This window comes from Ciconia boyciana, chromosome 7 (assembly GCF_034638445.1).
Source record: "Ciconia boyciana chromosome 7, ASM3463844v1, whole genome shotgun sequence".
NCBI lineage: Eukaryota > Metazoa > Chordata > Aves > Ciconiiformes > Ciconiidae > Ciconia > Ciconia boyciana.
This window is the reverse complement of record NC_132940.1, coordinates 45436412-45580590: the sequence shown is the minus strand read 5'-3', so window position 1 is coordinate 45580590 and position 144179 is coordinate 45436412. Positions and strand designations below refer to the sequence as shown.

Genomic DNA, 144179 nt, shown 5'->3' with positions numbered 1-144179 from the left:
ACACAGGGACAGAACAGCACATTGCTTCAGAAGTTTATGGAGCCTCCATCATGGGTAATCCTTAAAGATAGGTTAGACAAACAACTGAAGCAGTACACAGTTCAATGGGCACCTCCTTGAACTGTATTATTTCCTAACGTCCCATCTTTTCATCAATATTTCTGTAAAATCCATACAACTTTGTCAGATACAGCAAGAAGTAGCCCTAATTGATTTACATTTAATGGATTACATAGCACAAAGAACTTGGAAATGAAAAAAGCACAGAAATGCAGCCTTGTAAAACAAAAGATACAGAACCCCTCTGTGCAAGCAAAAAGTTCAGGGGCTGCATTTCTGTGTACACAAATGCACTCTTCAGTGTGAAAGATTGTAACCTTGTTCTCCCCTTCTGGGCCATTACTAACACAGGAATTCCAGTCATTTCTTTTTCAGGCCAGCTGTATCTCATGTGTATCACACATTCATCACCAGCTTCTACACTGGCTTATCATGGCCTGATTCAGGCAGTAGACACAATGCAGTCAAAGGACCTTTAGTGTTACTCTACTGATACCCAATAAATAACACTGCACAGGATGGTGATAGTAAGGCTCATTTTTCTTTAAAGTATTTGTTGTAGTCTTTATGAGAACAAAACTATTAGTTACATGTGCATAACCACAGTGCTTATTTCCCTTTTAAACCAGTCTAGGTTTGCATTCATTATCCTAAAAATCTTCATTTGAGAAGGAAGAAAAAAAAAAAAAAGAAAAAAGAAGAAGAGTCTGGATGCAAATTAAAAGGTTTCTGGGAAAACTTTCTTCTCTTCAGCACAAGAATGAGTGGAAAATCCAATCAGTTCCAGCCCACATCTTTATTTGACCTTACTGTCTTCTTTAACCTGAGTGCCTGGAAAGAAATCCAAATCCGAGTGTAAAGGCTAACCATGGATGTCTTCATAATCTCACAACTGAACTAATCATCAAAACCCATAAATAATTTAAATTGGCACCACATATCCTACCCATTAGAAGTAGAAAAATGATTTTCTAACTCTTTGGAGTCCACAATAAAGCCAAATGCCAGAAGCTTGCAGCATCCAATGGGATAGATAGGTAGGCATTCTGCTCTGTCCTTCCTCCTCTCCTCTGGCTATTAAGTTTTAATGTGTAACCTCCATTTAATCATCCCCTTTGCCTCCTCTGTGTAAGGGAATGTCAAGAACAGCTTTTATTACTGCAAATTTATTTCCCTCTTGATAAGCTCTCAGCCAAAAGGCAAATCAACAATCCGAGTTTGATTTCACTTCTCCACGCCAGACTAATAGTACTATAACTACAGCCAGGTCCAAACCTCTATTAAAATTAAATCTACCCCTGTGCCCAACAAGTGCCTCCAGCAGGACAAAATAAATCTGGGTAACTATGAGTAATGAAATCATGCTGCAAAAAATTGAAAATACCTGTCAGTCCACAAGAACAAGTGATCTCTCTTTTGAACTCAATTCATATACAGCCTATAGCCACAGGGATTTTTTTTGGCTCCTCTCCAAACCTACTTCAGCAGCAAAACAGACTATACTATTTCTGCACCTAGGAAAGCATTTTAAAGTCTTTTTTAACCTTCAAACCACAGTTCAGAGATGTTGGCTGACCTAACTCATTTCCTACAGCTTGGCAAGTTTGAAATGCCCTATGTGCTGAGACCAACATACACTCAGAGCTGCTGTGTCTATGGCATACATCCATCCACCCTCCTTGCTAGCAGAAGTAGCACCCCCTTGTATGGGCAGAGGAAGAAACCTGACCACCTCCACACTGGTCTGACCAATTGCTGTTTAACAGCAAGGAATATCTCAGCTGCATGGGAAAACAATTATCAGTGAGAGGAAAAAATATTGAGCCTGATAGCCTCATGCAATGGCTCCTGAGATCTTTTCCACTGCTGCAAAGGAGTTGATGTGAAACAGTTCAAGTATCTCCTGTAATTGCGAATGTTATTCTAACTAGAAAAGTCACTATACACCCACCTGTAACTTATAGGATATTATATGTCATGCCATTGTAATAATTTTTACTACAGTGCTCATATAAATATATACAGATAGAAAATTTAGCTCATTTTTTACATTTAAAATGTACCTTACTAGTAAGTTTTCCACCCCAAGATGTGGAGTGCTTATTTCATTGGAAAATATGAGGTTAATACAGCTCCAGATCAGAACTCAAAAGAAGAAGAGAAAACAGAACAGGAAAAACAGCCCTCTGTGACACCCAACTACATTGTGTAAATAAGTGAGATCTGGGTTACTTAAAACAGCATAGTACTGCCAGCTTGACGCATTCACAAATCATGAGCCAGATCCCTAGGAATGCTAAACATGGCTTAAGAACCATGAATTTTACAAAATTAAAATAGTGTGGATTTCCTGTTATTTCCCTATGTGTACTTAAGCCACTTGGATCACATTTCAAGCTATATTTCCCCTATGGCAATATCATCTGAAAAGATTTTTCCTTTATTTTACTTTTTCACTGAAAGTTGAGATTCTCCTGCAATCACACACTCTAAGGGCTGGGACCATGGCACAGATGCTGATTGCTAGTGTTCAAAAAGTGGAGGCTTGGGAGAGGACAGCTCTGCTTAGGCTTTGACCCGGTACTCATCTCTGCTGTTTGAAAAAAACAAAATAATGAATGGAACAAGACATGAGTGTTGAGGGAGTATATCCTTACAGAAATAATCAAGCTTCTTGTTCCTCTGCCTGTCAGTGTATTTCAGCACAAGTTTTAATTCTGTATAATTACTGCATTACTATGGATAGAAATGATGAACCTACCACCTAACTCTGCCAGAGATAGAAGCAGATATTTTGTAGAGTCCCCAGATGATTGGTGCTACCAGTTAAGTCCTATAAAATTCACTCTACCTTGGATCACAATATATTTCCTGGGAAAGAAAAGGCCCCCAAATGAAACAGCATGTGTACCTGGTCTGCTGATGCCTTTTTTGATCCAAGCAGTCACACACAAGTAGTTTAATGGCAAAGAAGAGGTTAAGAAACAGCATAACTAAAAAGCCAAAATTATTTCCATGAAACTCAATTTTTCTTAGTTAGTAAGAAAATAAACTCTTTTCAGCTCCCTTAATCAAAAACAGTGTGCTTGTGCTTTTAATTATATACCCTAACTGTGAGAAGAGTAATTTGGCATCATGCAATACAATATTAGACTGACCTCCAGAATAACGCAATTAAAATTACATTAAAATGTTATCAATTTTCAAAGACTAATTAAGGAGCACCGAGAAGGTAGAAACACTAACTTGTTGCTAAATCACTGACAACCAATTTATTGTCTAAGGTTTTGTATCTCACCCATTATTTCCTTCCCTTCAGATCTGTTTTTCTCTCTGAAGATTTTTGTTAACTTTTTCAAAAGGCTTAACTCAAAAAAAAAAAAGACAAAACAACCAAAGAAACAGTGGGTTCACAATTTTCAATGTAACATGAGAATATACGGGCCAAATAAATTTAAGTTCTTGCAATTTACATTTTATCACTTCTTTAAAAGTGACAGATTTTTAAATATTTCACACTTACTACTGAGAAAACCAGTAAAACTATTAGCATTACAAAACATTTTTGTGTGGTAGAAAAGCAGTTAATGTCCAAACTAATGTACCAGGATGATTACATGGGACAAAAGGTAGAGTGTGCATCTGAGACTGCGAAGTTATGAGAAGTATAAGGGGAGTTTGAAGATTTGCTTGCGCTTTTCCATTAAAGCAGCTACATCAGAAATGCCCTACAGTTTTTCCAGTATCAAAAGTACTGTTCTACACAGATGCAAATTAAGGTAAAGACATTTTTAAAACAGAAAATACTGTTCTGCTGGATGACAGATGGATAAAAGGTTTACAAATAAATCTCCACTGGTGCCTCTCATAGCAGGCCAGCAATTCCCAAGGTGCACAAACTCTACGCTACTCCCGCTGCTCCACTCACCTCTGAGTCTCTGTATCGGTCCCCTGCTCTTCTCTTGACCCTGCCTGTTCCACTCCCATTAATGGGCCCCTGCTCCCCAGTCTATGCTCCAGCAGGTTCCTTTGCTGAGCATACCCAGCTGCTCACTAGGACCGCACAGTCTTTCCTCCTCTCTCCTCCAACAGCTCCACATAAACCCAAAGCACGTCACCAGACTGGCAGCCTTTCTCCTTCTGGCCCAGCCAGAGGAACAGACATACGGTATCCTCAGAAAATAAGCTGTGAGCAACCAAAACACATGTACCCCTTGTCACTTTTATCAATATATGTCACAGATGGAATGTGCAAAGTTGTCATGGGAACTTGGACACCTAGTTCATAGCAGCTCTGCTTGTTACTTGAGTATAGGGAACTGTGTAACCCTGCCTATTTTACTTAGGACATTGGGCACACTCTCAAGATACTTAGTGGTCATGAGCGCAGCACAGAATATCTTACTGCTATAAAGGAAGGAAGTGGTATTGTCCCTTTATTATAGAGGACAACCCAATGCAAAAGAGCTTAATTGGAGAGCCTGCACATTTCCAGTGCCTAAAGCTCACCAGTGACATTTGAAGTCATACAAGAAACAGTCTGAAATAGAATCAGTGCTGATACTTGCACTAGGAGTTCCAGCCCACATCTGAATCTGTTCCTAACGTCTCCTAAATACTGTCACCAGCTGTGTGGGACATTACTTATGCTTCTCCCAACATCTTGAAATCTCATTCCTGTCATGAAGTTAGCAAGAAAGGACATATCTACTGAAATAGTGGCTTCTTCATCAGCAAAGTGCTGATTAGAATTTTGAATTGAGTAAATACATGCAGTTGACTACTGTTCCTCAATCCAGCCTTCAGAGATGATACTTGGTCAAATCAAGCATATTCTATATACTTTCAAAATATAGACAGGTATAGCGTATGCCCTGATGCTGACAACTCAAAAGAAACAAATTCAGTCCCTAAGTAATGGCTGTAACAGACAAGTAGCTAGCATGTTTTGTAATGGAGAAGATTGTTGGATTTCTAGAACGCAGTTCTGTCCCCTGAGGTCATTATCACATATGGACATTCTTGTTACATTGACTGCCTGGTGTTTTCATATTCTGTGAGGACTTTATTTAACTGACATCTACAAAAATAAACTGTATTACCACCAACCTAAATAAATGGCTTTGAATTCTGTCTTTCCTTTTCCCAGTCCTATTACAAGACAGTCTGAATGAGGTATCAACAGGTATAACTTCTAAAGTGGCTTCAAGGACCTGATGAGATGGTATAGCTCACAGGAAGTGCCTCTTGAAGAGGTGATGGTATTTACCCTGTCATAGACCATGCCAAATTAAACCCATCATCACTTAGAACCTGTGCCCTTAGGAACAGGCACCATGCCATTCAAGCAGATGGGCCAGGAGTGCACACAGCCAAGAGACATTGTTATGTGTATTAAATATGTTTGTTGAGGGCAAGATTCCCAGTCTGGAATAATGAATTAGCTATCAAGGATCCTCTGTCCATACGCAAAAGGTATCATCTAGGCCTGTAACAGCTTAGCTTTTAAAAAATAAAACCTCACAGCATTTGTGAGAAGCAAAGGAGAGGCTAAACCCATCATGGCAACAAAGCCCTGTGAAGACACATTTCTAATAACATATTCGTCCCCCTTAAGCGTTTCTGCCAGAAGCCAGGCATATTTGAGGAGCACAGGGAAAGTCCTGAAGCCAGATTCACTGAGTCCAGAGGACAGTAACATACAAACACTCAGTGAATAAATTCAGAGTCACCTGAGAAATAAATATAAGGTATCATTACTTTATTTTTTGCTCCAGAGGCTTATTTTGACTTTATGTAAATAGTTAGCATTGAACAAAAACCCTTCTGTTAATCAGTGATTTCAGTCCATTTGCCACAAGACATTCTAAAACAAGCAGATGTAATTACACAGGTAAAGCGTGAGGAGTAGGTTTCAGGGAGAATGCAATTCCCCCATCTGCTTCTTGGAAGTTAGGGTAACAGCACAACAAAGCTTGCCTGAATTTGCACCCAGACAAAAACAATAGCTCTAATCCATGTAAACTGCTCGAGTTATGCCACACAAACCAGGGCAATCTGAAACTTCCCTGTTTCCCGTCTTAATAAGAAATCAATTTTTTTCGTTTAGGGCAGCCTGCAGAAGTTTATTTTCCTGTTCCTTGAATTTTCATTTGTTTAATTCCTCTAATTTCTTCAGCTGGATTATAGTCAATGTACTGTGTTTAGAGAGCCCAAGTGCAAGACTCATAAGACCATTGTTTTTGTATGGCCTTGCTGTCTGAAGACACACTTTTCCTGTTGGCAAAGTTGGACAAAAGCATGCCTGAAGACTCTCCAGCTACTGAACTGTTTCGAAGGGTTCGACAGTGGGTGGCATACATGCATACAACCATTAGGAAAAAAGATCAATACGTTATTTAGGAACAAAGCATCCATGTTTCTCCTCAGAATTATCAGGATTCTTCTAATGAAAGTGTTTAGGTTGACTAAATTAGTGCAATTTATCAAATGGCAACGCTACAAACATGAAAGCTCTCCAAGCACCATATTTAAGCTTAACAAGCATCAGACTGCAATTAGCAAAAAGTCACCAAACCTCATCACAATGGAAACATTGATTGTACTCTGCTCCAGATGCTATTAATGTTATCTGGAAGCCTGCTGCTGCCAGTCAAGCCAAAGCTATTCTCCTCCTCGGTGACTCAATCAGCTGACATGATATGGCTGCAGATGTTCCAAAACAGCTGTTGTTTTAAAAAGAACTAACTTAGTGAAAACTATAGATGTGTTTTTCCGCCTTACTTTTTAAAAACTCTTGACTATAGAGTCATACATAGCAACTTCCTCTGTGTGTGTGCATGTGTGCATGTTTGTCGTTAGTGACCAGTTATGCTGCATAGGAAATTTGCAAAAAAAATTTTTTATAGGATTTGCAGCAAGCAAAACAAATTTTAGGTAGTCACAAATCTACTCATCCAGCCTATTCCACCCACAGATATAATAGCAGAGGGGATGGCCAAGGAACAGAAAATATATTTGCTGAAACGTCAGTACCCCTGAATTGCAGTAAAGTAGACCTCAAGGCAGCTCTCTTTACTGTATGATTACTTACTGAAATCTGTGCTCAGACTTCACCATTTCTCTTCCACAAAATACCCCGTGGCTTTCAAGTGGCAGGGTTGGAATCACTTGTTTGGACTTGCAGAATATGTGACAATGACCTGCTTAGCATGGTCTCCTAAGCCTCTGACTCCTTTGGCTTGCTCTGAACACTTCTACTCAGGAGCAGACCACGGCTCAGACTTTCTAGCCAGGGTCTCCAGTCTCTCAGGATTTATGATCAGCAACTATGATCAGACCATCCTGCCTTCCCCATATTACTAGACATGGAGGAACAATCCCCATGTGGAAAAGATGACTTACATTATGAAAAAAAATGAGAACACGCAACAGAGTCACATCGTCAGCTGGTATGAACTAATGTAATTCCATTAACTGGGTATTTTACCCTCCAGGAGATCTACAACTCTAAAAACTTTCACCAAACAGTACCTCACTACAGACAGTTATGCTGCTCATAGATAACTGTCAGGACTATCTTTCAATAAGAAGCTAGTAATAAGCAGAGGAGCTGGCATTTTGAGGGGCTGAATCTGAAGGAGACTGGTTGGTTTTTTCTTTTCTTTTTTCTTTAAACAATGAAAAAGATTGAACTCTCACTTCAAAAAAAACTTTTTATTGGTAAAAGTTGGGAGATGGGATGTAGGCTGAACTTCATTCCAACCCTATCACTACGTGGGATAGTGGTATTTGCCAATGTGCTTTCAGGCATATGATTTGGGAATCCAGGTTAGGCAGCCTGCTTCACTGTGCACTCAAGGGAAAAAGGTAGGTTTTTCTGGAGGCCAAGTCAGAACAACTAAATTATCTTCCTATCTCTGAAGTGCATTCTGGAGGCTCTTCCTTTGCTTTGTTCAGTATACTGAAAGCCTATTCTTACAACTTATATGTGTAAGGAGTAAATAGCACCTGTCCTCTACTCCTTATTATAAGACTCCTGAAGAAAGAAAAATAACTGACTAGCCAGCACCTATCACCATGCCACTTTCAAGTACTCTAACAAGCCTCACATGCACTGCAGATACTGGGATATTGAAAAGTAAGTCAATGAAATTAGCAAAGGCTTGAAATATTTACCTATCTCTACTGCAGTTTTTGCCAAGCCTCATCTGGTGTAATATTTGCCTATCTTTTGCAGACATGCTTTGAATCAGTAATAGAGAGATAAAACACAAAATGTTATCACTAATTGTTAATAATTATTGCTTACTTATTATAGGCAATAATTTGAGAAGAGTTGCTAACATGTGAGTATTACATGTATTTTTTAGACTTTAGTACAGAATTGCAGCTCAGCCAAGGAGTTTAATTCATGAAAGATAACAGGGTCCAGGGAGGGAGAACTTAGACCCCAAGTCACAGTCTACAACAGATGGAAGAAACAAGGTGTCAACGTACCATTTCACCTCAGACACAATAGACAGGCATATTCCCTCACCACTTTGGCAGTGCATTATGGGAAGAATAGAAACATAAAATGAAGCTGAGCTTATTGGTAAGGTTAAAGGTACAAAAATTTACGGATGCAGTATTTTAACTTTGATGGTGAAACAGAGGGTGGCTGAAAAGGAATCACATGCTTCAAAAAAGGCTCCCAATAATTAAGGTTACTGGCCCTCCATCTATAACCCATTTCAGACTAATCACACTGCTCTCAATCCTTTTGGTCATGTTGGTCAGGCAGAACAGGTTTGAATACTGACAATTTTTTCCAACTCTCTATTGCTTTCAGGTCTATACTTTCAGGGTCTTTGTGAGGCAGTGTTCTGGGTTTTAATGCTGGAAGACAAGGAATCAGTCATATTTGGAACTAAGGTCTGCAGGCAGGATCCTCTCCTGACTGCCAGCTCTCAGAGAGGGTTCTGCCTAAAAAGCACCCAGAAAGATCAGTTGGCCACAAAGAATCAGTTTCCATCAGTCTGGCTATCATTTAAGTCCCAACAGTGTTCATGCTCTAACTGTGCAAGCCAAAGCAAAGGGCCTGGGATGCACTAAATTCTTGGAAATGCCAAGTAGAGAGAGCAGAGATCAGAACAGAAATACTACCTAGAGCAATGAAGACACAGCAGAATTCACATTGGACAGCAGCCAGAGAAATTACCGCGGTGAGATATTAGTCTTTTACGAAAAGAAGACAAGCACTATCTTTTTATTTCCCTCCAAGGCTATTGCATATTAGTCTAAAAACAGCACAGGAAAAAATTAGGGCTTTGCAGTAGAGCAGTCCAAATGAAACACATGATGCAGCTGTTTTTTGTGATTTCACTTCTCGGCCAGAAGGTATTTTGCAAAATCAGCCATTTCTTGATAATTAAAAATCTTCAAGCAGTCATAGAAACAGATTAGATAATCCAGGTGCTTGACCTTCCTGCAAGAATTCTTCTAAAACCTTAGCAAAATACCATGAACTAACACTTTTTTTCTACCAGAATCCATTGTAGGTCTGTCTTCCAAAAGGAACTTACTATTACTAGAGCTTAGTTTTGCCACCAGTTGCATATTAAAAAATGCCTCTGTTAGAGACAAACTGTTTTCCATTTCCTATCCCCATCTGCAATGAAACTGGAGGCTCTGCCAATGGAGTATAAGTCAGTGATTCGATGTGGTCTCCCCAGTCTTTGTGGCTAGACCAGTGGAACGCACAAGCTGTTCCTAGAATTTACATGCTGAAAGAAGGATTTAGCTGCTATATATTTGGTATTTTATTTGCAGATGGAGGTAACAGCTAATGAGCTGTCCTCTCTTTCCAATATCTTTCTGATTTAAGCTTTTCACATGAAGGAACCAAAGTGTGTGTTATACATGTACCCTGTGTTTGTCCATATCAGGTAGAAAGATTAGCTGTGAACCAAAATTAATTTTCATGAAAAATAAATAAAAGCATAATTTTCTTTTCTAGGAACCTGCAGGTTCCATGGTCCTGTCTATAGCTGTCTTTTTTTTCACTCCTCGTTTTCTCTTTCTTGTTTTTCTCCCCTCCTTTTTTTTTTCTCCCCACCCTGTCTGTCCTTGTGTTGGCACGAAAAGGGGTGAGAAGAAACAGTGAGCTCGCATCCTTAGAGCAAACCAGCCATAACTGGATACTGTTGTAATAGCGACATAAATCCTCAAAAGCCAAAATGAGTAACAGCACAGCCACCAACAGCACACTCACCAAAAACAGAGGTGAATAAGAGTCTATGGCATCTGCAGCACTTGGGCAGCCAGCAGATCTGAGGTGGAAGGGACTCAACAGCATTCCCATGAGAAGAAAGGGTTACCATGCTCATTCTGGTGACGTTAGCCCTTGCCAGTCTTTCACCCTTTCCACCCACACCCTCAGTTTGCTCCCAGGAACACTTCTGCCAAAATACTCCCAAGTACTTAGACTCTACACCTCTTTCTGTCACAAATTTGGGCTTAAAAAATGAAATTGATTTAATTTCAAAAATTAGATTAGATACCTAATCCTACTTTGAGAATTAAAACCCTTCCAGTGGGGTTCCCTCATTTTTGTTTGCCTTTATACCACCATGCACACTTCTGGGTTGTCTGCAATATAATAAGGAATAATTAATGCTAAACAGGCTGTCAGGTTCTCACATCTTTAACAGAAAACGTGTATTGTTTAAAGCAAAAGAGAGTGGGGGGCAGGGTGGGGGAAAAGACTGACATACTTAGTCTGAAAAATCCTTTGCCTCCTTTGCTTACCTGCCAGAGCTGAACTATAGGGACTTTGTGTTGCCTGTTGTATTTGATGACTTCCCTAACACCTAAAGCACTCAGACGAATGCAGCTCAGGGCTGTTTCAGGTGTTATTTATGTCACCAGCTCTTCTAGGCAAATCAGAGGAGTGAGAGGCCCTGAACTTAGGTCTTGCAATGTAAGAAATTTTCAGTTCTCTCTTAAATAACAGTAATCTCAAAGGACTTAGAACCATATTGTTCAAGTCAGTGGGAGTTTTGACATTGAATTTTTTGAGAACAAGCCAGGGTCCTAGGAAGTAGTTAATTAACATCTCGTCAGGAACTCTGAAAATTTCCTTTCTCATTAATGTTACAGAAATATGTTGAGTGATGCTCAGCTTTGCATGTTTGCATATGGGGTACTCTCCAGTCTTTGGCAAGACCAGATCTCTATTGCCACTACTTTTCTCTTTTTTTCAGTCAGACATTTGTCTTTGTAAGCCTGGGAGAACTACATATGGGAGTAAATATTGTGAAACTAGCAAATCCCCTGAATAGAAAGGTTCTTTGAATAACTAGAAACAGCATTTTGTATTGTTCCTTTCTTTGTTTTTGATAAATTAGGAATTAGAGTTTGGGAATCTGAATAGGAAGTGTTTAAACTCTGATTTTCCCACCTCTTTTTCAGTCCCAGGCAATACTCTTGCTTATTTTATGCTTTGTTTGGGTAAAACACTGGCCCCACTGAACTCAGTGGGAGCACTGCCATTTATTTCAACAAGGCCAGCACTTCCTTTGCAGTCTCTTGGAAGCTTCTGTAGGGTACGTGCAAGTTAGCCTGCACACAGTAATTAACTGTACTTCTCTCTTTCTGTAAATCATTGTGAATTCCCAGGATTATAGAAACTAGAAATGTTTCTGCTTTGTTTCTTTCTCTTTAAGCTGTATGAAGACCTTAATAGATAACTAACTGATACAGTGTGCAAGCAACTCTTGGGCACTTCCACTGAAAAGGAAGATATGCCTTAAACTAGCACTACCCAAACCCTCAGCCTCTTCCAAGAGCCACATCAACTTGGAAACAGCCTTTTTTCAAAACTGCCTGAAAAATAAAAGCATCTCCTTTCCACTCATGACCAGGTACCCTTTCTCCTTCATAAGGGCAAAGGTTTTAAAGGGAGCACCTGGGTCAGAGGGTCTGAGACCACTGAGCACATGCAGCTACACTGGACACTTTTAGCCCAGTGTAGCTATGGAATCTCTTTTCCATGATTCCTCATGTACCACAAAACATTCTGCAGTGCCCTCAGCAAGCTGAGAAGAGGTTAGCTCTAACCTCAAGGCGTCCCGAACCATGAAGTAAACTTGTTCTCTTCCTGTGACATCTTCTGTGCCCTATGTATGACCTTTGCAGGGGGGCTCAACATACCCAATCTCACTTCAACTAAACTCCAGTTCAAGTTAGCTTAACTAAAAGCCTATTTTACTGGTAGAACCCAGAAAATAGAAAAGCATGAAATTGAAATGGACTAAGTTATAAACATGGCTTGTTCAGCACAGCTAACCAGGCACAAAGTTTATGTTGTTACAATCTACCACAAAGGTAACTCATAGCAGAAAATCCTTGCTCTATCCAAGTATCCAAAGCATCAGGATAGCTGTGTCACATCTCACAGCAAATATCTGTCAGAGTGTGATACCTGAGAGATTCCTTGTCCCACGGGTCTGAGGGGGAACTAATCTCTGCTTTCTCTGAGATAAAAGGGTATTTATTTGGGTAGGAAAAAAAGCCTACAATGACTGTTGTTGAGTTCTGGCATCTCACTGTGTCATAATCCAAAAACATCTTTATCAGAAGTCATCCTTCAACCCAGTTGCCCCAAAAACGAGGTAAAAACTGATCTTCCAATTTCGTTTGCCTAGTCCTCAGCCACAATGACCATCTATTCACACTTTCAAATTATACTATTTTTGTAACAAGTGATCTCTCCCTAATGAAAAGAGGAATACGCAAGCCCTTATCTTTACAAGCAATTAGCTTATTCAATGGCATTTTCACAGAGTTCAGTGCATTTAATGAGTAAAAATTCAGCATTTTAAAAAAGGCATAGAAATAAAGCCGTATGATTCTGAAACTCCCCCCCCCCCTTCATCAGGCCTGATGCTTAAGTCATAAAATTTACAGCTTGGGGTGATCTCAGAACCTGTACGGACTGTATATGTTCACAGTCAGGCTCAGCTTAGTTCCTTCTTCTTGAAAGGAGAGTAGATACAAGAGATATAAGAGGATGCTGTTATCACTTTTGAGAGCTTCTCCTCTCCAAACTGGAGCTTACTGAATCCAAGGAGACTAGCAGGTCTACAAAATACAACTCATGTTTTACTTCTAACTCCATGCAAAGTGTAAAATGAGTCTTGGGTAAAATGATCCTATAATATGGAGATATTGGTGGGAATTTTGCCTCAGAGATTTACTTTCTGAACATCCCATAGTGCAAACAGGCTAGCAAGTAATTAGGGGTCAAGACAACAAAATTCTTTTACATGATGCAGCTCAATATGTACTTATATCATTCCTTCCCTACTCAAGAAGAGCATATTTGGATGCCTGCACAGGAATAAATGCTGCCTCAGGCCATATTATGCCCAGGAATGATCCTACATGCACACAATCTGCTTGTGCCTTGGCTCCTGGGCCAAGACAGACACCTCAGAGACTGCAAAGCAAATTCCACCTCTCCTGGAAATTATTGCAAGCCCTTTACATTATATCTTTTCTCTCTCCCATATCCTGGGATTTCTAGAGGTTAGTGGAACTGCTGAAGTAGGTGTTCTCCATTTAGGTCAGGAACTTAGTGTGCTTATCTAGGCTTTCATGTTTTGTTTCTACTTCTGGCCTCTTAAGTTCATGACTTCCCTAAACTATAAAAACTCCTACCAATTCAGGCTCACTGTTCTCAAGTGTTCACTTGCCTCAGGAGTTCAAGTTTGCTTGCCCACCTTGCATTTTCCCAAAGGTCTAGGTACTAAGCTCTTCCTAGGAACAACATGCAAGAACCTAATCATTACCTTAATCCTTCTTAAGTCGGCTTAAATCAGAAAAGAGCCTGAGTCAATCAAAAGAGTACAGTAACTATTTTGCAACATTTCCTGTCTCAAAGTCCTGAAAAAAATTACTTTCCTTACCTAGTCACTAACTGTTCCCCAGAGCCATCCTTTCCTCTTCTAAATAATTTTTGAAATATTTGAGACAATTTGTCTCTCTCAAACATGGAACAATATAACCAATCTTGCAAATCTTAAAGGAACAGTCTCCTGCATAGTTATTTTTGGGTCTGCTTTTGAATGTACGGCAGTCAATAGCAAGAGTCAAAAGTAGCATGAGGAAATCATGCTGTCACTGCAAGAAACACCTGAAATAGTCTGCCCCATCTCATTGTCTTGGATTTATTTTTATGCAGTCCTATATAGCACAAATATGTACATGTATTATTCCACCTATTTAATATATGACACTTTTTCTACCAAATTCATCCACTGAGATAGTCACAAACTGAAGCTTCCGTAGAAAGGCCACACTTCCATTGAAGTACCTACTGATTCAATAAAAATATGAATGGCTTACATATTGCAAGTCTAGCTGAAACCACAGAAGTCAGTAATTCAGATATTCCATGGACCAATGAAGAAATATGATGCTTACTTTGTGGGACTGTGACCTTACTAATATTACCTGATTAATACTTGGGTTCAGCTATGTGCATTTATTTAGCCATTAGCCAACTAAAATCTAGTTGAAGACAATGAATGTCTCATGAATTAAGACTGAATTTCATATTCATTTACTCATTCCATGTACAGTACCTGCATCTTCTAGCATTTTCTGTGTTAACAGAACAGCTAGAGAGGCTAGACAACTCATGTGAAGCAGAAGCTCATAACAATCTGGAATATGAAAAAGACCAACATTTGAGCACTGACATTTGGTGCTAGAAAAGGAGAGAATTTAAAAGGTTTTTTTGTTACTTTGCAAAATATTTTACCTGCTAAGATGAGTCCTATTGTAACAAGACGGGTTGAAGTCTCAAACTCAGTCACAAAGTTTAAAATCGGACTTTTAACACTTTTGTGAATAACACAATAGACAAGAAAAAGAATACATATATTCCAGGAAAAAAGTTGCAGCTCCTCTTTTGATGGTAGAGGGACAATATCCTCTAGGTGAAGGAAGTTCTTAGTCTTTGTACCAAAAGCAAGACTAGTGAATTTACATTATCAACTTCAGAACCCTCAATGACAGAGAACGTTAAGTCCAAGTTACCATTTAGGCATACAAAACTTGCAGAGGTAGATGGGGTTCAAACAGAATCACAGCTGCAAGAGTATTTCCCTAAAATTTTATTCCTGCTCCTAAAAAGTATCCTTCATAAAACACCCGCTTCTACTATACTGCATCCACTTCTACCACCCAGGCAAAGTCTATGGATGAAGAGGTAGCCCAGATCTCGATCTCTCTCTCTCCCCCCATATGCATTTTCTGTAAGTGAGCTCCTAGTTCTTAAGTCTGCACTAAATTGTGAAGGAGAAAGGGTTACCTGCTCACAATCTCAGAGTCTGAAAGGCAGACTTTAAAATACTCTATTAAAATGATCATTTGAGTGTTAATAGATTCCAAGGCTCTTAGTTTCAAATATCATTTAACTTCCACAGCCCACAACTGGTGCCTGGGAGAAGTTCGTTAGTATTGAAAAGTGCTTATTTTTTCTGAAGAACCATGAAAAATGGCTCATCCATATGATAAATATAACTGTTATGTGAATACATCCTTTTTTGCAAATTTCAAGAAGCATACACTTAAGTGTCAAGGAATACAATACTCCCTAGAACTGACTGTGAACATCATATAACAGCTTTTCAAAATATGTCTGGACAAAACACTGGAGAATTAACTACACAAAACAATCCTGCTTTGGCATGTGTATTCAAACGATAGTTCATAGTCCCTTTCCATCTGTAATTTCTAGGATTCTGTAACTGTTCAGGAATTCCAGATTCATAAATTCCTTGGCCAAATTGGCAACAGGCTGCAACAATTTCCCACCCTTAAATCAACTACAGACCACAGACGTCCCTGGGAAAAGTACAGGGGAATTAGTGTACCTGAGAACTTAACTTACAAGAGGATAATTTGCTGAGTCCAAGTCCTCAGATACATCCCATATACCTCCAGTGACGTCAACACATATACACAGGTTGTAACAGCACAGTTTGGGTTCAGCATGTCAGTCAATGCTTCAACATGAAAGTTCTGACTTTCAAAGAACGGAAGCATTCTACAAAGAAGGGAAGTGATGTTTCTTTGATATAAAATCAGACACAGTTACTGTGCTCCACTGGTACATTAATTGACCATTATTTATGAAATATATCTAACCTCACTCAAGGATTCATTTTGTATTATGACAACTTTTATCCCAATAAAAGCTGTGTTTTCAGAGGTACAAAGGAAAGCAAGACATTTAACAGAATTCATTATGGAATTGTGATCACCCTTAAGGTTAACTCTTTGCTATGTAGACTTTTGCTCATCTGAGGAAAGGGGCATTAGAAAGTAAAATTCTGCCCCTTTATGCAGAAGGATACTCTCAGCCCTAATGCATCAGAGGGGGTAGTTTAACACAGGTTATGGACTCTTAAGATGCTGTAGATTACAGAGGTTTGTTAGGTTCCTTACTTGCCCTATTCTCTCTCCCAAATAACCCCTCCACAACAAACTCCACATTATCAGACACTGTATGCTAAGGGCAGAAGAGAGCATCTATAGGGTCCAGAGTTGAAGTAGGCCTTCCCAGAATCCCTTGCTTGGGAGTTTGTACATAACTCCACTCGCCTTAATATTACTTCATGTGCAGAAACTCTACCCCCAAGTACTTCACTAAATCTCCTCAGGACTTCATTATTAAGGTCTAGAGCTTATGTCATCAGTTACATTAGTGCAAGTGAGCACAGACCACAACAATCTTTAAATAACTGTACTTTATACTTGCCTACACAATGGTGTACATAACAAGGGTAAGCAAAGCCTGTACCAGATTTTAGAGGGCCTTTGAAATGGGAAGGGTAACTTTCATTAGTTTCCAGCAGTAAGTTTTGTTCATTTTGGCTTAAATACATTTCACACATTCTCCCTCTTCAGTCTAGCTACATTATAAAAACTGTAAGACCATATGAGCTTACAGATCAATCAGTCCAAAACACAATAAATGCCTACAAAACAGTACAGAAAAAGGGAAAACATGCATTGAAACATCCTCTACCATTCACAGTGATTTGTGCAGCAAGGACTCTCCAGTCCAAGGCACTTTCTTTGCATTTTGTTGTTCTTGAGAAATTTTTTTTCCATTAATGTAGTCAGTCTCCTTTTTAAACCATGTAAATTTTTAGTAGCCACTGAATCTTTCAGTAGGGAGTGCTACAGTTTAACATCACATTATGGGAATAACTCACACTGTTTGTTTTGAACTTGTCAGTTGAGTTATATAAGTTCCTGTTAGTATCAGCTACTAGATTTAAGTCACAGCACAGGAAGTGATCTATTTGGGCATACTGATGCTAAATAATAAAAGCAACTTCTGTTCCTTAATTTTTTTTTAAAAAAAAAAGTAAAAAAACCCCACACACACACAAATTAGTGTGTCTACACAAAATCAAACCAGCAGAAGGGCACACCCACTTGTGATATGGAAAATCACTATATGGAAGTAAAATTAAATGATATGACACAGTACAGTACATGTCTGTGGCACATCAGTGTAGACAGTAAAACACCACAGTGTAAAGGGTGCAACCATGTTATTTCCTTTCCCTACTACATTTTGACACCATAAAATAAAATGAAAGGTACTTTGTCATTACTATAAATACCAAGAGAAACAAGCAATAGGATTAGCATAAGAATCATCTTTGGAATTAATGTATCACTTAAACACACCTGTAGCATGCTGTATGTCAAACAGTAACAGGGAACAGAATTTGAATCAAACCTAAACCCAGCAAGATGATAAAAGAAACTGTCTCAAGAGAACCCACAGCTTGTTGCTTAAAACTGTGACATTAAAGTATCTTACACATTTACCCATTATATTTTAGGGTGTTCTTCCTGGAACTTAAATAAAAGAGTCTGAGGCAGTGAGCAAAATTAAAGACCATAACCAGAACATACAAATGCAGGATTTCTTAGCTAGCCCACCATACAACGCAGCCCAGCTCATAAATAATAGTTTAATAATACTTTTGTATATGATGATATGGGTTATTGGTCATGGGGTATTAACACAACGATGCCTGGAAATGGGAATTTTACGATCTCTTAAAATGCACTTGTCACTTCACTTGGTCCAATTCATTGTTCCTTGCTGTTATGGGTAATTATGGGTGCTGTCCTATATTAGGCAAAATTACAATTGATATGAGCAGGTATTTTGATCAAAGGGACCCTGTAGTTTCATGTCGTGTTTTATTTCATATAAATTGAAGCTATAATTATTTAAAAGGAAAAAACAAACAAACAAAAAACCACAAAAAACTAAACACCTGTTCCCATTCCTGACCCCAAGGAATTCACATCAGCAGCAAGGTTTTCAATCAGTTTCAGTGAGTTTTGGGCTGAGCCCTTATACATGCAACTTCTACTGAGCAACGCTAATAGATATAAGTAAAGAAGCAATTTTTTATTCCAAAGATGTTCTCCTAAAATCTGAGGTCACTACTTACTTCCAAGTTTGAAAGATATTTACAGAGTTATCTACATGGACAAAATGGAGGCGGGGGTGAGGAATAAGGAAAATAAAGATTACGGACCCATGTTATGTGGGAAGCTGGTGACACTTCAGTGCTTTGGATGTCCAGTGGGCTGATTTAAGATGGTCAAATTGTTGAATCAGTTGGAAAAAAATGAATGAGAGAGTTGAAAACAAGGCAGAGGTGGAGATCAAACTGTGGCCTTCCGTTCTTAATGCAGGTAGGGTGCTTAAAGAAGCTCTTGGTCCTAACTATGGCCCAACCCATCTGCTTTCAGGTACCGCCATGGTTAAAAAAGTGACAGACAGCAAAATGTGTCAGCGTCCTCATGTACTGAAGTTCACTGTTTAGCATACCAACTGAAATCAGCATCAGTTCAGCTCATCTTAATACAGGCAGTGAACTGTACTTGCTGAATGGAAACGATATCCTTACTATCGCCTTTTTTGTAGGGAGAGCAAAGTTCATGAAAGGGGAAGGACATACAGCTATGAACAGTAACCTCACATTCCTGCAAGGTGACTCTCTAGAAATCATGAGTCAGAGCCTTACACACTCCATACACTCTGCTGATGAGGCTTTATTCCTTCCTGCATTTAATAATTTTTGGACTTCAGATATCTACAGGTATGCAGTCATTACATGAATATTGTGAGCAGTCTATACCAGCATGAGCTTGAGCCTAGGTGTTCTAATGTTTAACAATGTTCAGTTTGTACAGCTTTGATTTGTCCTAATCTGCTGTTATATTTGACTTTGGAGTCAAGAGTACTTCCCCCCTCCCCCCCCCCTTTTTAAACAAAGCAACATTTGCTGGAGTTAACACATGCACTGCATGTGGCTCAAGCTGCTAGCAAGCAGAAGGCTGAATGTATTTACTTACACTCCCTCAAAAGTTGATCTTCTAGAATGGATTTTTATGTGGCTTGGTAGCCTTCCAAGTGCAAAGGATTAAATCACCAGGAAGTGCTATCTTTCCGTTTTCAATTCCCCTTTAAAATGTGTTATTTTGTGATGCCATTGGATATCAGTAGTGATGCTTGGCAACATTACATACTGCTGTTTAATTGCCTTAAAAACTATTTCCCTAGTAGTATCATTAATAATACCAAGCCTAAATTGGATTAAGCACTACACCACTATAAAGTTAATTCACTGTGATACTAATGAAATCTCATGTGAAGCTTCCTGTAAATCCAGCTAAACAGTCACTGCCAAGGATCATTAAATCAATGACATGTTCAACTATTCTGCTTAGAAAGTATTGTTTTAATTGCTACCAGGTGATTTTCATTAATGTAAGCATCTTCCATTTTACTGACTTTTTAAGTCTGATGGCACATAGAGCCTGTTGTAGTTCAATAAGGACAATACTTTGCCATTGCTAGGAAAGGACTGAAGCTCACTTGAGAAGGTGGTTGAACTGGAATGGCAAAACTTGAATGAAATTATTCCACTGCGCATTTACGAAGCACCCAAGTAAAGACCTGCTCTAATGCTTAAGCAAGTTAGCAGGTTTTGCCTTGAACATCATCTGAAGCAATCTGAAATGCTAAGTATCTACAGCTCCCAACAGCAGATTTCCCATTGGAGACCCAAGTTTGAAAAACCTCAACCTTCACCTCTCTGCATCAGCTTACTCAGGTAGAAAAATAGGAATAACACTTCTCTGCCTTTGTGAAATATTTTTAAATTCACGAGGGGAAGGAGTGCAACTGACACTGTAAGTGCTAGGCTCAAACATTGGCTAAAAATGTTTGCTAAGTGGCTAAAAGTTTGCTGTGATCTTGACCTGCACATCACACTGCCTTAAGTTTATTGTTCATATTCTCAGAGGGGAGTGTCTTTGTTTTTAGTTTTGTCCTGAATCCCATTGGTTTTGTTCTGCTTTTTCTCTTATTTTTGCAAAAACACAAGCATGTAAAAAACAGCCCTTCCAAGCACAGAGTATCCTTTGTCCCTGAGGTTTGTTCATAGCAACAATTCAGAATCTGAAGATCTTGGCTATGATCTTAAACAAAGTTCTCAGATTGCAAACAATTGGAGGGAAAAAAAAAAAAAAAGAGGGAAAACTACGTACTTAAACAGAGAGAAAAGGTCAACAGGAATGCCCAGAGGAGCTCAGGACACACACACCAGCTGGTACACCTTTCAGATATATAAGGTAAGAGATACAGGTCAATTTACTGCCCAGAAGGTAACTGGGGAAAGGTAGCTTTAGAAGACAAAGGTGAAGTTGTTTCACCCATTTCTGAGCCTGCCAGAAGTTATGCAGTGCTGTTGCACTAAATCTCTCACTAATAAAGCTACCTCTCAACAGTCTCTCTTATTAGCTTAATATCAGGCCCAGGTTGATGCAGTTAAATGGCTTCTTGGCAGAGTAAGCTTGCATCTGTCTGGAGAAGATTGTGCAAATGTATGCTTTAGCATTGGCTATTGGTTGATCCAGAAGCTGGAGAGACTCTTGCAGCTTTGAGTTACAGCAGCCTCTTTCGGATGTCCAGGAAAGGAGGATTTCCCAGAATCTCAGCATTACTTACTACTGTGAAAGTTACATCTTCTGAAGCACAGTCTTTCTCTCCCTGCACATGCACACTGAGCAAGGCAAGGCAGCTCTTGGAACACAGCTATGCTATGTTATGCAGCATCTGCATGAGAGCTTAAGCAGGTCTGAGGCTGACAGAGTCCTTCTTTCCCACCAGCTATGACAAATAGAGCCAAAACTTGGGTGATTATTTTCCTTGTTCCGCACCATTTACTACTTACAAAAATCTTTGACTTCTGATCTGTGTTCAGATGTGTATACCTTCAGATCTAAAGGAAATACTCTATAAATATTTGAGTGTAGAATTTATGAATGTGTTCATCACCACTTATTTATTTTGGTCCATGTATTCTCAATTTTTGGTCCCCAGACCTCAATGGTAGTTCTACTCTAGATAAAAGATATAGTTCGTTCTAAATGTCTTATGAGCGCTACTGGAAGAAAGCAGGATTTCACCCTACTTCACTGATACTGCACAAACAATGCAATGAAATCCATGTCTTGCTAAAGCAGAGGCTAATGGGGAAGAATTCTTACTCGCACTAAACAGCTTCAGTTGCAAATTCTCCTTTCTCCTTAACAGCTCTTCTGTATAATAATTTTCATCCAACTCAAGGCAATGATAAAACCTCATTTCAAAGAAACCACATTCAGGGTCACTTTTGGTAATGACTTTGCTTTAAATCTTGCTAATCTGACCCATAAAATCATTGCTAAACATCTCCCTTTTCTCTCAGAGATATTCTTCACCAATACTTACACTGAATGGCAGCATTCTTTCTCTTCTGTTATGACCCTGCCTGCCCAAAGCACCATTAATGTGGACAAGCTGTAAATCAGAAAGCACTACCAGTCAAATCTTATTCCACGTCTCTCTGCTTTGTAGTCAGATTTCCCAATGAGGGGTCAGAGCCATTGGGTAATGCCTAGTAGTGGGGAAAGGCATCTCTGAACTACCTGTGGAAGATTTACAATTAAGAACTAATAACTTTACCAGTGAAAATCTAACTCTTCTCTTAAGTAACAGGAGGATGAAGACCTGGCTTTCTATCCTCACATCCATTTGTCAACTTTCAGGGATATTTTAATTTCACAGGCAATATTTGATTTTGAAATAATATTTTTAGGGATTCCCCTACAAAACTGAAGATTAGCCCAGAACACCATAAAGTCTGAAATCTTCTCATAGTATTTCTTTGATAGTAAAAGTCCTTCTGGTTAAACACCTGCCCTCTGAACTTATCAAGCAACTGATTAAAGTCTCAGTTTTCATACAGCTGAAGTCCAGTTTCTGTCAAGTACAGCAAAAGTGTCTCAGGGACTGCTGTGGCTGTTGTTACCATTACTGCAAGCTCTTTGCTGGCCTGGGGATATTTAGTTTGTCTCCTGAGCAGTCAGCATAGCCTCTTGCTATAGCGGGGGCAAACTGAGTAACAAGAAAGTGAAGGACACTATAAAGGAGACTGAAAACAAGTTGTTTGGCACTAATCTTGACATCAATACTCCTGGGACAAGAAGGTGGCCTTAGTGTAAATGAGGAGTAGACATTTAACATCTTTGCCTTAGTTTTCACTTTATGAAGCTATTAGATTTAGTTCATGTTTATAATATACTATGCAAATGCTGATTCTCTTTACCAATTTATAAATACACATATATGCTTGCTCACACCAGGAAAGTTAATTCATAAGATAATACTCTAAGTATTCAATTTCAGCACAGCGTTTTTCCCGAAAAGTCTAGAAAAGCTGGGTTTCCTTTTGATAGAGACCTATACAGTGGCAGCAATGTTTCTATTTTCTCATTCTTTTCACCATGTACCTCCAGGTCAGACTTAAAAAACAGTTAGAACACTCAGAATAAACACAACATCTATTTGTGTCCTGTGTTGCCACCTCGTCAACTCCATTTCTCTGTAGCAGTTATTCTTTTATCATGAATGGCTTATCAAACATTGTCAACTCCATGTCTCTCCAGACAATTAAAGGCTGTAGATCATATAATAAACTACTCCACTGTCAGTTGGCATCATAAACCACAAGGAGCCAGTTGTTGAGGATATCATCCAGCCTCTGACCAGAGGCAAGGATGAAAGCTGAACTCTGACCTGAGTGAGTGATTGAGAATATACTGGTTGTCACTCTCTATAGAAAACGTGAACTGCCTTCACTGGCATCCAGACTTTCTAATTATAGCTCCATGCTGAAGTCTTGAGATTAGTGAAACCTTTCAAAGAGGAGATGATAATGCTTTGTTTTTTATCCCAGGACAAAGTTTAATCATGTGCCTTCCCAAGGGAACTTACAGCAATTTTCTGAAATAATAAAATTCTGGATGCATAAACTTGGACAGGAGACAGTCATTCAGATTTTATGTTAATGTAAATGGGATCAACAACCTAGGCTTGTCAGTTCAGGAATTCAGACTACTTAAAACACTCCATCACAATATCTGGCAGTTTATCTTCAGATAATTACGGGGCTCTCTGTATGTGTGTTCAAATGCTGGCCTTCCATGCATGTATTTTAAACATTTCTTATGACTCGGGAAGAGCTGCAGTTATGAAAACATTTGAGTCAGAACTGAAAGCTTGGTGCTGGTGCTGTTGCAAGTTACTGTCAATACCTGTCAGTCTTTGCTGGGTTTTGACATAATTTCCAAATGCCCTACCAAGAGGATGAAAATGCAGTACCTCCAATAAAACAGCAGTTCTCAGCTGTAGTGTTTTAACCCCAACCGACAACTAAGCACCACACAGCTGCTCGCACACTCGCCCCTGGCTGGGATGAGGGAGAGAATCAGAAGAGTAAAAGTGAGAAAACTCATGCTTTGAGATAAAGACAGTTTCATGGGTAAAGCAAAAGCCACGCACGCAAGCAAAGCAAAGCAAGGAAGTCATTCACTCCTTCCCATGGGCAGACAGGTGTTCAGCCATCTCCAGGAAAGCAGGGCTCCATCACGTGTAATGGTTACTTGGAAAGACAAATGCCATCACTCCAAACGTCCCCCCTACTGCTTTCCCTGGCTTTATATGCTGAGCATGACATTATATGGTATGGAATAGCGCTTTGGTCAGTTGGGGTCAGCTGTCCCGGCTGTGTCCTCTCCCAACTTCTTGTGCACCCCCAGCCTCCTTGCTGGTGGGGTGGGGTGAGGAGCAGAAAAGGCCTTGGCTCTGTGTAAGCACTGCTCAGCAGGAACTAAAACATCCCTGTGTTATCAACACTGTTTTCAGCACAAATCCAAAACATAGCCCCATACTAGCTACTGTGAAGAAATTTAACTCTATCCCAGCCAAAACCAGCACATTCTCCAAAAAAATACGGTACACCCCTAAGGGACTGCACTCTGGGGATAAGTCCAAGCCAGAGCAGGGGCAAGGGGAGGAGTTCATTGCAATATTAAACCTGATCATCTGGTGCAAAGGGACCAGGGGTAGAAATTGTAATGGAAATACCTTTAAATTGTTGTAACCTGGGATTTGAGTTGCATGTTATGGGAATTACTATAGCAGGAACCACCTGAACCAATGGAGGAGAAGCCTTACAAGAAGCAGTGCAAGTGCAGCAGTGACCCAACCTGAGCTGGCTTTGGTGCCCAGTAACTCCATGCAACACACCACCTCTCCTGTCCTGAGTGACCACCATAAGAGATGGAGCCCAAAGTCATGGACTAAATGAACTCAATGGACACTTTGTGGACATCCATGGACATTTTACAGGCATTTCACAGGGGTGGTCCATAGGCTAAGGGAATGATATGTGTGTATTATATCAAAGGATGGGAAAGGGGGTGGTGGGTGATGAGAATGTATTGGATAGTGTGAGACCTGAGCATGATGTAAATGGTATGGAATAAGGGGTGGAGAATGTGCTGGTTTTGGCTATGGTAGAGTTAATTTCCTACATAGTAGCTAGTATGGGGCTATGTTTTGGATTTGTGCTGAAAACAGTGTTGATAACACAGGGATGTTTTAGTTCCTGCTGAGCAGTGCTTACACAGAGCCAAGGCCTTTTCTGCTCCTCACCCCACCCCACCAGCAAGGAGGCTGGGGGTGCACAAGAAGTTGGGAGGGGACACAGCTGGGATAGCTGACCCCAACTGACCAAAGGGCTATTCCATACCATGGGACGTCATGCTCAGCATATAAAGCTGGGGGAAGAAGAAGGAAAGGGGGGACATTCGGAGTGATGGCGTTTGTCTTCCCAAGTAACCATTACGTGTGATGGAGCCCTGCTTTCCTGGAGATGGCTGAACACCTGCCTGCCCATGGGGAGGACTGAATGAATTCCTTGCTTTGCTCTACTTGCATGCACAGCTTTTGCTTTCCCTATTAAGCAGTCTTTATCTCAACCCACGAGTTTTCTCAGTCTTACTCTTCTGATTCTCTCCTTCATCCCAACCAGGGGGGAGTGCGCGAGCAGCTGTGTGGTGCTTAGTTGCCGGCTGGGGTTAAATCATGACATCAGCAGTCTCTCTTCTCTCACTTTCTTCATTTACCTCCCCAGCACACACATTGGGAATTAGGCAGTGTGGTGCTCCCAGACCTACAGTTTGCTACCTTTTCAGAGAGTAGCCTGTAATCATTCTACACCAAACCTTGTCCTCTTAGCACCTAACTCTGGCCTATTTCTCCTACCCCCCCCTCTCTGAAATAACAGGTGTAACCTTTAGCTTGGGATCCACTGCTGTAGAATGTGGAGCTTATCAAGTCAGAGATGCCAGTTTAGTGGTGTTGTACCATTTCCTTCCACACAGACAGGTCTACAAGATTTAAGTTAATGGTGAAACAGCAAGACTAGGATCCAGGAGCTTGATATTGTTTCATTTGCACCAAGGCTATCCCTGCTTGCATATGGGGCGTCAGCCCTCCTCACTGAAAGTAATGGGAAGACTGAACTGTTTTCAAAAATCCCAGATCAGACACACAGCTATAAAGGGTGTCTTCTCTGTGAAGCAGTCTACATGAAGCCTTCCAAAGCTGATAAAAGGAATTGGGTTGAATTCTTCTCTTCCAAATTGAGCCCAGTGGTTTTCACTTCAACCAAGAAACTATAAAACATACACAATGTATGTATGCGTAACAGATTTTTAATTATGCAAATTTTAGGACATTGAGCCTATTATAACTCAGTATTAATGCTTTCTCCCCTTCTCTGTGATGCTGTCTGCTTACTTGACTGCCCACTGCTGAAAGTGTAATATAGACATGGGTATCACTGACTCATAGCAGTTTGTCACACAATAAGAAACACTACAAAATTCACACCTTTCTGCACATTGATGCCATGAGGACTGATGTCTATGGGGCCCTGTGTGACTGCAGGAGTCAGTCAATATGCGTGAACTTGAAGGAGTAGAGTCTCCAAGTACCTAATTTCATGCACCCAAGCAAGTGGCCCAAGGTCAGAGAGAAATTCACTGTCACTCTGAAATAGAGGCTTAAGAGTCCTGACTCAGTCCTTTGAGCTAACCACCCAACCGTGCTTCATTTCACATCTTTCTCAAGAGTGATTAAATGTTTCTTCAAGTGCAGCATAAAATTTGCTGCATTCAGTGCCTGTTTTTTATTCTCATACCAAATTTATCAAGTCTGATGTTTTATTAGCACCCACCAAAAAAACAAAACAAAACAGAAAATAAAAAAATACCAAAAGGACAGTCACTTATTTCCCCATTTTAGTGGAAAAAAGCAAAGGATACCTTCTTCCCCATGACATATTCACTAGTTATATGCACTACTAACTTAAAACATAGAAAGCAACATTCTTTGGAATCACAGCAATAAAAGATGACCTTGCCAGATTTAAGTTTGTATTTGGAACTCCAAAAGTGGTTTGGTGAATTCTCAAAAGATATTTCTGATTAAAAAAGCCATTAAAGTGATGTGACACTGTATGTATGAAACTACTATGTTGCCTAGCAATTTCCAGCTGCTTCACCATTATGGTTTTCAACGTCGTTTCTTTCTGTTTGACAAGCTCAGCAAAATCTACGAGCAACAAATACTGAGTTGGTTCAAAGTGACTTAAATTGTGAATGTTCTAGTGTTTCTAGTTTTCCACATATTTGCAAAATTACAATATTTTTCTTTCTATCTTTGCACTTTTAATTACAACACTAAACTGTTCTACCAAAAAACAACCCAACAAAAATAGATTATGAGCTTCACAACTTATTTGTAATGTAATTGCACCTAGGTGACAGGGACTGAGATTCCCTCTGCTACTTACTATTTAACCGTAACAGGGAAATATGTGTATACTTACTTTACTAACTTGGAGTCTACTGACTAGATCAGACCCAGACTACTGACCAGGCACCAGTTAGCTAATTCCTGTTTTCAGCACTGAGACCCCTACTTTGCATACCATAGCTAAAACATTAGCTGTCTGCTCTATAAGGCAATAGTGCCTAAAAAACTGAGGTACTAAACATTACTGATTACAGCATACACCTTCTGCACAAGCTCAAAAGAAGACCAATCCCTTCCAATCTCCCTCTTTTCACCCTGATGTCCTATTCATCATACCACCACCATTCTATTATTTCCTGACCCAGCATGTATCCAGTGTGAATTCCATATCCACCATTCATCATTTCCCCTGTGGAGCTTAAAGGAGCAGTAGATGTTGCATACCGCCACAAAAGAGAAGAAAAAAAAAAAAGATAGCAGGGGTTTGGAATCCAAGTTGTTGCTTCCCTGTCAATAAAATAACACTATTTGCAGTCAACTTTTTTTTTCTCCTTATTTCCCATTGTTGAATGTCTGACAGTATTGTACTAGCATGTAATGCACAGATTACTAAATAAAGGAATGAGAAGAATTTTATCTTATGATGAGAAAAAGTGGGCAGAGGTATCAGGCCAGAACTGACATGCCTTAAACTGCATCCTGCTGAAGGATACAGCCCCCAGGTTCAAGCAGTATGTTAATTTATAAATGTGTATTAAGTTTTCATAAAAATTCATTAATGGGAGTTACATGCTGAAGGAAAGAAGGCTAAAGCAGGGCAAACATTTTCAGTTAACAATTTATCTGACATTTTTAGGCACTTCTGTGCGAGCAGTCTCTCTTCTTAGAGACAGATTGACCCGCTTCATTTTAAAACAGCATTTTAGTTTTTTGAATTCTCATGCATGGGTTGCTGTGTTGCCACATATATTGCTTATTTGTACATGTGACATGCAATTGGTTAGATAAGTTATTCTCCAGGTTTGCATGACATCTGTATGAACGTTTCCAACATGAATAGGCAAGACCCATTCTCCTTCATTTATGCTAGTTACTTCACCTCTCCACAAATATCGTGTACATCCATTCCCACAGACAAGAAATAAAATGGGACAAAAATATCATCCAAGGAAAGAAATTATCCTCATGCAAACACATATTTGCAAATACATCTCTGAAGAAAGCACACACTTGTGCATCAAACAACACGTGGACACACCTGATGGTAAGGTAATCGCCTTCCTCTTACATACCCATGTCAGAAGAAACCATTGTTCTGCAGCCACAGATGAACAACACAAATGCTCTACAGCTGCAATAACAGTAACTGAAAGAAAGACTATGTCTGTGCAGCACCCAAATCCATAATTTCTACAAGCAGTAACCAAAACCTACACAGTAGTCAAGTAGGTAGTATTCCTCTGAAATAGGTCTTTTTCATGCCATTGAGGCATCAAGTGGGAGGTGTTTTGAACTGCAAACCAGCTCAATCTACTTCTGAAATCCCTTAAAATGGATTCTTCTTTCTCCACTCAGTTAAAATCCTTCCCTCACCTGCGAATCCCATGCCCTTCTAAAAAGTTAACTAACCCAAACAGTGGAAATCAAAGCTATATCGGCATCAAGGATTCATTCAGAAAAATAGTATTTTGAATTAAGAGGAAGTCGCTTTCAGACAAAATGAAGGCATGAAAGAACTTGGCAGGGGGAATGACAAGAGGAGAGGGGGAAAAGAAGGGGAGGAATGAGGAAAATGCCCTAATACCTCTCCTCCGTAAAGAATGTATATCCTCATGAAAGGATTTCCTGCTCTTTAAGAAAAAGCTCTTTGATTCACCTAATTAGTAAAAAAAACATCAATACGACCACAATATTTTCACTCCTATACATCCCTGCCATAATTATAAACCCACTAGCTTTACTGACCTTAGCATGAAGGATGTTGAAAGAATGGAAAGAAGCCTTCATATTTTATTATTTTCACTCTGGTACATTATACTAAATTACAGCTAGTTTCTATTCATAAAAACATAACAGCAGAAACCAGGAATATCAGTTGACACCCGATTTAATTTATCTTTCTACCAATTAAATAATTTCTATTTAGGATGTTGCTGTGCATTCCAATGGTCATAGTGTTTGTCCTAGGCATCATATCACTTACAGGTCTGCTATTAAGTTCATGACATTTTTGTGTTTGTCTCCAACAATGCTACTAATCCTACAAATCTCTAATGCTTAGCTGTACTATGTGCAACTTTTAAAGAAAGGAAGGATTGACTTAGTGGAATCAGGACAGCAAACAAAAGTCTATTTTTAACTGTAGAGAAAATAAGAAAGGCCAATAAAAAGCATTTGGGCTCCACATTAGCTGTCCAATGTGCAAGGCACTAAACTGTCTTCACCTGTCTTGTAACTTATCAGTTTGTGGGCTACTGCCCTCTTTAGAGGCTAGTGGCTGGTCTACAAGGCGTATTTGAGCCCTGAGAGTGTGAGATATTCTTGACCTTTTCATAGATAACATAAGAGAGCAGAACTGTCTCTCTTCTGTTAGTCACACACAAACTATCTGGAACTCATGAAATGAGAAGACAGTTCCTCCAGAAGCATACACACATATCATACCTCTCTCCTCAGCAAGAAAACATTCATAAAAATTCATTGTCTTACCCTCATATAGTAAGCATTCCATATTTTGCTAACAAAACGTTGACCACCATAAATTTTGCAGAGACAGACTTCTCCTGTGACAGTAATGAGGCCTGCCATACTTCTGTGTCCTTCACTATAACCTTTTATACCGCTGTATCTTATGCCAACAGCAACACTCTGTGGTATACAATGTCCACAAATGTTCTGTCTCAGTCTTCAGCCTATTGAGAATAGCTGTTATGGAACTAAAAAAACCAGTCCACGTCACCCAAAACACACTTCCAGAGGGCTTCACTGCTGAGTCAGTTTAAGAAAGCAGAGAAATGCCACTGAATAATATTAAAAAGAAACAGTTGAGATTTCTTTTGCTTCTGGCATACTACAAACTCTTTTGGTCACACCAAACTGTGCCTAAGAGCAGCAGGTCACAGTGAGAGGTTCATTCATTGCTACTCACAATAGCTGGTACAAGCTCCAGCCACAAAGCAAGACCCTTTTCTCTGGCCTCTGTACACATACAAGGGGGAGAGGGCAAAGAGGTACCTAGCATTGGGAACCTGCTCGACCAGCAGGCAACTACATCATAGAGAAACAAACTCATCACAATATTTTCTGTACCTTTATTCCAGAGGTATTACAGCAGCTCTAACATTGGTCTTGAAATTCCCACTAGCTTTGCATTGCCATGACATCCTGTAGCCAGAAGGAAGGAGGTAGCATGGAAGGGTGGAGGGGACAAGAATCATCCTGATAAAATGTAAAACCTGCAGTAGACATAATAAAGCACAAAATATCCATAGTTACCAATTATATGAAGCACCATGTTTCTACCCTTGCTGTTTCTTTAGCCACAACCACCTCCTGTGGGGAGAATTAAGAACAAATAGCTCTGGGGCTAGGATTAGGGATTTAACAGTAAGGCCAGTAAGGCAAATGATGTAAGAGTCTTATGGTCCTCTTCCCTCACATTTGTAGAAAACAATAAACAAATTATCTACTTAATGATAAATCAAACACAGATGTGGGCAGGCCCCTGGCAGCCAGAAACCCACTGCTTGGTTTTGCAGATTCCAGGGACACCTCACAGCCCTCTTAAGAACTAACTTTTGTTCCAGCTGCTTCCTTAAGGCCAGGTCCTCAGCAGGCATAAATCATTCCAAGCTCTAGTGAATTCCTTGTAAAACCACCCTGATTTACATCAACAGAAAAACCACCCCTTTTCGCCTCTCCTTGCAATTCCAAGTGTTTGTTTCCTTTTTATCCAGCAGTTGTGCTGCTGAATGCTAATGAGATGAGAGGTGATTCATTCCCAATCAACCATTTCCAGAGTAATTAGCGTGAGCATCTAACCTTCACTCTCCCTGCTTTTTCAGGTACTACACAGCCTCTACTATCCACAGATATTGGGATACTACACAGAGTATTTCAGCTGTAGCCCAGCTGTAATTATTTCCTCAAGTATTCAAGACATTTTGAAGAATCACAACCACCCCTTAGTGTTCTGATGGAAATGAAGTTGTTATTTTTCTATGTAATTATTTCATCATATTTATTACTTAAACTATCTCTGAGAACAAAAGCTACACGGCAAAAGCAAGGCTTCATTTCACCAGGTGCTCTCCTGACAGTTTGAGGAAAGCTATTTAGGAAAAAAAAAAAAAAAAAAAACACAACAAAAAAACCCTTTTCTTTTAACATCACTGCTCTGACAACCACAAAGGCTGCCTGACAATCTTGATAGCTCTATTTATGATGTTACATTATCCTGCAACTGTGAGGAATGCTATTTCTACTAACCAGGCTTAGGTCTAATAGAGCTGTGAGGCAAACTCTCTTTCTCTCTTTCCAACCGTGTGACCTCCTGGAAAGTGAACAAAAAGAGAATCGGAAACTACTGAAGGGTTGCAAAGATGGAAATAGTCAGTGTCCCACTTCTTCCTCCACCTGGAGGCCAGTGTGTCTCAGGGAGTCTTAGACTGTGAAGTTTCCCTGATGGGGAAACAGCAAATCTATCACCAAGCTGTGAACAACTGCAATGTATAACACGATGAAGAAAGCCATTTCAGCAGCTTGTATTCTTTCTTTTACATGATTCAAGTAGAAGAGGTCTTGGACATCAGTGATAGATTGTGGCCTTTTGGAACTTTCAGACAGAAAAAGTAAGGCAGTGGATTCCTGACCCAGCCAGAACAAGAGAATCCGAGCCTGTAAACCCCAGGTGGCCAGCTGTCTGCATTTACCAGATTTGCTCTCTCACTTAGGCTTTTTTTTTTTTCCCATCCAATCACAAAATCTTGCACAAAAAGTTTAGAAGGAGCTTCAGGATTTTCTCAGTGCCCACATTCATACAGCATGTCTCTTAACCTCTCAAAAACTATAGATACTGTTGGATGGAGCTCCATAGCCTTCTCTACGAACAATACAATAATGTTTGATGCTTATAAAGGACTTGCCATAAATAAAATATTTATAAAGGACATCACAACCATTATCACCATTTTACAAATGGAGAAAATGAGGTAAAGTGACTTCCTCATAGCAGAGGGGAACTGGAGCCAGATATTCTGTGTTCCTGCTAGATCATGTTGCCAAATACATCCTAGCAGAGATAACTTTTTGTTAATCTCTAGGGCAAGCTAGAAGGAAGTTCTGTGAGGAAAAAAGCTGGATAAATAGAGCAAGTGAAAAGGATTAAGATTTTAAATCCTCTAACTTTAAGGCCTATAAACTGGGGGGTTTTGTTACATTCTTAAACTGGTTTAAATCAATTTGCTAGCTTTTTTGAGCCCGACTTCTTAATGAAATAGAACTTGTGTGATTGTGCTATCTATTCCTGCTAATAGTCTTTGAATCTGCTAGCTAATTTAAACCAAATACAGAAAGGGTGTGGAAGATTCAAAGGTAATTGCATTCCCATAGATCTTAAGACTGGTCCCAAATAGGGCAGAGTTGGAACGAGATTAGTCCCGACACTCAAACAAAGACCCTTCCAGATATGGAAGCAGACAGAACTTACAGAACAAAGATGACAAAAACATTAAAAAAATCTATTTTTTGGTGTTCATTAATCTTCAATTTCCTGTTGTTCATTGTATGCATGAGTTTGTATTTCAGTGTACTGGGCAATTAGAATAGTGACAGCCTACCTAAAAGTGCAGCAGATTCTCAGTTCGGAACTGATGTTTCAAAGCATGCCAAAATCCATGTAGGTGCATAGCAGTAAAAATAATGGCTATCGGCTGGGTTTCTGGTGGATTATTTTATTATCATAAAACAACTAGTTCATCAAATTAAATTATTTAATTTATCAGATTAGAAATTTCCAAAGAAACAAAGTTTTAAAGCTCTTATTTTTGGTAGTTACAAGAAAATTTACTACCAACATCTCACAAATTTTATTCCATTACCTTCAGAACTGCTATGCCATATCAAGGACTAGGCCTTCAGTATATTATAAAGATTTGGCCTTAATTTGGCCAAGAGTTTCCCAAATTATATCTTATTTTTAAAATGACAGATATTAATATGCCAGATCTCTATTGTCATTTCCATAAACCAGATTCAACAAGAAAGTCCATTGCTAAATTTGTGTAACAAAATCTGAACTCCCCTGTATGTTAAAACATAGCCCCTGTTGAAGCTGGAGAAGCTGAAACTTTTGTAGGCCTATGGACAAAAAGAAACTACTTCTGAATGTCAATATAATCTAACTCACAGCATCACATAATGGTGCATTTTGTAACAAATACTCCATATAATTTCTCCTATAGCTCCTGTCAATTATCATACAGCAAAGTCATTCCCACCACAGCACTGGAGCTATTTTTAGTACTTCTGACTGTTTTCTATTAACTCTGTTAACAATTGCCCATTGCCCTTAAAGCTACATATCCAAATAAACAGAATAACTTGCTGAAACATGCCTAGTCCTAAACATTAATATACGTCATTCTGACATTCGCGTTCATCCATAAACAGTAATACCACAAACATCCATGAAAATACTGCAAAAAGAGGATGACAGTACAGTTATCATATAATTATTTGCAAATTAAAGCAAGGGTGTGTTAAATATTATTTTCTATTAGAAATGGTACAGCACAGTGTCCTGCCAAAGATGAAGTTATCAGAACAGTTTTCAGATCCACATGCACAAAAGAAATAGAAGCAACTGGTGATTTTGTGTAGAAATACAGGTCAATATATTGAACTCAAATTCTGACTTCCACTTAACCATTTGACTATAAATAAACATGAAATACATGTAGATGAGGAACTCTCCTTTCAGTTTGTGACACACTTTTCTTAGGCCATTAAGCCTGTGTCTTAAGCACAGTCTTAGTATTTGAAATTCAAATGGGACGTGCAAAGTTTTCACTTCAGAAGTGTTCTAGTTTTTCTTTTCTGTTTCAACTTCTCTACAATTCTGTTCCTTGCGTTGGGGAGAAATTTTACACTCTTCTTCTTTGCAGGAGAGCAGGCATACTAAAATCCCACCACCCCATTAGTACACCCAATGCAACAGACTACTAGGAAGATTACAAATCTCTCGCCACCTCAGTAGCAAGCTACCTGTCTAAACTCAGGGCTGGATTGCCATTGCCTCATCAAATTCTTTCAAATGCCTAACAAAAATTTTTTTTCACTCACAGAGCTGGATTATTCTGGGGCATTTATGACTTTCACAGTGTTTTCTACATGCATTTGATAGCCAAATAAAAATTGTAGCTATGGCTACCCATAAGTGTTGAGGACTTTCCTGCCATGGTGATCCTCTTGGTCACCCTTGGGGGTGTGTGTGGTGTGTCACAGGTGGTTTGTCTTTACTCCAGGATGTCATTCAGCTCCATTCATTCACATTTTTCTAAAGTGATAAAAAAACTGAGTTTCCCAACATTTAAGTTCAATAAACAGAAATATCTTTTCAGAGGTACAACCTATAAAACAGATCTACACCAATGCAGACCTTGCACCAATGCAGACCTGTGCTTAGACCTCCTCTAGCAGACTAACAGGTTTGCAAGGTATTAAGAACATTTAACCAGAAGCTGAATTACTGAATGTAATTATTTGCCATTGCAAAACAGAGGACATCCATGAATTACTAGAATGGAAAAGGCTATTTTAGCCAGTGGAAGAATGAAGCTACATTTGTCAGCCCTCAATACAATCCTACTGGCAGCTTGGTCCTTCAGGGATTCAAACCAGACAGGTTGAACTATAAGAACAGTTACAAGCCAGTCTGGAGTAAAATGTCTCCAACAGTATTTACTTTGATTGTTATTTTAAAAATCACCTTGTTCTTTCAGAACGTAGAATCTTTGAACTGCTTGCTTTCCTACCTATGGTCTAAATCTTCGTCTATGTATGGCCCAGAAGAATTGAGTGTATTATGAAAAATAGCAATTTATATGCAAATCTCCTGCTTTTTCCATGTAAATTATGTGGTAGTAATAGTGTGTGAAGACAAAGGAGATTTTCACAAACAGAACAGTATTCTGTAGCTATATGTAGATAAAGGCTACTTGGAAATTGTGATTTTTTTTTTTCCTTTCTTCCCATATTGTTTACCTGTAAAAGATAAATAAATCCGAACTACATATGTCACACTTCCAACTGAAATAGAAGCATTCAGAAATAGGAAGAAACTTAACATTACAGGCAACTTTTAAAAGTATTTGGTAAAGAATGGTGATACCTGACTTCCCTTTCATTTTTGTGGGAATCAAGAATTCAAATCTCCTGTGCAGCTTCACAAATTCCACTTTATACACAGGTGTTCCAGGAACACAAAAGCTACTGAATGTAAGTTATTGGCCCCAGAGCTTCACAGTACATAAAAGCGGTTTGACAGGCATATAGCTTCATATCTTGCTGTTTGTTTAACTGGTGTCTTTTCTATCTCAGTTGTACTACTTTAAGACTTTTTATGAGAGAAAATCCTCTCTAATGTTTTACCCACTTTTCTTATCTGGAATCAGACTGGACTGCAGCAGATCACAGTTTTGTCAGAGTGCAGAATAAAACTTATTCAGGATTTCTGTGGAAATCTTGTGAAGTAGATAACTTTTCAATTTCAAAAAGCCAAAGACACTCACAGTCTAATATAATCATCTGAGTCTCAGGTTGTGTGCTCCGGTATGTATTGCAATACTGATACAGTTAAGCTATCTGCTGTTTAGACAGTTGCGTTCCTCTCAGCAATGCTGATAACAAGGTGAAGAGTGGGATACAGATGCAATGGTATGTTCATGGACTGAGGGGAAAAAATGTGTTTTGTAGAAAGCACATTTTACTGGTACTTGATCCTGGAGTGAAGTCACAGATGTCACAGACATTTTCTTTGTCTGTAGACTAGTATTCCAGAGGAAGTGCCAGAAAGCGAGTTGTTTAGTGACATTTAAAGCTATGCTAGACAAATGGCTAGAAAATTCACTGCAGGAAATGATCCTCTATTGACAAGGGAATGAACTGTATTACATAATGGGGTAGATTCTGCTCACACTTTCTTTGGATTAACACTAGTGTTGCTGAGATAAAAATATGACCCCAAGGGCCACTTCCATCTCTCTTTCTCATGATCCATTCTCTTGCAACAGAGCTTTAAGGTTATGAATACAGTGAGTTATCTGAAAGAGACGCTGCTAGAGACAATGAAGAAAGTTCTTATTCAAACATATGGCTCTTCACTAAAAACAGACACGGAGAAATTACTGTCAAGCTATTTGCTTTATAATGTGCTCCATTGTCTCTCAGAAATAAAGACTCCACTTTTCCACACTCTGGCATCTGCAATTTAGCCATTACTGTATTGTACTTGTTGGAATGGCAGTTTAAGAATCTAAATTTGTTAATTTTTTTTAATCAGGGGAAACAAACTTTCTGTCTCTTTTTCAGTTTCTTATTTCTTTTATCTCAAATTGTTCCATTTCACTGTAACTCCAGGTTTTTTGTTTCAATCCCTAGAAATCACCCTATTCCCTTACTACCTATCTGAGCAAGGTTATCTTGTTCTGCCATCTAGCGAAGCATGCACAGAATAACATGCTTCTTACCAAATAGGTAGAGAGACCTCTGAAGAGCTAGTAACCAGTGTGGTTTCTTTAAAATCTTTCTCTCCTATACATTTGTTCTTTCATAAAACCTACAAATAAAAGGTTCTATCATGTTGCAGATTAATGTATCTTTTCCTTAAACAGTTAAACCCATTATTGTAGTTTACCATTTGATTTACAAGAGGTTTAACAGGTTTCATCTTGTGACAGGTAGTAATTTAAGCGTTACCCACCAATGTATTACAGCAAATGGTTTGATGCAGACACAAGTGTCTCCTTTCAATAGGTATATTCCTGTGATGGGTACTTGTGGATAAAAGTTCTGTTGTGCCAGGGTAATGAAACTGCCAGTATGATGTTTTGGTATTTACCAGGCTACATTGATATTAACAAGAAAAGCTTTCTCTGTTTGAGGATATACCACAAAAACAAAAATATTTCCTGCAACCAACTGAGCTTCCCTTTGGTTAGTAATGCAGACTTCAGTCTCATTTGGACTAGGTCATCACTGGTTTTATTGTGTTAGATGACTATGCTATACATACAACCTACTAATAAATATTTCTTAATACACTTACAGTCTGATCCAAAGCCCACTGCAGTCAATGAAAAGACTTTCAATGGCTTTAAACTGGCTTTAGTCCAGGTCCTTATTCTCTAAAGAATTCTTAATTGAAAATTAGAAGATGCAAGTAAAAAAACAATCAGGTGGGAGAAGGGGGGAGCAGATTTTACCCGAAGAAGTGCTACTCAGGCACATGTTAGGATTAGAATGGAATTAAAACCCTATGAATAAGATCATCATTCACAAACCACGGTCAGCATGCAGCTCAATGCAAATACTAACACAGTGAAATATGCAGTTTCTGTTACTATTGCAGAAACCTTCTTTAAACAAACCTTGAAAACAACACAAAGGATCTAAGAAATCACCACAGAAAAAAAGAAAACCATACCAAAAGGACCTCACATTTTCTACCTTCTAGAACTGAATTAACTTGCATAGAAGATGCATGGTCTTGGCCAATATTAGCAATTTCATTTTGCTGTTTGTGTGGGAATATCAAAAACACACCACGCAATGTCTGAATGCACACACACACCAAAAAAAAAAAGCAAACTGATCACTTCAGTCTTTCATTATTGCTACTTGCTTGGACAATGGAGGGAAAATAAACAATACTCTCAAATCAAAAGATTTGGTCATTTTAGAGCTGCATTGCCATGTTAACATAATGCCTTTGGGGTCTGCCGTGAGCTTTTGTTCACTGATAAGATTAGTTCACTTGAATGTGTTTTCTGCCATGAAAGAGGTTTCATAAGCAAAATTAGATTTTCATTTACTGTGAATGGCATAAAAAAGGTTTTTATCTACATGTATATACATAAATATATATTTCCCCGAGTTTAAACAGACAGGATGAACACAGCGGTAAAAAAGTACGCTTGAAAATGTACTTCTAAGCTACTTCCAGAAATACAATATCCTTAAACTGATTGCCACAGTTCAGTACCCCGCAAAAAACATAAACTAAACCCAGAAGCAAGTATGCGTTTACCCTGCAGAAAAGTACCCTGCATTATGCCTTACTTGCAGGCAATTCAGAAAAGCAAGTTTAATCTCAAATCACCTTCCATGTAATTGTGCTCTTTGTAATAATGTAATATACAGCCATGAGTAAAAATTACTGACTTTGTGGAACTGACAGCTGCAGTCGGTAATATATGGCACTCTTTTCCTTCTCCATTTTGAGCTTATGTATTTCTACATCCTCCTGACACGTTCATTCGTAATGACATCCAAGGCAGATCCTATTGCAAATTTTCATGCATTGAACAGTTCTGATTCATTCAAAGTGCAAATGATCCTTAGCCTGATTTCCTAAAAAAATGTTTCTATGACCATATTCTAGATATACTTGTCTACCTGTCTCTCCACTAATAAGTGCTGAACTTACTGGCCAGTTTACAATTTGACAAAAAGGTAGGAATCCAAATAATGTTAATTTCTTAAAATTGCATCAAAAAACAGCTGGAATGAGGACAGTTGGATTTAGCCTTCTGGGGAGAAAAAGACTGCAAAAGGGATCATAGCCTGCTATTAGATATCAGGTCCTCTACCCCAGTGGTCCCATGCAGGACACAAATACTGAGAAAATCAAGTTTCATCAGTTCTGCAGTTCACAGGAACTGTTTCGCCTGCACTCTTGCTTGTGTCAACAACTCTCCCATGCTTTGGGCATGCCAGTTTATTCCATGGCAACACTTGGGATCCGGCTGTCTGAGCCATGCACAGGCAGGCACAACAGCACTCTGAGGCATGCCTGCAGGCTCAGACATGTGAACCAGAATGCTGCATGCAAATACCAGCCAAGCATCTGAATCAAGCAGTAACTACTACTACTTCAGTAGCAGTTACTTTTAGTAAATTGCACATCTATCAACAGAAAATGTCTGAGCACAGATAGCCAGTAACCAACAGCTGTGACTTAAGACACTCCAGTTGACTCTAGGAGCCTGGTAAATGGAGCACAGTGGTGTCAGATGCATGCAGGCTCTTTCCAGAAATGAATGCCTGCTTGCTTCAAATGCAAAATGTTAAACATAGAACTTTGCAACAAAACTAAAGTAAGACTCTCCTGAACTTCCAAATCACAAGGATTTTTGCTCAAAGTTTTATTAACTATTAGAGAGCCTGGACATCAGTATCAAAGAGACCACCTCAAACACAGATGCAGACATCCTCTAGCATGGGAGAAAACTAGCATCATAACATATAATATGCTAGTTTTCAGTATCTGAAGAAAGACATTGCTAACGGATGTCCTATTCAGAGGACTTCTTGCCTGCTCCTACTTTCACTGAAACCAAGAGCCTCATGTTTTTACATCAGTGGAGTGATGAGATTCAGTTCCAAGGGAGTGAAAGCAGCAAAGCAGGAATGCAGCCCCTGCACTCATTAGTGAGGGGAGAGCTGGTTTGAAGAGGCAGTGTGGACAGGAGTAGTAGAGGCACAGTGATTCTGCAAGGAGGAAGAGACAGAAACCGTGTGCCTTGTCTCACACAAACCACAAAGTTAACAGCCAATCTGACAAAATAGGCTGGATAATCCTTTGTCTATCAATAGTAATTTTAAATGTGGAATTGTATAACTTTAATTAATAGATTTATTATTCAGGTATTTATTAATGCATTGGGGATTTGCTTTGTTTCCATACAATTTGCCGAAGAGCATCAAATCTAGTCAGAGATATGTATATTTTCAAGGTGTTTTATTTTTAGAATTTAGTCATTTATTTCTTCCAGTTTATGGAACTTAAGAGAAATCCTGGGTTTACTGAATTCACTGAGAAAACTCCCTCATACTTCAAACTATCAAATAAAGAAGAAAAGCATCTTGATAGGACAAATAAACCTAGCTGAAAAAGATTTTGCATATATGCAAATTTTCAAACACATTTTATATACAGGAAATCAATAAATGTGGAAAAGTCTATCCTCTTCTCTCATCAGGTAGAAATAAAGACGTATTCATTTTACCACTCTCCCTTCACTTTCAGCAGATGTGGTAGTGCCAAAAACCATGAGTATACCATGTTGCAAACCAAGTGTGTAAACCAAGTGTGTATACCATGGTGTAAACCAAGAATATAAATTGTCTTATAATATTAGAGCAGAGACTGGAATTTAAGCTTAAGTATTACAACTCATTCCCAAATTCAGGCCAGAATCCAACCTACCAAACTCTCAATCTGGAACTGGAAAAACAAAAAAAAACAAACCAAAACAAACAAACAAACAAAAAGAAAAAAAGAGGGACAGAAGGAAACATGGACAGAGGGCAAGAGAGAAACATTTGTCTTCAGTGTTCTCCAAAGTTTAACATCATGTAAAGTCAGCACAATGCCAAGCTGAAATTTGGCATAAATAGTGCAACATATCAACCACTTCCTAAAAATCGCAATACATTTTCTCTTTTTCAGTATTCAAATCAAAAACTCAAAATGCATGCAGGCTATACTTAAGGGTCCTGTCACACATTACATAACTTCTGTTGCATACATTATATTTTTATTGCTTTTTACTTCCTTGTATTGTAATTCTTTCAAGTAAGTTAGAAAATATTCAGTAATTTTGTAGTTGGGACCAGAAACCCTGTACTGACCCAGCCAAAGGCCACATATCCCAGTGTGCTGGTTTTGGCTGGGATAGAGTTAATTTTCTTCACAGTAGCTAGTATGGGGCTGTGTTTTGGATTTGTGCTGAAAACACTGTCGATAACACAGGGATGTTTTAGTTCCTGCTGAGCAGTGCTTACACAGAGCCAAGGCCTTTTCTGCTCCTCACCCCACCCCACCAGCAAGGAGGCTGGGGGTGCACAAGAAGTTGGGAGGGGACACGGCTGGGACAGCTGACCCCAACTGACCAAAGGGCTATTCCATACCACATGATGTCATGCTCAGCATATAAAGCTGGGGAAGAAGAAGGAATGCGTGACGTTTGGAGTGATGGCATTTGTCTTCCCAAGTAACCGTTATGCGTGATGGAGCCCTGCTTTCCTGGAGATGGCTGAACACCTGCCTGCCCATGGGAAGGAGTGAATGAATTCCTTGTTTTGCTTTCCTTGCTTGTGCGGCTTTTGCTTTACTTATTAAACTGTCTTTATGTCAACCCACAAGTTTTCTCACTTTTACTCTTCTTTCCCCCATCCCAACCAAGGGGGAGTGAGCAAGAGGCTGTGTGGTGTTTAGTTGCCAGCTGGGATTAAACCATGAGACCCAAACACTGAATGCAGCCTTCAGATAAAAGCCAGACTTATGTTGAATAAAATTTTATCCTGGGGATTCCACAGTGGTTTCATAATCTGCCCCAAAGATGAGGGGACACTTCTAAAGGATACTTGGATATTTTGCTACCAGACTGTTCAGATAAAAGAACTCTTTTGTGCAGTGCTGGAGCTGCTGTAGGTATTACAGGTTTCTGGAAACACTGCTGTAATTATTACGACTTGCTGGGACCAGAAGCCTCTGCCTTGTAGAGACCAAGGCGCTGCTGACTAGCTGACTGGTGATACCATGTCTCTAGAGTGACACTTCAGTGATTTTGGAATCAAGCCTTTACTGTCCAGGCAGTTCCAGTTCTACACTTCAGATATGGGGTAGTGTGTACCTTGCCTCTGGCAAATTTTTGAAACTTTTTAGTAGCAAAAAGTTAAAAAAAAAAAAAAAAAAAAAAAAAAACCAAGCACACAACACACAAAAAAACCTGTACATTTTAATCCAAGAAGTGGCTGAAATATTCTGCATCACCTGACAAATGCACAAGACACAGAGTCTGGAATGCATCGAAGCAGTAAGAACTGCTGACACAGCACATGAAGTCATTGCCACCTGAGGAAATCCTGGTGCAGAATCCCACTGAGAAGCAGAGCGGGCTCCAGTTTCGTTCTGGTTGCTTATAGCAGGAATGTAAATCAGGATGGTTCAAGAAAGGTGAATGAAGTCACCTGCATATCAGACCAATGTAGGAGATCACACTCAACACTTGCTCTCTTGTCCTTACCCAGTGCTGTGAAACACTTCACAATATTGTTCTCTCAGCCTGTCTCCTGGCTACACTTCCTCCCAGGCAGCCAATTCTGCAATACAGTGTGAACTTTACCTATTTAATTTTTTAAAATTTAAATAAGGAGCAACTGTACTGTAAATACAGTGAAAAAGTGTTATAGAACTGAGCCTGTAGTTCCACTAGGACTACATTAGTTCAATGCGTTTGCAGGTATTTCAATGTACTATCACAGAAATGCAAAAGGAGAAGAGAATTAGGTGGGAAAGGAGTGGAGTGAATTGCAAAATAATTTTTTGCAGATCAAAATATCGATGCTTCAAATCAAGGTCTTCCATGCAGTGGCAGATTTCACCTTAGAGCAACAAAACCCAATCAGCTGCACATGTCAGGAAACCTAAACATTGGGTGCTCATCCCTTCTACCCTACCTATGCATTATAGTTTCTGGGTGCCCTTACTCTCCATTCCTGAAAATACAGTCTAAATCATGAGCTATCCCAGCAGCATTGCTTCCCAAGGCCTCCTGTAATAGATTCCTAACTTCGCTGCCTAGAAGAGTGACCTGCAGGTCGGTGATTCTGCCCCTCTACTCCACTCTGGTGAGATCCCACCTGGAGTCCTGTGTCCAGCTCTGGACTCCTCAGCACAGGAAAGACATGGACCTGTTGAAGCAGGTCCAGAGGAGGGCCACAAAAATGATCAGAGGGATGGAACACCTCTCCTATGAGGAAAGGCTGAGAGAGTTGGGGTTGTTCAGCCTGGATAAGAGAGAGCTCCAGGGAGACCTTATTGTGGCCTTTCAGTACTTAAAGGGGGCTTATAAGAAAGATGGGGACAGACTTTTTAGTAGGTCTTGTTGCAATAGGACAAGGGGTAATGGTTTTAAACTAAAAGAGGATAGATTCAGACTAGATATAAGAAAGAAATTTTTAAGATGAGGGTGGTGAAACACTAGAACAGGCTGCCCAGAGAGGCTGTAGATGCCCCATCCCTGGAAACATTCAAGGTCAGGCTGGACAGGGCTCTGAGCAACCTGATCTAGTTGAAGGTGTCCCTGCTCATTGCAGGGGGGTTGGACTAGATGACCTTCAAAGGTCCCTTCCAATACAAACCATTCTATGATTCTTTTACATGATTCTGTGATTCTAAGAGGCTTTTAGTGCTCCACATGTGCTTGATTATTCTCTAATATCTAATCTACAAAAACAATTTAAATGCTAGCAAGCAGACACAAAAAATGTTCCTTTGGTTGAGATAGCACAGGTCTAGGAGTGGGCAGAAGTGAACAGCATGAGTCTTCATACAATATCTACTTACTAAGAACATGGCATAACAGATGACTGTGGTGAAGTAATTTGTTTCTTAACAAAGAAAAACCCCACCTCTGTCAGAGTGGCCTTACATATGGAAAAAAAAAATCATATAAAGCATGCAGATGTCCACACTTCTTTCTTTTTTTTTTCTTTTTTTTTTTTTGTCAAAAGCAAAGCTTAGCAACGGAACAAAACCCCTTTGACTTCACAAGAAAATGAAGAAAAATGCAGCAGAACTCAAAGTGTGGGAAGCAGACTGGTGTACACTACTGTTGAACCAAATAGCGAGGCTTCCCCTAAAATGCAATCTACAAAGTCTCCACTGACCCACAAAGCAATTAGATAGGTGACTGCCTGAACCATGTTCATATTCAAATGCATTTTTAAAAATGTTGTGAGCTTGCAACTGCTAGTTCAGGACAATGCCTCCTGAAGCAACAGTCACAAGTTCAAAACTCGGGTAGAAATTTGATCAGCAACTTGCAAGAACAATAAACAGAGAGAGAACCCTGCACAGCCATGCCTCTCCATGCAGGGAAATGGATGGGGTTTAGGCTAAACCAAACAGCTGGCAACTTCTCCACTAAATATTTTGGCTTCAGGGAAAACAATGAAAACCAGAGCCTCAAAAGAAAATGGAACAGTCCAAGTTCTGCTTTAGTGTATTATTTCAGCAACAAACATAAATAATTTTAATAGTGCTTTTGAAGAAAGAAGAGAAGGAATAGTCTTAAAGTTGTAAAATCCATGACGTTTCTCATGTTTGTTGCATGGCAACACCTGCTTGAATGATATGTTATTTATTTGCTAAAAAGTTTTTAAAAAGACAGGGACATCCGGCCCTTCTGATCTCATCAGTTGCAAGCCACTATCCACACTGTACATTCTCCACTGATTGTATCTTTAGGTTTGTTTTGTTTTAAACCCTTATGTTACCACATTAACTATTGCTTTAGACAGCTTCTTGGCCCAGGCTCTGAGACTTTTGCAGGGTCAGGGCAAAGCAGTAGAGCTCTTTATGATTTCGTGACAGACCACAAAAAACACTGCATAGCTACCCGCTGGTTCTGTTTACACATTCTTTTAAAAATGCATAACAGCTCCAGTCTGCTCTGCTGGCTGTGCTGCTGAAGGTGTGGCTGGTATCATCCCGCAGAGGCCATGAAACCCAACTGAGAACTCTGAAGTGCTCTTTCTCATACTAGCAGAGAGGACTGTCAGGACTGCAACACCAGCAGTACAATGCAGGATTGCAAAATATGCATTTTGTGAACTCTTATTCTAATATTATATAATTCCAAATAAAAAACAGGGTGATAGTCTGGATCCACTGAGATCAGTACGGGGTTTTGCACTGACTTCAAGAAGGCCAGGCTTTCATGGACAACATTACTTTAGTTCATCAATGTAAAAAGATATACTATAGGAAATCAATACCATGGAAGATTTAAGACAGCAGTAGATTTAGAAAATATAGTATAAGAATGTATTCATGTCCTTTCTGGTCTGAAAATATGTTGCGAGGTTTGCTTATTGGAGTGACTGTACTGTTTAGGTTAGGACTGGGCTCCTCACAGCATGTCACATAACTCAATGGCTAATGACAGCAGAAACAGCCCCCTCACCCTTAATGGAGAGAAAACAACAAAATTCCACAGAAACACTGTAACAGAAAAATATTCCTGGAGCATGGAGGGGAAACAGTAGTAAATGTCATTCAGAAGAGCAACAGGAATGAGAAATGAGACATATCTGAGAATGCTCATGAAGTATGCTGCTATAGTAACTCTACTATGAGGAACTTGAATGGAACAAGTTTGCTCCATGCTCTTTTGCTCTACTGATGGGTGGCCATTTCTGAAAGGATGGTGGATTTCCATTGTTCCCCATCCTACACAACCATCAAGGCTTTCTACTAGGCTAGTTCTAGCAGTAGGCTGTTTTGATCTAGCCACTGGTCCAACACGGAGCAGAGTGAGGAGGATGAATCACATCCTCAGCATGTAGGAAGGAAGAATTTGGGAAAATATGATTAGAAATTAGCTGCTGGAAGAGAGAGCTGCAGCAAGACAAAACTAGATCAAAGGCACACATTGCTTAAAAAGCACCTGAAGGCTTGCCTCTACCAGAAAGGACTCTCTACTTGGACAGCCTGTAACACAACACTGCACCAGTAATGAGGAAACCACCAAGAAACAAGATACTTCTATTGTAGCACTAAACAATCTCCTCTTACTATGAAAGGTTCATTTGATAATTCATAGATACACATTGCAGCTCAGTTATTATCACACAGGTTTGCATTTCTAGCACCACCACAGTTATTAAAGACAGACCTAACCAAAAGATGAAAAAAAATCACTGTTGTGACATGTTTTGAGGCTTTAAACTTTTCTGAAATTCAATTGTAACAAAATGCCCATTTAAACATTGAAACTTGGCTGTTTGATTTGGAAAAAACAGGGGTATAGCATGCACATCTGATTGCAAGGGTGAAATCTGAGAGAGAACATAATTCAGCAGTGCCTAGGCTGACAGTAATCTTCTATGGAAGATCAGGCCTTAAGAACCTCCTAATATTGACTGGGGGCGGGGGGTGTGTGCAATCAATGCAACTGAGATGTTATTACTGGAATGAAAGTGCATCTTGAGATCCCCAAAGTAATGGGGAACCCATTCTGTTGGGTCAATGTACTAACAAATACAAACACCAGGTGAAAGAGTCCCTGCACAACTTATGGGGGGAGAGAAAAGAAAAATTAAAGCCTAGAGTAGAGACAAGGAAAAGCAATTTTCTTGAAGTTGTGGAATTAAGCAAAAGCAAAATAATGTTGCCTTTATATTCCCATTCCCTATTATCTGTGTTCTACAGACATGCTTGTGGGAAGATGATTGAAAATACACAGAATTAACTTTTAATAACAACAAAAAATGCAATTGATATTTTTCCACCTTTGAGCCTTCAAAGAGATACAAAAAAAGGCAACATGTTAAATATGCTCAGATACTGTTACACCACCTCTCCACCCTTTGAAACAACATACTAAAACATTTCACAATTTTGAATCTCACTTAGGTTGTTCAAATTCTAACAGCTTTCTGTAAGAGGCCACATTAAATTAATAACTGAAAAGAATGGAAGATTTACTTCTTATTGCCTTTCTTTATGTTCTGAGAATGAATTGGGTGGGGGTATCTTGCCAATTTTCGAATGTTGCTTTTCTGTTTTATGCTGTTTGCCTCCCTCATTTCAGGGGATCATTTGAATTTGGAATCTCATCAACTTTGTGTATTCAAAACTATAATTCTAATTAAACTTTTGCAAAGGTAGATGTTAACTTTTACAATAGCTGTAAACTAGAACATGAGAAAAAAAAATCAAAAAATAAAAGAAGAAAGCAGATGAAACTAAAAGAAGAAAGAGCACCTCAAGCATTTCTGGAGGACGTGCCCATTTGCACTTTGCTTCTCTTCACTTGACACCCTTCTTCATACCGTAAGCATGACTTCTTACTGCAGTCAGCATTTCCCTTGTGTGGTTTCATCGAACTGGTTACAAGGTGATAGCTACCCAGTATTGAATGTCTCCTCCATTTGAGCGGGTTTTTTTTCCTACACATTTGGAGATGATTTCTGTTCTTTGCTTTTGACTTTTTTGTGGCTGACAGCTCAGAATTCAAAGGCTGAGCCATTGCTCGGTGATAAAGGAAAGTGACTAGGAACTCAAACTTGCAAAGGAAGAATCACCAGAAGATTACAACATATTTGAGCAGTGAAGCTATCAGAAATCCTCTGCACAACGTCAAAAGATGCTTACAGGCCACAGTCAGCTCATGATAAAAAACAAACAAACAAACAGCTTTTTCTTCAAAATAGAATAAAAGGTGAAAACACAGAGAAAGGTATTCTTAGCCATTGGGTCTCCTGAAGTAATACTGGCGTCTGCAGATCTGGTAATTTCACTTATGAAAAGTAATCAGGTTTTGGCTTTGAGATTTTTTTTTCTTTGTTAGCAGAAATGGTATCAATAGCTACAGTTAGGCGCTCCTACCACTTCCCATACTTCAATTTCATTTGCACATCAGTTTCTGAATCTGATCTTGGGCTAAAAAATTTTCTGCCCTTGTTCTGACACATTTTCTTTGTTTAAAATATCCAGAATTAGTTCAGTGCTTGCTCTATCATTTAGAGATTCATCCTTTTAGGCCAACAGAGGACACTAACTTGCTTTTGCACTCCTCTTGTCCAGTGGCTTCATATTTAGGGCCTGTGAATCTTGCCCTTCAGAAGCTTATCGTCAAGCTTGAAAAAGATGGAAACAAAAGAAACTCACTTATGGAGGAGTCTCACTTCTTTTTTAGAGCTTATTTAAAGCACAGTAATTACATGCATCACCCTCGAGTCTCACTCTAGGATCAAACTACATTTTTCAGCTCTTTTCTTTCCAACAAGATATGCATATTAATATATGATGAAGTTACTTTTATATGTGAGATCCAACAGGCAAACAGAAATTGCCTTCACAAACATTCTTCAGGAACACTCATTTTCTGGATAATTCTGCCAAATGTCTACTTTTTCACACAAGTCTCACAAAAGAACTCCATTAAATATTGTCTACAGGTGTATCAGAAACTCCCCAAAACAGTAATTAATCAACCGCATGAATCAGAGATGGAATTCTTCCAGAAGGCCCAATTTTAACTCTTATAATTCAGTCTCCCAACACTACAGAAACCCATGTTTCTGAATCCTTCCTTTTGGAAGGATTCCAAAAGGAATCCTTGTGACTCCTTCCTTAAGGCAGTTATTTATAGCATTCCCACAAAGAGACATAACTAGCTGAAGAAAACCTTTGATAGACAGGCACACAAATAGTCACACAAAATATTACTCTGTTTTGTTATCTGGTTTCTTTTTGTTATTATTATTTTATCTCAGCAAGACCAAGACATCACGCCTTACTATGTAGCTCAGACACAGAGTACATTTGATCTTGCAAACTACTAAGGTATGTTTAGGACCAAGACATAAAAGCCTATTAGTAGCAGGAATGGGAGACAATGAGATAACATGGTGTCTCAAATATTCTTTTGTTAACAAAGTTGGAATAAGGATAACAATTATATAATGAAAGAACTTGCAAGTGAATTTGCCATAGAAAAATATTTGTCATCCAAAAAACCCAAATTTTTTTAGAACCAAGGAAGCTTGGAGGACCCAGATTTACACAAAAACCTGTTGTATTGTATATTGCAACAGCTAACATTGCTTAGACTTACTATTATTTAGACTGTTAAATGGTAACAAAAATATGAAGACCACTTTATTGTAGTCACTGCCTTCTTTGGCCTGTAAGGACAGAGTGCCAGAAGATGAGTATTTGACTTATGCACTCCTCTGCTCTTAGGAGATGGTGAACAGCATTCTAGCATGAAAGCCAAACTGAGGTCATTACAGTGATATAGAGCGCAGGGCACTTAACATATACTTTGATTCTAGAGAGGTTACTCTTGCAAGCAACGGTCTTCATTTCACCAATACAGATTGTAATAGTTATTTTTAATATCTGAGAATACAGTATGAATTACTTCTGTGTATCCCCATCAGAGAAATTTGTGATTTTTCAACAAATGTAATCACAGAATATAATGGACACCTGTGATGGGAATGAAATCATTCAACACAGACAAGAGGTGGATGTGCTTTATGTTGGTGGCTGCAATTTTAAATGGAAGACAAACTAGCTAGTAAGTCTGTCTAATTCTGTGTTTTGATTAAAGGTACATGGTAATCAAAGACTGTCTTTTACTTTGTGTTTTTTAAATGCCATGCCTGTGAGAATGATTAGCTTATAACATTGTCTCTTTTAAAAAAAAAAGCAGGCAAATAAAACTTTAATGTGCTTATTGATTACATCATTTTAGATATTAGTAGTTAATGAGAAGATTTGTTCTCCCTTGAAGGAATTTTGTGTGGGAAAAACTGTCATCAGCGCACTAGTATGCATGAGAGGAAAAGCCAGAGCTGCTTGCTGTGTCTCATAGTTAAGACTGTTTCACTGTGACTCTTCCATCGAAAATCGTTAGAAATTAATAAGCAATTCTTTTGTTTGCCAAGTTCAGTGTGACTGGTATTCATTAAGCTGCTGTAAAATACAGTGAATAAATGACTAGATGAGCCAAGCCGTCCATGAGTAATTTCCAGTTTTTCAGCCCATTTGATGGCACTGCCACCTACCATGTTTGTGTCAGGTCTTGCCTATAGCAATGTATAGGACTTACAAAGAACAAACTGAGACACTGGGAGAAGATTTCACTAATCAATCACACCTGCTTTTGTATCTGGCCAACAGCTGAATGTGATCACAAAGAAAGAAAAAAAGGAAAATAAAAACACCACAATCAAAAAAGTTGGAAAAGCCTTGAAAGGAAATAATGAAACATTGACATCCTTCATTTCTTTAATTGTTCTCTTCCACTGGAACGCAAGTCTGTCTGGAATCCATCTCCCCAGTATGCAAGAATCAGCAAGCCTAAAGATAAGAAAGGGAAAAAAAATTAATTATTTTGTATACTGAGGCAGTGCTTCCACTTATGATGACAATAAGTCATCTCTTCTCTAGGGGACTATGTATGTCCTGTTGTGCTGATAATTTTAATCAGAAATTTTTATTTTTTAATAATATTTGCATTTATTTTTAGCAATGATTCCTCCTCTTTTGTGTAATTCTCTGGGCCCGATGGAAAGTGTTACCAGGTATGATGTACCCTTGAGATCTGTGTTTAGATATGACCAGCCACCTTCTTTTTTGTAGCCAGGGGGAGCTGATTACATCTGTGGGAGAATCCTGTTTTCCTTTAGAATCTGCAGGTGCCTCTGCAGAAAGTCCACTGGGAACTGGGATGCATCAGACAGACTTGCAACATCTGTAGTCACCAACTTCCAGTTTAGTCTCCAGAAACAGTGTCAAGTCAGTAGGGAGCAGAGCTAGAATAACTAGCTCATGCTCCTCACATAAATCTCCAGGCACCTCTAATGCTTGTGGTACTACACGCAGCTTTTCAAGCTCTTTCCCCCAACCAAAGAGTAGGAAAGAAGTAAAATATTTTTGTGCAGCTACCCATTTGCAGAGGCAGGAGAAGTGAATACAGCCCAACTTTCCCGGCCTATATTCAGGTGCAGTCAAGCACTCAGTAGGAACTGGTTACAGAATCCTGCAAACACTCTACCAAATGAGAACAACAGACAGAGAAGCAAAGAAAAAAAAAATCTTTTAAACATGTTACCTTTTCCCAAGAACCATAGAGGTTTGTAATAAGGCAGATCTACCAGTCCACTTCAACCATGCTACCCCACAGGCAGGCTACAACTGAAAAGCAGTATCAAGCCTGACAGCTTGACTAAAAACCAGTTGTGTTTGGGGGCTAGATCAGCAAGGAAAAAAAATGGTAACTTAGTCTTCCAGACCATGAAAGAAAGATTTCAGGTGTAAAAGATATTATTTCCTGAGGGATACCTAGTAAAAAAATTGCTCTTACAGTAGAAAATATTTCAATTGCAGCTTCAGAATGGTTCTTGGGTCCATAATTATTCTAAATCCCTTCCAGGGATGGACACTTACAGAGTAGAAAGGATTGGATATAACTAGTGTTGATCTAACATCTCAGTTATTAAAGGATCCAGCAGTTGACCTGTGCTGTGTAGTCACTGTTATTTCTTGACAGGTATGGATTAACTGCAGCACACAGCATTTTGTCCCCAGTCTCATACATGCATTTTAGACCCCCATAAGGTATGTCTGAAGCTCTGGAATAATCCATCATGTAACACATCCATTGGATACATATTATTGCTCATCTCCAATAAAATAAATTTGCTTTCAAACAAGCATTTTCTTTTTTGCGTGCATCAGTCTGTGCGGTTGTACATACAAAAGAAAATATGAGAGTAATAACAAGCCTTGAAAGACCAAACAGTAATGTATTTTACCGTAAGCTCCAGAATAAAGTTTTGATGGAACAAAGAATCAGCCTGGGGTTGTGTAAAAGATACAAGCCAAGTCATGATTGTCCCCTCACTATACTAATGAAGTCAAATCTGTTAGCTGAAGGTTTGAACTTTAAAGGCTGTAAGAGAAGCACCTTACCATAATCCTCAAGGCAACCAGAAGCCAGATGCTCTGAAGCTTTTGAAAATCTTGCTGGCGGTCTAGCTTCAAGTGATTTTCAAGCTTCCTCTTTTGACAGACAGTACAAGTGGGTCAGGATAAGATATCATTGTCCACTAGTAGAAAACAGCTTGTTTGAATTGATTTCAATAGGATTAGGAACCCTGGCTGTTGTTTTTTTTTTTCTTTTTAAATATCCACACAGACAGCTATCAGTTGTTTCAATCTTTATGGCAATGTGCATATAAAGTAAAGAGACTAGTTGGCCCAATCATTTCAGTAGCCCTTAAGAAAATCAGCTCAGTAACATTAAGGAACAGTTTTAATTTCATCAGGGGAAGAGGGGAGACAAAAGAAAAAAAAACCACACCACCTAAAACTTTCCACACATTAGAAAATCCTCTGTAAGAAATCATTTTTTCCTTCCTTCCTCAATTTTCCCAGCAGACATCCAAATCTTTTTAGAAATTACTCTGCTCTGGTGTATCAGCGGGCACACCTTTCAGATGGGTTCCATTCCTCCTCTTTTTTAATGACTCATTAGCAAAATGCATTCCTACACATCAGCTTGTCCCTATGGCCAATAAGACAAAATGTAAATGTTAAGGTCGGTCATATTTACATGTCACCACTTATGCTAATAGCAATCCCAGTACCGTACTCTTCAAGGAATGTTATCAATCATCTTGAATATGATTAAGCAATAAAGTGAGCAAACAGCTCACAAGGTGATCTCCCCTACTTCTCAGTCAATTAATACTGTATTGTACTCCATCTGTTTGGAGAAATGCTTTGTATTGAGTATTCCTTACCTCCCCTCAACACACAAAGAAGTAAACATGAATAGCACTATTTTATCATTATTCTTGATAGCACAGACATGCACCTCCAGTGAGCTGCAGTTCCCTGAGCATGTGCTTTCCCAGATGTAGTCCAGATGCCTCCTAAATGCATATGGCAGGAAATTCTTTGCAATCTTTTCTGTTTCCCGTATATTATTGGTTTATAATTGCTGCTATCCATCATAATTTTTTTAGCTACTGACTACAGCCCTGCTTTGCAGGTGTGTAGAAGAAACACAGGCCTACCAAATGAGCTAGTTTTACATCTATCTTGGTGGGTAGCAGTATAGCTAGTCTTTAGTGTTAGGTTAAAGGAAGCCTTATTGGCAAAATCTAACATAAACAAGATTAACATAGTATTGCACAGAGTCCAGAAGATAAACACATAGTTCCTAACAGACAATTAAGGCTGTTTTCATGATAACTGAATTTATTTGACTGTTGTCCTGGCTGGAATTGTGCTGACCCAAAGATCAAGCACAGTGCCTGACAGGGGATAACAGCACAGCATAATGCTACTCCATGGATACACACTCTAGCTCTACAAGAGCTCACGTGTGTGTAGAGCAACGCACAGATTTCATTTTTGCTCCCAGCAGCAGTCTGTCTGTGTCAACATGGTGCTGTGTTCTGACTAATTAACCTGCTTCTAGACCTGACTCAAGGATTCTCAGTAGATATAGGAAAATTATATCTGCCCCCAGGGTACAAGGCTAGGTTGTTCTTATGGCTGCAGGGGGCAAGGAGGAAGAGAGAAAGGACAGAGGTACTGTACAGGTACAGAACTGTACTGCAGTACAGTCCTGAACATAAGGTCCTGGTGAGCAAGGCTAGATACCACTGGAGATGGGAGACATAGAGGTAAAGTTTATTGATGAGCCTACCACAGCTCCTGAAAGGAGGGATGCCCACCGAGTTTGCTGTTCCCAGCAGTACGGTACTCTAAGTGATGTCCTAGTTTACCTTGAGCCCACTTGCTTCTCACTGACTATTTTGACTCTGTTGTTTCTAACATGTTTCCTGCTTTGTCTTGTAACACGCAGTACAGACATACCATGAAAGTTACAATATGTGGTGCAATCAGCCTTGAGTCACTGGGTTCCTTAAGTTATTCTATGACCTGCAAAGCTTCTCAGGATTTCTGCAGAGCTTTGCCCTGAAATAGTAGCATCAGTGCATTTCTTGTGCTCAGAATCTGGAAAGAGCTTCTCAGACAACAATTATACTGTGGTCTTCTCTGGAACACTTCACTAAATACCCCACCAACCATTAAAACTTGAAACTATGGATTAAGGATCAGCTTACCCAGTTTTAAGTAATCAGAAAAAGGGTGAAAGTCTCACCAGGTCATTCTAAAGTTCTCAGTAACTGACACTGCTAAGCATAAAAGGCCAGGCCCAGTAAAAGCATGACAGAGAAATACTCAGAAAAGAATTAACAGGAATAAACAATAAGACATACATCTATCTCTGCCATTTTATTTTGTATAAAATCCTAAAGTAGGTCCAACAGATAGTGCTAGCTTCCTCTGAGAAAAGAAATAGATAATAAGGATTTGGAGTGTTTGAGTTCATGCTGCTTTTTCCCCATCTCTTAACTCTGAAGTTCAGCACTGTATTGACTTGCAATTGTGTCAGTGTACCCCTTACAAATCCTTCTCAGTCAACAGATTGGATAAAAACTGAGTGAGGACCTGGGACCATTATTAACCTTGCCAGGACCTTTAATCTTTCATGACCATAGAGCTTTGCATGACTAGTGAAGATGTACATATTATTAATCAGAGTGCCTCTACCGTCTCCCCCCCTCGCCCCCCCCCCCCCCATCAGATCAGCAAGGACAACTACTTAGCATTGATTTTTTCTAATCTATTTCAGCTATTTTACAGACACTTTTCAGAAGTCACAGAAGGTGTGACAATACCAGTCTTTAAGTTGGAAAGAAGTCTTAGAGTTTATTAAAATAAAATTTCTACACTTTCTACTTAGAAGTGAACTTAGTATTAAAAACTGTACCAAAACAAATTACCTTCACTAAAATATCCCATGTGTGACCTCTACAGCACTTCCATAATTCAAGTCATGCACCTCCCTGGAGCAAAATTTGTTCACCATGCTTATCCTGAACCAAGCTGATCGCCAGCTTCAGTTCCTAGGTGAAATGATCACAGCCTATTTAACATCCTGGCAGTAAGCAAAGTTTCATAAAATAGCATGGAGTTTCATTTGTGCCTCTTTTTTACATCGATTCTTTTGAAGACTATTAATCCAGGAAAATTAAAATAGACTAAAATATCATCTCATTCCATAGAAAATCAAGCGTGGAAAGCTTCACAGAGTCCTCAATAGAGACATTCAACAGCTTAGTCTGTCTCCTAGTAGTGCATATGTGGATGTGTATACTCATGCACAAGTGAAGAGGAAGTAGTTCTGTTTCACAAAGCTCTTAGCAGACCATATAGATAGTAAGTACATGTAATAGAGATGAACAGAATTTTTAGGAATATATTTCGAAATTTCTTAGAAGAAGAATTTCTTCTAAGAAATTCTTAGAAGAGAATTATTATACTAGGGTTTGAATTTATTGCTGTTTTAATATTCACACCCTAAAGTTTTCTTTAAAAATGCAACAACCTTTACAGATCTGCTGCCTACCAGAACAATACCTGCAGGAAATAAGCCTTTATGAATGATCACTGTCATATGTTCATGTTTTTAGTGATATTGATTAGTTTCAGCAATCAGATAGGATGGCTTCAGAACTCAAAAAAAGATCATTTACTCTGGCAAGATAATGCTCATTAATTATAAAGAGAAATAAATGTGCATTGATTGCAAATCTTAATGTGTTGTGGATGCATTGTGTTACAATGAATTTGCTCCATGTTGAGTTAATACAGTAACATTCTCCCTTTGGAGAGGAGATCAAATAGTAAGAATGAGTTACATCCTGCACCTACCATGCAGTAAAAGATAATGAAGCCACCCAGTAGTCACTCACCAGCATATATCCATTGTCCTTGCTGTTTTATACTGTCACGTAGGACATGCTACATGACAGCAGTCCAAGAAGAGTCTACCCTTCTCCTTCCTCCAGTGGTGAACTCTGTTACAACATCAGTTAAAATATTTTTTTAAAAATCACTATAAGTATGAAGAGTCTTTGGCTATAGATTCACACACACTTTAAAGGCAGCACTGCCCTCACAACAAGCAGTCTTACTGGACAGCTTCTTCTTCCTGTCCTTCACCGCCCCATTTCTCATCCCAGCAAAAGCTTCTGTACAGCACCATGGTAAAACAGAGTAGGTAACAGATGCAGAATAAAAACTGACCAGTCAAAAATAGCACTTAATTTTAACCCAGACTAGTTTCCACTAGTAAATTACAGCTAAAAGTGCATATGAAATGACAGCTTTAGTCTTCTCCTAGCCAAAACATATAAAGATGACATAGCTCTTACAAGCATTTCTCATGAGCTAAGGCTTTCTAAGGGAAGGAAGTAGACAAGGAATAGAGAAAAAACTATGCTGATTCTTACTTTTCATTAGAGTGGTCCCAGTCCCCTGTACTGAATCTAAGTAATCTCCCTAAAGCTGTACAGAAGAGATCACTTCCAGCTCCATGCTCTGAGGATGCTGCATCTGATGACCTGGAGATTTTACACTGTCTAATTCAAGGTAATTTATTTCAGTGCCAGAATTAAGAGCCTAAATCCCCCAAGCTGTTCATTAAGCCTCCAAAGTTCTTTCAGGGAACGTGAATACATGAGTATACAATGACCTCTGGAGATTCTGCACCTATATAGAATAGGTAGGCTCCCAACTCAGGCCCCAAAGCAAGAGTTATAAGGAATATGCATGCACATCCATCCAAGTTAACATGCACAGGATAGAGACAATATATGGCCTGAAAAACCACCCTGGACAATCCCAGAAGGTTCTCTAGAGGACGATTCAAAACTCTATTAGGAGATTTGCCCTGGCACACTTGTGTCACTAGAAGTTTCCTTCAAGCCTTTTCATATAAGCCATTGCTGTCTTTCTGCTTTCCTTAATCACTCTGTAACGTTCTCCTGGAAAGGGTCATCTCACTGTAATGTTTACCAGCTTAGTTGTGAATGCCTTTGTCTTTTGAGCCCTTTAATCTTTATAACCACTCACTCTCTTTCCCTCTTTATAGTACTTTGAAACATGTATTAATACCCTAAATGCACTTGGTTCTGCTGTTTGCTTGCCCAATCTCCCATATATCAGCTCACACATTCTTTAATTCAGCTGCATATTCTCTCATCATTCATCAGCCCATTTACACATTCTTCTATCCATCCTCACATTCTCTCTCTCTCTTCTTCTCACTTGCTGTTCTGTCACCTCTCTCATTTTTACAGAGCTCTACTGCCTGTCTCCTGTGGGCTCTGCAACCCTGGCTCTCCGAGTATCAAACAGTGTGTCATTGTATACTATCTTGCACTCAAAATTACCATGAAACATTTCACAGCTAATCATACCTGCAAATCCAAGTATGTTTTATACATTCAGCGGTCCTGATTCTGATTTCATTCACTTCACAGTAAATTAAAGCAATGCTAGGGGGAATATACAGGTGTAAAATTAGTTTAAGTAAGATGAAAAAGAACTCATATTTTCTACCAATAACATCAGTATTAAAGGGCTAAAAAGGAAGTTGGATACTTCAAAATCCAGCAACTGATCTTTTGAGGAGAATGAAAGACCCTGGAAAATTGGAGGATCATTGTTTTCTTAGCAGAAGTGTTATAAAGAAACACTCCCTGAGCTCATGTTATTTAGTCCCAGAGACTGTAATACAATGGAATATGTCTTGCTGAGTACAAAAGATATGAGAAATACACATTAAAAATTTGTACAAAATCCAGTACAAATACAATTGACTCTGCAGAGATCCCTCTCAAGGTTCACACATGAGCGCCCTAACTAATGGAACTAACAGGCAGAAACAGTGCTTGTAACAAACATGAGAATCCATGGAAACAATGAAAAAATAGAAGCAACGTGAACAACTTCAGTTGTCTGCACAGCCCTTGCTCTGTTAGTAGTCAGGCAAGGCATGAAAAGGTGAGCCAAATTCTCCCCACATACAAACACAGATAAGAGCTCTTGAAACTGAGTTGGCGGACTAGGCATTTACAAGATCTAAGAGACTAGATGAAGATTTAATTTGGACCTAAGGAATCAAATGTGAAATGGGCCGATCTAATGGTCTTCAGCATATAGTCACTGAATTCCATTTGTACCAATAAGATTAACCAGGGGCAAGATTATTCACTGAAAAGGTGTGAAGAAAAGAGAGGGTTCTATCTGCCACCCTCAGACGGAAAGGAAGAAGAAAGATCTTTTGAAGGGGCAGCTAGAAATGTAGCTGGAGTGCAAGAAAAGGACAGTCATCAGACAATATAGCACAAATGGGACTGATGGCAAATGAAAATCCAGGGAGGAAGAGAAAGCAAAGCAATGCCTACACCCAGAGAGTAACAACACACAGGAGAAGGACTGAGAGATGAAAAACACAACACAGTCTTAGTCTAAGAAGAATGACCAAGGAACAATGCGAGAGAAAGAGATTGAGAACCCATTCAGTTCGAATTCCCAAATGCAGAAAAGAAGAAAATCCCTCAAATTACCAGGAAACAAAAGTTTCTCATTAAAAAAACATGGAAAATACCATGTGGTCATGGAAAAAAGGAGATAGATCTAGAGGTAATGTCAGCACTACATAATCACTTATCATCAGGTTAAGAAAAGAGTATGATGAATTAACATTGCAGATCAAACTCCAAACACTGACCATAACATCATGCCCATAACATCACGCAGAAGTTCTGTCTTTCTTCTACTGTTTCACGCATGTCAATAGTTTCACTGAATTGAACAGAATTTGGTGAGACAGAAGAATGAAATTAAAGTGGTTCTTTAATATAAAGAATAGAAAAAAGAAGCCCATCAATACCAGGAAAACTGAATGAGAAAAATCAAGAACCACAGACAGGCTAAAAGACCTGACAAAAAAACACTCAAGAAGCCAGCCATTATCACAAAATAAGAAATAGCATGATTTTGCTTCCACAAAGAGCTACCACATCTTGGAGAGCTTGAAACACATTGAAGTGGAGCCCAATGGAGACCATGGAGAGGAAGAGAGGGCAATGGAGGTTATTTGAACCCAGGAATATGTGTCTTAACTGAGATACAGTCATGTTGACCAAATGTTTTGGAGGTAATGGAATGCAGATTTAAAGATCATGGAAGAAGTAAGGGGCAAATGAGTTCAAAGAGACCTCATTGACTCTGCCATTCATTCTTGACCTCTGAAATACTTGCAGCTTATGATGAAAGCAGTGACACAGGCTTTGCCATAGCATTGTTAATTAACTAATTATCTAAGGCCACAATCATAATGAGAGCTACACAAACAGCATTCAGAACATACTGTCATTCACCAGATCAAGTTACAGTCACGGAAAACTATTTTTGTGGTTTATTTTCTCCCTTTCAGACTACTACAGAATTATGATGATGTGTTAATGGCTTAAAAGTACCTTTAGCAAGTTGGTACAAGGCTCAGCTTTCACTGATAATCAGCAGTTCGAATGAGCCCATAATGATGCTTTAGACTCAGTTCTGAGTGGCTGAGTGCCTTTCCCCTCTCCAGAGCACTCATATGGTTTTGATCTTGTTGCCTTCTCCAGAGGAGACTACCAATAGTTTGCAGGGAGCAGGGAGAAGGGGTTTAAGAGTGTCATTTACATTTCTGGGGTTAGTTTTCTGGACTGAATGTTTTAGAAGCCTGCACTTGCCTAATGCAGTTCAACATCTGAACAACCGAAAGGACCGGGTTTTAAAGTACCTGTAACTACTCAGGAAGGAAAAAAATAAAACCAAAACAAAAACCTATGTATCAATGGATACCTCTGTTCAATGTGCATGAGCGTTTAAGAAAGCAAACAACTTGAGGCTGGCTAAGGGATGGTAGGCATACGAATACTAAAAATATTGCAAATTGCATCAGTTACCATGAACTTTTACTGTGGAATAGTCAGTTATGTTCTGATTACGCTATGGAACAAACAGAAATAAAAGTATTGCAAAGACAGTGATGGGCATAACCACAGATATGAACAGGTTTCTAAAGAAAGATCAAAACAACCAAAGCTACCCACATCCATCCCTCCAGTGAAGCTGTTCCCTAGCACATTGACAGTCAAAAGTTGTACAAGGGCCCATGGGGTGGGAATCACTTTCTCCATGAGCATCCTACCAGCTCAGGGTCACCACACATGGAGTACAACAGCCACTTAGCCACATCCTTGTGGACTTCTGAGTAAAAGAGTCACAGCATAGAGCTGGAAAGCGTAAACTCAAACAGGGAGCAAACAAACGCACACTGAAAGAAATGGAGAAATAATTAATAAACCTTCTGAGAGACCAAGGGGGACGGGTAGAGGTTTTTTGCAGTCCACAAAACAACTGAAATGAGTTAAACTAAACATACAAGCAAGGATCTACGTTCCACCACCATGGCAGAAGTGGGAAGAAGCAGGGAGTGGGGAACATGACTGTTTATTTAAACTCCTTTATTTATGTCCTGGCTGACTTGGACATTATGAATTTTGTTTATTTAAAAAGTTAAGTATCCTAGCTTATGTTGTAATATAACTTGTTTGTTTGTTGTTAGCTTAAAGCCTTTGTTTTTCTTTGGGAAGAGGAGATTATGAGAGAAGGTCCTGGCATGTTTTTCTCAAAGCTTTTGCCAACTTGGTGTCTTGTCACTTCCCTTTACAACAGTAACAGATGTCTGTAAGCCCACTCCATAAGGTCTATGGTATTTAATTTTTTGCACATATTCTATAATTGATGTCTCATTAAAAATGTTATTTTGTGCTGTATTTCATGGCAGAGGCTAAAGGGGGGCACTTTCCTAGAATTGTTTGAAAACCAGTCTCAGATTTCTATTGCTGCATGTGACAGATGGAATAATGGAGATGAAAGGAGGCCATGGAAATTTTCACTAATGAGGAGAACATGAAAGGTAGTTAGCCTTTGGAAATACCTTAAAGCAGCAAGTCTATATATTACCCTGTGTTCTTTCCTAGTTACATGTACAGTTTTTATATAGGATTTACCACTGCAGTACCTAAGCATTTCAAATACATCATTTCCACAGCATTTTTCTGGGGCACACCTCACTTTATTTATCCATGCACGCCTTGGACATGGAAGTGTTACAGAAACAGAGTTTGTCCAGTGTTTCTGAAGAGAAGTCCACAACTGCTCCATTGGTTCCCACTGGAACACCATCAGGGTGCTGCAGAGCATTGCTTACAATGCCTTTCTCCAAGAGACCCAGGTACTTTCTTTGGGACACACGGCAAGTACAAAGCAATGCTAGAAATAAAACTCCAACAGATTTAATTAGAGGCTGATGTTTTAACCCTCCTTTTTCCTATCATCTTCCCTGACCAATGGCTGAAATCAGGCATTGACAAAAAGAGCTTGAAACTGGTTCCAGGAGACAATTAACAAACTATCACACTGCTATCTCTCTGCATGGTTAAGCAGGCATATCAGCAACATATATCTATCCAGATCTCAGGCTGTGTTTATCAAACAACTTGTTCAAGGCTACTCAAATCATCTTGGGAAGAAGGCATGTTAAATTAAAAAAAAAAAAAAAAAAAAGGAAGCATGGGTATTTTCTGAGAGCTGCATCCTCTCTGGATGATCAAAAGAATTGGGTCTGTTACAAGTTGTCAATACAGCATTTTAAAATAAATATTTATGTTATTTAATTCACATATTAGGCTAAAACTGCTGGACTGGGATCCTAAATTTAAACCTGAAGTGGTACGCATACTGTTCACTGTATTTCTGACATCTAATTTTCAGTGGTTGTTAATAAACTCATTTTTTGTTCTCTCTGTAAGTCAGACCTCTCAAAAGTGCCAGAACATCTTGGCCAGCCAAAATCCTCCACTGTTTTCTACACTCTACATCCACGAACATTAATATTAAATTTCATATTTCTCCTCACACAGGCCACTGCTTACATGACTATCAGCATGATAAATAAAATAAGGAGTAATTTAACAAAGCACGCTTCTGAAAAGAAGCAAAACTTTAATCAGTTTTTCCTCACACTGCTGGTAGAGACTTAATGGAATAGATAGAATTTTCCGTCCAAGATGGGAACTCCTTCAGGAGAATCGGCAAAAACATGGACTGTTAGAGGGGAAGAAGTAGTTTCTCACTCTACTGTTTTTTTATTCTTCTTCCAGACTTCCAGAATCTCTCATAGTGATTGTTCTTCTAGGCTACCAAAAGGTGGATTTCACCTGTGTCATTCACTTCTTTAACTTCTGTACTGCCATGATTAGACATGAATCTTTCACATCTGGACACCTGTGGTGTAACATCAAATCCTTGCCACACCAGCTGAGAATACAGAGCCAAAATTATATAAAAATACCAAGCACGCAGACAATGACATAGAACAGTCACAATGTGGGTATAATACAACACCTGCTGGTTTCTATGAACATTTTTTTTCATTTGTTCTGTTGTGAAATTTGTATTTTTGTGACTCAACTTCCTTTACAGACTTGGGGACTGCAAGTCATTTGTACTGAATTTCCAGCTGCCACACCTCAACCCAGGGCTGTTGCATGTCAGAGTTTAGAATTAAACATGCAGAATGCAGAGAACAGCTACAATACATCCCTTATGATGAGAATGAAAACATAAATAAGGAAATTAAAAAGCCCACGTCTAAAATAAAAATAGCAGTCACCACCATAGAGACTGTATGAGGCAAAATGAGAACTGCATTTCAGCAAAACTGCACACACTCCTGTAGCCAAACAAGAAAAACCTTCTCCTTTTCTCAGTGGGATATTAAAGTTTATAGCTGTACTTCTTATTTTTAGATATTTCTTTGAATGCATAGCTTCTGGCTTCCTTAACGTCTTTTGTATGTAATATGTTTTGATTTTTTGTTTTTTTTTTTTTAAAAAGAGCTGAACAGCCATAAATCAGTCCAGACTGTGGAGGTCTTAAAAAATGTAACAGTTAAAACTGTAACATTCATAAATACTTTTATTATCCTTTCTAAGCTTGTGGAATGGCTTGACATTCATGTCTCTGACTTGGCACAATAACTAGGATAATTTTGGACAGGAGCAAGCACACTAACACCATCTCATTTCAAGCTGTTTTTAAGCAAGTAGAAGAGCCTATGCACACTCCTTATGCGCAGCAAGTGTTGTTAGTGCTATAAAGTGTGTGTGACATAAAGCAGTAAAGGAATTTCATACTCATTTTTCACAGAGAAAAATCACAATTGTTAAAGACTGATTCATGTTGCTGACAGACACATGCTACACACCTACATGCAATCTGGTTGCTACTTCCAAAGACTACAGGCATGCTGGGGAACCTTGCTGAGTGAGTGCTAATGAACCTCTGGAAGACACATCATCATGTTTCTCATGAGTTGGCTGATGATCTTTCAGTTCCACCAACCAAAAAAATTAAAATTAGTCCAAGTACAGGAAATGTGATCCACATCCAATGAGCTAAGCAGGGGGCAGAGGGAATGACCAGTTGTCTTAAGATGTAGCATCATAATTGATGGGTCTGTTTTAGCTGTGAATGAGTATCTGAATCATTGTTCATTGTAATATACAGGATTTGCAAGTCATTCTCAGAAAACTGGTACTATGGCCATTAGGAAATTTCAGTGAACACAGCCAAGTGTTGGTTTTCCTCAAATGTCATATTTCCCATTGGACACATGTAAGCATAGGAATGTGGTTGATACCACGGCAAGGTGAGTGTCTCAGCCATGCATTCTATTAAATATTAAGCTTCAGGTGTAAAACAGGTTCATGCCACAAAACCACATCTAGTTCTATTCCTTATTTTATGTTAGACAGTCACCCTTTTATTGCTTCAGAACTAAACATCTTCGTAGTTTTCAGTCAAGGTCATTTAGTTCAAATGAATGCTCTGCAGTCGTGGGAAGTATTTGGAAGAAGTAGAGGTTGTTTTGTAGGAATCTCAGAAGAAACTTTCTGCATGTGGTCCTTTGAGACTTCACACAGCAAAAGCTGGGGAAAAAAAAACACAAAAGAAAAGTCCATGAGGAGCTACCTTCATACTCGCACATGATACCAGGTGTGTTGGCTATTTCAAGGGAAGGCAAGGATCAGGTCTAGCAAACAGAGCTAGAATTAGCTGGAGAAAAACCCAAACACTACATACGTTTGGAGAAACAACTGAAACACAATTGCCAAGTACACAATGTAGAAAATGAACACAACACATACACTGCCATCAGCTATCCCTTTAAATTAAAAGAGTTGAAGATCTGAATCTGGATTTGATTGCAGCTACAATTCATGAGCCAAGTCAGGGCTAGTGCTTTGATTCAGTTCTAATAATACCAACTTAAGTTACTTCGGTGACATCTGAGCACCAAAGAACAGAAGTCTTGAGATTATCTATTCTTATGAGGTGACTTGATCAAGTACAGAAGACTTCCTTGGTTTAGAACTTAGGCAAATTCCCCCAAAATTAACATTTACTACTGCAAAAATTAATTGCAAATGCCACTGAGGAGGCATGAGACACTTACAACTATCCTGAGAATGCTTTTGCAATATAATATTATTATATTAAGGCTCCTATGACACAAATGGTGTTAGTATATACATGACATTCTATAAAAGAATGATATAGAATCGGGGGGGAAAAAAAAAATCAGATTACGGTTCCCAGTCTTTGCTGCATTTGCAATTCATGCCAAATACATTCACTGTCAAGCTGTCATTTTATATTAGAAGTTAATTTTCCTGCTATCGATCCTCTCTCTGCTTATTATTTTTCTCATTCTTCAGCTGCCAGGATTTTGGAAGAGCAACAACCACCGAAACTATAACAAAGAACTTGAAGTCCCAAATAAATTTTGCACACATTCATTCCATAACCATCAGCTAGAGTGACTTCTACAGCCTCATGCAAATTTTCATTAAAGCTGCCACACATTTGAATAATGAGTCACTGTTTAAAGAGAAAAGAGTAAAAAAGGCATCTTGCTTTCATGTTGAAGAGGAAGCTAAAATCAAATAAAGGTACTTCACAGCATAGGTGTATATAATATCGTAGTTGCTATACAGAACGCACCTTGTGTCTGAAAACAAAATCAGACAAGGACAGAAATATGGCCCACAAATCAAGTGTTAGATTTCGGTAAGGAATTAATGAAATACACCATATAGGATAGATTGTTACATAAACAGAAAAGGGAAAAGAATTGTGATAGGTACAATTGTCCCCAGTGTATTCAAGTGTATTCTATGCTCATTAACAGGTCTCATCAGTATGGATATTCCTGAAAGTTAAGTGAAAGAGCCATACATATAGTCTTTCCATCAACCCTTTCAAACACATTATTCTTTCACTAAGATTTACTGTCTTTGCACTTCTCCAAGCTGTTTTTGGCTGAGATAGATAGCATGGGAACAAGTAGACCAAAGTATGTGTAAGTGTGTAAGATCTTTCTGGCCTGCAGTGATGGGACACCCTCTCCTGGAGAAACAGACACAGTTTCCCTGCTCCATGAGTTTAAGAATAGGAAACAAGTGATATTCCTGGGGTCTGGAGCCAAACAGCCACAACAAATCTTGATATAATGACAATAACTAGGAACGTTTCTTTCCCCTTGATATACACAAGATTCTCCCCAGGACTGGCAAAGACACTGTTAGATACAGTAGTCTTTAGAAAAATCACTCATTCACATTTAAACAATTAACAGTGTTAGGCTATTTTAGAATCACACTAGAAGAGAAGAATCTCTAGATGAAATCAGTCATGAAATAAATTGACTCAAATTCAGATCTTTCACAACAGGGATCCCATTGGTTGACCGACTCCCTACATTTCAAACTATGTCACTTTGAACCTGACAGCTTATCACACTTCAGGTGGCTAGCTCCTAAAGTTAAAAATTAAAATAGCTCAGACTGAAACACAGGGTCATCTTGTTTGGCTAGAAGTCTGAGTCCTAGACATTTCTTCTTCCCACTTCTTTAAGATGACAAGATTTCACATCTTTATGGATTATGGTAATTCTCACTGATCCATTCATATTTGCTTAGAATGTCATCTGCAAAATTTATAAAAGTTAAGGCTGTGAAACTTCTTAAAGGTATGCCTGCAAGAGGCAACCTGAAAATAATAATCAATATGCTACTGCCTGTGGATGAATTGCCTTTCAAAAGAAGGCGAACAGAGCAGGGATTTGTGGTGCCAGTAACAAGGACTAAGTGTGACAGAACGTAAGTTCCTGACTGATTGTAGCCTTCAAAAATGAAAGAACTCTACAAGTACAGGGCTCCCAGTGAGCAGCCTGGCCTCCAACATGGCATATTTCCATTGGCAACAATATCTTATATGATACTGTGGAACAAACACCTAGGGGATTAATTTTTACACCCTGGGGTGGCTGGCTACTATGCTGTATGCAGAAAGTGGGACAGCTCTCTCAGTGAAGTTTCTGACCTGCATACTGCTGATTTATATCTTAATTAGATGCAAAAAAGACTGGGAGGAGGAAGACAAGAAGTCAGAGCTCAGTGTGGTCACTGATGTGAATTTTGAATTTCTTTTGACATTGGTAACATAATTCTCTCATTTGGAGAGCTTCTAACCACAGCCTCCTGTGCTATGACAAGTTTTTAATAAAATACGAATGATCAAACTGCAGGTACCTCTCTCCGTTTGCAGCCCAATTTAGACACAGTCAGCAGAAGAACAGAGCAGTAGCACACTGCTCAGGCTATGTCTGATCAAAGGGAAATTATTCCTCACAGCTCAAGGAGCATTCAGTCACTGTTTACCTCAAGGCAGCAATGAATAGCAAGGGTGAGGCATTGCAGCCCCGAGGAAGTCCTTGCAGCCCTTAGAAAGCCTGCAGAGAAAATTTCTAAGATGCGGTAAGCACAAAGGTTCTCGGTGCCCAAGGCAAACTGGAAAATATTCCCTCCCTCAAGTTACTTAAACACTAAATTGTCACCTGCAGGCTGAAGCTGTCATTTCACACTGAGTAGCATTTTACAGTGTCAGGAGTTCTACTCAAATCATTTACTCTCCCCCTCCCCACCCCAACACACACAGTGGTTTCTTACACAAGCATTAAACAGAATACTGAATTACTTTAAGTAAGGAGTGAGATTTACATTCATATAGAACATACATTAAAGTCCTGATTAAATTCCGCAGTTGCCATCCAGTCACTTCAAACAGTTCTACATTCAATTACAGTTTGGGGTTTATAAAAAAAAAATAATAAAGTTCTCAGCATTTCCTTGGGTAAGTGCTAGCCTAAGAACGAGTGGTTTGGTCTATAAACAGTAAGAATGGAGCTTAATGATACGATACTGCTGGTGCAAGAATCAGAGAGGCAAGATGCAAATTAAATACAACCACTTCAAAGATGATCCTGTACTGTAGACTTTATAGTATCAGAATGGCACTAGGGGAAATAGCTGAGGTTCTGGTGAGGATCAGACAGACAAGACTTTTTTTCTTTCACTGTCTAGTCGAAGCACTTTGTCCAGTTCATTTTGGTAAAAGGGTCATCTCTCAGAGTATACACACTAGCATTATGGCAGTGGGATCTAATCTCATCTGGCAGTCTCATGACTAAAAATACAAATACTTATATTAAAAAAGGCAATCATAAGCAGGGAACTCAAATTATCATTCTTATCATCATGCGAGTTGGATTAATGGAGAAGAACCAACCGAGTAAACCACTATCAGTCTAGGGCAACAGGAAATTTTTTGAGTTACACACAAGAATTTAATGCAGTCTGTAATGTTTCACATCCAGTATAAAGCCAAAACTCAGGCTACAGATGTTGGAAGTCCTGTGCATTGCTGTGTTAGGAGTAGTGTTCAATTTGTAAATTCCATGGAACAGTGAACACTTACTTAAAAAGAAAGTAATGCAAATCTCTTAACTATGGTGCACCATAAATTACAAGCAGGCTTCTTGAAGAAAAATCCTCCAAAAAAACTGTAAAAATCTGGTAAAGCCAAACAGCCTTTCAGCAATCCACCATGCAGACCAGCCCTCTTACACCACAGCCTACGGAATGATAGGTAATGCCTGCATTTAAAAAATACTAATGAGAGATGGCATGTGCTTGACATCACCCAACTGCAGATTACCTCTTTTTTCACTGCCTTTTCTCAAAATAGAGGATTAAAGCCTTTCTATTCAAGCAAATTGTGCAATGGGAGCACATTCTTTCAGAGGTTATACACACCTGACCAGCAAACAGAACTCGGTAATCACTCCTAAATGAGTCACATGGATTCTCTATTCAATCAATAAGACCATTTTGCTGATCTACTTTTACAAGGAGAATCAACCTAAGTTCCAGGACACTGGATTAATGTATGTATATACTGATCATATGTATAATGTATTTATATTTCAAGTTTTAGCAAAACATGTCATTAAGCATAAAAATTTAGCATCCCCAAAAAGTTAACTCATCAGCCAGGTTGATAAAAAGTCTCTCTTCAAACAGTATCTCATTTCTGCTGTGTATTTTATCCTGAGGAATTCTGAAGGGGCTTTGAAAAATGCAACAAAGCACTGTATAGATTATATACGTTACATTATCATTTACCTCTCAGATGAACTCTAGCACCTGTTTGACACTGAGCAGCATAGCTGCACAGCAGGCTACAGCTTGAAGCAGAACAGCATTTTATATTAAAACTGCAGGTGGAGTTCAGAGCCAACGTAATTACAGAGTCTGGAATTTCATCAGAATGCTAAGGTTAAAATTCCTTTCATTACTTCTTGTAAAAGTCTGTAGAACTTGAATTAACAAAAAGGTTTCCCTCTAGCCACCCTTATTTTGAATTGACATTTCCTCACTCAACTGGCAATTTCAGTGGTCAGTAAAATCACAGAAGAATCTTATTCTCAGTTAGAGCTTCCAGAAAGACATTGCATGTTGGAATGAGTTCAGGATTTTCAACTGGGGTGCAGGTGAGCCTTTTCAAAGTTTGGTTCACAGCTGTGAAGGGGCCATGCTCATTTGTCTATACTGTTAGCATTCATCAGGTGGATGGCATGTATCATATTTTAAATACAAATACCATGCTAACACTTCCAGCAAGATTCGTTTGAAATTGTTTATTCTCTTGACACCAAGAAAGCAGACTGCCATGTCAAAAAAATGATTTGGAACTTACCCACCTGCTCTCCTTACAGACACTTTTCAGTGCAGATCAGCTACCTGAGACTACTGGCATGAATCTGGAAATGCTTAGTTGCACTACCTTTATGGACACATGTCTATTGATGGAGAACAACAAAGAAAAAAAAGTAAATTCAGGATTTAAGAAGCCTGGTTTCTGTGCATTTTTATCTCATCTCTGGTCAACTTCAGTGCCTTCAGAACATGCTTTTACTTTCCCTACAGATGGGGTAATTGGAGGATCTCTTTCCTCTGCCTGGTACATATATTGTCACAAAATCTGTACAACTTGGAGACTTCTACTTTCCTGTCAAATGTTGTTGAAATCAAGCCAGGTTCAAAAGTTACCAAGGGGAGACCTCTCCCCAAACCAATGCTGGGTGTCATTACAAAAAACCTCACTTCTGTGTTCAAATGCTACCAATAGACCAGATACAGTCAAGCACCAGATTAAAGTACCAAAGTTATATGTTCTTTTCTTCCATACATCCAACAGACAGGTGATTTACTGAGCTGGCCTACCAGGGTAACAGTGGCACATTGGCATTCTGTCAGACTGAGGAAAACTCTTCAATAGGAAAGACAGCTGCTAAAAGTGTTTGATAAGGGGCACCTAATGCTACTCTACTGGCAAAAGTAATTTTCTGTTCCTAACATCTCAAGAAGGTAATGACCAATATCTTTGCTGAGCTTTGTGCAGATAAACTATACACTTCCCAATAGTTTTGATAGGAACTGAATTGATAAATGCTGTAACAGCTTGAAAATTTAGATCAATATTTGACAGACTGTAATCTCCTCTTGCAGGGAAGTGTTTTCATTACAAAAACTACTTTCCCTGCAGGGAATACTGCTGGAAAACTGCATAAACAAATTTTGAAAATTCACATTTAGGAGGGCCTGATAAAGAGAACAGTACATGCAGAGCAAAGTGTACCGTTCAAGCCCAATTCTGACTTGACAGACTTGAGAGCTGGAGATAAAGTCGTCGTGTGTCCCCCCCACCGTGTACTCATTTATGAGAATCCCCTATAAAAATTTGTATTTGTATGCAGACACACAAACAAATACACATGAACTCACACGCACCATTTGAATTCTGGAAAAGCCAAACTTTGCAACAAGTTTAAATAAGAAGTTTAAAAAATTTCTAAAAATAGTGGATCAGAGATGCAATAAGCCCTTCTAAATTCTGTGTCTGGAAGAGAAGCCCCCATACACATGCCAATATTTTGAAGTCACCTGAGCTGTCACTGATTTAACAGAAAAATATTTCAACTTCTTTAGAAAGAGAGAAAATGGAGGGGAAAAAAGAAGTAATGAAAGGCAACAGGTTAAGACAGTACAGATTTTTCCCTGAGGAGGTTTTTGGCAGGAACCCAGGAATGAAATTTACATTTGCACACTCTGGTGGGAACTGAGAGAAACCCCAGCCCTGCCAAATTCTGTGGCTCCATTTTGATGGATGAGAAGTCATGATATAGCTAGCTGTACATGACTTGAAGACTCTGAAGAAGTGTACAACTTCCAAATTCATGAGTAGTTTGCCAGAAGACTACCATGAATACACGCCAGCAGTATTTTATGTGATGGATATTAGGAACATATTTCCATAGAATCAAAGAAAAATAAAGGATGAAAGAGACTTGGAAGTCACCTGTTTATCTCCTGGGGGGGGGGGGGGGGGGATATCAACCAATGGTCCCAGGGAGACATTTGTATCTCCTGTTCCTAAAGACACTGATGGCCTGTGACTTCAGTTCCCCTCCCACCAGTTCATTCCACCATTCCGCTAGGCTTATTCCTGCAAATTTTTTCTTAAATGTCCAACTTCAGTCTTTTTTACTACAATTACTTCTTGTCCTAACCATAAGGAAGAAGAGATTATTTCCTTCTTTTCACAGTAATCATATTTGCATTTGATTAAATCCTTCCCTTTCAGTTTTCTCTTCTGGAGTCTATCTCACTCTAAGTTGTTCAACCATATTTTTGAGCTTTCTCATTGTTCTTGAGGTTCTGTGTCCAAAAGTGAACATGTTATTGCACCAGTTATTTTTATTTCCTCTTTTAACACCATTTCAAACTGATAAAATACTACACTTAAATGTGCTCAAGAGCTTGAAGAGGAAGAGAAATTGTGACTGTTTCCATGATAAATTGAAAGCTTAAGAAAATAAGAATAAAACTACAGCCATGTTTCAGCCTATCTATATTCATTATTTAAAAGCACATAGGACTGGAAAAACATGATCTGGATTCTGTACTGATGAAACAGAATGTTGTTTTAAAAAGAAAAGAAAGCAACACTGCACGTCCCACTCCACAGCAGTAAGTAAATTGCTTGTAGTATATTTAGAGCTGGAAGTATTCACAATGAACCATTTATTAATTCATCATCTTTCCATCCCCAAATTAACCACAAACCAATTTCGTATTTTAATTTGGTGTGCAACATCCAGAAGTATTCAAAGGGATTCCATGACATATTTCAGTTTTGAGCTCTCATACAAACTGCTCCCTGCACCTGCTGTTTCCAGTTCTCAATATTTGACATTCTGTAGCTGTTTCATCTCATGCACATGCTATTCATGTTTCTGTTCCCTGATCAGACAGTTTCCAAGTCCTCCATACAACTACCAAAATACCTTCATGACGGCCAAAGTTGGATGAAATCTATACCCATATTTATAGGGAAATAAACATTTGTACAAAAGCTGATGACTTTCTGTCAAAGCATGCCAGTGCTGGCTTACTCCCTCTACAGCTACAGCACAAATACTCTCAGGCAATAAAAAAATCATTTTAAGTTGCGGTACAATATCAACACAGGATACAAACTCAACCTGCATCCAGATTTTCTGGATTAAGCAAAAGATTGATTGGGGTGGCATTCAAGTTACTTGGAAGAAATACCTTCTGGGGATTTGCTGTTAGGGAGAAGAGATCCTCTCTCTCCAGATAGACCCCTGGTTTGTACATTTCATCACAAATTATTGCTGCTAAGATTTTGCTCGCACAGTGTGAGAGACTGAAAGAGTTAATGTCTCAAACATTGTGGAGAGATGAGGCGCGATTTGCATGGCGACGGCAAGTCGGCTAGCATGGGATGGGGAGAGCTCTTCGGAGGAGAGACTAAAAGAGGTATTGTCTTGTGAGACACTGAAAGACGTACTGTCTCAAACATTGTAGCGAGATAAGGTGCAGCAAGTCGGCTAGCACGGGATGAGAAGAGCGCGTCGGAAGATGCGCAGTTACCACATCACACGGAGTTTTATCTAAGGAATGGGCCTGCAACCACCCGAAACTTGGAATGAAACTCCTCGCAACCACCCCCCTCCCCCAGGGCCTGTGAACTTTTGAGGACCAGAACAACGTAAGTCCTCCAGGGGCGTGACCTGAGGCAGGGATTAGAGTATAAAGAGACACCTTTCCCAGGGAACGGCGGGCGCCCATCACCGGAGGATTGCCGCGTCTGTCATCATCGTGGAATCCAAGGGTGGTGATACCTTCCCTTTTCTTTGTCCTCCTCTCTTCTCTTTTCCTTCTCACTTCTCTTTTCCTCTACTCTTCCACTATATATATATATGGGTATATGAGTTTTGAATTGTGACGGGTTGCCTGGAAAATAGCTCCATTGCCAAATTGCCTCTGTTCGTTTGCTGAGCTTGCTAGTTTGTTAAGTTTGTCCGTTTGTCTAGTTCGCTAGTTAATAAAGTTGCTAGTCTGACTGTTCCTCTGAGTCATTGTCGTGACTCTATTGGCCTGCGGCTCTGCCGAGCAGAGATCAGCCTTTGTCAGTACATAAATCCCCGGGGAATCAAAAAGATTCACCCATCTCGCAACGCACCGAGAGGGACGAGACACACAGTAAGCGAGCAAACATAAATACACAAGACTGCAAATACAACTGAAAGGAACGGGCATCTTAGTCCATCATTCACTCACAGAATCACATTCCACATGGAATCACATTCCATGATTTCTTTACTGTCACAACTTAAATGCTAGCAACTTTGTAATGTGCTTGAGACATTATTTTACTACAATTTTCATACCTAAAAATTAAACCCTGGTTGACCTTAGCTTTTTTGCTGATTATGGTTTTTGACAAAGCTGCACCAATCTCTGCAGTGGTACTCAAAGTCCTGTGCCAATCTCAGCGCGATGCTCAAAGCCCTGGAGGAGAGGTGGGAGCAGACCAGGTGGGTCTCACAGCCCACCCTCACCCCTGGCAGCTGGCAGCAGCACTGGGAGCTGGCACCGCCGGGCACAGAGAGGACTCACAGGTCTGCCCAGGCCCAGCTCCCACTTCACGCTCTCACATTTTGGCAACAACTTTCCAGGTTCCCCGTGGCTTCGCCTTTTGGGTGACCATCATCCTACTATATGTCCTAATGTTGTGTTTTAGCCCCAGTCGGCAACTAAGCACCATACAGCCACTCCCTCACCCTCCCCCCCACCCCCGGTGGGATGGGGGAGAGAATCAGAAGAGCAAAAGAAAGAAAACTCCTGGGTTGAGATAAGAACAGTTTAATAATTGAAACAACAAACAAAAAATAATAAGTTGTAATGAAAGGGAAAACAACAAGAGAGCAAGAGAGGAACAAAACCCAGGAAAAAACCAAGTTATACAACTGCTCACCACCTGCCAACTGATGCCCAGCCAGTCCCCAAGCAGCGATCACTACCTCCCGGCCAACTCCCCCCCAGTTTCTATACTGAGCATGACGTCATATGGTATGGGATAGCCCTTTGGCCAGTTTGGATCAACTATCTTGGCTATGCCCCCTCCCAGCTTCTTGTGCACCTGGCAGAGCATGGGAAGCTGAAAAGTCCTTGACTAGTGTAAACATTACTGAGCAACACCTAAAACATCAGTGTGTTATCAACATTATTCTCATCCTAAATCCAAAGCACAGCACTATACCAGCTACTAAGAAGAAAATTAACTCTATCTCAGCCGAAACCAGGACACCTTATCAAAACCGTAGCAGGAGGAAGGACTCCATTTTGTTCTCATATTTACTTTCTCCACACGTTCTCGACATCAAGTAACCGGCGTCCCCTCGCGGGGGGAGCTCCCTGACCGCTGGAAACGGTCGCGGGCAGGCGCCGGCGACCGTTGCGGCCGTTGGTCGCCAGGGGGAGGCGCAGGCCCGCCTCGCGCGCCTGAGGTAGGGGTTGCCGCCGTCCTCCGCCCTCCTCTCCAGTTTCGTCTCAGGACTTTCAAGCCGGCAGCCGCAGGGCCAGAGGTACCGGCCGGGAGGTGACAGCCGAGGTGCTGACAGCCAGCGGCGGGGCCGGGGGGGCGCCGCGAGGGCCCTGCGTTCAAACGGCCTCTTCCCTGCCCTGCCCTAGCGGCGCCCGCCATCCCCCCCTCAGAGCACTGTCGCTAAGCTGTCCCGTGAGGCAAAAATCCCTCTCCCCTGCCAGTGGAGGAGCACAGGGCAAAGCCTCGCAACCAAACAGCTCTGGGGCTGCCTTTGCTTGAAAGGAAAACTGCAGGAAGGAAAACTGCAGTTTTAAAGGACAGAAGAAGCCAGCGTATCCTGCAATTACGAGGTCCATAGGTAGCATTTTTCAAAGCACACACACAAACATCAGAGAATGACAGAACTGAAAAGCAGAGCAGCTACAAAAATAAGCAGGAGCAAATAAGCTGGATTTTAACTGTGTCACCAGCAGGAGCGTGGCAACAGGAACGCAGTGACACAGCTGCTGAAGATGCAGGGCTAGATCCCCAGCAGCTGCTGCAAATCGCAAGTCCAATGGCTACAGCAGAGGGTCAGACCTGTGGCATGGAAAAACGCCCTGCCAAGGAGCTATCAAGGACAGAAAAATGCTGTTTTCCCTCCTGCCACATGCTTCCAGGATCTGCAGCAATTTTTCCTCCTAGTGGGCTGCTGGCCCAACAGACAGAAGATAAGGTCTACATCCCAATGGACTGCTTTACAAAAATTAAGGATGGCAAGCAGTCAGTCCTTTGTGAAAAGGCAAGATTCAATCAAATCCTGCGGTTTCACATGGATATCAGGACACATGGGTGCTGCCCTGACAATTAACTCCCATTCTATGCCAGTCAGAATAAGCACTGTCAGAAGTAGCACAGATGCACAACAAGCCCTTACAGTTAATGAGACCCTGTCTATTTTTATGTGTTTAAGCCGGCTGCCTTCCTCCTTATAACCACCACTTCAGAGCATAACTGGCTGGTTCCAGTCCCCTATTAAAAGCACTATTCTGCAAGCTGACGCATTTCAGTGTTCTTTCTTACCAAAAACCCAATTACCACATCGCAGACTGGAAGAAAAGTTAATTATTAACAGGTAAAACTTCCCATAAACTTACTTAACTGTGGGTTCACATCTAAAGGGTTAGGAACACAGCTGAGAGCACAGTAATTGCTGACAAATGTAATCTTACACCAGCTCTATTACATAGTAATGGACATCATTTAAACCCCTATGGAAGAGGTTTAAGCAAAAAGATACCTCTCTGGCACTTGAGATAGGAATAAGAACACACTCAAGACATTATTGTTGCCCACTTGGCAACTAGTAATGTCAGTAGCCATTAATTATCCTTCTCATGCTTGAACTATGCATGTATGAATGTAGCAGAAAAGCACTGTAGCCTGTTACTTACAAAGGTTGTTTTTTGTTTTGATTTTTAAATGAAAGAGGCACTGAATTGGTGAAAAGCCTGTTATAACTAGCATTGTCAAAGGAGAACATTAAGTATGTGACCAGTTCAAAAAGGAGAATGAAATTAGTAACCAGTGGGCCAATATCAGTTCATCAGAAACTAGGCTTTTATTCCCTCTCTGTTGCTCACTGCTTTTGGGGCAGACAGACTTTTTTTAAGGAAGAAACAGTTTTATCAGTATTACAGTCATCCCTCCCATCATCTAAATCTGCAGAATCCCTTTTTACATCACTTCATTTCTGATGACAAAATTGTTTGGAGCTGCCAAATCCAGTAGCCCTAAGAAGCAAGACTGCTGCAGCTCTGCCTACCCAGGTCCATTCAGTAGCAAGACAGCACCCTGGATCCTTTAATCTTCCAGTTACCTCACACGCTCATATGCATACATGCCAGCACTCACACATACGCATTATGGATACCCCTGTAACTGGCCTTATACATTCATTCTGTCCTGTAGCTGGTCCTGGATTCTCAGTCTCCTGGCTAGCATGCTTAAAACAGCTGCCTCTTTGTACCTGCTCCAGAGAAGATGCATGCAAGAATTTGCAACAAAGGCCACATTTTCTGTTATCTATTTTTCTTCTTTTATCTTGTGTGTCCTGTTCTGCAAGGACCTTCAACAGCAACAATTTCAGCTCATAAACTTTTCTTTCCCACATTCTCCAATGATCATTTTTCAATGGCATCTTAAAGACTGACAAACAGATATATTTTTTTTCCCTCTACCATAAAGACTATTCTTACTTAGAATGAGATCTAGACTGCTTTACATTTCAAATGCCATCACTCGTTTTTCACTCTTCTTTTTTACTTTCAATAGAAGAAAAGCTTTAATTATTATTTTTGTCAGGGGATCCTACAGGAATAGCTTAAGAGTAGTTCTAAATCACTTTTGAAAATGGCTATCCAGGACTTTTGGAAACAAAGGGCTTAATGGTATTTGTTTGCAGTTTGAAGGAACTTTGCAAAGTTCAGAGCCTGTCATATCTCAACTACTTGAATAATGACATAGCACACATGTGGCATAGCTCCTTTCATGTGGAAAAGGGGGAGAAACCAAACCACAAGGCAAGCAAACTACCTGAGACCAAACCAGCAAACTGACAGGGAAATAAATACTCTGCTTTATAATTCCATATACTATAGGCTTTACTAACTTCAAAAATTGCTCTGCTGAAGAGAGTAGGACTGAGTTTGGTACAGAGGATAGCAAAGGTGTAGTGACCTGGAGAATACACCTGTGTTCAGCAATAGGAACGACTTGCTTCAAAATAACCATGACAGTTGTCATCATTATTCCTACTTCACCCCACAAGGTTTTGCGCATCTTCCATAAATAAACAACCATTCCCTTAAACCATGGAGAAGGAGGCCTCTCTTTCAGACTGCAGGATGAAATCCATCTACAACGTACCTGGTTTTAACTCTGCTTTTCCACAGTGATGCAATTTCAGAGCAAAGGCTTTTTTTTTTCCAGTTTAATTCACACAAACCCGGCTTTGGTGTGCAACATTTAATTCACACAAACCGCCACGAGAGGGCATCCTATTTCTTTCTTTCTTCAAATCTCTTACTCTCAGACAGCGTTTTCAGAGAACCTTCTTTCTGTACTATTTTGCACCCAAATATTTTGCATTTAGATGCCTTCTCAACCACTCCCAAATACACAAATAAAATATGACAGCTCAAACTAGGCCATTGGCATTCATAATGTTGAAAGAGCATTTGAAACTAAAGCTATTAAGAACTGAAACAAATGGGGGGAGGGAGGGGAGGAAGAGAAACTGCACATCAGCACTGCACTGAAAAATAAGCTGAATTTTATGAGGAAACGCTACACACATTTTACTCACACTACAAGTACTCAACATGTTTAAACATCAGTTTCTAAATACAGTGTTTAGCACACAAACAAAACATCCCACTCCCACATCAATTTCAAGGCAACAGGATCTCAAACAGCATTCCTTAGAGCAGAAGCTTTTATTTCTGCTCTATCTTAAACTGTGCAACTGCACAAGTCAATGCTTCCCAGTTGGCAGGTCTAATTCATCAGTCCATCCCTATAGAAAGAGTATTCATCAATTCCAGGATAAATAAACTCCCACCAATTCCTCTTTCCATTGTTCAGGTAGTTAAATGTATGACCTTAGTCCAAATATAAATCCACTCGCAATTGCAAATTGAATCATAAATTAGGTCAAACTTTAAAACCTAATAATTAATCAAGTTTGATAATGCAGTTTGCTTATCATTTTGTCTCCATAGCCAAGTCAGAGTCTTGAGAGAAGGATCTCAGCCCTGCAGCTCTTTCTTGTAGCTCTTCCAGTGGCACTAGAGATGTATCAAGTCTTTCATTGCTGCAGATCCTCTGAGTATGTGGCTTAGAAGAGATGAGCATATCTTAATGAACCATGCATACACAGAAACATAATTAGCTTTTTTTTTTTTTTACCTTAGAGATTTGGTAACACCCTTAGAGATTTGGTAACACCCTTAGAGATTTGGTAACACCTCAGACATACAGGTAAGCAGGTCCTAGCAACATGGCAAGTTAGTTCTTGTTCACACTGACTGCTACAGGAAAAAAAGGAAAAAATTATTTACGACATTAGCACAAGAATATGAAAAGACAGGAAAAATACCTTTTGCTGTAAATGATCTCCATCTTCAGCCACCTAAACGATATGGAGTCTGGCCCTCTGTACCTTTGAAACTTTTGCTTCAGATTTTCCTTAAATTCCCCAATCCAGGTTTCTTACCACTGCCTGGACCATAATGGAAGGCCATTTTGGCTGAAACAGCTATCAATGCTCTTTATCATGCCCAGTACAAGAGAGATGGAGCTACTGGAGAGTCCCCGCTGAAGGGCCATGATGACTAAGGGACTAGAGCATTTCTTACATGAGGAAAGGCTGAGAGAGCTGGGACTGTTTAGCCTGGAGAAGAGAAGGCTCAGGGGGAATCTCATCCATGTGTCTAAGTATCTGAAGGGAGGATGTAAAGAAGAGGGATCTTTTCAGTGCAGCCCAATGACAGGACAAGAGGCAGTGGGCACAAACTGAAACACAGGAGATTCCCTCCAAACATAAGCAAACTTCTTCTTCCCCCCCCACTGTGAGCGTGACTGACTACTGGCACAGGTTGCCAAGGGAGGTTGTGGAGTCTCCACCCTTGGAGATATTCAAAAGCTGTCTGGACAGCAGAGGTACTGCAATATTATAAAGGCGTTAATTCTTGCTGGAGTTCTGGAGAAGTTACATTAACAGCAAAGCATACATATATTTAAAATAAGCAAACCATAAGAATACACCACAATGGTCTGCATTTCCCCTAGAAACAGGAAAAGTTACTTACTTGTTCATTTTCATGTAACCTTATTTCTTCTTTAAAGGAAGACAAAAGCATGCAGGAAGAGCAACAACTGGAAACAGTCAAAATAACATAGGTGCCTTTTCACTATACTGCACACACATGGCCCTGATCATACAAACTGTTATAGACTGGATGCCAGAAAGAAAACTGACAAAGACAAGACATCAAGAACTATTAAGTGCATTGTTTCTTTCACCTTGTTATGTTCCCTTATGGCCACACACCTCTTCTTATACATTTCTCTATGCAAAAGGGTTACATTCAGCCTGTGCTCCTCCATTTATATACTGTATACTCATTTGTTCTTTGTAAGTCGCTCAGCACCACACCGACTTTCTTAAAAACATGATGTTAAGGATCATTCCTCTACTCAGAGACCGTGAAGTAAGGAAAGACAGCAAGGTGAGAGCTTGGCATGAACAAGGCTGGGAAGAGCATGAAGTATTCCTACACCCACTCTTCCACCCTCCTTAAACACAACAGAAGTTTATAGGTAACAGTGAAACAAAGGCTGAGGAAGAGAGAACGGAAATGAGGAATGAAATACGAGTTCCCATACATCTCTAAGCATAAAGAGAACTATGGCTAGAGGATAGCAATACTTCATATTCACCATTATCACCATTATTAGGGACACCCTTCAACATAGCAGCATTGATTGAGATTAGACATCCAGAACATTTGACATCTGGGGCAACCTGAGGAACTGCAGCTACTAACAGAATCTGAGGTCTCTGCATCTGTCTCACTTTCTTCTTGATGTATGATTATACAGATGAACACATTTCCTGGCACCCAAGGTAACTGATTTACCTAGGGGGATTAACCCCAAGCTCTACTTGAGACTTCAGGTAGAATGCTGTTGATCAGCAACCAAAAGTCCATAAAATCAGTGCATTTTTGCTGCTCTACAAAAACGTTAAGCTGGAAAACAGCTGCAATATCCATTAATATCTGGGATCTCAATACTTCTTTGAGCCCAACAAATGAGAAATCCATCCAAATTCACATCTCCTCCAATTAATGGCTGAATTGTATTCATGAAATGTTTACCTGCTCCTTCTCAAACTGGGAACCAGAACACATTACGTGCAGAAGTTACTAATGCCACAAGCAGCTTAACAATACACACTTATCTTGTTACTGCAAACAGCTAAGGAAGTCAGAATAAACATAACACACAAGTATACAAAGAGTCCCCAAAATTTTATTTAAAGAAACATGTTCAAATGCAGCATTGAAAACAGAGAAAGTGGAATGCCAATAGTCAGAGAACTTATGCTGAGTTATGTTTTCTTTGATAAACTAGCACCATTGAATCACAAGTCACAGACTAAATTATTTCTAGAGGTGTAAAAAACCTCTACCATTATAAAATTTCTATGAGTTCTATTAACAATTGGTTCTCAGTTTTCTACTCCTAAAGAGATTAAAGCAGTTTGAAGTACAAGTTTTCATATCTACTCATTGTTCAAGTTACCCATAAAAGACAGTTTATTCTTAAGTCTAAACATCCTGATAAAGGGAAAAAATGTCTAAAAGTCAGGTTCACAAGTCTTTACAAACTAAACAAGTAAGAAAGATCTACTGTGTTGTAAATATACACAGTACAATATGTATAAGTCTGATCTTACAAAATAAGAGCTTCCTAGTCCATAAAAATACTAACTCAACTACAAAATCTTCTTAGTGTTTAGTCAAGCTGTCTCAAGCAGTCACTATATCAAATTCCTAAAACACTGATTTGTTCCATAGCACAGCAGCTTGAACATGTTCACAATGGGAAAGAGCCCAACACTTCACCATAAAACTGATTTCTAATCCTAATTTCCCACTCAAGTTTAGCGGTAATGTTAGTGTTTGCTATCTATTTTAATGTCACAAGACCTTTACATATTTCTAGACTGTGTTTGAACTATTCAAAGTGCTGAAAGTGCGATCAAAGAGTAGAGTCTTATATGCATTTTCCAGTACACCCTTCTCTGGCACTGGCAACAACAGCCAAGTATTTATAGGTCCGTGAGGTCAAAAAGGCACATGCTCATTTGTACATGCTCAGTAAGTATGCACAGATACACACATGCACTTTGCTTTCAAGACCTGCCCCTAAATATTAAAATGCTTCCTTTTGAGTAGGGAGCTTCAAGAATTCCTTACAAATGGTTTAATGCAGATGCTTGGAATTCATAAATACCTTGATACGAACTGCTTAAAATGACTGAGATAGTGGTGAAAAAAACACAACTGTTTTGGTTTTAAATTTATGGCATCCAAGTATTGCTCTGGAATACAGAGAAACAACGTCTATGCTCTCTCACTCTTTATCAAGCGACATCCAGGTTTCAGTAGCCCACGTGATTTATCATTTCATTACAGTTAAGACAGCATATGTGAGCATGCACATATACATAACATGCCCTCAGTATTTGTTCTTCTATTGGAGACGATCTGAATGAAAATAAAACTATTTGAAGAATGTTTCAAGCAATATCCTTTTGTACTTACGCATACAAGTACAAGAAATAACAAAACAGAACTGCGCCTCAACCAGAATACAGACTTTCACTGATACGCAAGTTAACATTGCTTCCTTTTCACTTTCCTTCCCTACAGTGGTCTTCGACGACATGCATCATAATAACTAGTGCTGTTAAAAACTAAGAACATATCTCTCTTTACAAAGTTAACAAATTTTTCTAGTGGGCACATTGGCTTGCTGGAACGTTTATAATAATCCTTGCAAAACGAGGTTTGGAATGTGACATCAGCGCCATTATACAGGATGCGGATAAAGTGTTCTTTGGGTCTCTTTCCATCCTGCCACAGCTCAAAAACTAATCTGGCAGCAAATCTTGGAAATCTGGCCTCTGTAATGCCCAAGGCACTAAGAACAGGTGACAACGTGACATCATGTGCAGAGTAAAGAACAAATACTTCTTCTTTCTTGCCTTCTGCAATACGCTGCAGCCGATTAACAGTCTGGTTGAGGAGAGGATGAGTAGCCAATAGTGCATACAAGAAATAAAGTTTCTTTTCCTGTCTCTCTCTCTCATCTTCCAACTGATGTCTTTTGATTACTCTGAAGTGTTCCATACCAATGCAGCCAGTTTTGGTACACGGAAAACTGACATTGTGGCAAAAATAGCACAAGAGAGAATCTATTGGGTTAGAAGCTCTCAACTGTCTGGTGGGAATGCCTACAATCTTTGCCATATCCACATATATTTTCTCCAAATCATTGTTTTTCACCCGTAAACTGTACTGTCTGCGCTGTTCCTCCTCTAGGTAGTGGTTTCGCATAGGACAGTCGCAGCTTCCAGAGCAAAAAATGGTGCTCCACTGATGCCTCATGTTAATTTTCTTCCAGTCAAAATCTGGCAAAAAAGCGTAGAGCAGCGCCAATGCACTCTGCAGGGTTCGACTTTTTCCTGTTGTCTCCAAATAGAGCTGTTTTGCTGTCCAGTCACTCAGAAGCAGTTTATGTTTGTTTATATAAATTTCTCGTAATAGTTGTCCATTTCGCAAGTGTTGCACAACCCCTGGAAGAGATTTTTTGTAAAGAAGTTACAACACATGATTAGAATCTTCTTAGTTTTGGAGAAAAAAATAAAATACACAGCTAGCAGTCTTACTAGTAAATGCAGAGTTAGTTAAAAGGATATGAAATTCAAATCTGAACTTCACCTATGCTTGACTATTAGGAAAATCGCAGGAAATACGAGATACTTGCTATTATTCAGTATCTCTCAGATTCTAGGAGCTAAACTGAGATATAGATAGAAAAAGCTGGTTCCATAAAATTTGTTTAAAACCTTAGTGGTTTAATGTGTGACCTTTGGACTAGAGACACAGACTGAATGTGTCTAACATGATTATAAAAGTAAGATGGTTATGGAGATAGATCCAGACTGCATCTGAGTCAGACTTCCAGACAGGCAATGAATGCTGTGCTCCCTGCAAATTTATGGCAGCCAGTAAAAGTACCAGCAGTCATGAAATGAATACACAGAATGTAAACTAGTGTGTAAACTCACAAAACAGAGTGAAGTGTGGCCATCGCATCAAACTTCCTTCTCCATCTTCCTTCAGCAAGTACTCAAACTGCTTGATAATTCTTACACTAATGCTCTGCCTTTATCCAGCTGGAAAGGAAGAAGGTACGTATCCTTCTCACATGACAAAACCTTTACTCCAGCATCCACCTTGCTTGTGTTACCCTCTCACAGCAAAGCAACAGGCATGAACCCTTTATGCACTAGAACATCTATATAACTTGCTACAGGCCATAGGAGTCTCAAATAGGAACTCAGTTACAAGCTGTGTGCAATGATGAATCCAGTTTCACACACAACATCCTGTGTTAGGAAGAGTTCCTTGGTAACCTGACTAGATTTCTCCTGAAGTCACTTTGCAAGACTTGACACCGGCCTAACACAAATATTTCTTCTGATGGCATCCCAGAACATATGAGGATTTGACAGGCAATTTCTGGACTAAAAAATACAGGAGATTCCTGGAAAGACAGTTGTCAAAAGGAAAATGGTGCTAACTCCCCAAATCTTCAACACTATTTTCATTCTCTCTAGTGAGTCTCCACACCCGTTGACTACCCAAATCCACTGTGATATGCTCTTTCAGTCTTTGGTATTAAGATAAAAAGAACAACACAGTTAAAAGCAAGGTGTGGGAATAAAATGGAATGGATCAATGTTAAAATTTGAAAAGACACAGGAGAACAGAAAAGTATTATTAATGTGAATTTTCAAATTAAATCAATGAATGTGGAAGAGAAAAATCCACATGTGACTAACCCTTTTCACAATCACATTTCTACCCAGTTGTGCAACAGTCTGTTTCCACATGTTTGTGGGAACGCGCTTCTGTATTTTCATTTTTGACACACTGATATGAACACATGCAGAAAAAATAAGTGCAGCAAACATACATATGGACTTCTGTTCAAACCAATTCAGCTGGTTATTCTGGGTGGAGAACATAAACAATTCCAAGAGCTGTGGAATCTGTGAAAATCTGTTTCTTACAAAGTGGCAACTTCTTTCTATACTTCTGTCTTCTTACTTTTTGTTCCCCTCATATTTTCTATTGCCTGCTGACAGCAGGCCCAGATCCTTTCCAATGGCCCTTTTATCACTGCTCTGATCCAGCACTACCTCCACTCTCCCTCTCCAATCCCAAACCCTTTGTCTCTTTCTAATATTCCCCCAGCACCACAATACTCCCAGGTCTTCGCTTACTTTCTTCTACATATTCAAATCCCTGACTGCAACATTTCCAGTTACCTCCCACCTCCTCTACCCTTTTGGTGTAAACTAAAGAATATGTTCACTAGCAGAGTCCAGCAGCCTCACTAAGCGGTAGTACTGATGAAGTCTCAAAACTTAATTTTTTAAAGAAGTTGTTTGGAATTTAATTGCTGATATTTTAACCTTTTCTCCCAATAAGTAGCTCAGCAGAACTGATAGGTAGAATGAGAAAATAAGTTTCATTTTCCTGTGGTGAAAATATACATAAATAAATATGCCAGAAAACATGCTTCATTACAAAGCTTAGGGGAAAAAAAATTTTCAAAATGGAAGAAAGCACTAGATGTTTAAAAGTTTTTCAATTCCCATAATACAAGCATCAAATGTGTCTGTTACATCTGAATCTCTTGCAGGGGACACAGTAGTTAAATCACAGGTTAAAAATGGCAACTAAGTGATTGTGCTTCAGTTCCAGGGCCATTCTGAATTACAAACCAATCAGCAATAGAGTACCAGATCTTCCTCAGGAGGGATTGAACAATGTCATTTTTCACAAGGGTGACAAAGCAATTTTGTGGTGTGGAGCAACATCAAGGAAAGGTGCTCCAACTTGTTAGAAACAAAGTTAAAAGAGATGCCAAGGGTGATCAATCTGTAACAGAATGCAGGCAAGCTATAGGGTAAAGGTTACCACTTTTTACAGTAGAGTCTAATACTTTATTCATATCCCAGCATAACCTAGACTCTGACCAACGTTATAAGCTTTCCATAAAAAAGCATTTATTTCAATATAAAGAAAAATAGAAGATCCCTTTTCAAGCAGACTGTATTTAACAGAGCAGAGGAAAAGACAGAGCTGCTATGGAAACTTACCTGTCTGTGTAAGCTCTCCCATTTCACACAAAGAATGACTAGGGTAACGAGGCAGGCTGCTTAGGGAACCATCCATTTGGGCTACAGAACCTTTGGACATATGTTTAACGAAAGCTTCAAGCTGAGGATGAGAAGGTTTCCTAGAGAGGTAAACCAAAATGTGAAAACTTCCAAAAGCATATGGGAAAACAGCTCAAGAGAGTCAAGTATTCCAAGTATGTCAGCTCAGAAATTACATAGTGTTAGGTTATTTCCCACTGAGACAACATCTGCTCTTACTCAGGACTTTTGCAAGTATGCAAAAGAAATCTAACTACTTACTAACTACCAAAGAGCTATAGGGAGACTGATGTCTTGTTATGTTAAAATTATGATACCTTTCAGTAAGTAATTTGGAAAGACTTTTTTTGTTTTTTTGAACACAGTCACTAATATGGTTGTGTATTAGGAAAAAAAAAAAATCCTTACAAAAAAATACTCTCTCAAGTTTCCAAAGTACCATTGCACTTTAACACCACAGCCAAAGGCACTAACAATCTATAAAGGGGTTCAAATAACCAGTATTTTAAGTAGATGATCTTGAAGGAATTCTCAAGTTTTGTAATGCACAATGCTGATTACAATCTCAGCCTTTATTTCTAATTACTTCAGGCTTCAAATCAAATAGCACATGTAGCCTCAATTAAGTGGTACCTGGAACGTAGTATCCAGTAGCCCCATTAAAATTGGAAGTAATTGTTTTGGGTATTGTACTATAACACGGGAATAAAGAATCCAACACTGCTGGACACTTAAACAGATAAGATATCCCCACAATGCAAGTAATGAATACAACTGAAATAAATGAATACAACCTCGAAATAAAAAAAGTCTAGGTTAACTCACTCAAACAGAATTCAAGTCAGTGAAAGAATGCTTAGATCTCCTAAACCATTTTGCAGATTTCAAACACACTACAGACTCAGTTGACTGTTGTACTGCTGTGCTGAAAACTACATATACAAAACAGTCCACAAACAATGTAATCGAAAGGGATTTAAACCTTTAAAAAAAACCCAACCCTATGATCACACTTCTACAACAGAAATACATTACATAGTGATTTTTTTGTTAAATGTCAACGTTGAACAGATGTCACACAGTCACCTCTCTGCTTTTGTGCAGAACTAAATCAGAAACTGTTTGGCAACCCAGCTCTGCCCAGATGGTTCTCATTTTAATAGGACTTTCAGCCTGAATACAGTAATTTTTTTTTTATGTTGCTCACAAAAAATATACATAAAGCAGATAAATTTGGGGACAGAACTTTTACAGAAGTCTGGGTTTTGTGTTTATTGTGCATATTTACACTTTGCTAGAATGATAAACTGTTTTAATACAAAAACCTCAGGTCTAAAAAAAAAACTTCCAGAGTTGCAGGAACCACAAGAGGGAGCAATAACACTACTAAAGTATGAACAAGTGTCTGGAATCAAAGTTTACTAGGACAAAGACATTCATGCTTACATAAAAGAGCCAACTGAGAAACTCTCTTAAACGAGAAAGCACCTCTTGCAGAGCTATGCTCACAGCATGCATATACAGGAGGTCTTTCAACAGAAAGGTAGCTCATTGTCATATCATTTTACAAAACTTGAATTTTCCAGTATTTAATTTACCTTCAGGAAAAAAAAAAATCTTAGAAGGAAAACATTATGGTAAAGTATGGTAAGAACTGCCAGTATGAAAAAATAGAAAATGAGACAAAAAGCAAAATGAGAGAAAAATATCAAAAGATTTTTTTCATTTTTACTTCAAATTGAAAGGAAAATCAGCCAATTTATGACACTCTAAATACACAGCTTCTTCTGTATATTATAATTTTAACAATGCAAATGAAGATTAATATTTGAAAAGCAGAGGTACACAAAAAAGGCTTTGTTCCTTTCTAAAGCAGTGGAGGCTTCCTGTTGTACTAAGCATACATTAGAAAGCTTAATCCAGCTCCAGATGTGAATTTCAAACAGAACTTTTTGTACTTTTCACTATTTTCATAGCTCAGCAGTGCAATCTAAAAATGGAAGAATTAAGTTGAGAAAATTAAATCAAACCTATTAGCAAATAGGTTTTTAAGCTTATTACAGACGTAGCAGGCTGAACTACCAATTTTCTAAACTTTGCACTTTAAAAAACTCTAAATGTGAGTAAACTGTCAATCATAGTTTTTCTTAAACCCTGTTTACTTAATTAGCAAGTTCCACAAATACACTTGCAAGAAAATTAAAAGAACTGCATTATCCATTCTGCTTCTTCTGCGGCTTTGCTTACAAAAACCTGAATTCTAATGGAATCAAACCTGTACTGATAAAACTGTCAACAATCACTTGTGAGAAGGAAGAAAGGAAAGAAGAAAGAAAAGTATTTATCAGTGCTTTGCAAAAAGATTTATCTAAAAATGGCAGGCAAGATAAACTAACATCCAAGATAAAATGATAAAATGTATTATAATTGATAAAATTATATGCAAATGCATTAATATAGCTTTTCATATACATATGTAGATGCAAGTTATTTAAGTTTAGATTACATTATTTTTAAAGTCAATGCAAGTTAAGCACATGCTTGCACAAGTGAATTATGAAATATGACTTAGACATATTTTATGACTATCAATTCAAAGCTTATTACTTGTTAAATATATTCCAGGGGAAGAAAAAAAATAAAAATCAAACAAAAGAAATAAGAGCCATTCTGCCTGAAGGGGACAGACATCTCAGGCTACAATATACTTCTCTCTTGAATGTAATCCTCATGTATGTAACCAAATTCTGAACATACCAGCAATTCTCCTGATTAACCCCGTACAAGTGAGCAAATAAAAACTTATTTTTCTCAACAGCAAAATTTACAGCACAACTCAGGCTACTAGCTAACAAATGATTCCCCCTCCCTGCCCCAAGATTTCTATTTTATTTAGAATACAAATCCTCCTGTTGAATTGGCCAATTTACAGATGCCGCAGGAGATGGAGTTTCTAGGCAACACAGCTAAGACTGCTGGGGCTGTTTGAGCAGGAAGCAAAGAAAATTACTCAGTTGTATAGTTGAAAAGACTGAAATATCCTTAAAAATTTATTTCCATAAAAGTAACCAGAAAATAAAAATGGGCTAAAGAGACATCCTTCTGTAATTTGCTGGGCGTTACATTGGTAAGCTACCACATTTGGGAAATGTATTAATACAATAAATATTTCAAATTTCATCAGAACATGGAATGGCTTTGCACCTAACACCACTAGTAATAGCCATACTTTTTCCTAAGTTTGAACATTTATTTCCCATTTTTAATGTCTGTTAATTTGCCTTTTAATGATTTTATTTTTGTAAAATAAAATAAATTTTATCTGGAACGAAACTGAGGATGCTTCTTTTCCCTCAAATAATGAATTCAGCTTGTCTTTTTGTTATTTACAAATTAAACACTGGGATAATAGATCCCAGATTTAATAGTGTAGTTTTCATGCACTAGCATTAAAATGGACTAACATTTAAATCCTTATTCAACATTTAAATATCTTATTTGTAAAGGTCTTAAAAAGCTTTAATACCAAAATGTCATCTCTTTATTGCTACATTGTAACCAGTGTACATGGAAAGAAATCATACTGTGCAACTATTTGAACTATATGTATATTTCTGCCAGCAACTGAGATGACATCCTTCAACAAAAATTTCCTTTTTCCTTGAGGAGTTTAGATATAAAAATGTAGAGGCATTTTACTTTTTTTTTTTTTTATGAGAAGCAAACACTAACTTGCTGGTTGTTCTCAATTAGCACAAAGTGAGAAATACAGTACCAGAGTGAGCATATGCACATGACACCTCAGAAAATCTGCTGATAGATTTTGGATGGCTTAGCTATAATGGCACAATATACTGTGTCAGAAACATGCATGAAAATACATTTATTGCATCTAATATATATGTGCAAAGGTATGAAATAAAACTCATGCATTTCAATATTAAGTTCAAACATATTATACAGCAAAGCCCCAAATCTTGCATAGTAGCACAGAAACTTAGCTATAGGACATTTTTGCACCCCACGCCCATGAGACTAACTGAATTCAAGACTTCAAGGTCAGTATTTAGGAACTGCTATGGGAGACAGTGGGGCTTTCTGCCTCTGGATAAAGTGATGAGCAGACTGTCTGAGTGCATGGAAACCTCTTTTGGTAAGAGGTTAGCTCTTTGAGCTAATTGCCTTTGTTAAAATAATAATAATAATAATAATAATAATAATAATAATAATAATGAATCACAGCATGAAGATCATTGCTAGACTTGGTAGTTAATTCACAGAGCAAGAAGAAAATCATCCTTGCTTCTCAGGGCTACTTGTCTCAGGACCACTCAGGAAAATACTGCTATTGATTTATACTGTCTGTTTGTGAAACTTGTTCTTCCCTACCGATCCTTGTGAGCAGAAACTGTTTTTATTAAAGAATTAAAATATAAATAGAAATAAGATCTCGAGCAGAGTTTTGTTCCTCCTTTAGACCTAAGCTGCAAATCAGACCGAACAAGGTCAATTTTGGTAAAAATTCCCCACCCCTCAATCCTTACATTTATTAATTTTAGGACTACTTTTGATCAAAATTAATTCCTCGATAGGAACAGGCTGAGATTCCTTTAACATTCTTTCCTATCAAAGCTATTGGACCACTGAACTACTGCCTTATTTCTACTGTGTATACTGTAAAATGAAGTACAATGTAAAGCCTTGATGGTCAACAAGTCACAGCATTCAATCTGCCCTCCAACTCATTAAACTGAATACCCTTTTGAACCACCTACAAATTTCAGTCTACGTATCTATAAAAATTGCAAAGTTAATCTAATTAAGATGAAGTACAGTATTTAAGAAACAGATGTGGAAAGACATAATGTTGACAAGACTACATGCAACTACAGTTTATTTAATAATTTACACGTTCATAAAAATTCAAGAGTGGCATAAATAATGTACTTTCACCACCATATAAGATGCTACAGACAAAAAAAATGTTGCTCAAGGTTATAATTAAAAGAGAAACTGTGATAGAAGAAATAACTTAATTATTGAGATCAGTTACTAAGAGTCATTTATTTAAAAACTAAAACTGAATAGTTAATCAAGTAGAAAACTAACAGCAGATTACACATGCTTTGCAGAATTAAGGAGGGGTAAACTTTTTATTCATCTTACCTCTGTTACTGCACAGTGCTGTCCTCTCACAGCACTATACTCTAGAGTTCTGCAGATCTATATGCCTCAGGAAAGAACTTGTGAAGGAGGACGTTGATACAAATGAGATATTGATTATTTTTTCTTCCCAAACAGCATTTATCTATGCAAATGTCCCTTTTGTTAGCAAATGCAGAATTGCAAAAGCCAAGAGGACCATACATCTCACAAGGAGCTGCAGAACCCTCAGTGTGTCACTTGGTGAGTAAACATAACCACGCCAGGCACACACCAAGCTTCTGACAAATGAACATTACCTTTTTGTAATCGTATCATACCAGATTCTCTCTGCTAACTGCACCAAAAGCAAGTCTTTTCTCTTTATAAAATCATTTTTTGCATTTTAAGTAACTTCAAGCAAAAATAACGTGTTTTCTGTGAAGTTCAGGTAGACAAAAAAGTGTTAGATCAAAGGACTACACTGTTTCCTTTTTAGAAGGCAAATGAATGGAAAGAGCCACTAAAAACAACAGATTACTGTAGTCTACAAAAGAGATCCTTAAGACAGCATTACTAGTGTTGGGGCTCATTTATTCATAAAGTTCTTACAGCTTTTACATTTTTATCACAAACTCTATAGCGATGCAGTCTACTTGACTGCTCTTCGGACTCTAGAGAAGTCATAAGAGGCCTCAGGAGACCTTTCTTCACCTAGTTCTGGTCTGACCTTGCTTTGACCTTGCTCCAAGGTCATGCTTTGACCTTGCTCCAAGTCAAATCCACACCTCCTTTAGCTCACAGTATGATACTTGCCTCTCCCACACTTTTCTCTCTCATTTTTCTAGCAGTTTCAAGACGTGCATAGTGAACCTAAAATTCAAATATTTGTTATAAGCTTCTTATGATTAACATCAACACCTCTCAAAATGCCTTAAAGCATATGCTAATTAACCCAGCATACTATCAAATTATAGCAGTCTTCTGAAATCATTTTAGCATCTTCTAAAAAGCATTTCTTCTCTATCTCGCATACAAACTCAATGAAGAAACATTGCGTATTTTTTTACTTTTGACACTATAAATGTAAGATACAAAGGGAAAAAGAAGTGGGAGATTAATTCATTCCCCCCCCATAAGCAAACACTACAATGAAAGGATTTTCATAACATCATTCAATTAATTTTCTTGAGGAAAAAAACCATGTATTATTCAGTTCCCTTTGGAAATTTGCATCCAGAACAATGAAAATAATAATAATATTAATTGAAGTTTTAGATGGAAGAAATCTCCAAAGCATTTAATCCATTTGCTTATATTCATTCCACACTTATATGTCACAATCCATAATTCACAAAACCGAAGCGTGACCTCAAGGCTGTTTTGCATACCCATTAGAAGTCCATGGGGCTCTAGCATAATCTGCGTAATTAATGAATTCCATCAGCTGAATGCCAAGTCAAATAAAGAACAGACTGAATATGAGCAGCATACTTATCTGAAACTAAAGTCCAGAAAGCTTAAACAAGCCAGACTTTCAATCAGACATCTCAACTTAATTACACAACATCAAGAAACCTTCCGTTCAAAGGTAGCAACTATATACCTTGTAATATACTCAATATAAGTACATTTACAATCAAGCACCAAATTCACATCACAAAATAATATAAACCGGACAGCCAAATGCAGCAAATAGCTTCCTGATGTTGAAGTAATAAATGTTCCATTCAGAACAATGGCAGAAACAGTAACAACTCTAGCTTTATTCAGCAAGGTCAGCTTTAACACATCTGGACAGAATGGTACAGAGCCAACTCCTTTAATCTTTCTGCTGCCCTTTTAAAGCTGGCCAGGAGATTCCATCTTACATAAACTTTGCTCTCAGGGAGCCAAGGTCTTTTTGGTTCTCCACTCATTTTTAGGGGCTGTGAATGGTAGTGGATGTATCATCTACACATTGATGATCTAATGCTTCAGAAATCAGTAACAGCCAAGGATATCTACACTGCTGGCCTCCTCACAACCTGACACTATGCCCTCTTAACTGCTTGACTTGGTTATTCTGTTGGCAGTGTCAAAACCTGCACTACTTGCTTGCCTTTTATGGATAGTTTTCCTGACTCCAGGGCCTTCATGTTGTATTCCTTGCCTGAAACTAAAGTGGAAATAGCTATGAAAGCCTCTCTGACAAATACAAAACTAAGGTCTCATGTGGCATTGTAATATTGAGAAATATAGCTACTCATCCAACTTTGTCACTTGCAGTTAACATCTTTGCATAAAGTCTTCTCACATACATTCTAACGTGACAGATACTGAGCAAGATCAAAAGCTTAGAGCCTTTAAGCACTCCAAAAAAAATCGGGATCATATTTCTTTACTTAGTATTTCATGCTGAAAATAATCTCACCCCTTAAAGGCAGGTCATTAAAAATATTATCATATCTATTAGCAAATGATTCATGTTTCATCTTGTTAGAGAAATTAATTGCTCACTCAACTCTATGGCAGAGATATCTGGAGTTTGGTCTCCCATCTGCAATCTCAGGACTGCGTATCTAATTTCAGAAAGTCAGTCGGCTTGCAGCAGGCACAGAACACTGCTGGGGTTGGGCACCTCTCAAAGAATTCAAACTTCTCTTGGAGGACGTTAGCTAAGACGCCTGAATGCCACTTCCTGACAAAACAAGCATTTTGGTGGAAGTTGAAGTATGAATAAAGAAAAGAAGCAGCCAATATGATAGCAGAGGAAAGTCTGCTTGTTGTTTTTTTTTAAATTGCACTATGTAAAAGGTTCCAGACCACTATCACTTATAAAACTTGTTTAGTATGGTCAGAAAATCAAATATTTTGGGTTGTATTCATAGACAGGCATTCCAAAAGGGTAGTCTCCTTTCAAAAGGGGAGGATGTGGTTTTGCTCAATTTCTGATTTTGATAGTTGCACCAAGCAGCTAAAAAAGATCAAAGGACACATAGACACTTTAAAACCAGTGAAATTAGAAGCTATTTGAATGTTCTAAACTCCAATGCCACATTAGCTATAAAAAGCAGATTCCTTGTGTCTATTTTGCTTCCCATTTTACTCTTAAAAATGTATATATACATTTTTGCCTGTATACTTGTATATATTGTAGACAATAGTGTATATATGTAGAATACTATATTTTTCTTCAGACAAGTTTAGATCTTCATACAAAATGTAGGCAGATAGATAGGGTAGCCTGAATATAACTTACGAGCTCCTAAATCTGTTTCCTATGAACAGGTAGGCACTCAGATGGGCTAAAACTGATGATGGTTTCAAAGTTTCATAGGGTTACCCCAACCATCGTAACAGTAGTTTGATTCATCAATAATGGTTACTTTTCAATTACTCATGCCAGAATAGCATTACAACACTGACTACAACTGAAGACAGCATTACAAGCCTTGCAAATTTCAGGACATCTACTAATAACAAGGGCAATTTCTTTTATGCAGCCAGGTATCTCAAAAGCAAAGCAACAGATTTCAGCTTTCTTCAGAGAAAGATCCAATTTGCTGATCATTTTCTGCCACCCTTTGTGTCCACTACTGTACGTATCTAGTTTGCAAGCCTCTTTAATCAAGCTTCCCATCACCTTTACAAGTATGAGATGAAGCTATACTTAATAATTAGTTTCAGGTATTCTTTCATACCACTTCAGCATATTTTAGCAACATTCCTACTGTGCAGTATTACTACTGCATTTAGTTTTTAATGTACTTGAGCCAGAAATTGACGCAGGACCAGATATGAAAATTGGTTCACTTTTCTAAACAGAATTGCTGTAGACTAGCTAATCACAAACCTAAGCATGTACCATAATCCCTATTCTCCTTCAGAGAGATTCTTTTGTTAAAAGCCCACTGAGGAAAAACTGGAAGGACAGAGTACTTCAGATAAAAGACAAAATCATAAATGCTGCTGCTGACAGGATGCCACTAAAATTTTAAGGAACGTGGCCCATGAATCTATCAAGAAACATGCATTTGATATATTTAAATCAGAAATGCACTTTCACTGTGCCATTAAAACTTTCAGCATGAGACATTAAAGCCACTTCTGAATAATTCTACACCAGAAAAGCGAGAATACCACCTCTTTGAAGACAGATTCCATGCTATTCTGGAAAAAGGTATTTATGGCATATCTACACTGCTTTGTTTATCAGTAGATCAGGAGACCTACTATACCTCTTTTCCTGAGTAATGTTATGCAGATACACAAAGCAGATGCAGCTCCCACTCACTGAAATCTCCACACCTGACACTGTTGAGTGGGCAGCAGTATAAAGCCGTAGATTTGCCTAGAGGTTTTGCTAACACGTCTGATACAGTTAAAAGAAAAATATCAGGAAAAACTAAGTATTCAGTAGGTTCACTGCAAAGTCCTCTGTTGGAAAAAAAAAATAAATAATACCACAGATCCTACTTAAAAAGGAGAAAAAAATATATGTAATGAAGCAAGCTAGGACAAAGGTTGGTGATTTACATCATCACTGTTTATTTCTACACTATACTTCATCTTTATCAACGAGTAAACTCTAAACAAGGAAGAAAGGTTCTTCCACAAAGAAAAGAAGCAATTCAGACTATACCTACAGCTCAAACTGGTTCAGGTATGAAGACAAGCATCAGCAAGCTACAAAGACATGATGTTAGACAGAAGTACAATATACTGAAACAGAAAGGTAAATGATGCTTTAATGGCAGTCAGACATAAATCACTTAAGTGTGACAGTTTTAAACAGTGAGTGGTAACTACAGGAAAAAGAGTAGTTTTCAAGTAGCAAACAGTGCTTTCTGTTTAACTTGTATTTTAATAGTTAAATGTAACCCCCCGCCCCTTTTTTTTTCCTTAAAAGTACTTTGATACAAATCATTAATTTAAGGAAACTCTGATAACCTGTATTTCTGAAAAATAAAAAATAATGATATAAAACACAAATATCAATTTTCCTATGGCAGTGACCAACTGAGACCTTTTTGTATTCACACAAAAGGAAGCATGCTTAGCTGAAATGAAAGAGACATTCTCAAACACTGCACTTATGTTTTCAAAATGTGTAGAAGCTTATCTAAGAGGAATGGTCACCTAAATATTCAATTAAATAGCTTTTGCTTTTTACAGAAATACCAATAATTTCTTCTGGTCTGAACTGGTAGCAAGTAATAGTTTCTGTTTCAAAGGAAATATTGTACATCACTGACACACGGTTGGTTTTTTTAATCCACCACAATACACAAACATCAGAAGTCACAAGGTACTCAAAGCTGCACAAATTGTATCCTGAAGAGGAACAAAATAGTTACCAAGCAAAACACACACTTAGTAATGACAAAAGCCAAGAATTTTACCTGCTAGGCAGCAACATACAGTCAATGTCAGGTCTCTTTGTCTTGGGAATGGCATATAGCGGATACCTATCGCCATGTCGAATCAACACTTGAACTGACACTAGCTGAAAATAATGAGGTGCATTGCCTAAAGTGAAGGGGATTTTAAAAAGAGAGAGAGAGAGAGAGAGGGAGGGAAAAAATATAAAAAATTAAGTGAATGTTACCTAAATCTTTCCCCTGCGCACTTTTTCCATTAATAAAAAAAGCAGGTATAATTGGCTTGATAGCTTTAGTGTTGCAATGAAAGAAAACCTCCATAAGAAATGATAACTTACTGTCCCAAGAAAGATCTCACTTTAAATTGCAAGACAACTTATACAAGACTCAGGTTCTTAGCACATTCTCCATAGTACATCTAAAGTCCAACAACCATACAAGACATTATTCAAGCACTGATCTCTGCCAACATGATAAGGCTACTCTACTCTTATGATGCCTCTCTTCCAGACCCCTATCATAATGACAGATTTTGCAGCGCACCTAATTTGGAGCTTTCTGATATACTAGTTTGTGGTTTATTTTATATGCTTTAGTGGGATATGCTAATGCCGGAATTCATTCAGGCTAACTTGCTGCTGCAGCCGCTATAGGGTGAAGAATGCAGATGTGTCTTCTAGCTGACTATGTCTAATGGTTTGGAGTTCCAAAATGAATTACTTCTGGTTGGGGTTTTTTTCAGAATTCCAAGTCAACTGTTTTTCAGATGTTAATAATATAATTTGCAATGCAGCTCACTTAGAATAAGCATTATAATTCAAATAGTAAATACCTATATCACTCCCACCCCTTTCAATTTTAGGCCTCCAGTCGACCATTGACTAGAAGCAGAATCACTTCCAAAAATCATGGCAACAGAGAGGATACAAAGGCAAGGAAAGAACAGCAGCATATTTTGAATGATCTCACATAATTCAGCAACCAGATGGCATTTGCTGTACCTTCTCCAAGCACCAAAGAACTGACAACGCACAAAGTTATCATTTCCAATGATGGCATGTAGAAGCAAGCAACTAAACTGTCATTTCCATTCACAAAGCTTACCTTCCATGCTGCGTTCAGCAATGGTGGGAATATTGCAGTAAACATGAGCTTCATAAATAGGATCTACTGCAGGAGGCTCAGTCAGCAAATCAGGCATTATTCTCTTTCGGCTTTTAGAATTCAAACCATCTTCCCTGATGGGGTTTACTGGGATTAAATGCACTGAAAGATACAAAACATACAGCATATACCTTTAGGAGGCTTTAAGGACATACAGGACTATGACTTTTTTTTTTTTTTTAAAAGTAATTATGCACAAAGACTGTGGTTTCCATGAAAGGGTGCCACTCTACAGTTTAGATCTTTGTTGTGAATTTTTCATTATTTACATAGTCAAGAAGGCAAGCCCAGAGAGCTCTTTAGCAAAGTCAATGCTTGGCTAAGACTGCAGAAATACATCTGGATGTAGAACAACTTTGCCTTTTGCACTCTTCTTGAAGCTGCTTTTTCTATCAGTCTCTTGTGAAGCTCGAAGAGCATGAATAGGAAGAAAAGGCTCATAACAGGCCCAGCTGCCTCTCATCATTTTAACTTAAAAACTGCCGTTGAAGGACATCAGCAGAAGACACAGCACAGTTATGATGGTACTACAAACCATTGGGAAAACAAAGTAGCACAATTGAAGGGGCTGGATTGTCCATCATTCTCCTTTCTAACCCCTGCCCTTACATGGCTACCTTGCCAGCCTTAAATAGTCTGACTTACCTAAAGAAAATGCACACAAAATATATTTGTTGAAATATAACTGAGATGTTATATTCCACAAAAATGTTAAATACAAAGAAATGCAATTAACACTTACACACAGCAGGGAAATTAACAGAAATATCACCACTAGTCTTCCAACATGTAGAAGCATGCTGAAGCATATCTGAATTTAAGGCCAGAGTTGTATTGACAATGTCTTTTTACCTTGTCTTGATGTGAAAGCCCTAGTTAATTTATGAGACTTACAAGATTACACTTGTAATAACAAATGCCCATATATTTTTTTTCTATTAGTATTTTCTGGTATTTGGACAGGGGCAGATTTAGAGGTGAAAATGAGGAGGAAAAGTGTTCATATTTTTACCCCTATTAGTCTTCTGTGGTGAGATTAAAAAAAAGAAAAAAGAAAGAAAAGACGAGAGAACAAATTTCAAAGCAGAATTTTACTAATTCTTCTGGGTCAGTTCCTCAGTTGTATCTTGACTCCCAGTCCTAATTTTAGAGGCGAATTTCTTCCACAACAGAGAGTTGTGCGGACAAAGAAAACCAACGAAGACAGCAAACTGAAGTGAAACACACAAAGATTTTAAGAGCACGTAATCGTTAATATAACACAGACTCTTCATTCCTACACTACAATAGACTGCTATAAATATTTTTATGTGGTTTGTCTTTGCCTGCCAAAACCAGAATTCGAGCATTTTCCATACCCTTGCTAGTGCTGTTGACATAGCTAATACCTGCAAAATGCAGTCACTTTAAACTTTTCCTTAAGCTGTTTCAGATTTTGCATATGACTGCCCACAGGACTGTGCTTGTCAAGAATATTAAAATGTAATTTTGACTTTGGCCACTTAAACTGCAAGGCTCAGCTGCCATTCCAGCATTTATCAGATGCATTTTTTAGCTCCTTCCACATTACTGTAAGACATTGCAAACCACTGACCAAGAAACTCTAGCAGTAACACAGAGCCTTGGCAATATCTATCAGAGGCTGATAACTCTGGCTTGAAGGGGGCTTGCAGCAAATTTGTATTTGAGGTTTAAATCCCAAATCTAAGAATGTGTTACAACAGTTGCTGGCCTCTGCAAATAAACAGCATTACAAGACAGTAGTTGCCTAAAGAGTATAAATGGGAAATTACACCAGTTATGTTATATTGGTCAAGCTTCCTAGCCAGAAAAGGTTAGGAGCAACAACTCAGCTTTCTGTTAATAATTTTCTCTAGAGCAACCCACAATATTGCTAATGCTCACTTAATGTCACAAAAACATACAGAGTTGGCCTAAGTACTCATGGAGGTAATGTAACTCAACTCTAGCTTTGCCCCTTGAGTGTTTCAGGAGACAGGGGAAACCATACCCCAATAGCAACAGCTACGAACTCTGGTGCTAAAATTTGGCTGGGAGATTTAAAAGCAAAATAAGGAAACATAATTTTTTATCCAAGGCAGTTTTAACTACAAAAGACTGAACAGATCACATTTTTGCACTGAGACTACTAACTACAGTAGTCAACAGATGCATACATTATCTTATTAAGATTAAGTCCCTACGATTCCTGGCGCCAAATATTTTCTTTGCAGATAGCAAGTCTCATTTCTAATCAAACTAGTTGAATAAATACTTTAACACTGCCAGACAAGTTTAAGAATAAGAAAAAGCACTAAATCTTAAAGAGAAGAATCTACTCTATTTAAAATATTAAAATAAAACTGAATATTAAAAATAGCACCTATGAGATTATCAGATTACATGTCTGAAGTTTAAAAAGCCACTGACAAAACACCCTTAAAGGAGACTCTTAAGTCAACAGAGCAGTTATGGGTGCAACATAAGACTATCTTGTGGACTAGAAATGGACTCGGAGATTAGGAAGAACAATAGTTCATGTCACCAATTTAAAAAATATTTTATTAAAAACTATCCTATTCTAAATTCTGCTGCTAACTACTTTTATTAATTACTTAGTAAAAGCTGGTAAATATTGCCCTTATTGTATAGTGATTAAGCTTGGCATATACCAGGGAAGAAGAAGGGACACAACATTTCCCCACTAAACTACTACCACCCTGTCCACGTTCAAGTATCTCAGATAGGGACTGGGCTAAAGGACCTTCTAACTTTGAATCTACCTGGGGCATAACCATGTTGTCTGGATTTCTGAAAATATTTGAGCAACCTGATCTAGTGAAAAATGTCCCTGCCCATGGCAGGGAATTGGTCTAGATTATGTTTAAAACATCCCTTCCAACACAAACCATTCTATGATTCAACTTACATGATTCAAATTGTTTGTAGGTTTGACAAAGAAATTTATCAAGAAGGTCAAAAAAACTCCAGTCACCCAAATAAGCACTGTCATAACAAGTGGTATTTACTTTTAGCACCCTTGAAATAACACATATGAAGGGAAAAAAGTAATTAAAAAAAAAAAAATCAACCAAACCACCTATGCAAATACCTGTGTCTTCTATTTAACTATGTTAAATAGAAAAAGAAAAAAAAAAATCATATGATCTGGGCACCAATCTAGGCAGTCCACTGGAAATTTCCACCAAATGTATACACATAAAAATAGCAAGTATTTCAGAAAAGGGGGGAAACAAGACCAAGGAGAGATGACTTTCAGTTGGAAAGCTGCCTTCTGTTTGCTCAGCCTTATCAGCATGGTGACCCTGAAGAGCCCACCCAGCAAGGCTGGTCCTCCTCTCCCCTTGTGAAAGCTCCTCACAAGCTGTAACAATCCTGCAGTTTCAGTGCTTTGGGATGAGGACCCCAAGTAACACAGCCCCTCTTGGTACTTCTGCCTGGTCCAAACAATGACAGGTATTTTCCAGACTGACAGCTAAAGTCTCAGTTGCCTCTCAACTGTTTTCTCATCTTCTGCCATTCCCTGGACACTGTTAGTGCCTCACGTATTTATGATGTTTTCTCCTTTCTCCCTCCCTTTTCATTTCAAGTCCTTGGGCTTCACGCTCCCTCTCTGTCTTCATTTATCCTGCTTCCTAGCTGCCGGTCCTTCTTTGCACGCCTCATCCTCTCCAGCTCCCTACTGCACAGAAGGCTCAATTTGTTCCTCCGTTTTGGTACCCCTTATACCACATAGAGCAGTTATTTAAAGCTCTTGGAAGAGCTGACCATCTCTCTGTATCCAAGTGTTTCCTTACTGAAAGTCCTCCTCTGCAGTGTCAATCCCACCTTTGTCTCCCAAGTGGGGTGTCTGGTCCATATGTAACCAGGAAACCTACAAGCAGCAGTGGACTGACACAGCTCAGAGGAGGAAAGAAAAAAGAAAAAAAAGAAAAAGGAAAAAAAAGTCCCCCATATGGAGTTGAAATTCATCTTTTTAACCAAACTCTATTCTGCTCTTTCAGCTGTAAATCATTATAAGATCAGAATTCTATTATGTAGTTTTCACACAACTTTTTACAGCTTAGCACTATTTTATATGACTTGTTCTATTAGTTCACAGTAAAATGCACTTGCCCAAAACAGAAGTCTGCCAACGTGTATATAGTCGTACTTAAATCTTTGATTAAGGGAGTTTTTGGAACAGGATCTTTACACTGCTGTGCCTTTCAAAGCTCGTGTTTTACTATGACAGGAATACAACAATGTAAAACAGAAATGAAACAGATTATTTTAATATGCATTTCCCACAGCCAAGGCAGTTAATAAAACATATCTGAAACATATTTGGTGATCTAACTGGACACTTTGCCAACACTGAAACTATAAAGAATACATACATATTATTATAGAAGTAATTTGACAACAAAAAGGGAAAGAAAATATATTTTATTTCCCAATATTCATAAACTTATTTTTTAAACTAAAGAAGCTACATAGAAACTACTTTGAAACATTAATTTTGAAAAAGTTCTATCTAGGAAAAAAAGTAGAAGGCTTACAGAAACAATAAAATGAAAGAGGCCTCAACACAATTCTGTTCGGTGTTTCAAACAGTTTTAACTTGGTGGGACACAAAGTAAAACTAAACACATGAGCTGGTATCAGACAAAAGTAAGTCCTGATAGAACAGTCAAAAGGCAAATGCTGTCCTGTGAGAGACAGAGGGGCACTGGTCAGATGGCAGAATAGCTGAATACTGCTGTAGAATCAGTCCAAGAATTTTTGCAGCTCCAAAATGAGATACGATTTTGTTTAAGTGATCAAAATCAAGAGGAAATAAAATCCAAACTCGGATACTAAGTTTAATTAAACAAAAAACCTCCAGTCATTTTTATTTTAAATCAAACCACTTACCCTACAGAACTTGAAGACAAAATTTTAAAATGAAGTTAACAGTTTGACTAAGAAATGTCTTTATGAACAAAACCAATGGCATCTGACATATTAAAACGTATAGTCTCAGTGTATATTAAATATAACCTATGTAAAGAGCAAGAAGCTCATTCGTCTGACTTCCATACCCCCCCAGTTCCCGAATGCCACAAAATATACCAAAAAAGACAAATACTAGACAAGTAGTGTCTAAGCAAGAGAGACAATCATTCAGAAGTGCCTTCAGTATAATGAATGTAACAATTACTACGTAGCAACTAACCACCTCTGGAAGAACGTCAAGTTTATCAAATCAACTATTGCACTCAGAAGCCCAAGCAGGGAGCCAGTCTGATATGAATTAGGGTTACAAAACTGACATGAATTTGACAGAATTCAGTACAGCAGAAAAACAAACACAAAGCAAAGCGCAGTTCATGTAGAAGAAACACCAAATTAAATGCTAAATCACTCCATTACCAGTTTCTCTCCCTCCTGCGGTCCTAGTTTCAGCTTGAAAAACAAAAGGTATCACCACTGTTTACCAAGAAGAAAAAGATTTATCCATGAAAAAAAAAAAATCACAAACATTTACCTAAAACCAGAAAGACAGGCAACAAAACTATTTTCCATTTCTGTTTTCCCTTGTAGCTCCAACCTGTCTGAGAAGCAGCAGCACAAGTAGCCATGTTAGTCTCAATTTTCTGACCAGAGACCTGAAGTTTTCATCTTTTATAAAACAGAAGGTTCTTTCAGCCCCGTGCAAACATACTGTTTAAAACAGTCACATGGAAATGAAGCCACACAGCAGAAAAGCAAAAAACCACAACCCCACTGTAGGGAACCTTATACTAACGGGTAAAAAAAAAGCAAATGCGCATGTCAGAGAGCACAAAAAGTTATTTATCCCTTTTCCACCTTTTTTTTCCCCCTCCCCTTTCTGCTCCTAGCAGGGCACTAACAAGGCTGCCTACCACAGAGAAGAACACTCAGGCTTCTGAAATTCTGATGATGAATGTAGACTTCTCTTCTAGTTGCTCACTCTCTCTCTGAAAAAAAATGGAAGCTAGAAAAGGAGTGTAAGGAAGAACAACCAGAAAGAGGAAGGAATGCTTCAAAACAAATGAGATGGGGGAAAAAGATGAAGATGTGTGCAGCAAGAAAAACAATCTGGAAAAAGTCGATAAGGCGCACGTGGGCTGAAGAGCACGTAGTGCAACACCGAAGGGAGCCGCTGTCAGTTTGGAAGCGAGGCAGCCTGGGCACAGCGCTGCAGGAGCTCCGACGTCCGGCCACCCCAGGCTTGATCCCTGCCATCCTGCACTCACGCTTGAGGAACACATCCCTAGGGTCACTTTTAGAGCTCTGCCTGGGATTACAAATGCGTATTCAGACATCAATGAAGTTCAAATATGCCTGTGTGACACACAATCCACCTTTCTCATTTTATTCTTTTGTACAGCTAAATAAAGGCTTTGCAAGTCTCAAATGTAAGATCTGTATTGACAGTGAGGGCCTTCATCCATAATGCACAATGCCACAATCACTAATATGCTGTATTTGAATGCTGAGTAATCACACAAACAAAAAGGCTTATTAGCCTCACCCTGGTCAAACTATCAAGTACTATTAAGAAAAACGACCATAAAAAATCTTTAAAAAGGCTTTCTAAGCCTGTGAACATAAGCTTCTAAGCTTCTGATTTTATATTTATATAAAATATAAATGGAGCTACTAAACTTCTATGTGAATTTGTCTTAATTTTTCACTGTCTTTAAATTTATTAAGAATGTGCAGTTTAATTAAACAAAAAACTTCCAGTAATTTTTATTTTAAATCAAACCACTTGCCCTACAGAACCTGATGACAAAGTTTATATTTATATAAAATCTGTCCACACTGAACTTATGAAGAAGTGACAGTCCTCAGTATCTCTGCAGTCTCTAGCCCTTAACCGTCCACATCTGAACCTACTTCTTTCACCACATCCCTGTGGCCCCTAGCATTTGTCCTTCCATTTTCTCCACTTCTGCTGTGTCGTCTGCCAGTTCAGGAGCGAGTGGAGCAGGGGGCCCCTGAAGCATAGCTGTATTCTCTACAGAAAGCTCCACATGCAACTGCTGCCCTTTCTACTGCAGAGCAGGCTCCAAGCTTCAAGGTTTTCTTCCCACAGTGCTGCTAACTTCTCTGAGCACCACTCCAAAGAAAAAAAGAGTGAAGGGAGCTATGGGGGAGGTGGGTAACAGAAAGAACAACTGCGGGGGGCTTGGGGACACACACCTAAATTTAACCTAGAATAGCAACAACAAAAAGCTCTGCCTTGACAAATCCCTGACAAGCTAAAGAAGGTTCCTTGGAGTGTAATTTCTCCACAATACTTCAACCTAGCAATAGTATGTTTCAAGGTCACATAGGTACAGCTTTCAGATTGGAACTGTAGCTGGGCAGCAGAGGTAAACACTTCCCTTCTTATACACTTAAAAATGTTACCAAACCAAAGGTCTGAAAATGGATGACCCAAAGTACAGATTCATCAACCTCATTACAGAAGTGGGCAGGAATTTCCAACCTCATGGTATCCACTGAGCAGTCAAATGGGAGCAAACAGAGACTACAGATCCCTTCCTCTGAGTTTCCAAGAATTTGCAAACATTCAGCACTAGTGGTGAGTTATAGACCGAGACATGCCAAGACACATATACCTATTTGACATACATTCAGTTTCTGGATTGCTGCTGCCATTCTTCCTTCTGTAAGACAGATCATAGTAATTTAGAGAATTTTCAAGGAGTCTGTTGACTTACAGCACAATCCTATTGCCAGCACCTACATTTCAAGTTCTAAGATAGCCTTTAAAAAATATTCAGGAGAAGTATTTATAAGTGTAGTAACCAAGTAGCAGATATCATTGAATAAACATTCTTTTCAAGCCAGTGTAAGTGCTGAAAAATGCTTGCTATGGCAGCAGCCTTGGATACATGCACTTCATACTGCAGAATCACAGATTTCTACAATAGCCTTCATTGCATCATATTTTGACACCAGAAGTTAAAGCCCACTAGAATAGTTCTATTGATCCTATCAGGTAAACATAGACATCTCACTTCCTACAGCAAAAATATCGATTACTTTTGAAGACAATGAGGAATGCAGCAGCAGACTTGTGGAACAGAACATCATATTTTGAATTCTTACATATAAACATGAACCCGCCAAGAGAAATTGATTAAATTCAGAAAGTTGGGGTTTTTTTTTCCATTTTGATGCACTGACCCTTGTAGGGTAAATTTCTGCGTTACCTGGGTCAATATTAGAAAAGTGCTGCTTTTAAAATCCTGTTCTTTAGTGCTATGTTTGTATTTCCTCATGTTCCTTAAACTACATCTTCTGTTTCAAAGTGACAACACAGTAGTTACAGTCCCATTTCCTTCCCAAATTATTTATTGTGATTTAATAAAGATAAGAGGTGGATTTTCCTTTTCTTTTATTCTTGCAGACCCAGTCATCACAGAGCCTGAAGCACCAGTTGCCTCGCTGCCCTCCCTCCATCCGGAGAACTCAGCCACAGTCAGTCTTCAACCCCAAACATGGTGGGGATGGGAGCAGGGCAGGCTACGTGAGGAGCCACTCTCCTCCAACTGGAAAAATACTCATGGGAAATTTGAATTAGGATGTAGGATAAACAGATATTGTTTTTTCATGGCTGAAGACAGAATTTCAGCATTACCTCAACTGTTCTTCAGCAAAAAAGCATTCTGTAGCCCCTGGCAGGGAAGCTCAGCCCGTTGTCACGCATGCTGCATGACACAGTTTTTACAACTGTCATATACTGCTATAACATTTTGTCTATGAGAGGAGCAGTGTCATTCAAATTAAGGTACATAGGTAATGACTGTTCCCCAAAACTTCACCTGAAGCCTTGCTTCTTATCTTAATTACCCAAGACACAAGCAGCAGTCAACCACAGTCCCCACTTGGGCAGTCTCACTAAAGAAGCACAGTACGCACCCCAGGAACGGCAAAACCTAGATGGCAGCTTGCGCAATTCTGCATCGCCCACTGGAGTGAGCACATTATTACTGTGCTAACATTACTCAACTTCAGCATTAAGTTATCATCATCAAGTCGACCACTACAAAACATCAGCCCAAGCCACATTTGCTGTCAATAAATACTTAAAAGTAAAGGCAGTTCAGCTATCTTTTGAAGACTGTCAAAGAAATCATTAGAGGAAAAATTGCAGCAGACAATACAACTAACAAGACCAACAGCTATAGCAACTGGCTATTTTTCAGCTTCCAGTGAAAATAAAACAAACACTCTTTTTGGTTTCCCTGCTACATTTTCTCTGATACTGTTTGTAACCCAAGAAACATCACCTGTCCCAGGCTGAGATGGCCATATGTACTGGAAATAAGAAATTTAAAGAAATGCTACCTAAAGTTTTCTCTTTTCCATTATTTTTTTCTAGTTCCTTAAGCTTTGATTAATTTTTTTTGCAATAACTTTTCTGTACTACAGTGCAATTTTCTCCCTAGAAGTCTGAGCCATTTTTAATTATTTAAGTAAATAAAAATGCTGTTTCTCTGTTTAAAGTGTAGGAAAAAATAAGTTTTCAGAAGCATCCTGTATATCAAAGGTTTATTGACAGAAAATGGAAACTCAGGAAGGCTAGGAGGTTGCAGATGTACCTCAACTAATCTAGTAGAAGTCAGATCCAATGGAGGGGGAATGAGTGTGAGCTCTCAAGTGTTTGTTTTATTAATGTGCATGTTTTTAAGAAAACCTCATTTATACTAGGCTATGAGGAAAAAACCTAAAGACTTCACAATGGTCTCCTGCCATGCACAAGCTCAAATACAAGCTAAGCTAAATGTTAGTTGAACAAAATGGAAGTCTATACATATGCCCCAGTATGAGCTTTCACAACACAGTCCCTTCTTTCTCCCCGGAACAATCATAATATGATTGTAGCTGTAACTTGTAAGTGCATCTTAACTTTACTAATCAATTTTGACATAATTTTACTTCATGAAATGCAACCAAAAGCTTATTCTTCAGTCTAACGCTATCTGAGTTTTCAGCCGCCTTGGTTTTCAGATCCCAAAGTTCTCAACTGGAGATGCAAATCTCCATATGGACAATTGAGAATTACTGTAAATTGGCTGCTTTTTTAAGCTGTTTTTCATAGCCTTGGTCAGAAATAGCCAAATCACCTACTGCTCGCCAGGAGTGGGTCAAGGCCTACTTGACTGCCTATTTTCTGGATTACAAGTTGGGAACTTCTTTAAAGATTTTCCTCATGGTGGGATAATTGCCAAAAGTAGCCTTCTGCCCATGAAGCCACAGCTAGCAGGTATTGACTCAGGGCCTTATTCCTTATCAGACGCAGGGGAAAAGGACAGATTGCCTTGTTGGTGTATTCTTGTTCAAAAATAAGTAGAACAAGTACACACGACCACCATGCATGGTAGCTCTACCAGCTTTAAACAACTCACACCAGGATTTCTGAGAACAGATCTCTCATTTCCAGCTGCATTAGCTGGATGCTTTGCTGATTTTTTACAACGTCCCAATCTGACTTACACAAGGAAAATAAGTATGTTAAGAAAATCTTTTTTGCACCAAAGCACAACATGGTAGGCCTTGTAGTCTTATGTTTTTGAGACCAAATTTAATCAGACATATTAAATTATGTAATATGTGCTTGCATTTATTGAGTCCAGATGTGGCTTTGAAAAGAGCTTTATAGTTTTAGGGGTTCCCCCCCCACATTGTTTTTCAGTTGACAATTCAGAAGGGCATGTGGCACTGCTGAAATAGCTTCCAGGATTTTCAGCTTGACAGCAATAAAACAGCAATGCTGACTGTAAATCCGAGCCTTTTCAAGTTCTAGAGAAGACAGTCATTTTCTACTTCTCCTCCCAAAGTGAGAAAAATTACTCTCTATATATTATTCTATTTTCCTGCTACACTGAAACACTACCTTGTTTAACATGGAAAAGATTTATATTTCCATCAATTAAATGCAGTCTTTTCTTTAAAACAAATATATATGCATAATAGCATAATAAAGCTTTTCCTTACCAGCTTCTCACTATTTACCTCACTGCTTGGCTCGCCAGTAGATTTGAAGGAGGCAGGGGAGGTTCCTACTAGACATCTAGACAAGCAGACAGGTTTCCTGCTCTATAAACACATTACTCAAGGCAGATATTGCTTGTGCTCCTGGTTATTTAGTGACAAGATGAAAACAAAACAAAACAAAGAACCAAAAACACCCAAAACCAGCTTATGATGAAGGGGTTGTGCTGGTCCCGTGCCCACCACAGGCTCGTTAGGATACACAATGAGAAGTGTTACACAAACTGCACCATGATGCTGTAAGTGAAGCCATTCTTATCGATGTATGTGCGTAGCTGCCACGTCTCATCAGGCTGTGAGACAACTTCGACGATATCAAATCAGTGTCCTGAAGGCTACCAAACAAGGCTTAAGTATACAAAGACTAAGTAGGGGGGGGTTTATGGCCTGAAAGCATGATTTTTACCAATACAGTAGATCCAGCCATTGTTACTTATCTAAGAAGATTCATGAGCACTACAGTAAGATTTTAAAGCTCTGTCCTGCTTCTGTCTACCGAACTCAGCAAGTGGTAAATGAACTGATCCAGTTGAATTGTCATGGAACAGATTTTCAAAACAGCTTTTATCAGCTGTGATCAGAAACTGTTGGCAACTCTTCCCATTTCCATAGTATTGTCTCAAAATAAAGGTCAACATAGAAAGGTAGCTGCAGGACACAATATACTGAATGCTACTGCCATAATTTGCCTGTGGGTGGTGACCTTTGTTTTTTCTTTTTGTCCTGTATATTTTTTGGATCTCACAAATACTGGAGCAGGAAGCTGTGCAGCAGCGATCACATCATGACTCAAAAAAAAGACACTTGGCAGATTTCACATGTGAACTGAACACAAACATAGAGGCCAACTACACTAAATGTTCAACATAGAAGAAAACATGGCAACAAGTATTTTAATAGGAACATGGACTGCAAATCCTCTGGCTTCTGTGATCTTTTCGTCCACAGCAGCTTAGAATGATACAAAAATATGCCCCATACAGTAGAATTCAAGATAGTTCAACAGTTGCTCCTGTTCTGTTATCAAGCAATCTGTCACTGATGCTTTACATCTTTGACAAGGGCTCTCTGCTGCTGAAACATGCACGCTCCCCTGTGCTTATTCTTTAAGGAATTCACTAACTCTTGCTACTAAGCTCTTGCTCCTCAAATGGATATGAAGAGAAAGTGTGCACAATTGTTTTCTATCATCCCAGATAAAATGTTTTTCCCCCCTTTAAAAGGCCAAATGATAGGAGCATATAGTCATCTAGAGCTTCGTCATTGCCTCTTTTCCTTAAGGCTCTCCTTAGCATCCCAAAATACTCGGAATGGCTTTTGAAACTCAAGTCAACTTTTATTAGGGCGTGTACTAGAACATCCAGCTGTTGAAACAGAAATCACAAAATACATAGGTAAAAAACCAAAGAAATAAAAGGACTTAAAAGCACGCCTTTACTCTGCCCACTACATCTTTACAAGCGTTGCTCCCCTGGTTTCAGAACACCGCATCAGCAGCTTTTCGGGCTGCAACAAATTCTGTACATCTGCTCACTAGTAAAAGTATCTTTCTGTCACCTCTCAACAGAGCTGCTTTCGCACTTCTCAGCAGTATCTCTGTGTCTGCACATCTAGGTCAGATAGAGTAATCTCCCTTTCTCTCAAAGAGCTACCACCCAAAAGGCAGGAAAACCCACCATGTCCACAGTTCAGCCATAGCCTCTGCTATGCTGGAGGATGCACACTGTTTAATATGTTAATGTCATCAGTCAAACACAATCCACAGACATCTGGCACTTCCCTATATCAGTGTCCTTCCAAGTTAAAAAGCCTTACACATTGAAATCAATATTTTAACTACTCCATTAAATTAGCACCTTTCTGTTTCACATCTAATCCCAACTGTTTTCTGTCCACAAACTGACCTGTTCAGGGAAGCGATCTCAACACCATATGCCACTGCTTACCCAAGCCAAGCCAGCTCACTTGTTTGTCCTTGTCAACACCAGGGCACAGAAATCTGCCATGGATTTGCTAGCAGCAAACCCCAAAGCAACATATTTAATACAGTAGAGCCTGACGGATTTTTGTGCTGGAGAAGTCTGTAATGACAGATGTAGTTGTTAGTCTCAGAAATTCAGAACACTGTTCTCTGGATCAGAGACCCCTTGATGTCTTTGGGACACTTGCCGTAAACCAGCTTAGAGAAAGATGGCGAATCATATTTCTTGTCCTCATCCAATATTAATGTGCACAGTTGGTAAGCCCAAAATTACACCAGGTACCTAGGGTTTCCAGCTCTTTTAATCCAATCAACTCACAAAAAAATCATAAAAGGAGATAATTTCCACTTTCCAAGACTTCATATTTCACTGCAGCAAGTCCACAAAAGCCTCAGTCTTTTAAATACAAAACTACATTAACAAATAACCCACAATGCCATTTAATATGTGCAAGCACTGCTCTTCTCTCAGTGAGTGAACTTTGAACATTTAAAAGGGAAGTAACTTCAAGAACAGAGATTACTTAAAAAAAAAAAGTAATAAAAAAACCACAGTTCAGGTCAGTATACAACTAACCTATGGAAAAATCCTAGGAACAATTTTTTTGGCTTTAAAGGACAGACATGCCAATCCAAAACACATCTGTGGTTATCTGTAAGGCGTGAAAAAGGAACAGCAGAGAACTGGATTAATGAGCTTTTGTTGAGTTGATAAGGGTAACACTCCTGAAATTTTAAACAACAAAAAAAGAATTTGCTAATAGATAAATAAATACATAAATAAATAAATTACCTTATCTACTGCTACAGAATAAACTAATCATTTAGGTTGGAAGGGACCTCTGCAGGTCATCTGCTCCAACCCAGCATTCAAAGCAGGGCTAACTCAAATCAGGTTGCTCAAGGCATTGACCAGTCAACTATAAACAGTTTAAAAGTTACACATGTTGGTTAAAACCACCTACTACTTAAAATTATAGTAGACAGACTAAAGCTTGATTATGACTAAGCAACTCTTAAAAGAAAAAAAAAAGTCCAAATTTCTTCACTGTCCCATGTCTTAACTGAAATTGGCCATCATCAAGTTGATACACATTAAAGTACAAACTGCCCTTTTCTGAGAAAAGAATCAGTGGACATAGGAAGGCAAGCAACTACTGGCTCGTAGAAGGAAAAAAAGGAAGAAAAAGTGGCATAGGAACAAGAGGTATACTCCATACTAAAAACAAGCAAACAAAAACCAGAGCATTTCTTAAAGCTCTACAGAAAATCTGAGCTACTTATTCTATGCACTATATCTCAGATTGTCTGCAGCTGCAATGCCCGACAGTCCTAAGCAATGGTTCCAAAAAAAACCACTAGTGAATTCGTAATAGACTAATACAATGTAAACAAGTTCACAGCACTGTAAAATGACTGCAATATCTGAAGAAGTAGGAAAAAAACTACAAAAAATTGTGAGTCACCAGAAGAAAACACCACGCAATCATCTTCTATTAGCTCCCCCAAAAGTCTACTACGCTTCCACAGACTTTCATGCAAGGAAACTAGCTATGCACATGGTTATGAAAGTTCAACTGCAATAGAGCTTCTAGCAGTTACATTGGCACGTCATTGATTTGCAAAAAAACAAGTAGTCCAGGTCACTAAGGAATACTCCCACCCCTCAGGGAACCTCTTGGTCTAGAGATAATTTCACCTTTTGGGCCTCCGCAAGAACAAGATACAAGAGGAGGGCCGTCGTCTGAAGAGTGCTTTAGGAGAAGCAAAGGCCTGACTCACATCTTCACAGAACAAACCTATAGGTCTCTCTCACACAGTCACAATGAACGAATTGTATACCCTTCTTCATTTCATGTTTTACCCTCATTTACTTTTACAGCCCCATTCTGGTGATAAACCCGAGTATCTTGAGATAGCAGGACTCCATGGTATGTAGAAAGACAGAGGTATTACCCACGTCCTTGAAAGAAATGCAGGTTAAATTTGTTTAAATAACATACATCTACATATAACATACAAGTCATCTTCTGGTGGAACCTATTTGTGGCATTATTTGCAATTAGTGCAAGAGCCCAGTTTGGCAGGAAGCAAGAACAGGAAGAATTTAACTACAGCACAGGTATTTCAACAAAGATAGCTTAACTATTAGCAACAAAACAGAGTTCACTCCCAGGTTAAATATACAGAGAGGAAATTAAGATCAATGCATTAGTCTAGGTAAAGACTGACAGAAATATTAATTACTGTAAGCATAACATTTTTTCTCCTACTGAGAACTCCTTTGTTATTTACTATCCATTCAAAACCCAAACAATTAAGGACAGGTGAGGACAGGACCTATGAGATAGGACAGGACAGGACAAATAGGACAGGACCTATGAGACTGTCCCTACAAAAAGTCGCTGACCTTTTCACATGTTTAAAATAATTGCAATATGTATCACTATAATTACTGAAAGACTGAAGCACAAATTTCAACACTTTCCAACTTTGTTGCAGGTATTAGGACCAAGATTTGAGTTGGATTTTGAGAGAAATGATGTTAAAATGCCTATTATTTTCCAGTCTTGTTTCCTTCCCTCTAGGATTTAACCCAACACTGTAGTAAGGTTTTGCAGAAGCCTAACTAATAACTTGCGGTTAGTTTTTGTGAAGTATTAGGCTTTATTGACAGTAGCCTTCAATCATATGTTTTAACAGCTCATATTAATCTCTGCTTAAATACAGTTCCACTAACCATCATGGATGAAGCCAAAATATATATATTTAAAGAAGACTTACAAAGTTCTGTAGCCCGCCCAGTAACTTCTACTGGTCAAATCCTGTCTGAAGCAACTTTATCTGCTTTAAATATAGGTCAGGTTTTTAAAAATGATTGCTCTGGTTTTCTGGGAGAAAATAGGACTGTCCCATAGTATCATTCTCAAGTTTTCGTCGTGTCTCCTCCCCTTTCAAGGGTTAACTTCTGGACTGGTACGTTATACCACCACTTCTGAGAATCACAAAAAAGTTATTTAAATATCTCCAGTTACAACATAAAACGCATCTTTAACAAAAATCTTTATGTTTACAGCTAGTTTTCTTCATTCACTACTAAAATGTACACAGCCTTGGATATATTATTTGTGGGTTGTTTTTCCCTTTAATCTTAAATTCAGATTAAATTAGTACTTTCGAAAAACCCAGAGAGACCTCTCACGAGTAGAAAATCTGCCATGCTTATGAGCTTGAAGGCAAAATTCAGGAAGAGAGATATCTGATCTCCTTTTAATTTCATATGCTGGTAACACATGACAAAAACAAGTTCTCTGCATCAAGAATTCTAAAGTTGCGGCTTTTTAAATATAGTTAGTCGTATAAATCAGCAAAATGCAATACTCTAATTTTTTTTCTTCCACTGAAGAAATTACATTCTTAAAATATGAAACATAAGTAGTTAGTGTTTGTTGGTAAGGAACAGTAAGAGAGGGTAAGGAATTCACCTTAGAGAGATGGTAAGGACATGTATTCCATCCAGAAACAGCCAGAAGCTTATTATTATCTTTGTACTGAATACCTTGGGGTATTTTCCCCCCTTCTCCTTCAGAAATTAAGTTCTGGAAAAACTCAACTCACCCATTTTTTCCAGAGACTTCGCATATCCCAGCTCCTCTCGGCATCCCACTGGCAGTCTCTGGGCAAGGGGCCGTGGGCGCAGCTCACACCCCCACGCTGGTTCGAGGTGGAGATAGGGGGATGGCGGCAGCTCTGTGGTGCCACAGCCACAGCTACGCAAGTTGAGGAAGCACATCCTGCTTTGCAAATGGAAAGGCTGAACCGGGATGCTACACCCCATCAGCTTCCACCTCTATTCACACCTGCAAGTCCTTGCTGAGTGTTTGGCACTGGCACATGCTCCCCCGGAGCCTCCTCCCCAGACCGTCCGAGCACCCACGCGCCATGGCTTGTCTTACAGTAGGACCCGAAGCAAGCAGTGGCAAGGATACCGAGCTAAGTGCCAAACGCTTCAGTGTTGCCCTGGTACAGCTGTACTGGGCCACCAAGCAGGGATGCAAACAGCAGCAATCGCACCAGCCGGGCTGGGACTATTAAAGCGAACAGGCTTCCAAGAGGGGCCGTGCCGCAACACAGCAATTGCCTCCTACAGGCAACATCCTGGTGGGACTGCATATGGTGCCCACACCATCCTCATAAAATAAGAACTGCCTGCAGCACTCAAGGCAAGAAAATAAAACTCTACTACTTTTCCTTGTGGGTAATCCTGATTTCTGTTTCCTATGACTCATCTGTAAAACCAAAACCTCCCGTGCAAAACAAGATGACAGAAAGTAGAGGGAAATCATTACTGGAAAAGCAGAATGTCATCTCCAGACATGCTGAAACACCAACACCCAAGCCTGAACCATCAAGGCAGAGAAAGTATTTAAAACAACAAAAAAATAAAAATCACACTTTACATGGGAACCAGCACCCTGCCAGGGTAGCTGCCGACATCCTAAAAAGCAGTGGCAGATACCAAAATTCTTTCTATAGAATGACATGCCTGAGGCACTGACCAAAATATCAAAGTATTTAGGGAAACAAACTTCAAACCAGAAGAGAAGCTCCATATGCAGGATCTGCCTGAGAGCCAGGGACTTAGCAATTCTGCAAGTGCCTGAAGGAGGCAGGCTCAAAAGGAGAGTCTGTAATTTATGCTCATCATGGGCTTAAATAGCTAGTAGAAAGAGACGCTTTCCCACTACAGTTTTAGTCCTCTTCTGCTGACTGTTTCTTTCCTTAGGCTTTCAGTAAATGGAAACAAAAATAAAAAACAAAGTAAACAAAGGTATTTACTTTGTTGAAAAAAAAAAAATTATTTACATGCATCTGATTAAAAAATAAAAATCCATAGTCATTGTCAAGTAAACTTTACGTATGGCATCTTAACAGCTAGCTTTTAAATTTCCTTTCAGTTTGGTTTATTCAAGGTACTTTCAAAGATAAATAGTTGAGACATCCTGAGGAGACCCACCTTCAGGCTTCTGCAGTCAGTCACAGATGTTCTAATGTACTGGAAGGTCTGTGCTTGCCCAGTAATTGGGTTCTCATGTACTACACCAATCTTAAGGGGAAAAAAGAAAGCAGCTCTTCACGCATACTTGCAACCTCCTGTTCCTGAGCTGACCTAAGGGCTAACCAATGTAATTGACATTGACAGGGTCCTAAATTATGCCTTTTCCCCTTAGTGTGAGGCTGCAGAACCACAGCCGGATTCTGACACATCCCCTTACAACACACTTGAATCTAGGCGCGCTGCCATCCTCTGTCTCTGTACTGTAGGAACTCCCCCAACCACCGCATTTACAATCCCTTTGCACCACTCGGGGCATTTTACGCAGCACAGAGTAGGAAGGAAGACCTCAACGACTGCAACCTTTTCCTCTGGCAAAAAAGAATAGAGTATCCCAACTTCCACTCACTCTGTTTGTACACAAGTAAACTGCCCAGTTTTAGTCAACAGCATTACAGATAATATTTAGAGACAAAAATACAGCCCACAATCTAGCACAGGTAATTTTTCCATTCTGCAGTTTTTGTGACAAAGCAAAACACTGAAGTCTTTTAAGACAAAAACAACATAATTCTATTTTAGAACAGTCTAACTGAAAAGTCTATCAAAACCAGTTCTCCTTTTGTCTCTAATACTGAAGTTTTAAATCATTTTAGAACCATGATCATTTACATAAACAGACAAAGAGGGGAAAAATGAAACATGTGTGGAGTGATAAATACTATAAGGAAAATACTTCTCCACTCCTTTCCATAGATCTGGCCCCAAACATAAAACAAGAGGGAAACAATGACAATTCCCAATAAAACTTTAAGCTGCCAGTCATATTTGGTTTGGATGTCAACCAGTCACCCTATCCAATGGGTTTCCCAAACAAAAACTCTCATCACTGTAATTATCCACCAGAGACATCATAGTAAGCTTTCAGTCAGCAGTGGAACATTTTTGGCATTTTAACACTGTCATTTTTCTATACTACCTAAAAATTAACACACATACAAAATTTGGACGCATTTGCCATTCAAGAGAGTCTCCTTCTATTGCTGATCTGGTCCAGGTTTCACACTGTACAATTTATTAATAGCCAAACGGAATTTGAGAACACATCTGGCTCCCAGTCTTCTACTTCAAAGTCCAGGCCGTACGATTACATAAAAGATACCTAGAACCATTAAGACTTGTACTTTTTCATCCAATATAAACTTCTTTTTAGAAGTCTTCTATCTGCGTGCTAGAAATGGTAAACAACCCTGGCAAAACTATGAATAGATTCTGGAATAGTCTAATAAATTTTCAAACATGTCTCAAATCTCATTCTCCCATCACTCACCACCAGGTACGTTCAGAAACAAAAACTGAGTTATTTATGTAGCAGCAGGAGTATACTGCTACCCACCTGATGCAGCGGGTAGCAGCATACGTAAAGACCACGCTCAGACCCCATGCCTTTCGCTCCTATACGAGAGCACAAGGAACAGAACTATTTAGGTCCCTCATTGCCCAAAACCTGCGTGACAGAGGACTCAGGCAGCAGGAAGGAAGGCATCTTATGCGATCCATAGCAGCTACATCACCTTGAAGAATGAATAATACAGTTTAAAAAGGTCCTTTCTCCAACTATTTGGCAAAGTGCAGTCTGCTTATATGACTCCCTCTCATCAGGACAGGGAAGTGAAGAAATTTCAGCTGGACCAACGAGAAATGTCAGATCTGGCATTTGATCCAGCAAGCCAATCCAGCACACAACGCTTGACAAACGTGAACCAACTGCTCTACAGCTGCCTTCTGTATCTCTGGTACCATGGCATTGCAGGCACAAGGCAGAGGGCAGCTTCTGCTCTTGTAAAAGTGATCCTTGCCAACCAGTCCGTGTCTATCCACTGCAACTGTTGGTGGGACAGAATACTTTTAAGCACTCAGAGCTGTTGGCTGCTGTCAAGACAATTTTGTGGGAAACTTTCTCAACGATTTAGCCTGTAAGTTAAGCAGTATTAGTATCTGTGTAGAGCACCAGCATGGGGCAGGGGGGAACAAAACACAGGAAAGCAGACAGTTTAGATGAGAACTCAGAAATGACAATAAAAGAGAGGGGGACCAAGAACAAACATCAAAACAGGACAAAGTTTTCTATCGATCCTGGGTCCACCGCAGCCTACCAATACTGAAGACTCTGAGGTCCAATACTGATCATTGTCCTCAGCATTTCTCCCCTTGTGTCTAAACCCGAGCTGTGACAACTGTTAGCTCTGAAACAATTGCCTTGGGAGTTCATCTTACAAGGAAGGATGGACTTGTGTTAGGACTGCTGACACTTCGGACACCCATCACCTCCACTTCATCGTGCAGAAATCACTGCTCGTAGAGCAGTTCCAGACCCTTCACAGCATAATCTATTAAAGTAAACCAGCATCGATTTCTGCTTGACTGGGCTGCAAACTGCTGCAAGCGATTCCTGAACCCTCACAGCTCAAGCATGAGACAGACTGTAATCTTGTCAGCCATCCCAGTGTGGGCTGTTTGTAATATGGAGTCAGAACCTATGGAAAACCAGCTGAACTTGGCCTTCACTACACCCTTCACTTCAGAGTCAGCTACAACTCACAAGTCTGGCTTCAAATCGCCACTGTTCCAGGTGTGGACAACAGGGGATAAAATAACAAGCATTTACGGGAGTGATGCTTTGCCCTAAAGCAGAAGTTTAAAAAAGGAATATATGTACCATTTATATAATTATGCATTTAATGTCACTGTTTCACTTTTCTAAACAAATTTAGCACAGAAAGGAAGAGACAGTTTCAACATTCACTGCTTAGAAAAGCAGTAGTATGTTTTAAAATGACCAGCCCTCCTCCACAGAGCTGTGCTCTGCTTGCTAACAGGGAATCACAATCTCACAACAGCAGAAAACATCAGTTTCCACTCCAAATGCTTCTGGAGGTAACTTCCTTTTAAAATAAATAAATAAATAAATAAAAAATCAGTGGCTTGAGCATTTTCCTGTGTCTAAATGAAATGAAGCAAAATGAAAACTCTCATTTTCATTCCATGATCTGACACAAATTATAAAGCAGTTGCCCTGGTTTCGGCTGGGATAGAGTTAATTTTCTTCCTAGTAGCTGGCATAGTGCTGTGTTTTGGACTTAGGATGAGAATGATGTTGATAACACACTGAGGTTTTAGTTGTTGCTAAGCAGTGCTTACACTAGTCAGGGACTTTTCAGCTTCCCATGCTCTGCCAGGTGCACAAGAAACTGGAGGGGGCACAGCCAAACTGGCCAAAGGGCTATTCCATACCATATGATGTCATGCTTAGTATAGAAACTGGGGGGAGTTGGCCGGGGCGCGGGGATTGCTGCTCGGGGACTGGCTGGGCGTCAGTCAGCGGGTGGCGAGCAACTGCATTGTGCATCACTTGTTTTGTATATTCTTCTATCATTATTATTATTGTTTTCTCTTCCTTTTCTGTCCTATTTAACTGTCTTTATCTCAACCCACAGGTTTTACTTTTTTTTTCCCCATTCTCTCCCCCATCCCACCGTGGGGGGGAAGGGTGAGCAAGCGGCTGTGTGCTGCTTAGTTGCCAACTGGGGCTAAACCATGACAGCAGTACAACCAAAATTTTTCTCCAAGCAGCTCGGAAGGGATCAAAATTTGGAAATCAATATAGTTTGATGGAAAAGAAAAGCAGCACATTGCTTTCAGAAAAAAGTTTTATACATGAAACAAGACTACAGTACTACCACTTTGTGCAACAGTGAGAATCAAATCATGAGGGATGCATGCCTCTGAACTGTGTCATGTCTTAAGAGTAACAGATTCAGTGCAAGGAAGGACCTTCAACATGTCAGTAGGAAACAGTAAGTACAGAATCTACTAAGTACATAGTGCTACAACAAACGGAGTCTGTATTTAAATCTGCAGTTAAAGAAAGCTCATCCCTAAAAATACATATAGTAATTGGAATTTTGCTGGTTTTCCAAAAAACAATAAACTCCAAACTACTCATAAGGAGACTAACATACTGGCAGACCATTCTCCATGTCCCATGGAGCTGGACACTTAAATTTTCTTCAACGCTCTATCGCAGTAAAGTGCTCCATATCATGCAGTATCAGAGGGGCTGGCAGACATTTTGCGAAGGCTGTTCTGAAATTTCTCAGGTGGGTGTTACCGCCTCATTGCATCAGCACGTGCGTCACCATGTGCTAGTACGTGGTCCACTTTTATCCAGCAATTTTATGCATTCATATTGGTCATGGAGACTGACCAAAGCTTCTGCTCTAAGACAGTACTGAAACTATGCTTCCATTAATACTGTCTTGCAAGTATTTCCTTAAATATTTGCATGTCCATTTCATTAAAAGTTCAGAATCAAGTGTTTCCTTAGTTTAACATTAAACTAGTCAGGAACTATAATTTGCAGAAGACTAAAAATTTACAGCTATGTTTAATTTGAAAGCAGCTCACCAAGCACTTGTAGACTCTAATATAATTTAGCAAGTAGTGGGTTGTTTTGGGGTTGGAGAGGAAAAATTGGTTTTGGCTTTAAGACTTTGGCTTGGTTTTTAAATTCTCCAAACTCCATCTGGTTTCCAAAATAGTGTTACATGCTGATAGAGAGGAGAGTTTTGTCTTTGCTTTGGGGATGGTCTTTGTTCCAAGCTTGAACTAATCTCTCTACAAGCTGAAGCAGGGAGAAGTTAAAATATCGGACTACCTGTATGTCATAAACTACTTGGTTCCTGCTAGCCTGTACTTCAGTTCTCATTATGTAAAAACCTGTGTATGTATCTTGGTATTGGCACTAAGCTTCATGATGGCTGCTTGCTGTAGCTTAAGTGCTTTTTAAAGCACCCCTCAAACGTCTTTATCTCCTGGAATTCCTCTTGCACAAATGTTATCTGCTAATTAAGTGGAAAATAACTTCCTCTTTTGATGAAATGTGATTCACTCTTCTATATGCATACCTCCTCATCGCTAAATAAAGCTCAATTTTTTTAACAATTCAGTTTCATATTTCAGCTGAAGTTCCTCTAGGACCTTCACCCTCTACACAATTCATAACCAACCATATAACATCAAGGGCAGAGCCACAAAGAGCCTAATGGGCAAAACAAGCTGCAATCAGACCCACTGGCACGTACCCCTAGGAGGCTGAAAAAGCATTTCAGAGCCACAGGCCCCTGTCTTACATGCCTATCAGTTTAAACACACAAAAAATAACAACATAAAACCACAAAGTTTCTTTCCCGCCCCATCCCCTTTTTTAAGTTTTCCATCATACGCAAAAGACGCATTCTAAATTTTAAGTAGCCCTTTGGTTTTGGGGTTTTTTTTACATATGCAAAAAAGTATAGACCAGAAGGACCACACTTTTACATTAAAACATGATGCAAGACCACAACAACAAAGAATGTTATACTGTACGATGGATATGCATTCTTCCTTGCCTTTTAACAGCAACTAATTACATCGGCTTGTATTAGTACATTAGCACATAGATTTACGCACACCATCACTTCACCTAGGAAATGTTATCATTCGTGAGCTAGGTGATAAGCAGTCATATGGCACAATCTCATTTGTCAACAGCACTAACCTGCATTCAGCACCACCTTCCTGCTTAGTCATCAGTAAATGACGGCCCTCTGGACTGACCCACGATTAATTGATCTGAAGCACAACCTAATTGCTCTTTTCTTAAAAAAAAGGTCACTTGTGATGAGCCAATTGAACTATGTAAAGTTTCCTAATGTGAGGGTACAAATAAGGAGAAGTTCCAACACTCAACCCTCTCACAGCAGTTTTCTCAATCCCATCTGGTCTGATGCAATGTAAAATAGGAATTGCAGCAGTTTTTACTCAAATGTGGTTTGTCTACTTTCATGGAAGGATTCAGTCACATTCAATTACTTAACTGCACTACAAAATTAAGATTTTTTTTTCTGAGATAGCCTGTTGAAAAGTCTCTAGATGGTATAGATTCCTATATGGCACACAAAACTATTTTTATTCTTACATTTATTTTCCTATTTTTGGGAAAAAAAAAAAACAAACACAAGAAACAACAAATATTTAAATATAGAAAGAATGCTTAAACAACATGTAAGCATGGCCATTTTTAAACACACCCATAGACTGCTATGTATAGAAAACAAAAGGGGGGGACACTTACAGAATTGTAGACTGAGGCTCAAAACAGCTAACAAGGCTGCCAAAGCCAGCAAGAACAGAAAACGGTTTCGGAAAAGCATTCTTATTCGTTCTGCTTTCTCTTCATGGCTTCATCTTCATATATCAATAGTTCCTGCAAACAACAAAACACAGGCAAACATATTTCAGATGTGGAAGCATAAGCTATAGCAAAGAAAATTCAAATATCCTTCTGACAGTGTCAAGTTACTTCTTAAAGGCAAGCACATGAGGCAATTCAAATTGGCAACAACAGTATCAATAAATTGTCTTCACCCTAGTTACGAGATTAACTATATTTCCACAAGACAGAACTTTCAAGTAAAAAAAAAAATTGCCATTAAGTTTTCTCCTGCTAACACAAGGTTAACGCTTATGTCACAACATTGTCAACAGTTCTTTAACAAAAGTCTCTTGCCCCTGTGCAAAGCAAATCACAACAAGAATATTATTACTTAAGGCTCTCAAGAGCAATTCGGTAAATCATCCCTAGAAACAAAATAATCCCCTAACATGTTAAAAAAGTACACACACTTTTAAATATAGGTTAAAAATTAGTTTCTCTAACTGGTAGCCCTTTTACTGATACAAAGTTTATTCTCTTAAAAAAGAATTGTGAAGAGTAAGAAAAATTACCAATACCACTATGCAGAAAATGGAAAAGTATATTGACTTAAGATTAACACCTGGAATAATTCTGTGTAACAATATTTTTAAACAACTGTTTTGACGAGGATGAGAACGATATATTTCAAATCAGTAATTAATGAAACTTCAAAACTCAAATAACTCGTTGCAAAAGTTAAAAAAAAAAAAGACAAAAAAACCCTGCCCTCTCCTGAAAATATCCAAAGAAGCAGCATGCTCCGTTAGTAAAAAACACTTTTCCTTGCAACATGACATCCTGAAGTGCATAGAATTTGCTGAAGTGCCCTGTTTTCACAGATGTCCATTTTCCACTGGAAAATTGTTCTATATAAGGGATGGGGAGGGGGGAGGGGTGGTGGTGTTCTCACACACACACTTTTTTTTTTTTTTTTTAAAACAACCAGCTGCTCTTATGTGCAAGAGATGCCTTTCCCTAGCACTGACAGCATGTTGCAGGAAATTGGTTAGTCTTGAAATAAATCTTCTGAGATTCCCAGATCCTTTGAACTGAGCTCTGTTTATGACAGCGCATCCAAACATGTTGACAGAAAATAACTTTTTTCCCCCCACTAATGTTTCTTTTTGCCCCAGGACTTATTTGCTCATGGAAAGAGATCTCTCTCTTCTTTTCTGCTTTTAAGAATGAAAAAGCTTACTTACACATGTAATTGATACATATTTGTTTATCAAAACACTTCTGCACTCCAAAAACTAACCATCTTAGCAAGATTTTAATCTCTAAGTGCTGATAAACCATGTAAAAATCACAATCTCAAAACTCAAATATTTTTTTCCCCAATTAATTTTCTCATTAGTATTTGAAAATGCCTCATGAATCACTTAATTTCTTATTTTATCTATTGTGGTTATTCTTAAGAAGAGTTGTGGGATTTACAAGTTGGCCTAAGGTGACTTCCATAGTACAAAGCAATGGGACCCAGAGCATCAGTGGTGACCTTCCAGAAATGAAGGCAGTGGGGCTTGCAGTAAGTGAAATGTATTATGCATGTACATTTTGCAGGATTGAGGTCTTTCCATCTCATTTTACTTGGGGAATTACCTTTACAGCTTTTGGAAACTGTGGAAAAATTGAAAGAACTAGAGTTTCTGAGAAGCAAGAAACCAGAGCTATTACAGTATTTTTCAAAAATGCCAATAGCATCATAAATGGCATGTGCAAGCAATAATAAAAATGAAGTTTAAAAAAAAAGAAAGAGAGAAGGAACAATTTTAACAGTCTCAGTTTCACAAAAGCATAGCTCACCCTGGAACATCTTAGTGAAAGGTATGCTGAAACTAAACTGAACTAAGCCACTAAAACTAAAACAAAGCTGCAAAGGGTAGAAGGTATAAGGATTAGTGTATACAAAACACCAGGAGAGAATAAAGCAGTTAAACCAAACAGATGGAAGAACAGAAGGGGAACCACAGGAAAAAGCAAAATTAGACTTAGCAGGGAGGAAAAGGTAAAATCTATTAAAAAGCTCTCAGGAACAAGAGGTCTTGTGCACAGTCTCTGTACTCATTAATACTGGTGCTGCATAAAAAAAATGGACACAAAAAAGGAAAAATTACAAGAGTGGAAAAAGGAGATCACACACACCTCATATTAGCAAAATGTTTTAGAGAAAAAGCTTACTTAGCTTTAAACCTTAATTGCAAGATCAGAAGTTTTAAAACATTGAGTTTTAAATGCAACATTCAAGGAATTATAAGCAGGGCATAAAGATTTTTCTTTTAAATATACTTTGGCCTATTAAATTAAAAGTTGCTGTGTTACAACTTATGAGGAATAGGAACAACTCCTGTTGAGTAACTGTTAAATAAGAGCCTGTCAATACAATTTGTCATCAGCTCCTACTGATACCAAGCTGCTGGGAATCAGGTGAAGGTATCTAAGACCGAGTACTGAAGCCTCTGCTCCTCCGTGCTGGCACACGAGGTACTCTCCCAGGGAAAAGCAGCACTTAGCCAGCATGTATTAAGTGAAGACAGTACAATAAGCACTGTGAACACTCACTGAAGTGAGCATTTATAAGCTAAAAAAGATAAAACTGAGCCGGGGGAGGGAATAAAAAGCTAACCAACCTTATCTCCCCACAAAACTATTTTTATATGCAGACAGATCAAAAAACAAACCGCACAGCAAAACACATTTTGGGTCTTCAGAATATACTACCACATAGCAAGAGGCTGCAGCATTGCAGAGCGTCTACTGCTAACATGACATTTCGAGAATATTGATCTATTTACTCTGCCCACAGGCCAGAGTGCAGGTCATGCCCCAGCCTTGCCATCTCCACACTGTAAGCTCTCAGTACTCAAAGGTCAATTCTATCAACAGCTAACAACACCACCTCGCTAATCTCCAGGTATGGGCCTTGGTTCTTTGCTTCAGAGATAAGCAGTTATTGCTTTTTAAAAGTAGTAACTTTTTATGGTAAGCACCATACTGCTGCAGAAGAGGTGGAACTCAGCAGCGGGAGCAGCAGGGTTCTGGCAGCAGCTTCTCACACATGCCAGAAAAGCAGTGATTTATGCTCTTCCCTGAGACCAGGTCTTCTGCTCAAGACCAAAATGGCCTCAAGTTGCGCCAGAGGAAGTTTAGATTGGATATTGGGAAAAATTTCTTCACTGAAAGAGTTATCAAGCACTGGAACCGGCTGCCCAGGGAAGTGGTTGAGTCACCATCCCTGACGGTATTTAAAAGATGTGTAGAGGTGGCGCTTAGGGACATGGTTTAGTGGTGGAGTTGGCAGTGCTAGGTTAATGGTTGGACTTGATGATCTTAAAGGTCTTTTCCAACCTAAATGATTCTATGGTTCTACAAATGCAGGACTTGATAAAACGACCTACAGAACCCCAAACTTATTTCAGCAACACTAATTATAAGCATGACACACATAAGCAGTCTAGATATTCTGAAGGATAGTCATTAATAAAGCATCCTATATTGAAATGCTACTTCTGAGCCACCTTTTGCAGCATACCTACCTACCCACAGAATTTCTTTTTCTTGTAAACATGATCCAAAAGTCTCAACTCATCAAAACATGTCAGAATGAGTCACAGAATTGAGAGCACCCTCAGCTCTTACCTAATCTCACAAGACAGTGCCAACACGTGCTAGTGTAAGGTGCTAGGCTATTGCATGCTCACACAAGGGTAAAAACAGTCTTACAATTGAAGGCCAGGCCAGGGAGTCAGGAGACTAGCCAAGCCTCTGCTAGGCTCTTGGAAAAATTTGGTCAAGTCACATTCTCTTTTAGGCCATTTCACTGGAAAAGTTAGAAACTACCTAGAAATGCTGGGAGAGCAGCATGTCTGCTAAGAGCCTAGACTAAGCACATAGCTCCCAGCAGATCAGCTGGCATGACTAACCTACTTTCTGTTAGGCAGTAGCTGGGTATTGCTAGCTAGTGCTCCACATGGAACCTCCTCCCTGGCATCCCCTCCTCCTGTGGAAAATATAAATACGACATTTTTTGCAGGGTTGACTAGCTAAACTATTTCTTTTCATTATTTTAAGTCAGGCCCTGAAAATAACTTGACATCAATGCTTTCAAAGTGCTTGTGAGCTTAGACATGACACTAAACCACCACTGCCAAACTTCTGTGCCAATTGACCGATACTGTTACATCCTTTAAATCATCCGCATCCATCTAGAATACAAACCTACTATCTAGCATGAAGCGTAAGCACATTATTACACTGACTCACCATGACAGCTTAAATGAATTTACTTGATTAAAATAGCATGTCTCCATAAATAATCAATAGTACTCTTCGAAGTCTGCCTCAATAAAATTACTGTATTTATCTGATGTGGTACACCAACACGACATTGTCTACTCAAATACAAGCGAGCAAAAGTGGTTGCAATGAAACATCAAAGAGAAATGGTGACTTTGCCCAAAAATGAAGGTAGCATGAAGTCTGTACCTAACTATACGCCAAAGACAGGTAGGGGTATATTTTGTAGTAAGCTTACAGAGCCTAGGAGGGAGAGCAAAAAGCCTACAGACAACATAAGGTTGATTTGGAGTAACATTCATAGACAGTTTTAGAAAAAGTCACAGAAGAACACAGGGACCCACTTACTAGTCTGATGTCTCTACACTGCAGAAGAGAGCATTTAATTGTAATTGCTTTTTGATGCATCTTTTATCTTTCCTCTACATCTGCAGGCTTATTTTCTGACAAAACCTGTTTTGAAGACATCTGAAATGACGGTGACAGCTCCTGATACAATTATAATGAAGACTTCTGCCTTTACTTTCATTTTAACTCATGATGCCCCATCAATTATTCCCCAGCCATTTGGCAGCAGACTACCAGGGAGTACACTTTTCATCTACTAAAACCCGCAAGTCCAGCATGCACACATTCTTAGACAGCTGAAGAACTTCATACTCTTGAATTGGATATTGCAGAAAACAGTTGTGTCAGCAAGTGGTGCAAGCCAAACCGTTTATTTGGTGCTTCAAAGGATTTGCTTTTTTTCCCTGCAGGAATGAAAAATAGTGGCTGGGATCTTGTAGTTATGACAATATCAACCAGTGCCACAAAGATCTACGGCAAGCACCAGAACAGAGAAGAAATGGGAGCACTCAACAGAACCAATTCGCCGGTCAGCACAACCTGCTTAGTTACTCATGCTTGTAATCGTCACGTTGAAGAAACCCTCACAAAACCCCTGCAGCTGACTGTAACGTCAGCAATTTAAACTGGACATACGATTCCCGCAACACTGAAGTTGCATTTTGCATAGCATCACAAAGTAACAAAGCTAGCATCTGCAATATTGTTAATCATAATTAGTCGTTTTCCCACCAGAAAGAAACAAGCAATCCATTTTTTTTTAAAAAGCATTTATGAGAAATAGGTCACATCACTTGGCATAAAAACCTGCATTTCTAAAAAAGTAAAACCAGCTCATCACTGAAAAAATTGAAAAAAAACTTGCTCAGTAATGTAACTTATGTTAGCCCACCCCATGACTTAAGCTGGAAGTTAGTAACCACAGGAAACACAGAACCTGACTGAAAGTACGAACAGGTCAGCAGCCTCATAAAAAAAAATGCAAGTGAAGATAAGGAAAGCCATGGTAAAAAAAGGCAACATGTACCGCTCCATGGTAATCATGCACGGAAATAGCAGGAAGCAGCACCTATCCAATAGAGCATAGCTACATGTTGATATGTAAAAACTAATAGCTACTTGTAAGATAATTTTATTTTCAAATTACGTAACATTTTAGCAGCAAGCATCTGATTTAAAGAAAAAAAACTAACAGCTAAGTTGCTGAAGTTTAACATATTTTAGTATTTAGAACATTAAAATATCTGTATCTAAATTTCTCTTTTCTCCTTTTCCAAGTTTCTTGCTTATCTAGTCAGTTCTAAAATCCTCATACTGGCACAGCTAGTCCCGAGATGTGCAAAAGCTACTGAAAACGGCACAGCAGTATTGCCCGGTCTGTCAAAGCAACCAACAAAAGCTCTCACTTCATTAAAGCTAAGGGATCAAACAGAGCTCTTACTCAAACAATTTTGTCCCTCTCTACAGCACTCATTATTTTCACTGTGCAGCAAATTTACCACTGGATTTAATAAACAAAGGTGAAGAGTTGCTTAGCATTCAGAACTGATGAAGGGACCATTACCCATACTGAAAATTGACCACACCTTGAAGATAACCCGCTGTTCTCAAAATAAAAGGTCCTTGACTCTCAGATCTTAGCTTTTAAATCTCAAGGTGCACAAGCAGATAACATGGCAAACATTTTAAACATCTTTCTCCTCACCAGCTTTCAGGTTTGAGGAGGACTGTCATACAGTTTTACACTGGAAATTATGGGAAAGCAGTTTTCGGCTTACAACCTTCAAAGGTCAGCTTCCAGCTTTTCAATTCTGTTCAATTCTGTTTCAATTCAATTCTACTCAAATCACCATTATGTGTTGCCTTCTTTCAGAGATCAGCAGCTGAGACGCAATAACAAGTTTTTACATAGTTTAGGTTTGCATTTGATTTTTGTCAGTCCAAGTCCTTTAGAATATATTTCTTTTGTTTAAATCAGAACCTACAAGTTTATGAATCTCTTAAAATTGGGCAATAAACACAGTCATGCAGACACATCTATATTCAAGTTATGCCTAGTGCAGTAATGTTGTAGTTAATGTAATGTAACATTATAACATTACAACTACCTTTTATGCGTTTCCCAGCATTGGAAGTTGACTTATTTTGCAGCCAGAGATCTCCTGGTTTCTGGAATTTCCTTAGACTTACATCAGTTTTCTGATGAAATTATGCCCATGTTATCTTGAACAAAGATAAAGGGGGTGGAAGGAAGTGTGGGAACCTTAAAAAGCATGAAAAAATCATTAAGTGTCTGATTCTTTTATCTTTTTCACACATCCACAGAATACCATTTAGGTGTATCAGCTTACCTCCCCCGTACTCTGACCACTAATCACCTTGCAAGGAACCACTTCTCAACCAAATGCTTCTGATGATTCAAACAAGAATTTTTGAAAGAAATACCATAACTGTGACCTGTAAATATCCTTTTTAGTCAGTAACATTTCAAAATCACACTTAAAAACACTTGAACACCAAAACAGTATTTTTTTTTTTAAGGCCAAGGACAATAATTTTTGACACGTAGTCACTAAAGGGTATCAGTACTGCAGTTATTTCTACATAATCAATTGTTCCTAGGGCTATTAATAAGAAAAAATAAGTAAATGCATGAACTAACTTAGAGATGAAGGAAACTATAGTGCCAAAATATAAGGTACTGTAAACATCTAATTCCTTTGGGATGATGCCATTCCCCTAGACCACTCTCTTCCTTCCCCAGTCTCTCTGCTATTCCTAAAATTATCAGTACATGTGAGAGAAGTCCTGAACAGCTGCAAATCAAATATAAACTCTATGTCCTGCACATCCTTCCCTTAAAAATAAATAAATAAATTAAAACATTTTAAATTTAGTCTCCTTTCCCCCTCTTCCCAGAACACTCGCCCCTTTAGAGATTCAACTTGGAGACAGTTTGCTGCCATCATGGCCAGGCTTTGGCAGCATCCTCACGGCAGAGGCATTTTTCCTCCTACCAGCTTCACTAGTCTATTTATAAAGAACTTCAAGTGTTCCCATCAGCCAGGACACAGAGATGACATGCCTGGGCCTGGAAGAACTTAGGCGAGTCTAAATTAGCTCTGACTGTAAACAAAGAGGAAAAACAGGACTGCACATAGAAACAACTATGGAATGTTTATTGCAACCTGTCTGTAGTCTCTTTTCTGTTCTACTTTGTGCCAGATTTAGACATCTGTTTAGATCAGAGGACAAAGTGACGGTCAGCATCAAAATTCATGCTTGCCAGCTCATGCAATTCTCTGCTTTTGATTAGTACTTTTAGTCATATTTGTTAGTCACTGCTGCTCTGCTATATCACTTCACTCCGGGGGGCTCAGAGCCGAGACGAGAACCTCTTCTGCTGAATTCTGCTCCACATGAAGGGAAACACACAGGTAAAGCTCCACGCTGCACCCACAGGAACCTGTGAACCCCACTCCTTAAGTAGAGATGTATGTTGGCAATTGACTGAGTACTGACTTCTGCAATTACAAATGTTTGCCCTTCTACAAGGCTTCAGGGTTCCAAATTACAGGTGTCATGCTGATCCTGCTTTCCATCAGCTGTAGAGAAGTATTCCTTTATTTTTAATAGGTGCCACACAGTTCTTCCCCTCATCGCTGTTTTCCAGAGGAAAACAGGATGACTTATTCTATCATCTACCACTGCAAACCGTCCCTGCCCTTTAATCCAGTCCCTTTTACAGAGTCTGTACTTCTACATATTTTCAAGCCCCGCCTACTGAACTGATTACTTTTCCTCACCCCTCCTAGTAGGTTTTGGACGATTGTAATTCTGTCAGTAGCCGTATATTAAAAAAAAAAAAAAATACACACAAAAAACCCCCAAAACCTACATAATCATATATACAACATGTCCCTATACCAAAGGTATATATAACACACAGTATTCTCTTTCCTTGGTTATTCACCAAAATTGCTGTAGGTGCACGAGTTGGAAACAAGTCTTAATCTCTTTTGGTCAGCACAATGTTTTTATTTAAGTCTGTATTTATGTCACTGCTTGCAAGCACTAAATATGACCCAAGTTTTAATTTTGCTATTGCTGGTTGCATCCAGCATAGGATCCACAGGATTGCATTCATTGGACGCATGCAGGGAAGGAACAGCAACAGATGCTGTGACACCACACAATGTATCTGGGTTATCTTGCTGGACTTGTTTCTAAACCAGTACACTGCCAAGCAAGCCACCAAAACATAGGAATGAAAACACGCTAGAGCAGATTTCCATTGGGTCTTCCTGCTTCAGAGTTTACAGAGGTCAGGTACTAAGCCCAAATACGCCCTCATTACAGCTCTTGTTACAGTCAATTTACACTGCTGCTGTTATTTTTTAAGTTGTAATGGATGTATAATCAATTTCTACAAACAGGAGAGCAAAACATGGGCCTTCATACACGCTTGGGTTTCACACCTATGCACTTGAACAGAAACAAAAATCTAAACTCAATATGCAGTACCTTTCAGGTTTTCTAAATATGAATACATCATGAAGATTTGTTATACTCCTATTAGGTAAAAGAAAGAACATAAAGCATACAAATAACAGGAAAAAGCATAATTGAAAGCTGATTAACAGCATCCCCTTCTGCAGCAAACAAAAAAATATGGAAACAAATTGCTTATTTTCAACAAATATTTTTGTTTTCTGTCTGACAATACAGAGAAACCGCATGTAAATATAAAATTTTACAATTTCTAGGTCACACACTAGTCTGCCTTTGACCACTGCTTTGAGGACAGGGTTTATATAGAAACATATTTGCTGCAGACTGATTCTCTGCTATAGATAAAAGATTTTAGGACGTGTCCTTGCACCTCACTAAGAAAAAAAGCCCCATGAAAGTTCTGCTACCAACAGCATTAAAAACAAGCACATGCTGCTGCCACGTGCATTTTTGTAGCATTTCAAAGCAGCAAAGTTTCTCTTGCTGTTCCCTTCCCAAACCTCCTTTCCCTCATCTCAGCTGATCAGGACTATTCATTTCATACTACACCAGCTACAAACCTGTTCAAATGAATCAAAAAGCTAAAAAAAAAGTCCCAGCTCTAAGGAACCTACACATTTTAGATTACCAAAACACAGACTGAGAAAGACCACTTCATTCAACAGGAAGAAACCCGCAGATCTACCACTGCTGTAAGGTCTCAGAGTGCGGCAGGTAGTCTGAAGATGGATGCGGTTTTGAATTTGAAGCTGCATTTTGAACAGGAAATGACATAGCATTGACTACTTCCTTTCAAACCACAGAGAAGCTTCACTGTTGTGTTAAGTTTATCAATAAAATCCAGTCTATAATAAAATCTGTCAAATTACAAAGCTTTAAACAGTCTTTAAATAACTTTGGATCACAAACCATTCCCCTTTTTAAAAAGTCAGGCTTCATGGCATACCCAAATCATAAGTACTGAAAAGACTACTGCAATTCCTTTGCTAGCTTAATTACCTCTTCTCTCATTTTCATATTCCTTTTAGGAATTGTTGAAAGTTTCCACGCTTTGGGCTTTGGTTTTCCAACTATGATTTTATAGGTCTCAGTTGGTTTACTTGTTTGAACAGCAGATGTATGACAGCATGAAATATTTCAAGGAGCAGGTGTCCTTAACTTTGGTTTCTTTTGGTCCATTTAAACCCTTAGTTCAAGAGATCCTTCCACTCAGACAAACTTCTCAATAAGTGCTTTGATCTGGCCTTGACTACCTCTTTTTGGTTGGAAATAAGGTCAGTGTCCTACAGCTGTATACGTAGAAATCTGAAAAAATTCAAAGTCCGTAACAACCCACCAGTCCAGCACATCACTTTGGAGGCCCTGTGGAAACAAAATTTTAATATCTAGGAAAATCTGTCACAAGCCCAACTCTTCGTCATCCACTTCAGGAATGTCACCATATTCCTCCTGCTTTTCCTATGCAATGATCAGTCATACAGGTCTCTGAACTGCAGGGAAAGTAAAAACAAAAACAAAGGAAGTGCTTTTACTTCCTTAAAGGAAACAGAGCAACTTTTTTTAACATTATTATGAAACTTGAAAGAAACCTTATGATTTTGATGGCTCCAGGCCAGAACTGAATCTTAATTGGCAGCAAAACCATTCCAGAACATACAGACAATTAAATAATTCTTAAAAAACAGCACCAGAACGTAATTATTTTAAACTTACCATTTTAAAACGGTATACCATATGCTCGTAATTGTATGAGCATAGATCCTAATCACACACAGATCACAGCCAGTGGCTGATCAGATAACATCACAGCTCCAAAATGCACACAAAGGCACAGCAGTTAACATGCTTGATTTGTTATACTTTTTTTTTAGTCAAGCTTTTACTTTTTACAGTTTTAATTGTTTGAACAACTCCCTCTCCTACTATAACACTCCCCTCTGCATGCATGTCCAATATAGACTTGTGAACATGTCTCTGAACAGGAACCTGCCTCCCTCTCCTCCAGTGTCAGGGGTTGTATTCTGCTGCAAATACCTTCTTCTGGCAGTAACTTCCAAGGCAAACATTGCAGGGATGCACTCAAAGCTAGTTGCGATCAACCAGTGAAGTCAAGTTGGATAAACAGACCAGTGAAGAAAGCTCATAAATGTAGGAAAATGTTTATGTTCCCACACCAGGTCAAATTTATCATAGGAAAATGTTTATGTTCCCACACCAGGTCAAATTTATCCTATCCAGCGTTTGAGATGAGATTAGTATGACGGACAGTATTTTCCTCTGCATGTCTGCCCTTCCACTCAGGTTAGATGGATTTGAGAATAGGACCCGAGCTCCCAAATCTGTCCTTCTTCTTTTAATTCCAGATGATCTTATACTGGGTCCATTTATAACCTGCCTGCACACGTATATATTCTAATATTGAAAGGTCATACGCCCACAGTTCTCAGGGGTTCACACAGTTAGGTTGATATGCTTGCAGTATTCAAACCGAATGGATTTGGGGAGATTCTAGTTAAGTCATAAGAGCTCACTGACTTAATTACTCCAAGCTCTTCAGCTTACTTGCCATCCCATCTTGTATCCCCTCTTCAGCTGGTCCTTTATCCCTCACCCTCTGGAAAACTGCTAGAACCTGAATCCACTGGCAACTCACCCATGACTCCACCTGTAACCATTCAGCTCACCCTAAAACATAGCATTTTACAGATGGTGACTTGGCCATTACTGAGAGCTTTCCATGAAGTAAGACACAATTTTACTAAATTATCTAAATTATACATGTGAAAAATGGCAGTGCAACAACCTGATGTTAGAAGTGTTTGTGCAAGAGGGATGGAAGGGCTGACATTTATTTCATTACTGATTACATTTCTGTTCTATACTTGCGCTCAAGCTACATTTTGACCCTCATCCCAAAATATTTTTTCTCCTGACTATGGCCCTGCTATGAGATCTGTTCCATCTTATAATCGTATGCCAGGTCACCCAACACTTCCATATTCAACCACCTCTATACAATCACAAGGATTCAAAATTATGGGGTAGATACACACTTCTGTTTCCTGTCTTCCAAACGGAAAACTTCTGTTTCTCTCTGCAGGTTATACTATTACCCGTGGCAGCACCAACAGCTGGCAGTTCATACTGGAGGGGAAAAAAAAAAAAAAGCCAAAAAAAGACTAAACGGACTTTATTCAGCAATTTTGTTATCTTCCTGCAATCTAACCCCAGAATGGTGATTACACAGATGCATTAGCAGACAGTCAGCATTTTCTGCTGCCCTATCTTCCCCACAATGCTTCTTACAACTGCCAACTTGCGGGGCTGCTGGATAGCTGAATGGGGAATAACACAGGCAACATACTGGAAAAACTGCTGTGCTGCTGGCAAAAGGGCATGCCTGGTTTTTCCCTTGATCCTCATGGCAGCAGCATAAGCTAACCTCTAGAAACACGCCATCTTGCAGTTAGAGACAGCCTGAACACAAAGGTGCAAGCAGGCAAGTTATTTCTTCAAAAGGAAAAATAAAAATAGGTTTAGGTAAACAGCGTTGGCATTAAACACGATGTAGCATTTCATTTGAAAGGCCCATTGCCCACATTTTTGTTGCTTAGTTCCACAAAGTTGTTTTCAAAATGTATTGGCCCAACAGAAGCTCTTCATGAAGGTACCCAAAAGTCTTCATAGACAGAAATGCAAGCTTGTGTTCAGAGTTCTACTTCAGGGGCAATCCGTAAACCAACATCGTAACCACTGATGCGAGGAAGATGAACAAAGCATGAAAAATATGGCAAAGTGCAAGATCCAGTGTCAGCATTGCTTTGTCCTTTTACAATAATCATTAACAAGAGAGTGTACCAGGTATTCACAGGGCCTCCCTTTTTATCACCAGAGACTATCAGCATTAGGAAAACATAGTACGGTATCTTCCACTAATTAAGTAATTGTGGAATTTATCATAGCAGACACTGAGACAAAGTTATGGTGTTTATTTTTTTATTTTCACAAGGGAAGCCATGAATCATGTGACAACTTTCCGGGGGAAACTGACTTCAGTCTTGGTACATGAAAAAGTTAGGGTGACTGTAGAAACTATGGATGAAACAGCTGGAAAACAGTTACTGACTAGTATTTCCAAACAGCATTTCTGAACAGTGTCTTTACCATGTGGCACAAAAAAAATAAGCCTAATTATTTCAGCTTCCAAAAATCAGTTATTTTTAAGAAATATGCCAGCTATCTAGCTTTTCAATGCCCAGTTTACCTCTCTAATCAATTCGAAACAGCCTGTCAATCTTGATCTGAATCCTTTGCCTGTGTCATCAGAACCACTTACCGCAGAATCACACACTTACCATCCACTTTTGTAGCCCTCCTGGCGAGCGTTCCCATTATCAACGGGCACAATGAAAAAAAATGCTCTTTTTTGCTGTTTAGGATGAACCATTACATCCATGATTCAGGTGTCATCTGAACACAGTAAAATGACATTATCTGGGTTTTTTAAAAAAATCATAAACACTGATTGTCACAGTACACCTTCCCACTCTTTGTTTCTTCACTGAGCAAAAAAAAAGTCTTACAGCCCAGCTGTAATCAGAGACCACCTAATACTTTCAAGACAAACAAGAACATTAATTTTGAATTCTAACCTAAACCCATTGCGACAAAGCAAGCCACATGGGCAAAGCTCATGTGCTCCTGCATAGACATAGGTCAAGACTCGTGTATCCTCCGCTACAATTTTTAGACAAAAAAATTCCCAAAACTTTCTGCCCTAAATGGTTTGCAAAACCAAATGCTTGCTTAAGGGGACTACATTTGGGTTTCACCAAAGTGCAGCCTGATTTTACCAGAACACGAAGTGTGTCATGGTCTGTACAACATTTCTAGTATCTTTCTGGAATGCTGCTACATAAACCTTCAGTCGTCATCATCCTATATGTAGCTTTATGATCAACTGTTTCCATTTCTATTTCTGTGTAATTTATACCATACATTGGGCCTGCATTCATTACGGAAAGTATTCTGGAAAGCATTTCAAAGAAAAAAAAAAAAATTTTTCTGTATTTTAAAGCACAATCTTTTTATCAGTACTGCAATATTTTAGTACAATTCCAGTGAAATTACCATGACACTAAAACCCATGCAAGTAGAAACCTTGCATGAAATCTACACTTAAAGTCTCCTCCCAGGCATTTGGCATTTCTTCCCTTTTTGCTACACAATTTAAGTTTTCATTTTCATATATAATTTACCACCCAAGCTAGCGTATTTTTAAATACAACCTTCTGAATGTGAATCAATGCATAGCTTGCTTACTGACTCCCTCTCCCAGCGAGTCAAGATTAAAGGCTATGTTCAAACACTTCCCAAAGGCGACGCACTGCTTGAACAGTTTTGACCCAAACCACACTGTCTGTCCAACATTTGGACCACGGAGGTTCTTTTTAAGCAAATCTTTCCTCACCCTTGAGGCTGCTGTCTAGCAGCATTTGTGTGTGCTACTCAAGTGCTTGCCAGCACAGCTGAGCTGCCATGCCATCTTTTCACGCATCTTATCAGTAACTATCTTGAGCATCTACCAGTAACTCCCAAAACCTTCCTGTATTACCTGTAACAAACACCACCTCCTTTAATCCTCTCATACTTCCTTCACCAAATGATTTCTTTAACACCTAAAGCAATAGCTGCATGTTTTGTGTGCACTTCCCAATACTCCTTGAGAGAGCACCTTCATCATCTTGGTAGAGGCAGACTTGAAGACTCCACGCTCTTGAACAATTAAGGTACCACCACCTCCTTTGTAGCATCCATCATAAACCATAAATCTAATCATATCTAAATCATAAAGCATATATTAGTAGGTGGCTTAAAATTTAATTCCTATGCTTATTTGATGTATGTTTGTGACCAACACGCATCTCACAGTGGGTTTTTTGCATATTAATTGCCAATTTTTTAATTAGTTAAAAGAGAATAAAAACCTTGGGGAGAGGAAGAGAATATGCAACTAGAACTGACCATAAACCCAGATAAAAGCCACACTTAGGACCACGTGAATTCATCATTCATCTTTTGGTCAATAATATGTAGATACACTTAAGATATAAGACTTTTATAACTAAAAAAAATATATATATAAGTTTTTTAAAAATCTGCAACTTCAGCAGAAAAAGCATCCGGAAAAATTCAGCCGAAGTCTAGTTTCAAAGGTCTGCTATGAGATTATGAAAACGAACAAAGACCTACATAAGAAACCTCATAGGACACTTAAGGTTTCTTTCGTCTAAGGCAGTCATGAGGGAAGATAAGTATGTAAAAATATACACCTCATTGTAAAACCACTGGAGAAAGCAAACTTCATGGGGCACAGTAGTTTTGCACACCCTGAAGCATTGCTTTTTGTGTGCATTCATTCCAAGATGCCCACTTTTTAAACTAAAAAAAGCCCAAAAGACAAATGAAGGCTGTTAGAAAAAAGCAAGTTCACAATTATGAAAGCAAAACAATATAACCAAATGCCTGAAGTCTAACCAGAGGTACACCTCTGTTTAGGTACACAGGTACAGATACATAGCTTTAGTTACATCACTGCAGTTTTGTAGCTCTGTTGTTGTCAGACCTTCACACGAGACCCTGCTGTTCCTCAATACTTCCTTTTTTGCAGAACAGGGAGCTCATTTAGTATGCATTGAATCTTAGAAAAATTAATGTTTCAGCACTACTGAGTTTACATAAAATATTTAAGAGACTACAATTGAAAGCCATTAGAGAGAAGCATATGTGTTTTAACCATGTGCACTACTTTTAGTTACTTTTCTGAGAAGATTAAAATTAAGCAGCTTTTGCTTTTCATCCCACTCACACCCTCCCACTAGAAATTCTGTCTGAGCTAATCCTCCTTCTACAGACGTCAAAACAGGGCATAAGTATTACAGCTACTTACTGCCAAAATGTATGGTTTAATATCCCATTACTATTGTAATACTGGCACAATAACTTATTATATGTGACAGCTTTTGCAGTTACTCAAGGATAGAGCCACTTACTCTGTAGTTTCTTCATCCACATGAAACTATATTTGTAAAATTTGTAAAAGAGAATATTTAAGGTCTGAACTAGATGCGCATCTCAGACTATAATACCAGACAAAATAAAAGGCTTGTAAAGTCATCACACACAGTCTTCCCACTGTCATTTCCATTGTCCCAGCCTTTATGTAAAGTGGCCTGTCCAGAAATCCAGGTTACGGTATTTACAAATACACTGTTTAACCCCTTACTTCCTAACATTTAAAAAAATACTTTCACAGATTTTTATTTTTTTTTTTTTTTAAGTGCAACATTCTGCATGAAGGCCAAGATGATCTCCATGTCAGAACACACTTCTGATGAAAAGTCCATGGTTGTCAAAAGGTTCAGGATTATTCTTCAGGAACCTGCAGCACAGAAATACACCAAGAAGTCTGTTTGAGGCCCTAAAGAGATTTAGGTTAAAGTATATACGATGGAAGGGACTGCTATCAGATACACTGAAGACAACAGGCATCAAAAAAAAGATAATTCAAGTAAGTTCTCCACGCCAGCCACAGCAGATCAGCCAACAATAGATGACAAAGTCTCAGCGCACTGGCGAAGCACAGCCGCTCTGCGACGGCACTGTTTGATTTGCCAGCCACGGCTGGCAAACACGAAGCCTGTCACCCCAGAGGCTCCGAGGGGCTGGCGAGCCCCTTTCGGGCTCCTGCCTTGCCCGATGTGTGCACGCACGCACGCTCCGAAGCCGCTGAACTGCCCGGGCCGCTCGCACGCGTCGCACGAAGCCCGTCAGTGCCGAGAGCCGGGTGTCCGCCTGCGGGTGCCATCCCGGAGGCAAAGTTTACCCGCCGAGGCCTCGCGGAGGCGGCCAGGCTGGCTGCGGGAGCAGCTCGCCGCCGGCCGAGCCCCTCCGCCCGCCGGGCCGGTTCAGGCAGCCCGGCCGAGACTGCCGCTGCCGCAGCACTTCCGCTGCCCCAGGTCTCCCCGGTACGCGGGGCAGGCGGGACCGGAGCAGACCCTTCCCGGCCCTCGGAGCCAGGCGCGGGGCAGCCGCTCCCGCCGCGCCGTAAACGCCCGAGCCGCACCCCCTCTCTCCCCGGGCGTCGGCAGCGACCGCCCGCCGGAGCCGCCGAGCGTTTAACGGGGGGAGGGAAGCACCGCAGATACTGCCGGGTCGTACCGGGGCACCAGCCCGAGTGCTCCCCGGCAGCGCACCCGGGACGCCGTCCCACCTGCCCGGCCGGGGGGCCACCCCCGCCCGCAGCGTCCCCTTACCTGCCCTGCCGCGCTCAGCGCCTCCTCCCGGGGCCGGGGCCGGAGCTGGAGCCGCTGCCCGCCGCCACGCCACGGCCACGGCTCCGGCTCCGGCTCGGCAGCCCGCCGAGCGCCCCGACTCCTGCCAGCGCCGCCCCCGAGCGGCCGCGCCGCCCACCGGCGCCCCCTGCCGCCCGCCGCCCGCCCCGGAGCGGGGGGGTCCCCGCCCCGCCCCGCCGTGACTCCCCGCGGGGCGGTGCTGCCCGCGCCGCCTCTGCTGACCGGCCGCGGCTTCCCCGCCGCCGGACGGGTCCGCGCCCAGCGCGGCGGGGACCGCCGGGCCGCCGTTCCCACAGCCGGGCGGGGGGCGGGGAGGGGGAGCCCGGCGCTGCCCGCGGCACACGCGGTCCCCGGGCCGCCCGGCAAGGGCCCGGGCGGTTTCCGCCCTCTGAGGACGACTTCTTTCATGACCACAGTTGCGGGAGAGCAGCCAGAGGCTCCGTGACCAACAGCGGGCATCTCGTCCGAGTTCCCCCACATCAGAGCCCTGTTTTCCAACTTCCTGCTGCTTCCAGCGTTTGAGTAGGTGGCCACCAATTCCCTGCAGATACAGCACAAGCATCTAACGCAGCTAAGCAAAATGGTTACTGCCAGTGACTCCGCTCACAAATTCTTCTCATACTTAACTTACCAGGAAGTACAGCTGGAAGTTGTCATGGCCCTTTTTAAGAAATGTCAATTTCAAGTCCTTGTCGAAGGAGAATTCCACGAATTTCAATTAAAAAATAAACATATTCCCTTGTATAGCTGGTGCAAGTGAAGTCACTTCATAACTTGCAAAGTATTCACCAGGTTTTGTCGCCAACAAAGCAGCTCCCAGCTAATCAGCCTTTCCCCTCATAGGAGCCGATTCTTCTCCACCAGCAGGAGCGCTTGTTTAATCCTACATGTTGATCATCTTTCAAATACATCAATTTTTCATGTATCCCTAAAACAGATTATAAAATCAATTCTGCAGATTTGGGGAATGCCTTAGTTCCCTTTACACACCTACTTTGACATGTCTATGCAGAACCTATGCAAATACTGGGTGATCAAAGTAGACATGCTGACACTAAACATTTGGCACCATTTTTTATGACAAATGGCTGTAGGGTGTTTTTGTTGCAGTCAGGAGTCGCCTCAAAGAGCACGTGTGGTTCACATACTCCTGCCATTCCACTTGCAACCCTGCATGCTTCTGCCAGCTTCCAACTGTGTTGTCACACTGCTCTGCCAGCCAAGCTACTTATCTGCATGGCCTCTACTCTTGGGTCATAGTGACCAGTGGTCACTGCCCCGTAAATAGCAGCATGGAGCCAAATTTGCTTGCTTTGATACTGCACATCCCCAGAGTCAACATACCTAGCAAAAAGATTGGGCATGTACTAGCTAGACCAGTACTTTTGCCTGACTGGTATGATTTCACCTGGAAATGTGCTGAGGTTCTCCATCTTCTTTCCTTTGGGGGTAAGAAGTAGGAGTTAATCTAGTTTTAACCAACAGACTGCACAGTGATGTGGAAGTGGTCATCCATCTGCAGATCAGAAGACTGGTGCCTTTACCAACTGCGGCTCTTTACAAACCATACCCAAGGATGCTCAGCAGCATGGTGGTTGGCCTGCCAACTGACAGCTACACATCAAATACACAGACACTGCTGTTCTTCCCCGCTACCAGCATCACATCAGATTAGAGCTAATGCATCATAATGATCTTATTTTTTAGAAAACCAGTGCCGACCATCTGAAAAAGAATGGTTTGCAGAAGAGCAGAAGACAAATTATGGGACCCTAGATGTGGGCAGTGAGACTTCTGACTGCTGTTCACTAGATCACTTTAGGGCATGTTAGGATTGCATAGTGCCCAGCATCAGCACAAAGAAATCTGGCCTTTCCCTACCCAGAAAGGGGAATACATTATTTACAGAAGAATCATCTCCATATGGAAACAGTGATTTACCATGATAGCAAATACTTGCCAGGGTAGTTACATTTCTACCTTCATCCAGAACAACATGCAATTCACAAAATATTTGGGATTCAGGAACTGTCAATCTGTTCTCCATGTAATAAAAGGATTTAATTTTCTTCACAGAATGATTTTGCTTTGGAGAATAAAATATGGTTGTCTATGCACACAAAAGATATCAACTTCATTAGAGATAAAGTCATTATGAAATTTATAATACAAAAGACTATGTATTCAAAAGTTGTTAATAGCCTGAAAAATTCTCTGCAGAAACCCCATACACTTGGATTTTAAAGATGAAATTAGAGGAGACAAATGGAATACTTGCAGGGCAGAACAACTGCAACTACTGTCTTTGGAGGAGACTTGGAGTTATGCACAGTCCCACCATATCATCTCTCTTGATATTCTTGTCAATTGGATCTACTTTCTCCTATACATACCGTTATGCATCCAATGAACTTCTCATAGTGCAAATATTATTCGTATAATCAGAATTTGCTCTTCCAGCAAGTACTGTAAGGATGTCCTTACAGTAGGGTGAATTACCTATCAACTAACAAAAATTTTGTTGCATTAACCAAACGGTAGCCGTGAGCGCGTATGGACGCTAAAACTGTGAGCTCGCTCACTAACATCCACCAGCTGCTACTGAGACAATCCACGATTATATGTGGTCAAAACACTGTAGTGTTCCTCTGTCTGACCTCAATCCCATGAGGTGAACTGACAACCTGAATTACAGAGGATAGGTCATGGTGAAATGCAGCCCCATCACCCAGGGAGAACAGTTCTAAATTTATAATTTACTTGGGATTTCCAAACTCCTGATCCTAATCCTGGCTTTTTTTTTTTTCCTCCCTCCCACTTTTGGTTGGGGTTTTTTTGCGGAAAAAAACAAACAGTTTCCAACTGGGTGGTGGGGGTTTTTTCCCCCCTTCCTCCTTCATTTCTAGTCACAGAGTCAGAGCAACTACACATCCTTCCGTTTGCCAGAGCTTTTGAATAGGAGATTCTTGGGAGAAGGTAAGGGTTGGATCAGGGCTCTCCTGCAGACAAATTCTAACACACATAGTACACAATCAGTTACGGTTTATAGTATAAATTAATTCAATTTTCTGTTTAATCCAACAGCTAATACTTTTGCAAGAAATGAAAATCAAGAAGTAAGCCCAAAGACTTTACCCAAAATACCAGCTAGATCTTAAATGCTCCTAAAAGCCGTGACAGCAATGGAGTGTAGTGCATAAGCACAAGTGAGTGGGAAGAGAGAGAAGTAAATCACTGCTCTACAGACAAGTTTGCACTCAATTTTGCTCATAAAGGAGGGTTTCAGGCACTTCTAAGCTATTGTACATTTGAACTATGTGAGTATTTTATACGAGGTAGTATTTGAGTAAGGTATTTCAGTTCTAGGGTTACTTCTTCACTCTTAACAGTTTCAGGCCCTATAAGTTTGTAAGGGTTTTTTTTTTCTTCTTTTAAGAACACAAGAGTTTCAGTGGTCTGAATCATTCTTTCAGTTCCGTTGTTTGACTTTGGCTGGGTTTCTCAGCTACATGCTTGAATGCCTGAGAGTCCTTACTCTTTATCTAGCAAAAGGTCCCTTCTGACAATGCCCCATTCTTAGCAAGCACCATTTTCAGTTCGCTAATTACTGACTGAGGTGCTTTGTGTCTCAGCCCTACTGCTTTTAAGTATTTAAAGAAACTGCTGGCAGTTCTGGAAGGAAACCCCTTGAAAACAGTTATTTATGCCTGCTTTTTGCCACCGCATACCTGAAGTCTGATGGCACCTCTTTCAGTTGCTTTGTGCATGTTCCTGCGTCATTCCAAGTGTCATGTGGCATACCTATCCAATGCCTGGCAAAGTTATCCCTGGTTTTATAGCTTTGAGTGCCTTGGTGGCTTGTGTGTATTTCAACATTATATTTCTATAACATCCTGGGCTGCCAATATTGTTACCCATTAAATTACCTCACTCCGAGTCTCATTGGATCTTTTGGAATCTTTTAATAATGTCATAACCATTGGTCTGGATATGGTGCCACAGCCACTTGCCCAGATTTCTCTAATTCTTCTATTGCATTACAGCAGCTTCTGTTTTCTACAGAGGCTGCCTATTATCTTATTCGTCAGCATTTCTACATCTATAGCTTTACAGCATTTCAATTATCTCTGCAGGGAGTCACTCAGTTCAACACTCAAACATGCTATTTTGCAGTGTGTCGTGTTCATGTTAAATGTTATGTTTTCATCTCTTGCTCTCAGGCTTAACTTCCTGATAATATCATCACACTCAGCCTCATCAGTTTCAGAAGTAATCAAGCAATCAGCAATTAAAGTACATACTAGGAATATTACCACATATTTCATTATTTTTCCTCTACACTTTCACTGGTTGATTAAACCCAAATAATAATTAGAAATCCTACATTGTTTCTAGATGGTATTAAACAGACACAGCAGAAGATGCCTTATCTGGCTGTACTTGCCAATATTCCCCTTCCTTCTGGATAGCATCATAAAAAACCCTGTTTATTTTTCAAAGTGAACAGAAGACTGCTGTTTGCACATGACTCTATGTCCTGGAGTATAATCAGGTATATAATACTCCTTCATTTGGAAAATAATCTGATTTAGTTGCAGGATTTAAAAAAATAAATCAGGACCTCTGAACAAAAATAACTTGAATAGTTAGCTTGGCCGACTACTTCCTCCTCCTTCCTTTTCCAAGCCCCACTGTCATGCAGCTGGATGCATACCAACCATGGGATTAAAATACAGGCATCTCACCCAGCAGATCCACATTCTATCCCAGCAGGACCCTACATGGTCACAAGAGGATTGCCAGTGCATGTCAGAATAACAAAGACCAGTTAATCAAGTCATTCAACAACATTGCAGTCAGCTACTTATAAAGGTAGTTTTAGTATCCATGGGATAAGTATCACCAAATGGCAATATTGCACATCACATTCCAATTCTGCTTTTTCTAAATGTGTAAACAGGGTGTCATATTTTGAAGAAAAGAGCTT

At 39.3% G+C, this 144179-nt stretch overlaps 1 protein-coding gene across 5 annotated transcripts; it reads right to left on the bottom strand.

Moving 5' to 3' along the window:
* Positions 1 to 80589: 80589 nt before the first annotated feature.
* On the bottom strand, positions 80590 to 139260 carry PXYLP1 (2-phosphoxylose phosphatase 1). 5 transcript variants are annotated; one of them, XM_072866776.1, is made up of 7 exons: positions 139154 to 139238; positions 128435 to 128589; positions 121560 to 121691; positions 97209 to 97370; positions 96126 to 96252; positions 85540 to 85679; positions 80590 to 82941 (listed from the first exon to the last, which is right to left on the bottom strand). In XM_072866776.1, exons 3-7 carry the CDS (start codon positions 121636 to 121638, stop codon positions 82010 to 82012), a joined length of 1440 nt encoding a protein of 479 aa, XP_072722877.1. In that variant the 5' UTR covers positions 121639 to 121691; positions 128435 to 128589; positions 139154 to 139238; the 3' UTR covers positions 80590 to 82009. The 5 variants fall into 5 exon arrangements, with proteins under 5 accessions (XP_072722877.1, XP_072722876.1, XP_072722875.1 ...); XM_072866775.1 differs by lacking the exon at positions 139154 to 139238 and adding an exon at positions 131838 to 132200; XM_072866774.1 differs by lacking the exon at positions 128435 to 128589 and having other exon boundaries at positions 139154 to 139260.
* Positions 139261 to 144179: the final 4919 nt, after the last annotated feature.

Excerpts from the sequence above, each read along its gene's own strand:
- PXYLP1 (XM_072866774.1), bottom strand. The coding sequence starts at position 121,638 with ATGCTTTTCCGAAACCGTTTTCTGTTCTTGCTGGCTTTGGCAGCCTTG. Across the intron at positions 97,371-121,559 it reads GAGCCTCAGTCTACAATTCT|TGCATTTAATCCCAGTAAAC; the intron begins GTAAGTGTCCCC and ends TGTATCTTTCAG. Across the intron at positions 82,942-85,539 it reads GGGAGAGCTTACACAGACAG|GGGTTGTGCAACACTTGCGA; the intron begins GTAAGTTTCCAT and ends AATCTCTTCCAG.